The sequence below is a fragment of the Petromyzon marinus genome, chromosome 26 (assembly GCF_048934315.1).
Source record: "Petromyzon marinus isolate PM22_M1 ecotype Great Lakes invasive population chromosome 26, UKy_Petmar_22M1.pri1.0, whole genome shotgun sequence".
Classification (NCBI taxonomy): Eukaryota; Metazoa; Chordata; class Hyperoartia; order Petromyzontiformes; family Petromyzontidae; genus Petromyzon; species Petromyzon marinus.
This window is the reverse complement of record NC_133692.1, coordinates 4,909,820-5,053,117: the sequence shown is the minus strand read 5'-3', so window position 1 is coordinate 5,053,117 and position 143,298 is coordinate 4,909,820. Positions and strand designations below refer to the sequence as shown.

The following is a 143,298-nucleotide window of genomic DNA, read 5'->3' as shown; positions in this document are numbered from 1 at the left end:
CCCGAAACGTCGCTTTTTATATTTTTTGTCAGTGTTATCGATGAATGTGATGAAGTTTTTTGCTTTATTTGTAAGAGTGACCTGGGTTACTAAAATGTCAATCAAAGCAAGCAAAATAAAGGGCAGCATTGAAGCAAGTCGAAATCGGTACAAACACAACTGCACGAACATCAATCAATGTTGAATCGTAGCCTCCCCTTGGCGTAAGTCGCCTCGGGCAGAATGTTGAGCGCGGAGAGACCGGGTGCCGAGGTGACGCCAGTAAAGTCGGGCGTGAGGTTTGATTTTGGCGGACGGTCAGACCGACAGAGCTGGGAGTTGAAGGATGGTGGGAGGGTTCAGGTAGCGAATAATCAGAAGAGGTGAATCTTTCGGAATGTAAGATGGAGAATCAATGGCGTAGTAACTATATTATCAGCTCGGGGGTTGGGGGGGGGTGCGGCAATTGGTCAGGTTGGGCCCCAATATTTAATGAGTCTCGCACGCTCGCACCTTGGATATTGTATATCACGTCGTCGCAACATTACGCTCACGGTCTCGAACATTAAACAATTCTCATAGTGCTTGTCAAGTGGGCCCCAACTCGTAGTTTTTTTTTTTGGGGGGGGGGGAAGACACCCCCAGTCCACACGACTAGAGAATGTAACCTGCGGTCAGGCATGGCAGAAATCCCACCAGCGCCTCAAGGAGGGCGAGCACGCTTCTCGTGGCCCCCTGGCCCGGTGGGGGAGGCGGCTTCAGAGAGTGGCGCTCACGAGGAGGGGTAGAGGGTGGGGGGACATTTGTTGACGTCAGTGGCAGTGGCACAGCTGGAATACAATTGTGGGTGAGGGGGGGGCACAAAAATAATTTCACTCCCCCCCGCGCCCGTACCTTCCCCTACACCAGGGGTTGCCAAGCTAAATAACAAGATACTTTTTTTTCGGATTCCTTTTCTGGCGGGGAGGGGGGGTGCGAGACATTGCCAGGGTTTTAATCAGCAGGTAAATCATCAAAAGACAAATTACTTTGTTTCATCAAACCCCTATGTATTAATAATTTAGTTTTTTTTTGCGATTGTGAACCAAAGGGGTGCAAGCCTGCAGTAAAAGTGAAGAGTCGCAGTGCGTGTGAATACGAGACGGCTCTTGGTAAGTAACGTCACGAAGAAGCCATGAGAGAGCCGCATGTGGCTCCCGCAGGCGCATGTTTGCTGATCCCTGCGCTCCACTGATCCCTGCGCTCCACTGATCCCTGCGCTCCACTGATCCCTGCGCTCCACTGATCCCTGCGCCCCACTGATCCCTGCGCTCCACTGATCCCTGCGCCCCACTGATCCCTGCGCTCCACTGATCCCTGCGCTCCACTGATCCCTGCGCTCCACTGATCCCTGTCCTCCACTGATCCCTGCCCTCCACTGATCCCTGTCCTCCACTGATCTCTGCCCTCCACTGATCCCTGTCCTCCACTGATCCCTGCGCTCCATTGATCCCTGCGCTCCACTGATCCCTGCGCCCCACTGATCCCTGCGCTCCACTGATCCCTGCGCTCCACTGATCCCTGCGCTCCACTGATCCCTGCCCTCCACTGATCCCTGCGCTCCACTGATCCCTGCCCTCCACTGATCCCTGTCCTCCACTGATCCCTGCCCTCCACTGATCCCTGCCCTCCACTGATCCCTACGCTCCATTGATCCCTGCGCTCCACTGATCCCTGTGCTCCACTGATCCCTGCCCACCACTGATCCCTGTCCTCCACTGATCCCTGTCCTCCACTGATCCCTGCGCTCCACTGATCCCTGCGCTCCACTGATCCCTGCCCTCCACTGATCCCTGCGCTCCACTGATCCCTGCCCTCCACTGATCACTGTGCTCCACTGATCCCGCTCAGAGGTTGCAGACCGCCAGAGTGATTACACGCAGTGTGTCTTTTTTTCCTATGGACGTTACAAAGGAGTGACCGAGGTCGAACAGAGGATTGGGGACTGCAGCGTTTAAAATAGATTTGCACGCAGCAGTGCTCCGATATACAACGGCGGTCTTCCCCATCCACCTGCTGCCTGTGTGTGTGTGTGGTGGTTATCTGTGGGGATCGGTGGCGCAGTGGTTAGCACGCCGCGCTACGAACACGGTCATCCGATGCTCGCTCAAGGCCAACACCAGTAATGATTATTATCTGACCCGGTCCTGGGCCTCCCCATGGTCGACGCAGCATCAAATGAGTACCTGGTGCGGTGTGTAAATATCGCTACTAGGGAGACAAAGGCGGCCGGGCGTGGTGCTGGCCGCCCATCCCCCTCATGTGCCGTGCCGGCTCGCTCACAGCACTCGCCCCAACAGTCTGTTAAGGCTTTACGGGGGATCTTTGTCTATGGTGGTGGGTATGCACGCGACTGCCAACGCAGCGTGACCCAATAGTGAATTTCTTTGTACGGTATTGTGGAGGATTTCCCTAACAGAACATCAATATTTAAACATTTATAGATCTTTAATAAGTGATTGAGAATATGCTTAACCTGTGATAACGTTTGCTTTAGGGAGAACGGTAGCGCAGCGGTTTGCTGACTGCGCTACGAACCTGGGTCACGACCTATGAACTCGCTCCACCGCTCTGGTCTCTCGATGTGACGTGATGAAGGGCGAACACCAGATTCCTATTGACGAATGCGTTGCGCAGTTTTTTGCTAGTTGTGCTTGTGCACCACTGCCGACGTAGTTTCACCAAATAACAACTTTGGTAGTATTCTCTCGGTAATTTTTTTTTAATGGTAGTTGAAAAATGTTCTAAGGTACTTTTTTTAAAATTATTCAAGTTATTCTGGTCGTGGAAAATATATACACGCCATGATGACAACAACCGCCATTCGCCACTGAGTGTCTATGGCGTAACCACCACGGCACTTGTGCCAGGCTATGTGCACGTTAAGGCCACGTGCAGTAAGGGACCCCTCCATGCTGATGAGCGAGTCGACAGTCCGACTCGCTCATCAGCATGGATGAAAACACGGAGGCCCTTCTATTTTATATTGTCCATGTCGTGTTGGTGATCTGTGCCTCACGCCTGACACTGTTCGCTGTGTAACGCTGGGTAGGGCGACGTGGATCCGAGTGACGTCACAAATCAGTAGACTGTCTTGCACCCACGCCGCTAACACCATCTGGGAATGGCCACCTCATAAATTGTTTTTGAAAAAAAGGAACCATTGTAATCGCCCATTCGAAATCTCAACCCCCTCAAAAAAATGATTTTTGCAATGGCACACAGCGTGGTAATTCGTGAAATGCACCGTGATTCGTGTTGTGGCTGAAATAATTTCAGAATCCAATCGTGGAGATCGTCTTCATTCCCAGAATTGGATCTGGCACCGTCTGATGTGAATTTACCATTTATTTTGAAGCAAAGACAGTTTCCAATCATTACTGCATTTTGCTATCGCTGTAAATAAGTCGCAAGGACAAACGTTTTGAGCGTGTTGGCCTTTATCTCAACGAACCTGTTTTTTTTCTTCCATGGACAACCTTATTTTGTTGCTTTGTCAAGATGTAAAAATCCAATCAACATCAAAGTGCCGATTCAACAAACTTCATCTCAAGGAAAACGTTTGTGAGATGATCTTCAATTTATAGCCAATGAGATGTATCGAGGATTTTTTTTAATTCAATAAATTAAATACAATCTTTAAATTTGTGTCTTTTTCATTACATTAAATGTCTGTGAATCCGTCAAATTACACACAATTACACCGGTAATCTAATAGCGCTGTACTGTTTAGTTTTATGTATTGCTTTGTCGTTCGTGCAAATTACGTCTCGCATTCGCTCAGGAACCACCGACAGACCGGAAGCCAGCAGCCACGCGGTGAGCCGGCGCTTCCAACGATTTCTCGAGCTCCGCAGTCCTCTACATATCAAGATGTTTTCAGACAATTAATGAGTGTTTATACATGTTGGGAGCAAGCCGGAGCAACCAGAGCAAACCCACGCTGTCGAGGGGGCAACACTGTATCCCACACAGAAGGGACACATCATATTCGTCCAACTTTTTGGCTGTACCGTATCCTCCTGCCAAGCAAGGGCATGGCCACATCCTCGACGCCTACAGAGAGTTTCCTAAAATGTTTGTTATCCACCAACCCTGGCCGCCCCCCATAGGACTGGATTATAAGGCGTGCATAGCCTGACTTCTACGGAATTCGGGACCCAAAATACGTTCTGCTTAACGTCCTTGGAACAATGGAGGCTCACAATAAGTATCGTTTCATACGATCTCCCTTTTGCCCCCTTGACCTCTACGCCCCTCCACTTTAGTCTGAAGTTCCACGAATGATGTTCGATATGAGTCACTGAACTCTGAACGTGTTTTTACTCCACTGGGGACTCGTAGGAACACGACTATTGCCACTTCTCTTTACCAGTTCCTACCGCCACCCCCCGCTCCCCGCTCACTCTCCCCCAGCACCCAGGAATTGCAACACCCACGACCGAGTCCAGGATAATGCGACGCCGTGGAGCATTCGTTGTTCTGGCCTGTTGTATTATTGAAGTTGATAATCGTACTATTATGTGAGATTGAAATTAGTATATTTTAGAGATAAAGCGTGGCATTTTGGTGATAATCTATATTTAACTTAATTTATTTATTTTTTTAAAGAGAATTGTAACATTGAGATTGCCTTGCTAGCTATTTTTCTCTCATCTGTTATTGATTAATCATGTTTTTCTTTACTGTAACTTGTTGCGTTTGTTGGAGAAGCGGCGGTGTTGTTTTTGTTGACGATATACGATTAATGAGCTTCTTGGCTCAGACTGCATTTCAAAATAAACTGAACTGATTAAAAATAATCGATGCCTCGAGCATCCTGGCTGGCTGCTGGCTAGGCTCCTGTGCACTCCCAACGGCAACTCTGTTGTTCGTGGTCGCTGCGGGCCATTGCTGCCGAAACCAGCTGGGTAACCTGGCTAAACGGGATATCCCATGTGACAAATACACATTGAACTGCAATGGCGGAAGAAGAAGTTCGGAAAACATAAGATCGGCGGACGTTGACGCAGAGCATCAACTACAATATTACAATGAGGTGATCAATCCAGACAACCGCGTCAGGAGCAGCCGAGCGTATCGCCCCTGATGTCTCCTTCGTATCTGTGAATCGGGCGTTGCGTCGTTACACGTTGTACGGTCTCGGTTCTGGGTGACCACAGTGTGCGACTGGAGAGTTTTTAATCTTCCATTCGTGCATCAGGTATCCGCGTCTGCCATAGTTTATGCAGATGCGGTTGAGGGTGGACCGTAAGCTTCGTGGAAGATCAAACCCAGGGATCGTCTACGTTGGGTCTGTCACAAGGTGTTTGTTTGTTTGTAAGTTCTTTTGAGCTCCATTCAGCTTCCGAGGCTTCATCGGGGTTTAATTCTCATTGTTCAAGATTAAGTGCATGGGTCCAAAAGGGTTTGGCGTTACTTTAAGCGACAAGGGACGTTACTGAGGTCCTTAATAAATCGGAAGGCGACTGTTTTCCTCGATTTTCAAGCAAAATAAAACCGTCATAACATTCCTGTTTCGCGGGAATTCGACTCGCCACTCTTTCTACAGCCTCCTTATAGTGGTCCCAGTCAGCTCTGGCCAGGTTAATTCTTAGTAATCACAGGAATTACGATGCCGATGTGAGTGATGATGGGCCTATGTTGACTTTTGGGAAGCTTGGGAGTATATCGCGTGATGCGTGAAGTGTGCTCCCCACTTTGATCTGTGTAAATTATGGTGAGATCCGGGTTGTAGTTGCGTTGCCAGCGAGCAGAGTGGAAAGTTGGTTTGCTGCTTGGGATTGTAAACCAGGTGCAGATCTTCGGCGGACATCCAGTCAGTCAGGTCTTTGCCGTGTGCTTGATCTACTGAATAGCCTCAGATATTATTATGGTGGCTGTTAACGTCACCAACGTAGATAGGACTGTGATTGGTGCACTTGGGATCCGCTGACTTTGGCCATTTGGAATTCGGAGCTTTGTACAAACGTTGGCGATGTGCGGTTCCCCTATCTTGATGTTGGTGGTGGAGGTGGCTTCTTTTTCAGTTGGTGGGAAGGCGTAGAACTACGTGGTGGTGTTCTTCACGTATATGGCCAAGACATAGTTCACGTGGTAGTGGCTCGTCGTGAGGTTGTATCCATGGATGTGGTAGCGGCTGGCATGTATGGCATCCAAGACGTAGGTTTCTTGGGGCGTGAGGACATCAATGTTACGTATTTTTATTGTGTTCGCGAGATACTTGCACTTCGCCCGGTAGAGTCCCTCAAGGTTCAGTTGGAGGATCCTTGTCCCAGGGCCTATCTGGCGCGTTGTCGCTTGGTTCTGAAGAGGGCCGTAAGCGTGGCTTGTGTTGTTGTTACTCTGGAGACTGGGAGATCGGAGATCTATGATTGCTGCTCGGTCGCCGTGTTGATATCATTTGTCCCGGTTTCTCACTTAGCGGAGTGGGCCGCGTGAAGGCTGCCATCTTTCACTCCATCGCGACACCGAAGAGGTGGGAGCAACGAACACAGAAGGCTGACGCGGTTCATTTTACATCGTTATAACTTTTATAAAGTTGGTGCTCCAATTAATTGTACTTAGTTACACCAGGATATTCTTCACATCGTAGAGAATATGAAGCGGCACACTTTACAACAAATATTATTTGGCCATTTCATTGACATTAAAAAGCAGCTTACTTTTCGTCCTCCGAGCACAAAAGTATGGCGACAAGAGAACGACAATAAGACCTCTCGTTATTTTCGGTTGCAGAGAAACAACGGGTTCTTCCCCGGTTCCTCCTTTGAGGACATAGAGGTCAACGTATGTGGGTGTGTGCCTTGTGAGCGCGTGTGCGTGAGTGTCGCAAGAGAGTGGGAAACGAGTTACGCTTCAAGGGAAACATGGAGGTGGGGGGGCAGCAGTAGAGACCCTCACTTCCCTGCGCTCGCTCCCAAGAAGCTGCCGTCTCCCCTCCCGCCATGGCGAGGGGCAGCTGCCCTCGCCTCTCATAGGTGCTCGCTATCAGCACTTGCTCGCACAGTCCATCGCGGTTTCACGGGGGGGGGGTCTCTGTGCGCGTGAGCGCGTGTTTTGCGTGTGTGAGCGCGTGCGTGTATCGACTCGGCTTCAAATGAGTAGCTGGTAACCATCGCCACTCGGGAGACAAAGGCGGCCGGTTGTGGTGTTGGCCACCCACAACCTCGTGTGCAATTACGCCCTTCATAGGTGCTCGCTATCCACACTTGCTCCCACAGTCTATCGAGGCTTCACGGGGGAGTCTCTGTGCGTGAGCGCGTGTGTTGGTGTCGCAAGAGAGGCCGGGGGGGGGGGGGGGGGTGCGAGTTTCGCTTAATTTCGTAGGGAGACCCCTCGCTTCCCTGCGCTCGCTCCCGCTCCCAGACAGCCGCCCTCTCCCGTCGCACCATGGCGAGGCTCGCGTCGTGGCGGAGTCTCCCGGCCGCGCTGCTCCTCGCATCTCTGGGTCTCGTGGCTCCCCCCGCGACGCTCGGCTTCTTCCTTCGGAAGTGCATTCAGGACGCCAGGTTCGAGACGTCCGTGGCGTGCGTGGACGCGCGCATCACGGACGCGCGCGACGCGATCGCTGACCTCCACGGGAGCCCACGGAGCCTAAACCTGTCCCGCAACGAGATCGCTCAGCTCACGTCGGGCGGGTTCAAGAATCTGAGTCGGCTCGTGAACCTGCGGCTCGACAGGAACCGCATCCGCAGCATCCAGCCGGGTGCCTTCGAAGGGCTCAAGAGTCTGCTCAGCCTCAACCTCACGGGGAACGACATCGCGTACCTGGAAGCGGACGCCTTCAAAGGTGCAGAAGGTCTCCTCGAGCTCCTGCTCGCTGGGAACACGCTGAAGGTCGCGCCCGAGCCGTTTCAACTGCTGCGACACCTTGTGAACGTGAGCCTGATGGAGAACTCCCTCTGCGACTTCTCTCGCGTCGTGGAAGCCGTGTCCGGGCTGCCGAGCCTGCGCTCTCTCGACCTCGACAGGAACAACTTCACCGTGCTCAGCGTGAGTCGGGCGAGCATCAGGCTCCCCCGGCGCGTCAGGAGCCTTCACATCGCCGGGTGCGGCGTCCGCAAAATCGAGCTGCCCGGTGACTTCTTCGCGAACGTCGCTTACCTCGACATGTCCGGCAACAACCTGACGGACGCATCGGGCCTGGCGGCACTCAATCTGAGCAGGGTCGAGGAGGTGTCCTTGGGGGCGAACAATCTCAGCAGCGGCGCCTTGAAGCAGCTGCGCACTCTGTCTCCCACGACGCTACACATGACCAGCGCGGGGCTGAGCGGCACAAGGAGTTTGCGCTCGCTTTGCAACTCGACCTTGGGGCGGCGAGTGAGCACCCTCACGCTGCTCTCAAACGACATACGTGCGTTCACGGACGCCTTCACCTGGTGCCGTGAGCTCGCGAGTCTTGACCTCTCGAGCAACAACCTCAAGTCCATGGGGAAATACGAACTGGTCAACGGTTCCAGCAGCCTGCGCGATCTGACCGTGCAACACAACCACCTCACTTCGCTCGAGTCTTGCTGGAACAGCAACGCAAATACTCTGCGGTGTGCCAATCTTTCTCAGCTCGAGACTCTGTCCCTCGCCTACAACAGGATCACGCATCTGGACGGACACGCGCTAATCCACGCCCCGAATCTGCTCTCTCTTGCCCTTAACTTCAACACGATCGCGAACATCAATTTCACGGCCTTCGCAGGCCTCATCAGGCTTGTGTATCTCCGTCTGGACAACAACCTCATCACAGACATCAGAAAACAAGTATTCCACGGTTTGGAAAACTTGAAAACCCTCAACATGAGGAACAATAAGGTAACCACGATCTTCCCGCACACCTTCACGTTTCTGAGACATCTTCAGATTTTGGATCTGGGTGGAAACCACATCTCTTCGTTAATGCACAATGCAATGTCCAGACTGTATTCTCTGAGGAATCTCTACCTTGATAGGAACTTCCTCAGGATCATTAATTCCCATATGTTCAATGGGCTGCACTCGCTCCATAACCTCGACTTGGTCCGCAACAGCATTTCATACAAATATCGCAGCCAGAGCAACGCTCCATTCGTGAACCTCACTAACCTCACCACGCTCAAGCTGAGCGCCCAGCAGCCGTACGGACTGCAGAGCATCCCCGTAGATCTCTTCAAGGGTTTGCGATCGCTCAAGTATCTTTATCTGACAGGGAACAAGATCTCCTTCTACAACACGCTGCCATTCGACCAACTGGTGAACCTAAAATACCTGGGCATGCAAGACATGTGCAGCGGCCTGCAGAATATAAATGCGAACATGTTCCAAAAACTCACGCAGCTCGGGACTCTGGACCTGGGCAACATTGGCATCAACTTCCTGAACAAAAAACAGTTCCAGAATCAGAGCAACATGCGCGTCCTCTACCTGAGCGCCAACGGAATGAGGGCCATGATCGAGGACGTGATCGCACCCATGAAGGAGCTGCGTTACCTGGACGTGACCTCCAACCCCCTGCAGTGCACGTGCGATAACGCGTGGTTCAAGATATGGTCGCGGAGCAGCGACGTGCAGGTGGTCGGCCTCTACGGCGTCTCGTGCTCCGGGGACAACGGCGCGGCGGGCAACTCGTCCCGTCTCTTCGTCGACTTCGACGCCTCCGTCTGCTACGAGAAGTGGGGCAGGGTCATGTTCGTGCTCACGCTGCCCTTCTTCTCGCTGCTCACGGCGTGCCCGCTCGTGTTCGTGAAGGCGCGCTGGCACATCCGCTACGGCCACTACATGTTCCGCGCCTGGTTCCGCGAGTACCGGCGTCGTGACGAGGACGCGCGCGCCTACGACTACGACGCCTTCATCTCCTACAACTCCCGCGACGAGGACTGGGTCATGGGCGAGCTGGTGCCGCGGCTGGAGCAGGAGGGGCCCCCGTTCTGCAAGCTGTGCCTGCACCACCGCGACTTCGCACTGGGCAAGTACATCGTGGACAACATCGTGGACGCCATCTACAGGAGCCGCAAGACCGTCTGCGTGATCAGCCGCAGCTACCTGGAGAGCGAGTGGTGTTCGTGGGAGATCCAGATGGCCGCCTACCGCCTCTTCGACGAGCACAAGGACGTGGTCATCATGGTGTTCCTGGAGGACATCCCCGACTACAAGCTCTCCGCCTACCACCGCATGCGCAAGATCATCGGCGACAAGACGTACATCAGCTGGCCCGAGGATGCCGCCGGGAAGGACCTCTTCTGGGCGAAGCTGCGAGCGGCGATCAGGGGACCTCTGGCCACGGAGAACCGCCTCGGGTGACGAGACCCCAGGAGAAACCGGGGTGGACCCTGCAGCAGGGATCGTGGAAAGAATTGGTGGCGGTGGCGGCGGTAATTTGTCATATCCAAATTCACTTTCACATGCAACGTAAAATATATACAAATTTGATCATTGGTCACATGGTTTCACCCCGTTTACATTTCATAATTTTGAATGCCTCACCTGACTCAAACGGTTATCCAACACCCTGGGTCTCCCATCACCACATCCCTGGCCTCACTTTACTGGCGTGCGGAATACGAGAGTTTCTGACGCTCTCTAATCCATCTCAGGCCTTGCCTGACCCAAATAAAAGTAGCTTTTATCTTGTAGATGCACACCTACTCCGTTATATTTTATCCCGCCCCCTTTCGAAATTAGATTGAAGCGTCGCCAATGACGAAACGTACTTTTAAACCACAATCGGCGTCGTCCTCACAGCACTTGAGTGATATTACCCTTGACAGAACAACACACTCGGCACCCATTCACGGGGCAGACACTAGAGGACTTTGCCCGAGGGTCCTTGACCGCAATCCTTTATTTTTTAAATATTGTTTTTTTAAATAATCGCTAAGCTTCAAACTCGCAGCCTGGCACACAGCCTAGATGTGTAGCTCCAAAAGGAGTGCTCTCTTTCTCATAAGCCTTCCTTTGAGTGTCAATCTCTCGCACGACAATAACCACTGGACACGTAACGTAGCGTGTGCCAATGGATTAAATACAGATTACGATGCTCAAAATGCACTCGTAAACGTATTCTTGCAAGAATCAATCAAGGTACATACTATTTATACAAATTATTTACTAATGGTGGGAAATGTATGCATTGAGCGAACACATGTGTACGTGATAGGAAGTAACGACAATGTCACTGTAATACAGAATCATGGCAATTAATTGAATCGCTGTAAAGGTGAATTGTCAAGTGATGGCTTAGTAGTGGTTTAATAATAAGCACAAATTACAGTGAGCATATACTATCATGAATCAGACGAATTCTTTGATCGAGAACTTGGGAGTCGCGGAGTCAGAGCACAACGTCCCTTGTAAGCTATCCTGAACAGGTCAGAGCCTGGATAGGTGAGAGTCTGGAAAGGTGTGAGCCTGAACAGGTGTGAGCCTGAGCAGGTGTAAGCCTTAAGATGTGAGCCTGAACAGGCGAGCCTGAGAAAATATGCACCTGAACAGATGAGCCTGATTAGGTGTGAGCCTGAACAGGTGAGCTTGAACAGGTATGAGCCTGAACAGGTGAACCTTAATCCGATGTGAACCTCAGCAGATTAGCATGAGCAGGTGTGAGCTTGAAGAGGTGAGCCTGGGCAGGTGAGCCGTGAGCTGCTACCTGAAGTGGATTGTTTTTTGTTTTAATATTGTATTTCTACATACGTGACTTTACCGAAAAAAACAATGAGTAATTCAAATAACTCGCCCATGATACGTCCAGGCGTTTAATGATTAACTCTACGTCCTGTACATCACAGCAGTTACACCAGCAGGTGGCAGTCATGCCATTTCTCATGTTACACAAGAGTTCGGATATCCGATCGTTTAAATAATCTACCGATTATAGGTTATATGACTTGACCAATCGGATGAAGACGAAATTATTTGCAGTGGACGAAGAAGAAGTCACGTAATCTGCTTCCACGTGTGCCGCTGGACGGGAGGTGACCGCGTAAAGCGGACGCGGCACGTTGGGCGTGGCTTGTCGGAGGTTTCCCTCCTTCGGGGAGGCGGGATGTTGGGGTGGCCACTGTTTTTCAGATAATTGACCACGAAACAGAGTCGCATTTTTATCTGCAATCGGTGAATAGTCTCAATTGACGCCAATAGTCCCTGTTCTAATCCCGTGTAGAGCTTAATCTCTCTTGCGACGGAGTCTGCTGATGGTGTTGATGTTACAGCCGGTGCAAGTTGTGTGGGAAATACAAGTGTTGCAATAAATCACACAGCATCGCAGCGGTTCACTCTTCAACCTGTTTATAATTTTGTCGCCTACATATTCTCGCCGCCTGGACGTTCAATATTCAAGTAAAAGCGTGATTAAAAAAACGGCGGTGAAGACACTTCCAGGATCCAACAACGGTATCAAGAAGCATCGATGCATGTGTAACAATCGATTTTTTTGTATATATTTTGCCGGGAGTTAATTAAATGCGATGGCTATTCTAATCACACAGGCTAAACAAGCAGAGGAGCCACGCATGCATTTAAATTGCACTGAGACACACAGCAGGAAGGAACGAATGAATGAATAATCGAACAAAAAATATATCGGAGACATCACATTGACAATAAAAACAAGTCAATGGGCTTGGGCAGGGCACAATCGTCGAGATTGGATGATGGGGTTGGTTACGGAATGGCAGCCAAGCAGAAATAAGGCGGTCACCGCAACACGCTTCTTTCAGACGCGATTCTGCGGCCGTCTGGAACGCTCTTCCCTCCGATATTAGGAAACCAATGGAGCCACGGCACTTTTCAATCCAGATTGAAAACTAATTTCTTTAGAACTGCTTTTTTGGTTCAGTTTGTTGCCCTTCCCCACACCTCCGATTAGCACGGTTGGCTACGTACGGTGCGAAAGAAGTCAAACATACATATATCTGCCCCCTCTCCCCAACTCCAATTTCAGAATATTCCCCGAGCACCTCTCTACATGAAGCATGGCGGTAAAGGGTGGGGCAATGCCTTTGTTGACTTCGTGTGTTCGTGACACGTCACCCGCAAATATAAAGACAAAGATCCCCCGTATAGCCTGAACAAATTAGCGAGCACCTATAAAGACCGGCATGGCACGATAAGGGGGGGGGGGGGAGGGGTGGTTGACCAGCGCCACGCCCGACCGCCCTTCTCTCCCTACTCCCTAGCGGCAATGTTTTTCACATCGCACCAGGTACTCATTTGAGGCTGAGTTGACCTCGGGGATGCCCAGGACCGGTTCAGATAATCGTCACTTGGTGTTGGCCGTGAGTGGGAATCGAACTTGGGTGGCGGGGTTCAAAGCGCGGCGCGTTAAACTGCTTAACCACCACCGCATGATCCACACCCCAGCGCACACTCCCCCCCACTGTTAGTTTGATGGGGGGGTTCTCGTCACACGAGGCGGTTCTCCATGGCCACAGGTCCCCTGATCGCCGCTCGCAGCTTCGCCCAGAAGAGGTCCTTCCCGGCGGCATCCTCGGGCCAGCTGATGTACGTCTTGTCGCCGATGATCTTGCGCATGCGGTGGTAGGCGGAGAGCTTGTAGTCGGGGATGTCCTCCAGGAACACCATGATGACCACGTCCTTGTGCTCGTCGAAGAGGCGGTAGGCGGCCATCTGGATCTCCCACGAACACCACTCGCTCTCCAGGTAGCTGCGGCTGATCACGCAGACGGTCTTGCGGCTCCTGTAGATGGCGTCCACGATGTTGTCCACGATGTACTTGCCCAGTGCGAAGTCGCGGTGGTGCAGGCACAGCTTGCAGAACGGGGGCCCCTCCTGCTCCAGCCGCGGCACCAGCTCGCCCATGACCCAGTCCTCGTCGCGGGAGTTGTAGGAGATGAAGGCGTCGTAGTCGTAGGCGCGCGCGTCCTCGTCACGACGCCGGTACTCGCGGAACCAGGCGCGGAACATGTAGTAGCCGTAGCGGATGTGCCAGCGCGCCTTCACGAACACGAGCGGGCACGCCGTGAGCAGCGAGAAGAAGGGCAGCGTGAGCACGAACATGACCCTGCCCCACTTCTCGTAGCACACGGAGGCGTCGAAGTCGACGAAGAGACGGGACGAGTTGCCCGCCGCGCCGTTGTCCCCGGAGCACGAGACGCCGTAGAGGCCGACCACCTGCACGTCGCTGCTCCGCGACCAGTTTTTGAACCACGCGTTATCGCACGTGCACTGCAGGGGGTTGGAGGTCACGTCCAGGTAGCGCAGCTCCTTCATGGGTGCGATCACGTCCTCGATCATGGCCCTGATTCCGTTGGCGCTCAGGTAGAGGACGCGCATGTTGCTCTGATTCTGGAACTGCTTTTTGTGGAGGAAGTTAATGCCAATGTTGCCGAGATCCAGAGTCCCGAGCTGCGTGAGTTTCTGGAACATGTTCGCGTTCATATTCTGCAGGCCGCTGCACACGTCTTGCATGCCCAGGTATTTTAGGCTCACCAGTTCGTCGAATGGCAGCGTGTTGTGGAAGGAGATCTTGTTCCCTGCCAGGTAGAGGTACTTGAGCGATCGCAAACCCTTGAAGAGATCAACGGGGATGCTCTGCAGCCCGTACGGCTGCTGGGCGCTCAGCTTGAGCGTGGTGAGGTTAGTGAGGTTCACGAATGGAGCGTTGCTCTGGCTGCGATATTTGTATGAAATGCTGTTGCGGACCAAGTCGAGGTTATGGAGCGAGTGCAGCCCATTGAACATATGGGAATTAATGATCCTGAGGAAGTTCCCATCAATGTAGAGATTTCTTAGACGAAGCAGTCCGGACATTGCGTTTTGTTTCAACGAAGAGATGCGGTTTCCACCCAGATCCAAAATCTGCAGATGTCTCAGAAACGTGAAGGTGTGCGGGAAGATCGTGGTTACCTTATTGTTCCTCATGTTGAGGGTTTCCAAGTTTTCCAGACCGTGGAATAATTGTTTTCTGATGTCTGTGATGAGGTTGTTGTCCAGACGGAGATACACAAGCCTGATGAGGCCTGCGAAGGCCGTGAGGTTGATGTTCGCGATCGTGTTGAAGTTAAGGGCAACAGAGAGCAGATTCGGGGCGTGGATTAGCGCGTGTCCGTCCAGATGCGTGATCCTGTTGTAGGCGAGGGACAGAGTCTCGAGCTGAGAAAGATTTGCACACCGCAGAGTATTTGCGTTGCTGTTCCAGCAGGAATCGAGCGAAGTGAGGTGGTTGTGTTGCACGGTCAGATCGCGCAGGCTGCTGGAACCGTTGACCAGTTCGTATTTCCCCATGGACTTGAGGTTGTTGCTCGAGAGGTCAAGACTCGCGAGCTCGCGGCACCAGGTGAAGGCGTCCGTGAACGCACGTATGTCGTTTGAGAGCAGCGTGAGGGTGCTCAATCGCCGCCCCAAGGTCGAGTTGCAAAGCGAGCGCAAACTCCTTGTGCCGCTCAGCCCCGCGCTGGTCATGTGTAGCGTCGTGGGAGACAGAGAGCGCAGCTGCTTCAGGGCGCCGCTGCTGAGATTGTTCGCCCCCAAGGACACCTCCTCGACCCTGCTCAGATTGAGTGCCGCCAGGCCCGATGCGTCCGTCAGGTTGTTGCCGGACATGTCGAGGAAAGCGACGTTCGCGAAGAAGTCACCGGGCAGCTCGATTTTGCGGACGCCGCACCCGGCGATGTGAAGGCTCCTGACGCGCCGGGGGAGCCTGATGCTCGCCCGACTCACGCTGAGCACGGTGAAGTTGTTCCCGTCGAGGTCGAGAGAGCGCAGGCTCGGCAGCCCGGACACGGCTTCCACGACGCGAGAGAAGTCGCAGAGGGAGTTCTCCATCAGGCTCACGTTCACAAGGTGTCGCAGCAGTTGAAACGGCTCGGGCGCGACCTTCAGCGTGTTCCCAGCGAGCAGGAGCTCGAGGAGACCTTCTGCACCTTTGAAGGCGTCCGCTTCCAGGTATACGATGTCGTTCCCCGTGAGGTTGAGGCTGAGCAGACTCTTGAGCCCTTCGAAGGCACCCGGCTGGATGCTGCGGATGCGGTTCCTGTCGAGCCGCAGGTTCACGAGCCGACTCAGATTCTTGAACCCGCCCGACGTGAGCTGAGCGATCTCGTTGCGGGACAGGTTTAGGCTCCGTGGGCTCCCGTGGAGGTCAGCGATCGCGTCGCGCGCGTCCGTGATGCGCGCGTCCACGCACGCCACGGACGTCTCGAACCTGGCGTCCTGAATGCACTTCCGAAGGAAGAAGCCGAGCGTCGCGGGGGGAGCCACGAGACCCAGAGATGCGAGGAGCAGCGCGGCCGGGAGACTCCGCCACGACGCGAGCCTCGCCATGGTGCGACGGGAGAGGGCGGCTGTCTGGGAGCGGGAGCGAGCGCAGGGAAGCGAGGGGTCTCCCTCGAAATTAAGCGCAACTCACACCCCCCCCCCCCGGCCTCTCTTGCGACACCAACACACGCGCTCACGCACAGAGACTCCCCCGTGAAGCCTCGATAGACTGTGGGAGCAAGTGTGGATAGCGAGCACCTATGAAGGGCGTAATTGCACACGAGGTTGTGGGTGGCCAACACCACAACCGGCCGCCTTTGTCTCCCGAGTGGCGATGGTTACCAGCTACTCATTTGAAGCCAAGTCGATACACGCACGCGCTCACACACGCGAAAACACGCGCTCTCACTTTCATTCCGCAGATTTGCACACGCGCGCTCACACACGTACCCGACAGCATCTCGCCCACACGCTCTCTCGCGCACGCATGTGCGCACACACGCGCACACACGCGCACACACACGCGCACACACACGCCAACCCGCCACGTCACGCGCGCACGCCGATGCGTACACGTGCAGGTGCACCACGCCGGAACGCACTCCGCACGCACGAATCCGCCCTGCAGACGCGTCGACATTCGCCAGTACAGATCGCACCCTCAATGGAGGCGCGCAAACGAAGAGGCACACCGTCTGGGCCACAAGCGCACACTGCCACTGATCGCGCTCGCAGAGAACCACACGCTCACCGAAAAAAGATCCCCCGTATAGCTTTAACAGATTGTTGGGGCATGTGCTGTTAGCGAGCACCTATGAAGGCCGGTATGGCACACGAGGGGGGCGGGTGGCAAGCACCACGCCCTGCCGCCTTTGTTTCCAATTGTGTCGATGTTTACGCACCGCGCCAGGTACTCATTCGAGGCTGTCGTCCTAGGGGAGGCCCAGGACCGATTCAGACAATCGTCACCGGTGTTGGCCGTGAGCGGGGATCGAACTGGTGTCGCCGGGTTTGTAGCGCAGCCCGCTAACTGCTACGCTACCGCTGCTCACTACACACGCGCACACACGCGCGTGCCACTCGCAGGCGCATTTCTCCGTGCGCTCAACATAAACGACCGGGTTTTCCCGTTTCGTTGTTTGTAAAGTTAAAGGAGAAGCTGCGGGCATGCAGAGTTTGGGAGGGGACTTTTACTGGTAGGAACGAAGTTGTAAACTGAGTGTACCAGCCTGCAATAGATTAATGCGTCCGTCCGTCCCCTTTCAATACTTTAACGAAGTGAAATCTCGTGCTGTTGGGTGTAAAATCAGCAATAGACAGCGCAGAGACTTGTCCTACCAGCCCACCCTGCAGGGACCTGTTTATTTTTTATAAGTATATTTTGAGTTATTTGAAAAATGCAGAAGACAACACTGCCGAATTAATAATCATATTTCCGCACATCTTTCACCATTCCTCGTCGTCCAGCAATGCCACAAGCGAGATGGGACCTCCCTTTGAAGCGTTGTTCCTTTCCTCGACTGCCAATTCAGCACCTGACTCGTCAGTCTGGTCGTGCGCGATGCGTCCTGACCAAATCCGCTTCATCCCCCCTTTTATAAAGAGTCGATACGATAACTTCTGCGACTCGCGTTTGGTAACCTCTTCCAAGTGTTCCTCTTTCTCTAAGCACGCGTCTCGACACGTTTTTTTTCCTCGAATCTCCCAACTTTTGTACAGTGCTCGATAGGTGCCCGCAAAGAGTCTGTGTTCGATGCTGTTTGCATTCACTGCGTGTGTGGAGCGGTGACGTGAAATGTTTTAATGCGCTGCAACGCGACCCTTATATACCCGAGTGATTTCAGGGCGCTTGGCCAGGTGTAATCGTGAAGTTGTGAGTAGGTGGGTACCGGGGGATGAACGTGTGTGTGAACCATGTCACAGTCCCGGATTGTCAATCCATTGCTCCCCAAGCCGTGTGTGTCGTGGGGGGGGTTATTTGACCATACTTCACCACGCTCAAATTAATCCATAAAAAAACACCGAAACAAATCTTGATTTGAAGCTTTCGTGACTGCAGGAATCCATACTCTTTGGTTCTTTCCGTAAAGTCACGTAAGATTGAAAATTAATAGATCACGACGTTTCGATCGCAAGACAAGCAACCGTCATCAGGTGAAACAAGCACAGCAGGAGAACTGCTTTTCTATCTACGTGACTACACCGAAAGAACCAAAGAGTAAAATATTTTAAATATTAATTTCTCACACAACCCATCAGCCAGCCGCATGACCTTCTGGGATTGCATCGTTTCGGCAACGTTGATTCGCACGCTCATTGGTGAAAGCCGGTGGAAGCAACATAGAAAAGTAAAACTACAACAGTGGAAATCGCTACACTATCCCGCCTTGCAGGCCCTCACCTGATGACACCCTGTTTGTGTGCTTCATGGTTGCCCATCCAAGCACTATCTGGGCTCAAACAGGAGCAGGATTTCACCACGAATCTGGCTGTCGCCTGATGAAGCTGGCGAAACGTCGTACTCAGATTGTAAATGTTGTGGCTTGGCTCTCCAACACACCGGTGTGCTGTACTAGTAACGAATTGGCACGTTCTGTTTACATGACAAACCTGACTAAATTGTCTGTGTCGGGTGGTGGCGGATTTAACGACACATATATTTGCGCGATCTAACCCAAAAAAACCCTGTATTATGGAAAATATATACACATATATACATACCTTAACACATTCGTCAACTGTTGCCTGAAAAGGAAAACAACTATAACAGGAGACGTTTCGTGCCAATGGCTCTTCGTCACAGCACAACATCCAGGGGGTTCAGCTCGACGACATCGGGCAGCGTTCCGGTTGATTAGGGGGCGGCCGGGGTGGGGGGGGAGGGCCTTGAAATGGTTGCAACTTGAAACTTCATCACTTCTGCGAAAGGTTACGCCGGAGTTTTGAGGCTCTTAACGACACGGCCGCAATGCATCCGCATCGCCCTGACACACGTGCTGCTGCTGCTGTTCGTTCGTTTTTTGACTCTTCCTGTTCTTTGCGATGGAACGCATCGAAGCGTTGTCGCCAAATATCGGGATATTGGCATCGCTGTCAACCCATCACGGTTTACCCCCGTATTCTTGTACAGGGAAATTGAGTTTTCAGGTCCATACGGCGTACAGCCGGTTCAATACGGGCAAAATGTGTTTTTTGTCTATTTGTTTGTATATCTCCCTTGTGATGGGACTTTGTAGGATGAACTTTGAGATTCATAAGCGCACGGGGTGACCAATAATGTCTGAATTGGTCTGTAATAAAGTAGGGCACTGATAAGGGGTTGACAGGGATGCGTTCGCCAAGATATGGAATGTGCCTCCCCACCTATTAGCAATCAAAACCGCTCTCAATCGACTTCGAGCGACCAACCGTGAAGACTTTTACTTGTCGCCACCATGTGCTTATCACGCAGGGAAAACCTTGCAAGAGTCTAAACCACTTTTTATACAGGAGGGTCCTGCCACAGTAGGGTGGGGTGGGGGCGTGGTCGATGTTGTTCCTGCCGTATGTAGTCTCAATTGAGGCAATTTGCAGGTTGTTATTTTGTTTCAGGATTGAGATGCTTTGGTCAATACCAGCTACATTGTACGTTGCAACCGGCATTGGGATGCTATTGGAGGAAACTGGTGGAAACCTATGCAGAACATGGGGGGGGGGGGGGGGGTGGGGGAGAGAACATACACAGTCCACACACAGTAAGGCGCTCGAGTCAGAAGTCGAACCCAGTTCCCTCTTGCTGTGAGACGCACGTGTTGCCGACCATTATAGGCGCTCGCTAACAGAACTTGCCCCTACAGTATGTTAAGGCTATACGGGGGATCTTTGTCTTTGTGGTTCCCCAATAAACAACAATCACGGAGTAGTTCTTAAAGAGCCACATGCGGTTCCAGAGCCGCTCCAGAGCCGCATGTTGCCGACCCCCCCTGGGTCTACACGGAAACCACGGGGGGAGGGAGGGGGAGTTGCTAGTCGCAAGAAGAAGGTGACTCAATTCACGTATTCATTGTCCCGTGGTTTTGGCTTCCACCAAAAAAAAGGGCTGCGAGCTCTCTCATCGTGGCGAGGAATTGATTTAAACCCAGAAGTCACGACATCAAAAACCACTGAGCCCGTGTACGCGCTGATTTTAGTGGAACACAGATAGACACAAGTTTCTCGTTCTCATGTTATATTCGCACTGTCTTTTTGATCCGCTTCTGTTTCGTTTGCGGGCCGTTGAATACCTCGCTTGTTAGTTGTTGAGATATTTCCTGCAGTATTGATGATGTTTTCGTCTTTGTGGTCGTTGTTGCTGCTGTGTTTACGCACCACAACAACCTGGAAACTGGCTACACGGGGTCATGATCCGTGTAACAAATAAAATAAACTTAGTATCAACAAGTCCACCGGTGGGGATGAAGACGTCCACGCGCTGCGTTTGACTTCAGAGGGCTGCTCACTGCACTGATCAGTGGTGATGGTGAATCCAAAGACAGATCGTGATACAATTCACCACCACACGCCACCAACCATTGGACATTCAAAGATAAGCCACAGCGGTGCAATTGTGACCGTGGAACCCAACCTATGGACCATATAGTGAACCACTTCAGTCTGAGCTTCTTCAACGGAGGAGGTGGAGGAGTAGCAAGACGACACGATCTCTCTCCTGAAGCCCCTCTCGTCGGTGGCCAGCAGCATTTCTCACGTTGCCGCCACCGCACGCAAAAGGAGTAGCACCAGAAGCCACCTCACCTTGGAATCGCTGGTACGTTGCAATTTTTGTCCGTATTTAAACGCAGCGGGTGGAAGTCCGAATGGGGAAGCGCGGCGTGGGGTGTATTTTTAAAAATGCCGAAACTAGCGGCGTTGCACATCTGTGCACGGGAGTAGAGAGAGATAAGAGGGGGCGTGGGGTCGCCTGTGCATTAACGTGAAGTCTGAAAGCGGCAATCCAATATCCCCAGGTCCGCCTGTTATTTAACGGCGGTTTAAGGGAGCAATCACGACAACGCTAGTACAGATCCATAATAGAGCGGTGTTTTTGGGTTATAGCGCGTAAATATTAACGTGTCGTTAAATACGCCACCACCCTACACGGCCAATTAGTAGGGGTTATCACATAAACAAAACGTGCCAATTCATGTCGGGTTCAGCGCACCGGTGTGTTGGTGAGTAAACCCAAAACACATTTATATTTACGCGATCTAACTCAGAAGACCTCTGTCATGGATAATATTGGTCGCGAAAGCCTACGTGCTGAAGCTGTTAGAGATAATCCAATAGGGGCGAAACTTTACCCTGCAGTCAATTGCCGTTGTCGATTAATTAATTGCCATTGTCCGACATAAAACGAGCCAAATTGATCAAATAATTGCTGCCTAAAAATCAAATCTGCGTTCCGCGGACCCTGCCCGAGTTTCCTTGTTTCATCCCGGCCACTCTCGCTAGGTTCGTGTTCGGCTTTATGACCCCCACCACCACATCCCACGTGTTGGAGTGAAAAGTAAGAGGAGTGGGCGGGAGTGCAATTGCTTGCCCACGTCCTAATTCGCTGATCTCGTCTAGGAACAATAAACCACCACCACGCGAACTTCAGTCATCATCGCAGCGGAGGATTTTGGCGAAGCCATCGAACAAAGATTGGCACTGCCCATCGCGCGCTTTCAGATGAGCCTCTGCGGCCGTCTGGAACGCTCTTCCTTCCAAAATTAGGAAGCAACTTGAGCTATGAACATTTAAATCTAGATTGAAAACGTACTTCTATACAATTGCCTTTCGCGTTTAGTTTGTTGTCTTTCTCCCGCAAACCCCGATTGGTGCGGTTGGCTACGTACGGTGGGAAATGAATTCAACGTACAGTCCATATTCACTGCTGGCGGAAAGACATCCACTTGAGGGATCTATATTTTGCAAGTGCATCAACAACATAGCACAGAGGTCGCCGGTTGGGTTCGATTTCCCGGTGCGATGGACACATTTCTTAAAATCATCTTAAATACCGTCCCCTCTGCCCACCCAGCAATATAAATGGGCACACCACACGTGACGTACGCCCCACCTCTTCCAAAACGCCTGGTCACCGTGGAAGAGGAGACCAATTTAGCCTCTAGACTTGACTTTTAGCGGAGGCCCTTCTGACAGCAGTGGCGTGAGCGAGCACTCGCCCAGTAAGCGTGCAACGTCGAGCCAACGTTAGCGTGTGGTCGGAACGGTTTGGATCGGCGTTGGCCCAACGTTTCGTGTTGACCTGTGTGCGGCATGGCACTTGTGCGAGCGCGAACGACGATAGCGCCACCTGCCGTGCAAGGCTGTACGCGGCTGGAGAGTTGACGCGATTTTTACACCGGCGGCTTGATTCGCCACGCATTGAGAGTGGTGCGATTTGTCAGGTTGACGGCATTGAGAACATCGATTTGGCTGCACTGCCGCACAAAGAAGACCCTCGGTCTCTGGTAACCTGTGTGCATCAGGATTATATCATCCAAGCGCTATCCGGGCGGAAAAAAAACACTTAACACATTCGTCATTAACACTGCGACCGCTGTCAGAACATGCAAAGGGGCCGTCCATAAAAGACGTCACGCGATTTTGGCCGATTTTTGACCCCGCATGGTCACACGGCGTCACAAAAAAATCAGACACCCCTCAAATATGACGTCACAAAGATCTGCCCCCCCCCCAAAAAAAAACTATATTTCCATTTTGAAAATAAAACATGCTTCAAATCGCTTTAAACTATTGTCATTGTAGTGCGTATTTAATGTGGCGCTGCACTCTGATGTAGGAGAAAACATTTATTTAAGAGGAGGCGCTGGAAAGCTGAAATATAGCATAAAATTGTATCTCTATCGGTCTCTTATAATTTCAAATATTAAAAGGAATTATAACTATAAAAAAAATACTTGCAACTTTGACGAAGCAAAATGGAGAGTACAATTATAACAACCACATATTCATTCCACAGAATGAAAAGCCCTGGTAGAATCATTAAAATCAAAATGTTTAATAAAAATCATTCAAAAAATGTACAAAATTAATGCTTCTCCATTCTCCCATGGAGAAGCAAAATGCTCTTTCAATTTGCTAAGGTGACCTTAGCAAATTTAAATAATCAAATAGTTAATAGCAAAAATTATTTAAAATCAGTGTTGTTATAGCAATTTTATTATATTCCTGGTTCTTTCGGTAAAGTCACGTGACTTTACCGAAATAACCAAAAATATGAATCCCTGCAGTCACGAAAGCTTTAAAGCAATTATATCGTTTACATTTCTTTAAAGTTGCGCATTTTGATGTGACGTCACATTTCTCAATTCCCCATTCCCCCCTCGTCACCCATCGTCACGAATGTCTGACCCCCCTCTAGGTGTGTGACGTCATTTATGGACGGCCCCTAAGGGTCTCGCTACAAAAGTTGTCTTTACTTTCAGCCTCAGAAAAAAAAGTGGGAATCTAAACTTCACAGTGATTCATATTCTTGGTTCTTTCGGTAAAGTCACGTAGTCGTCAGGCTCGTGAGCGAACCGACGACGTCTTGTATACCAGGCGAGGCAGTTAACATCCCGTCATCGTGGTAGCCCAAATGCAGCTGCATCCCAATAATCGTGGACCTACTGGCACCTGCCACGTAGAATTCTCACCACAACACACATTGAGATGGGGGAAGGGGCTCTTCCCACGCTCATCATAACGCGTGGCCACGCCTGTGAAGCGAATTAAAGCAATCATGATTACGCGGGGTCATGGTGATGTTGGGGCAAAGACAAAGATCCCCTGTATAGCCTGGACACACTGTTGGGGAAAGTGTTGTTAGCGAGCGCCTATGAAGGCCGGACCGGTACACGAGGGGGTGGGTGGCTAACACCACGCTTGACCGCCTTTGTCTCCCCAGTGGCGATGTTTATACACCGCCACCATTTGAGGCTAAGTCGACCTAGGGGAGGCCCATGGCCGGTTCAGATAATCTTTACCGGTGTTGGTGGCCGCGGGTCTCGCCGGGTCGCCGTAGCGCAGCGCGCTAACCGCTACACCACCGCTCCCCAAAACAAACATTGGTGGCAAACACAAACACACAAACGCCACGTATAGCCCCATTGCCCCACTAACTCACGACCCCACTCTCGCCCCTGTTGCCCCGCCCACTCCCCCCGCCCCTAAACTAACCCCGCCCCCACACTTTGCATATCGGGGGGTGTTGGGGAGAGTTGGGGGTGGTGCTTCGCGCCCCCCTCTCTCCCTCACGCGATTGGCCGCGAGTCACGCGTCACGCGGCGAAGCAACCTATCGGCCAATCGGGTGAGCGAGTACGGAGGCCCACCAATCCCGGCTGGGCTTTTAACAGTTGAGCGGCGAGGGTCCCCAGGAGGAAGAGTTTGGTTGTTTTGGGGCGGCATCGCCACCACAACAACTACCACCACCACCCCCTCCAAACGCGGATTGCCGCCCAGCCGAGGCCTCTACCCTCGGCGACGAGAGTAAAGGAACAGAAGCATCCTCGAGCTGGACGTCAACGCAGGCGAGGTGATCGAGGAGCTGTGGGGGGGCGGGGGCGGTGGTGGCGGCGGCTTCCAGGCGAGGTTTTAAATTACCCTTAGGCCCAGATTCTCGGTGTGGGGTTTCCTGGATGTTCTCATGTTTTTGTTGGTGTTAAATTGGTCGTGTCTGTGTTTAATTAGCGTTGCATCGCGACTGAATAGGTTCGCGTGTAGATGCTACGTGGATTTGCCCTTCACCCAGCGGTGATTTGATCAGGAACCGAGTGGATGACTGCCCGGGGCTTGTGTGGCTGTGGCTGTAACGATTCCCGCTCACGGCCACCACCGGTGGCGAGAAATCTTCACCTGCCCTGGGCCTTCCCCCTAGGTCGACTCGGCCTCAAAAACATCGCCACTGGGGAGGCAAAGGCGGCCGGGCGTGTTGCTGGCCACCCACCACTTGGTGTGCTGTGCGGCCTTTATAGGTGCTCGCTGACAGCACTTGCCCCTACAGTCTTGTTGAAGGTTATCAGGGGGATCTTTATTTTTGCTGTTTGTGAGCGCCGGTGTAGGGGAAATGGTCTGCTGTTGGTAAAGGGTTGATAAGCCATCAATGAGAGACGTCGCCTACCTCCATCCAGCAGCGCATGATGGAGTTGTTCACCTATTGCCGTAGTGAGTTCAAATCGTTATGGTCACAATTAATCTAATCGTTTCCGCTAGTGTCACTAAAGTATAATTAACCACTTCTACAGTATTAACGTTATCGTGACCATCACTGATCGTCATCGCCATTATCTCCACCACTTATCATCACTACATTATCACCCTCAACTCCACTGTTATCATTTCACTTCATTATCAATGCTCACCACTGGTCATTACTGTTAACCACTATTCAACATCACTGTCATTGTAATCATTGCCACTTGCCAACGGCACCATCATTATCGAACTATTATATTCACTACCCTTTCATAATCTCGGAGTATTTATAATAAAAAACTGCATTCGCGTATCTGTAATCACAGGCATTTGCATTTCTGTCATCAACATTGTCACCAGTATTCAGCATCGTCATAATTATAATTCCCTACAGGCAAATACACCGAGTACCGAATGATCAGGTTGCACTCCTCGCTGTTCCATCACCAATGTATTTACGTGACTTTGCCACCGGAACTTGACTGGGTAGCTGCCAGCAGTATACGGTGAGAGTCACCCACTGCTGATACTGGTACTGTTTCGCCTTTTGGCGTTCTCTCGTCTGGCACTGGTGAGACACGGCCACACAGAAGGCTCTCTCTGGTGTTGGCCAATCTGTTTCAAATAATATAAGAATAGGTTTTTCCCCTTTTTTCTGGCAACAAAACAGGTGTTAAGATGTGAAAACACCAAACTGAAACCTTTTACAAGGAATCATGTCTGCATTAACCACAATGCTTGTGGTCAGAATGCAAACAAAAACATACTCTGATAATATATGCATTCAATTTCGATTTAAAGCTTTCGTGACTGCAAGGATTCATCTTCTTGGTTCTTTCGGTAAAGTCACGTAGAATGAGAATAAAACAATAAAACTAAATAAGACAAAATTCTGACGACGTTTCGGCCACAACACAAGTAGCCTTCTTCAGGTGAAGGAACAGAACTGTCGTGACTTTACCGAAAGAACCAAGAAGAGAAATATATGCATTGTCCTTGAAACCGATTGGTCCACACCAGAGACAGCTTTCTTTTGAGCCTCGTCTCAAACGGTGTTAGACCAGAGGACGCCAAAAGGCGTACAGCCCAAAGACAATGCACTATCAGAGTAATGAGCTCGGGTGAGCGTCTACATCATGGGACCTCCTTTGCCAGTACCAAAATATGATAATAGGTTTTTCCCCTTTTTTCTGGCAACAAAACAAGGACAATGCATATATGATCATTGTATTTTTTTGCATTCTGACCACAAGCATTGTTGTTAATGCAGACATGATTCCTTTTAAAAGGTTTAAGTTTGGTGTTTTAACATCTTAACACCTGTTTTGTTGCCAGAAAAAGGGGAAAAACCTATTATAATTTTTTGGTACTGGCAAAGGAGGTCCCATGATGAAATATAAGACTAGGTTTTACCCTTTGGGAATAAAACAGGTGTTCAGATGTTAAAACACCAAACATCTTAACACCTGTCTTATTGCCAGAAACGGTAAACCCTATTCTTATAGTATGATACTGCAAGGGAGGTCCCATGATGCATCTCAGAAAAATGCATATATTTATCCACTTAGGCAGCTGAACTCAAGTGAACTGGTGGGCTTAAGGCTTCTGTATTTATACTACTATTTATATTAGTGGAAAGTTCTAGAATGTTCTAGAAGTTACTCCAAGTTAACTCAGCACTGAATCTATTTGGAATGTTCTGGAAAATAGGTAAATTTCAAAATATCACTGTTCTGGTCATAAAAGAAAAGTTTTGTAGGGAATAATAGACATGTTCTACACTTTTTAGGCATAAGCAATTACAAAATAACACTACCCAGGAACAAAAATTGTGTTACATAGTGTTACAGTGAGGGGAAAAAAGTATTTGATCCCCTGCTGAGTTTGTAAGTTTGCCCACTGACAAAGAAATGATGAGTCTATAATTTTAATGGTAGGTTTATTTGAACAGTGAGAGACAGAATAACAAGAAAATCCAGAAAAACGCTTGTCAAAAATGTTATAAATTGATTTGCATTTTAATGAGAGAAATAAGTATTTGACCCCTCTGCAAAACATGACTTAGTACTTGGTGGCAAAACCCTTGTTGGCAATCACAGGGATCAGACGTTTCTTGTAGTTGGCCACTAGGTTTGCACACATCTCAGGAGGGATTTTGTCCCACTCCTCTTTGCAGATCTTCTCCAAGTCATTAAGGTTTCGAGGCTGACGTTTGGCAACTCGAACCTTCAGCTCCCTCCCTGTGGGCAAACGTACAAAATCAGCAGGGGATCAAATACTTTTTTCCCTCACTGTATCAGAGCATGTTTGTTTATATTTTTGCCACAAGTACGTGTGGTTAAAGTAGTCTTGAGTCCTTGAAAAAGGAATCTATTTCGTTTAGACATCTTAACAGCAGTTTTATTGTTATAAAGGGTAAAAGCTATATTTATTTTTCATACTTTGGGGTTTTATTGTTAATATGACATGTCATTTGAGTGGTGGTTGCAGAGTAATTTCATATTTTGAGAAGAGGTAGTTGAAGTGGTTGTAAATCCAACCTCCAATAAGCATGGTTGGCTATGTACAGTGCGAAAGATTTTCTACATATATAAATGGAGTGGATGTGGTTGTGATTGACGTGACAATGGTTGTATTTTGAAGCTCATCTGTTTTGTAACCAAGAGGCATTCGTACTGTTGTTTCAGATTCTAAGAAGTTTGGTGGCTCGTAGGAACCGAGTACACTTAACTTGGATCGAGTCAAGTTCCAAAATTAATGGACAACAATTATTTTGTTATTTCATACCACAATCACTTACATTACATGAACGATCGGCATTTTACAGGCTTGTAAATGAGGCACCGCGCAATGCAATTATCGCAGACAACGCAAGCCCTGCGGAACTCCATTGCCATTTTTTGAAGCCGAGCAACTCGATGGACGAAGAGGTGGGCGCCTATGCGCCCAGCCTGCCGTGGCATGGGACTGCCAGGCTTGGTGATGGCAGTCGGACACCGGGGGAGAACGATGGGCGGCTGTCTCTCGGAGAGATGGCTTGCCACTGCTGTTATGAGCTGCTTCTTGACCCAACCACGCTGACATGCGGACACAGCTTCTGCCGCCACTGCTTGGCGCTCTGGTGGAACTCCTCGCGCCGTGCGGAATGCCCCGAGTGCAGGCAGATGTGGCAGGGATTTCCCCGGACAAACATCGTGCTGCGGTATGTTATTACCCAGCGCTGTCAATGTACAGTTACATAACGGCACGCGAACAGCAAAACAGATGGCAACAAAACAGATAGCAAAGAAGTGGCTGGATGGCTCGGTGTCAAACCTTTGTTAAAGCATTGAGCCAGCATCGTTGAGAATTATGGTTTCCAATCCGAGGTTCAGCTTGGCATGTTTGGCTACGTACGATGTGAAACAAGTTCAACATACGTCTGTGATCAAGCCGGGTCCTTAAGTGTTGTGAGTAAATGGTATTAGCTTGGTCACCAATAACTGCACAAAAAGTAATTGAATTTGGTTTTCAGGTTATTCAAAAGTTTTGTCAGCTTTGAGGTTTTTGAAATATTTGGTTTAATTGCTATATTGATTACATCTTTTGTAGTGGGGCAATTTAAAATGGGCAGCACTTGAGGATATGAACCTATTTAAGAGATCTCACAAGTATATAATCTTCAAAATGATAGCCAATGGCTGGTTTAATATTACATTGCTTTCAGTTAGAGTCCTGAATGAACATTTCTGCATTTAATGACATTGCAATATAGAATATTTACAACTTTTTAGTTATTTCACACTTTGGCTATGTGTTGTGGCCCTATCCGATGACCTTTTTAAACTTTGTTAATAAGATTGTTTTGTATTAGTCAGCAGTGCTCTAATGATTTACAATGTAAAGTCTTCACTGTTACATCATTAAGTTCCCTTGAAAGACTATTTGCATTTATAAGAAAATATATATTTTATTTTTGTGCTGATCCAGTCCTTTAAGTTTGCAATAAGAACATTACACTTAAATGCCATTCATTCATTCAGTGGAAAATATGCTGCTTAATATTTTATTTCATTTCCTCGTCAACTGTCATAGGCATTTATTTAAAAAAATGTCGATGACCAAATCACCCCGATCCCATCACATCTCAAAAGCGAAGGAGTTGATCCTTTGATAGTGCTTGGAATTTTCGACCACCATGCATAAACATGTTGTCATCGTCTGTGGGACTACGTAGTGGGCAGCAGAGGGCAGTGCTGCAAAAAGCATTGTTCGACCGATCTTTGTTTCTACATCTGTGCTTCCACCTTCAACCCACACTCCACACTGAATAGCACGGTGAAACCTGGTCAAATCACCTCCGCACATTGTGAGCGACCCTAATCCAGCAGTGGTTTGATAAAAGTGCCGTTTACATACAAAAATAATACATTTCGTCCCTTTGTCAATCCACCAATGAATGATAGATTTCCCATGGCATGTCGGTCATGGTAGTTGTTGACCAATGTGGGTTTGTAAAATCCATGACTGGTTCGTATCACAATTTCTCTTGGGACGTCCGGGTTTTCCCTCCACATTTACAAACACTCGTTTATAGTATTTGGCTGCTATACATTTCCAAATGATAAGCCACTTCGTTGAGCTATCGTTTGTTTATAGTATTTGGCTGCTATACATTTCCAAATGATAAGCCACTTCGTTGAGCTATCGTTTGTGGCCGAGTCGCTTCTGAAAAAGAGCTCAAGTGGGCCTTACCTGGTTAAATAAAAAATAGATGTAGGTTTTTTAAAGAATTTCTCACGTTAGCTGTGGCTGAGAATCAAACTTGTGTATCCTGATTCGTAGTGCATTGCACTAATCACTGCACCCTCACACTTTATATTGATAAGCTTTGAAGGTAATGAGTGATAATGTTATACATCAACTCTGGATCTGTCATGAACGTTTTTTTCTCATCAGTAAATTTGCTTCCACTCAAAGTATAATAGTAGTAGACACTCAGCTAAGTGTGCTGAAACTATTCATCGCTGCTGACTTGAAAACAATAATTTAATGGAGTAACAGGAACCTGCTTAATTTCAACTTGAAATAAAGTCCATTACATGTTTTTGTCGGGCAGTGGTGACTTCCATGGTCAAGGGCTAATTTTGCCACATTGAGTCTCTTACCCTCATTCCCAAATTTGTTGATTTGCCATTTTTCAGCATCCAAAATATATTTTTCTTTAACTTTATTATTGCTTGACTCTCGGAATTCCCTTCCATCATCTCTTTTTGCAGGGTCCCATAACCCTTTGTCAGTTATTCGAACGTGTTGGTATCTGCTCTGCTGTCATGAGTGCCCTTGGTTGCTGGCTTCTTTGCATGATCATCCTTTGGGGATCAGCGTTTTCATAAAGGTTTGTTATTAACTCCACTCGTCAAAGAGCACTAGTTTTTTATGGTCATGGGAAAATACCACACTGTGTTTTGCAAAGGGTTAATGTTTGTCAATCCATGGCTGGATGATGGCCCCCTCACAATGTAGATCATAGGAGTTGTATGACCATACTTCACCAATGTGGCTGATGAAGGCAGTGAGCATTGACATGTGATTACAGAAATGCAGTACAATATTTTTTCTGCACTGCCGTCTCCAGGCCACATCGTCAACCCGTAGCCTGTAGAGCATCCCTTATTCAAGACGGTCGCCCATTCAAGCAGTTCCAAGGCATAGCCCTGCTTAGCTTCCGATGTCTGATGAGATCTGGTGCAATCTGGGTGATTTGTTCAAAGGCATGCAAAAAGCGTACCTGGAGTGAAACATTGTTTTAAATATATATACCAATGCTTATTTTTATAGTTGTATAAAATTAACACGAGATTTTCCCACGGTGCTTCCCAGTGACACTCATGCTTTTCCGCATGTCTCTGCATTTTTTTTTTTAGGGGCGCGATAGAGAAGTTGTTTCCCGAGCAGCTCTGGCACAGACAGCAGGAGGTGCTGAGCAACGGCAAGACGGCACAGACCCTGGCGGCGTTTGAGCAGCAGGGCCAGGAGCAGATCAGCGCCGCCAACGGGCGTCCGGCGGTTCTTCGCCAGGGCACCGCGCGCAGTTTCTTCTCGGGCGTTCTCACGGCGCTCACCTGCGTCGCGGTGCGTTTGCCCTGGTGGCGTGAGATGCCTTGGCGTTTGTCATGGCGGTGCTGTGCCATGGCGGTGTGAATGTCATAGCCCACGTTTCAAAAACCCTGTGTACGTGCCATGTACTGATTTAAAATTGGTTCTGCGAGCAGTGATGATTTAAGTGGTGACATTTGAAGTGGTAGGTTAAAGTCCTGGGTTTAATGTTGCATTTCTTGTGGATGATCTCACCCAAAGCCAGTTGAGCAAGTTTTTCTAGAATACCTATTAGTTGTATGCAGTGGTGAATGAATGTAACATGTTACAGTGCATTAGTGAAATGTTTAACATTACGGAATTTACCTTGACATTTCTGAAAACAGCACTGCTAATGCTTCTGGATAATGATGGTGTTGCAGTATGTAACAGTGCTACGGTGACGAGATGGTAACTACCTCAACTGGTATGCAGGAGGTCGTGACCCTAACGCCCGTATATTTGGAGTTTACATGTCTTTCTCCCCACGGTCGCGTGGATTTTTTTCCAGGTCCTTTGGTTTTTCACTCCACGTTTAGAAACTTGCGTTTAAGAGTATTTGGCTGCTGTAAATTTACACGTGATAAGCCACTTCCTTGAGCTATCATTTGTGGTCACGTCGCTTCTGAAAAAGAGCAAATAGCTCGGTGGGCCTTGCCTGGTAAATAAATAAAGTTAACTTTTTTTTATCTCAGGGTTCTGCATTAATATACGAAATATACACATCTCAGAAAAGGATGGTCTCTTGTGAAAACATCAGGTGAGGCAGAAAGAGGCAAGAAGGAAACAGGCCAGATAGGGGGATGAGATTACAATATGGTCAAGATAAGTAAGAAAACACTTTATTGAGTGACGGTGAATCATAGGCTGGGGTGAATAGGAAAGTGTTGAGCTTTAAATTGAATGGGAAGGATCTCGGCAGACTCCTAGTTCAGGGATTCCTATACAAAGTGCGCTTTCATAGAAGAGCACTGAGCTGAGGTTGTCTGGGAGTTTTGACAGGAGGTCTTGGCTAAAGCGGAGGGCACGTGGAGAGTAGTATATGGAGAATATGCATCTTATTGGGAATTGCAAACGAACATCGATGGTTAATAAAGCTTGGGGGGGGTATATGCGCTTGCGGCCCACCAGGTGATGCTGCTGGTGTACCACTGGAGCAGCGGAGACACGGGCGAGGAGATGCTTGTTCACAAGTCTCTGAGCAAGTGGACGAGCAGTGACGTGGGGCTGTGGCTGGAGCAGTTGGGCAGCTGGACTGTACCATACCGGGAAACCTTCCAACAAGAGGGTGTGAATGGCAGGTCAGTCTGCCACTACATGCAGGGTTAAGGATCGGGTGGCAAGTGTCTGTGTTTATATTTTTATTAAAATCCTGTTAGGATTTGGGAGTAACATTTGTATTTGAGACTACTTGTTTTTAACATTGTGGTGAATGTAGTAATTTGTAGCTGTAAGGGTCACATATAAAAAGACTGGTTCTCGCACGCACAATTCATTGCATTTATTGTGAACATGGCATATCAAAGTGTCGTTCCATACTTAGTTGATACTTTTACAGAAATTAATATTTGTAAGTTGTTAAATTTATTCACGATTTGGGGTTGTGAATTTGCCTTGTTTCTTCTGTCTCATTTGCATAGTTTTATTATTTCGCATTTATTCTAAACACAACGGCGTATCATTTGTATTTATTTTTCCATAAAATACCTATTTTCACATGCAGGATTCGAGTGTAAGAATCGATTTTAACCAATTTATCTGCGTCATTATGTACCCTATTCCTTGCTTGGAACCCCCATGTAGGGGGGGGACGCGTACACTCACGCTGGGCTGATGATTTATTGCAGGCTTCTATTGAGCCTCACGGAAGAGGAGCTCAACCTGCCACCGTACGGTATCGAGAAGCCGGCTCATCGCAGAGCTCTCATCACAGCCCTGGATAGCATGATATCTTTGGGAGTCAAGCCCCCACACAATCTTTGGGAGTACAAGGTAGAGAAGAAACCTCGTACTTTATTTAATAGCAAGTCGTTTTTCGTTTTGTCTTTACCCCAAGTTTGTAACCTAATTGTGCTATCGGTGTCTTGTCAAGAGATAAAAAAAAACACATCAAGATCCCTTGTAGAACATTGCAACCCCTTATGTTAGAGAATGGCCCGGTAGACAAGGATATCACAGAGCTACCACTGATATCCCTTCAAGTGACCTCTGGTCCACGTTGTAGGGGTCGGCACATTTCCACCCACCATGCCCCAGAGAGTAATGTTTTGTCGCGTGACCTTCAAACTGAAAATGTTTAATTATTATTAGGGCTGGAATTTAACCACATTAAGTGTCAAACCAAATTTTATGCGATGCTCTGTTTTTATCAGTCCTAAGTACCAAATCTTCATGTATAAATGTCACCGGTGTGTGTTATAGAAGGCAGCATTGTAAAAAGCGAATAAATATTTTCTTAAGTGCATTTTTAAGAGTTTTGTGGTGTCCCTTTGCAGGCAATGCATGCAGGAAAGTCTCTCTTCCTCCTCTTTTTGTTGAAAAGTTCACCTCGCCTTGCCATCTTCTACCTTTACCTGTTTGACTACACCGAGCTCTTCTTGCCGCTCATCCACACGTGCTGCCCCGGCCGCGTGCATGAGGAGGAGGCTGAACTCTTCCGCGGTGGCTGGGTAAGCGCACCGAGTGTGTCTTCACTCTTCATATTCACCTGAGTTTGTGCTTTTATGCATGTGGAATGTTGTGTGTGCTGCGCTGTGAAATGTTTAATCCTCTCTCGATCAAGTCATCTCAGTCGGTTAACCCATAACGCCTGGGTCTGTCCCATGGCGTCCTGCCCAGAGAACCTTCGTCGCTTGTGGCCTCAAAAGTGCACCTAGCCTAGCATAAGAGCTGTGGTGTCTTCACTGTGATTTAGTGGTGAACAGTGGCCAATTTGATGTGTGTGGCGGGCAGCCTGACAGTCCGAGCTGGGAGCAGTGGGCTGAGTTCCTACCCAAGGCGATGGTGATGCCCTACGTGCTGGTGGGGCGGTTCGCCTGGGAGTGGCTGGAGGTGCACTACTGGACAGCTCGCTTCGTTGTTATCAATGCAGCTCTGCTCACGCTGCTGGAAATCTTCGCGATCAAGCGCTTCTGTCTGCAAGGGGAGATCCGGTGCGGTGCCTTTCCTTTTTTGCAAACTTGATCTTGGCACAACGTGTTGCGTTGCAGGTTGTGTCCGCTGCTTGTAGGTGTGCCAGTAGTGTGGAAGGCCCTCTTCCAGCAGTGGATTGACAACAAAGGGCTGTTTATAATAATAGTAATGATGTATGTATATATATGATCATTTATTTAAATTGTATCTCAAAACGCTGTCGAAACATGGACAGATTTCAAGGCATGGGAAACCAGTAAAGTAGGAATGCAGCCATAACTCGTGCCAACAGTTGCCCAAACTTTTTTCTATATTTGTATGTTTGGCTAACTTAATGAATACACGTACATGATTTTTAACAAGCATATCCAAATGGATATTATCTTTGTTGTAGGAAGCCCGTAAAGCTATGTATTATGTTAAAACGTGCACCATTGTCTTTTAATTTTCAGACGGTTGCCCCGGACCCTTTGGAACGACTTCTGCCGCCTATTCTCACAGGGCGCCATGGTCACCATTTTCTGGCCGGTGCTGCCACAGTTTGTGTGTGACTGTCTCTTCTACTGGGCGTTGTACTTCAACCCAATCATAAACCTGGATCAGGTCACCAAGGAAGTCCGCCGTATGTTCACACAGGAAGCGTGAATGCTGGTCGGCAGATACGAGTGATAAAACGTAGGGAGTCTTTGCCAGGGATGCAGTCTGGGGGATTGTTTAATTGTGGGCAAATGAGCAAGAACAACATTATTTTGGAAATGCGTGGTTGGCTGTAGCTGGATAGCACCATGGTAAAATGGGTAAGGATGGGGCTGCCTCCCCAAACATTTGTGGATTTGCACTGCTTCAGACCATGCTTGAGATGGGGAACCCCCCCAATGGTGGGTGCAAAGCATGCAGCCATGGTGAGATCTTTTTTTAAAAAAAATATTCAAATACAGATGATTAAAAAAAAAATGTGAAGCGCATTGATTGTGTTCTATTTTGTGCAAAAAATAAAACAAATATATTGTTTTTTCTTTGAGCTGACATTTTCCAAAGATGTAATGGACAATAAGGTATATCAAAATTATGATCAACATAAACATAGGAAGATGTGATCTTTTTATACATGGCTTCCCTTAGCAAACATTTACTTCGTCAGCAAATGAGAATTTTTACTTTGCTTTCATGTACTATACAATTTTAACATCGATTACAATTTACAACGGCGGTCACAATGGTGTTAGGGTACTTTGCGTAAAGTGATGGTATCCACCTCTGATGCTCATCATCGTCATCAGCCACGATCAATCCACTGCTAGATTGATCCTCAGTGCTCTTCTCGATGTTTCTTAAGTACCTGGGCTGTAGACAGTGAGCACGGGCGAACATTTTGTGTACATTTTAGTGCCTCTGGTTTTTTTTTTAAGCTGAGAACCATCTAAGATTCCAGAGGGCAGCCTTCTCAAATGAGCGTACACCACCGTTAACGTGTGAGTTGTGATTGTCCATATTCAGCCAAAATTGACTGAATTTTATGGCATAGTGCAAATAATTGTTTATATTCTCATGTTGAAATTTATGACAATCGATCTTTTTTTTCAGAATCTTGAGACTTGAAACGTAAACGATAATTTCTTAAACTGTGAAAACAAATGTTCCTTCATGTTTGTTGTTGGAACACAATGTTAAAGATTGTGTTCAATGTTCATGCTTATATCATTGGTAAGATTAATTACAAATCTTCGTACTTTTCAATCCTTCCAATTCTATATTTGCCTTAATTACATTACAGTTACATAGAAATATTTTTCCAATTCCAAAGCAGTGGAGCAAATGGAACGAGGCAAAAACAGGGTATACTTTCTATAACAGTATTCAGTGCTACATAAATTAAAAGGAAAGATAAAATATTGATCTTTTCACGTAAAAAATATATAGACAATTTTCTTAAATTGTGGTAGTTTCATGTTGTGCAAGTTATCTGCACATCGAATGGGGTTTCTTAAATAGGAAAACTAAATTCCTACGTGTGTCATAGAAAGTTTATAAAAAAAATGTTTATCGTTTTTACTTTTTTAAGTATGCGAACACACCTGCTAGCTCAAATAATTCAGTATGAAAAAATATGTTTAGGGAATACAAAGCATCTCTGCCAAAATAATTATACATGTCTATATCGTATGTCAAAAAGGCAAAGGTAGTCATAACATGTGCACGATTCCAAAGTGATGTACACATGATTGAAAAGGTTTCCCTCTGGACTTTGGTGGAATGCACGGCACTGCATGATGGCCTTCCTACTCTGTCAGTCATAATGGTTATTTGAATGGAGGTGTCTAAGACAATTCGTTAATGTTAGCCATAAACTGAATCGAACTCAGGTTTCTGGGTTCGTAGCGCAATGCGCTGACCACTGTGTCACCGCTACACCCTGTAAAAAAGATGGACAACTAAAAATAGCAGAAAGTGTCCCTCCCTTGCCCCCCCCCCCCCCATGCTCCCTGGCTAGAAGCAACGGTTGAGCTGAGCCCAGGTTACCTTGCTTGCTTTCACATGATTGCTAACTGCAGTGGCCATGGAAGACAACCGCTTGCTTGTGGCAGCAAATCGATCACATCGTACGGATCGTTAATGCTGTTGGTGTGGTGACGCATTTGTTGCGTGGAGGCACCGGTGGCAACGGCGTGTTGCTATTCACGGGCTCCGAAACATGCAAGCCAAATGCTTAGAATGTGCCCATACGTATGTTAATGTTATTTGAATTTTACTGAAAAAAATCTTAAGTTATCTATTTCCGCAGCTTATCGAACAATGTATGTTAATCCATGTAAATGATGTAAGCTAATTTCAACTTGTAAACTATTTCACACTTGACACAGTTGGATCTGTGTCGGAGACAAGTGTGGGTTTGTAATGAAGCTGCTGCTGAGTGGGAGTGGGTTTCCGGGAAATTCTAACGACTCTAGCTGCATATGAGGGCACGCAATGTGCAGGTTGGCACAAACAGCGCCTGCACACACTATAGTCATGTCACTGAACGATTATATTATGGTGCAGCTGCACCGGGTTATAATTTGAACACCATCTCGCCAGTGTGCGTTCTCGCGTTACGTGGCCTGTGCACTGAATCTGGGCATTTACTCGTGGGAGGAATGTTCTCGATGGATAATTTTGAATAAAATATGTAATTTAAAAAAAATGTGTTCATGCGTGTTCAACTGAGGTAATGTATGGTCTAAAACGCCTCTCTTTAGAACTGATATCTGTGTTGAGTTGTCCTTCTCCCGCACCCCCTATTAGCGCGGTTGGCTACGTACGGTGCGAAAGACGGTAGCGCACTGCTGCTAACCTGGCGACCCGAGTTCGATTCGAGTTTTCAAGTAATATTTGTGACACCTGAACCGGTCCTGGGCCTCCCCCTCATCGGCTCATCCTTAAATGAGTACCTGTCGTGGTGTGGAGTAACCATTGGCACTGGACAAAGACGACGAGACAAGGTGTGATCCTGGCCACATCTCCCCCTCGTCTGCCATGCCGGCTGTTCATAGGCGCTTGCTCTCAGCACTTGTCTCCCGAAAGCCTGGCAAGGATCCACGTTGGGTCTTTGTTCAAATTTATAACTAGTTTCCCAGGTTGTTGCACATCGCACGTGTCCCTAAAATATAAAATTCCCCGCCGTTTGAAGTTTGTTGGGTATTTGGTGACACAGTGGCGAGAGGTGTCGCCTAAAACTCGTGTGAAACGGTTGAAGTCTGGATGTTTTTTTGTGTGTGTGGCAGAGTTCGCTGTCCCTTTACTGAGAATGGTAGCGGCATAATTCTTGTTTACAAACTGCCACCCCACTTACATGGCATTCGCGCGAGGCAAGGCCGTAGCCATAGTCAACATTGGGGGGGACCAAATCTTCCAGGGGCTCTGGGGGTCCCCCTCCCCCCCCCAGAAAAAAAATCTGCCACCCTTCCTCTTGCTCATGATGACACTCACTGTGAATGAAAGCTGACTGTAATAAAACTGCTTGCACTTTAATCAAAGCAACACTAATAATGCTATTTATCATAAGAAAGTACAGCTACACACTACTATACGAATATGCATTAAATGAAAGCTACTGCAAATATTACAAATGCAGCGCAACATAAATGATTGACACTTTACTCAGACTTCACGTGGGCTTTGACAAATATAACGTAATAAAAACATTCACGTTAGTTCAATACGCCCGTGAGCACCATTGTTGGTCGCTGGGTGAATGTGTGGCTAATTCACTTTCAAAGTAACTTTCCAAATGGTTGATTCATTAGCAATCGCAGATCAGACCGTTTTCACCAAAAAACATTTGTTTCCGCTCGACAGTGATATAGCCGACGTAACACTCATTACATTCTAATATTCCACTTTAAAAAAATTTGAATGAAATGGAGAGACAGGTCCGTGTTTGACATTGATTGTACCTCCCCACAGCTGTCGAGAAACGGCTTCTGCTGGGGTACGGCAACACTACTTGGACAAACCACACTCAGAACTGCTGTACACCGTAATACTAGAACCGGTAGTAGTAATAATGGATAATTTGTTAAGTTTAGTTATGATTAGGATTACATTTACATTATGAGACCTCCTTTGCCAGTGACGATATAGGAATAGGTTTTACCCTTTTAACTGGCACAAAAACTGACACCTTTATTCAAGGCATCATGTTTGCAATAACCACAACACAAGCAGTCAAAATGCAAACAAAAAAGACAACTGATAATAATATGCACTGTCCTTGAATTTGATTGGTCCACACCCGAGACGGCTTTTCTTAGGCTACACACCCGAGACGTCCACACCTGAGACGGCTTTTCTTAGAGCCTAAGAAAAGCCGTCTCGGGTGTGGACCAATCAAATTCAAGGACAGTGCATATTATTATCAGAGTTGTCTCTTTTGTTTGCATTTTGACTGCTTGTGTTGTGGTTATTGCAAACATGATGCCTTGAATAAAGGTGTCAGTTTTTGTGCCAGTTAAAAGGGTAAAACCTATTCCTATAGGATTACATTTGCTAATGATTATTTTGGACGGCGGTGCGTGGTTGCCTGTCGTAGCATAGCAATTATATATTTTAATATTTTTAACATCTATATTGGGGACATTTTGAGCTTATTTGAATATGGGGGGGGGGAGATATAATATATATTGGGGGGGGATTGACGCCTTCCCCGCCCCCTAATTTATCGCTGTGCACCGGCAGATGCTGCCGATGGTCCAGATGTTATAAGGGTCGGCTACAAAAGTTGTCTTTACTTTCAGCCTCAGAAAAAAAGTGGGAATCTAAACTTCACAGTGATTCCTATTCTTGGTTCTTTCGGTAAAGTCACGTAGATAGAAAATACATTTAAAATAAAACTAAAAGGAAAAGATAACCACGACAAAGAATTAAAGCTTTCGTGACTGCATAAATTACTCATTGGTTTTTTTTCAGGAAAAGTCACATTTAGGAATACCATAAAATTTGTTTTAATATAATTTTATGGTATTCCTACATACGTGACTTTACCGAAAAAAAACAATGAGTGATGACCACGGCGTTTCGATCGCAACACAAGCGGTCTTCATCAGGCGGAGAGCAAAGAGGGGGCAAGCCTCCAAATGCAACTGCTTCCAAGGGCTTTCTGAGTGAGCGCAGCTGTGCGGGGTTAACAGCATGGGCGGGGCAGCCAGCGCCAATGTAGGAGCAGAGGGACCGTCCATAAATGACGTCACGCACCTAGGGGTGGGGGGGGGTCAGACATGTGTGACGATGTGTGACGAGGGGGGGGGGTGAGAAATGTGACGTCACATCAAAATGCGCAACTTTAAATAAATATAGACACGTTCTACTTAATTAAATAGTATTTTTCATGTTTTATCCTACAACATCAGTGCAGCGCCACATTAAATACGCAATACAATGACAATAGTTTAAAGCGATTTGAAGCATGTTTTTTTTGGGAGGGGGAGTAGAGCTTTGTGACGTCATATTTGAGGGGGGGTCTGACTTTTTGTGACGCCGTGTGACGATGGAGGGGGGGGTCAAAAATCGTCTAAAATCACGTGACGTCATTTATGGACGGCCCCAAAGCACCACAAGTACAGGTAGTACGTGACTTTACCGAAAGAACCAAGAATATGAATTCCTGCAGTCACGAAAGTGTAAAGTCATAATTTCACAGTGATTATTTAAATCACTAGGGGGGTAGTGTAGCTGCTGTGCAAACTCATTCAGTAATACACAACCCACACACCCCGTCGCATATTTTTTTCTAAAAGCAGCGAGCACTGGCCTGGGTGACCGTTACATGTTTGTGTGCCTCAAATTATCGGCTTTCCCTATCGGATTCAATATCGTGAGTTTTCTTGCACCAGTTTCTTGGGTTTGTCCCAAGGATTTTCCATTCAGTTCGGGGCCTTTTACTGATTTCTTTGAACCCTTTAGGACTGACGCGTACGCTCACCCACTCAAGGCTGTCTCACGCAAATCAACTTGGCTGTAGCCCAAAGCTCTCTCGAGTCTTTAAGTCGAGGCCTGTGTGCGGAGGGAGGGGCGGAGCCGAAAGAGAAAAGGGGTGTGGCCTAAAACGAGGGGGGTGGGGTATCAAGCAAAAGAGGCGGGGCCTTAAAATAAAGAGGCGGGACCTGAAGATTAGGGCCGGGGCCTGATGAGGGGCGGGGCTTGCATAAGAGGGTGGGGCTTGAAGAAGAGGGGGCGGGGGCTGAAGAGGAGGGGCCCTGAATATGAGGGGCGGGGCCTGATAGAGAGGTGGGCCGTGCCTGGAAAGGAGGGGCGGGCCTAACGATGAATCAATATTTAAGTTACTTCCAATTTAATTAAAACAGAGCCCAAACAAAACTGTAAACCACATTTCTCAAAAGTTCACAGCGACTTAAAAATAAAAAACCGTTGTAATTGTGCGTATAGAAAAGTGAATTAAATGAAAGCATCGAATCAAATAAGCGTAGCGGGAAGCTAAAATGTAATGCCCGCAGATGCCGCCACAGGCCGACTAGTAAATAGTGTCTTACGATTGTCATCCTACAAGCCATAACTCAAATCGTCTCAAATACTACGGTCTTACCACATCTCGGATGTGAAGCAGGTTTGAGCCTGAATAGTGAGAGAATGGGCGATCACAACTCAACAGGTTTGTCCTAGACGCCTGTAGGGGGGGTGGTCACGCTGTGGGCAGCTAAAGCAACATCCATTGTTGTGTTATTTTATTTTATCTTTTTATTATTTTATTCTCATTCTACGTGACTTTACCGAAAGAACCAAAGAAGAACATCCATTGTCCCACTGTAATATGGTTCCAACGTATATGCTCTCATCACCTTCACCAACCCACAACGAGCCGCGGTGCCTGGGGAGGCCCTCATCCAGCAGTGGATTGTCAGGGAGGGCGACCTTACTTGAGCCCCCATCCATCAGTTCGTTGTCCGGCCCCCGCGCCTCTGATTTGCGCCGACGGGCTACGTACAGTTGCGAAGGAAGTTCAACGCCATACATCGCTGTCGGTCACTCACTTTTCAGAGGTAGGAGGGCCCACGTCATCCGTGTGCGAGGGCCGCCACATTTGACACCATTGAGGGGTTGATCGCAGCACGATTACGATGGGGGGGTGTTGCTCACTGTTTGTGTATCGTCGCACGGAAGGTCACCAGACTGAAGGTCAGCAGGGGCCGCACTGAAGGTCAGCAGGGGCCGCACTGAAGGTCAGCAGACCGAAGGTCACCAGGGGCCGCACTCAAGGCAAGCAGGGGCCGCACTAAAGGTCACCAGGGGCCGCCAATGTCCCGCGGCCTTCAGCCGGAGGCGATTGACGGGTGACCAATCAGGAACGATCGGAGTCTTCGAGCATGAGCCTACAAAGCAGCATCATCATAATCGCCAAGTGTGTAGGCCATCGGTTAGGGTAGGCCCGCGTAATCACACAAGCCTTCTCGCCTAACCAGACGTCTGGACGGACCTCACACGGCGGAGAGAAGGCCCACGCATCATTTTGTTTTAAGTGACATCTCTCTCGGTCTCTTTTTGCCCCCCCCCCCCTGGCGATCAGTCAAGAGGAGGAGGGCCTTGCGGCGGTCTGGCCATGGACCCACTTTGTCATCGCGACCACGCGGCCCATGAACCCAACTGGACATTGGCGGCGGTCCAGAGGCCCGGTCAGCAGCAGCAGCTGCAGATGTGCGTGGCATGCGTCCTAGAGACTCTGGGCGACCAGGACATCTCGGTGGGTGGTGTAATCGTAACAACAACTGATAATTCCACGTATACAATAGCGGCTTTTACGCCAGCGATCTCACAAAATGCAACATGAAGCAGCAGCAGCAGACCACTCCGACGTTACAATAATTATAATATGAATACATTTTAAGAATCCATTTACTAAATTGATGGCCGAAGCGGCTTCGCAACGACTAATTAGAATATATTCTCTCCTTGGTGTACGTAAGCTTGCGTGTGCAATAATCGAGTACTGTATTGTGTATAACTCGTACCCAATGGTTGCGCATGTCACACATGTGTGGCCTATTTGGAAGGTTAAAAATGTAGAATACAAATCGTGCGGAGACTCTTTAACAGGAGTGTGGTCCAAGATGTCTTGCAAACCCCCCGCAGAAACGAACAGGCAACAAAAATGTTACGAATTGTTAGGGGTCACTTAAATGTGGGTCACAAGACATCTAGACCACGCAGTACACAGCGAGTACAATGTCGACTGTGTGGGCGAGTGGGATGAATGTACTGTACGTTGAACTTCTTTCGCACCGTACGTAGCCAACCGCGCTAATCGGAGGTGCGGCGAGATGGGGTGGGGGTGGGTAACAACACTGAACACAGAAAGCAGTCCTAAAGAAACGAGTTTCCAATCTACACTTAAAAGTGCATAGCTCCAGTGGCTTCGTAATATGGGAAGGAAGAGCGTTACAGACGGCCGCAAGAAGCGCGTCTGAGACGAGGCATCCGTTGCGGAGCGGCAGGTCTAGCCTAGGGGACCCTCAGTGGCAAACATCCTTACGTGGCCCACACTTGTTGATGCCCGAGCTGCCTTCCAATGTAGGGTGTCATCTACAAGTAAGGGGAGAGAGAGAGCGGGGGGCGGGCGGGAGGGGATTTAATGTGTTTAATTACCAATTATAGTTCGTAATCTGCGAGTAATTAAAACAAATTCGATGATGTCGGCACGCACGAGACCGTTAATGTGCGCTGTGAAACAGACAGCGCGTATCGTGCAGTATTCATGGTAAATATACCCGCACTATTAACCAGGGCTGCCTTGGGTTCGAGCCAAGAACCTCTCCTTCAAAATTGGGCAAACGGAATGGTTTGAATGATTGGTGGTGCGCGTGTTGGTCGGATTCTCATTAACGACCAATAACAGTGGAGAATATTTGAACCGTTCCTGGGCCTCCCCTAGGTCGGCTCAGCCTTCAATTATTTCTTGATGTGATGCGTAAGCCTGAGCACTGGAGAGACAGCCGGGCATGGAACTGGCCACCAACCCGCTCGTGTGCCTTGTTGGCTTTCATAGACGCTCGATAACAGCACTTGCCCCAACAGTGTGAATGGCTCCACAGGGTCTCTTTGTGTTGTCTCATCATCACTCTTAAGGTCTGCCGCAAGACCCTTGCTCTGTCCCGGCTTCTGGAGCGCTTGCTTCAGGATGGTGGTGGGCCCCTTGTGAGCCTCCTTGCTGCAGGGAACTTGGCAGCCGCCTGGAGCTTGGTGCACAACCTGACAGGTGAAGGTCACGGGCTCGTGAGCTCGACTAAACTTTATTTTTTATTTTACCAGGCCCCACTGAGCTATGTAGCTCTCTTTCAAAAGCGACCTGGCCACAAATGATAGCTCAACGAAGTGGCCCGTTGCGTGGGAAATGTATTGCAGCCAAATGCTCTTAGACGCGTGATGTTGATTATAAATGTGGAGGGAAAAACCGGAGGACCCGGAGAAAAATCCACGTGACCACAGGGGAGAACACGCAAACTGCAAATATACAGCAGCAGGCGTCAGGGTCGGGATCGAACCCACGACCTCTTGCATAGCATGCGAGGTCGTTAACATCTTGCCACTGCGGTGAAGGTCGTGGGCTCGTGAACTACCAGCTGAGGGTGAAGGTTGGGTGGGTGGTAATATTTTGCTTTTAAAATTGGTTTCTGAGCACAAGGTCAAAGGTCCAAAGCTTCAAGCAGCCAAAAACAAAGAGCATTCTTGAAGGTGAAATAGAAAAGAGTTTATGCGTTTCTTGAATTGCGCAAGGTTGCAAAAAATAAAAACTTGTGAAGAGGAGACGATGCGAAGGATTTTCAAAGGTGGGCAGTGCGGGGAATGAAGCATTGATGTAATATTTCCTTCGTTTGTTACACAACTCTAACGCTTACTCAAGTCAATTACTGAAAGATCACCCATGAGAATAATAGGGGGGTTGTGGGGAGGGTAGGTGAATGAGTGGGTAGGACTGAGCTGAATGTACATACATTATTAGCAATATCAACAAAAACTGGTACACCCCAGTGTCCACTTGACTATATGATAATCGTCGGCATTGATCTATCCACTCGTGGATGAAAGTTTTGCCAAACTGTCGTCCTCTCTCAAGGTCTTGTGTGACACGCAGGAGGGTTCTGGAGCAGGACTTTTGGGTAATTACATCTTAAGGAGTGAATTGCATGTGCAAAGGAAGCCAGAGTATAGCCTTGAGAAAATGCAAACGTATGAGAAGGTAACACTCAATTGTCTACACAGATGAGTTTGTGAACCCACTTGCTCTACTGGTATATCCTGACCAGAGCACATCAGGTTTAGGATTTTTGCCAAAGTCTGTGTGATCCACCAACTCTTGCCTTTAAAAGCTAAGGAATGCAGTATTTTGCACAGAATTGGAAGACATCAAAACTTGTGATGACAGGTCGAGGTGGTTTGAATGGGGTGCTTCAGGTCATATCAGTTACCAAAAAGTTTTAGTGGCTGATACCTTTATTACATAAGTGTTATAAAATTATTTTATCAGGGAATTATTTTCTGGATTGTATGAATGTGTGACCCCCCCCCCCCCCGTCTCCCTGCAGCGAATCCATAATTGGCGTGATTCAACGTTCATGATTTGATTCGGAAATCGATAGTTTTTATTTTATCATCTTGTATTATATGTTGTCTCGTTGGTACCGTAACCTTAGATTGCCATTATATACAGACATAGAGCCAATTATAATTGCATCAGGACTGTTACCTGAAATTGCAACTCTATTGCTCTCCAATGTCTTTGCGGGTTGCACCACACGGTATTCGGCACGACGTCCGACATTTCGGCATGTGGAGAGAAAACGTCAGACATCATGCCAAACGACGGCCTAAAAACACATCACAGAGCTGTACAGCACAGCCTCAGATACCGACACAGTTGTATAATTACATTGCGATTGCAATTAATTTCCAATGACACAAATACAATTGTAATTGACCCTAAGTCTGCTCACATACATACACACAGACACACGATTCAATGAATGCATCATGAGTGTAAGATTCTATTTTAAATGATGAATGTATGTATCATTTTATGCTTGCTGGAAATCATAACTATAAGTTTCAGCTGTAGCATAACTAGCCAGGCGGCGGTGACTATTCACGTGGCCTGGAGTCCAACACTGGAGGCAGCAAGGGTTGGTGGCTCATCGCACAAAGGTTTTGAAACTCCCTTCTCGTGGGCTTCGAGAAAGTGCCATACCCTGGCTTGCCAGAAGAAGGCAGTACAGGAAGTGGACTAATCACCATCTCCTTACATCTGTACAGTTATATAGTGTTTCCCCCTTGCTTGTGCAGATTTTCTCCATGTGCTCCGGTTTCCTTGCACACTTTTTAAACATCTTATAAATAAAACACAATGCAGGATCCTCCTGCAATAGAGTCATATTACTCGGTGGGGCTTTCCTAAATACGTAAACTTCCCCGCAGAAAATTCCAAGCTGTGAAACAAATGGTCCCAGCTTCTGCTAGTGCTTACGAGGACCGCGATGGTGCTGTTGATATGTCGTGTCTCCGCTTGTGCCTCCGTGTGCTCAGGGATGTTGACCGTTCTTCAGGATGTCCCAGCGCTCAACTTGGCGGTGGAAGGTGAGGAATGGTAGTAGTAGCTCCGAGCCATGAGGGGCCCAGGTCTCTTTTGTGAGGCCTAGGCACTATTACAATCGGCGGACTCCCATCCGTTGTTGTCTCACCAAATCCTTCTAGCTGCTCGCGCGGGTGATGGAGCTGTTGTCAAATTAGCTCAAACCTTATGGAACCATCGTTCCGCTGTTGCTTTGTTCATGACCTTCTTTGGTTTTAAATCGGGCGGTGGTGTGGCTCAGCGGTAGTGCATTCCCAGCTTGTTGAAGAGGTTCACGTGTTCGAATCTAGCGGATTCCCTGATTATTTCTCCGAGTGTAATAACGATGATGATGATGATAATACCACGCTCCGTCTGCTTCAGAGGGGATATCAAAGATTCCCCGATGTCAACCCATTGTGTGTGCCTGCATCTGGGTCCAAATTTTTGCCAAATTCGATAATTACACCACAAATTACTTTATACATAGCAATCATCACCTCCTACTGGCAGGCTAATGCTCCAGGTCACTCTTGAAAATGAGACATCCTGGTTTCTGGAGTTTTCACCTGGTTACACGAAATAAATTAAGCGCACCTCTCCCACAGTCCCACTTCTCCCGGTAGTACTTGTGGTCTGACAGCTGAAGAAACTGAACTGTGGCTCATTTGAAAACCAATGTAGACAAATTATTATCGAGCCTTCACCTCCCCCCGTTTCCTATGTGTACATATATTGTCAGTAGACCTCCCATACGCAAGCGTACGCATTTGGGTTTACCCCCCTCTCCATGCGTATGTACTAAATGGATGGCCCCAAACACCATTCCGATTTACGAAATTTCACTTTACGCCCGTTTTTCTGAAGAATGTATCCCTTTTGTAAATCGAGGGATACCTGTACAGTAAAGCACTCAATATTTTACAATACCTGTCAACCTCTTATCAGTGCCTACCTTATTACAGACCAATTCAGACCTTATTGGTTACCGCGTGCCCTTAAAAATCTCAATGTTCATCCTACAAAGTCTCATCACAAGCGAGAAACACAAACAAATAAATAAACATTTTTTTGCCCATATTGAAACGGCTGTACGCCGTGTGGACCTGAAAACTCAATTTCCCTGTACAAGAATACGGGTAAACCGTATGGGTTGACATGGTATGTTTTACACATCTGGTGCCTCAAAAGTCTGTGCCTTCAATGCTGCTGCATGATTGAGCAGTTTGACATTTTGTGCATTATTGCTACAAATAAATGTTTTAACATTTTGTTCACGATACATTAATAAATCACCTTCCTGTACACATTGGCCACCCTGTGCTGCTGCTGTTGTCCTGTCAATGGAACTGTGCGTGTTGGAACATTAGCACCTTAAATGTCCAATCCGCGTGTTGCCGAATACTAATTCTGTCCAATATTTGCGGGGGGGGGGGGGGGGGGGCGAATGCCGATGTCGCTGTCAGGACCGGTGGGACAAATCTGCATGATGAAGGTTTTCGGAAATGTCACCGTTGACACCGATGCTCGAATGACACGCGCATTTGTTAATAACACTGTGGTCGTAAAAGGAGAATTAGTATACAGCAGGCGACGTTTTGGGGGCAGTGGCCCTTTTTTACGGCGTACATGGAGATGCCAGAGAAGTAGAGGGACGTGGCGATTGGCGTTTCTTCTGAGACCCAGCCTCTGAGGTGTTCTCTGGGCCTTGGCGGGGAGGGTTCAGTTTGTTGTGTCATCTGCTAAAGCCGTGAATTTGTTTAAAAGTGTGTTTGATCAACAGATCATTGGATAATAATGCACCAAATATGGGTAGTCACGTCACCTCCGCCTATGATCTGATTGGAGATTATCATCCTAGGTGCCCACCAGCGGGAGCAGCAATCACACTTAGGGATAATGATTTGCATATGTCGCAGTGTTTGCGTAAAAGCTTCAGAAACTCAAACCGCTTTTCGTCACATCTCGTCTCGGCCATTCTAATACCCTGCTGTAGTCTAGCTAAGCGTACCCCTCCCCCTTCAATGTCACCTGTCTCTGTGCGGCACAAGGTGTATGCAGCACCTGCATGCGAAAGCGCATTCGTCTGCAAAATTTGTCCAGGTTTGGGTAACCATATTTTTTTCATTTTACAAAATGCGAAACTGTTCGGCACCCATCGCCGGTGAGGGTTGCCAACAACAATTGCCCGATAATTATTAACCCTCGTGAAACGCGACCGTTGTCAGTGCTCACTCAGCTCACGTGTCGGCTGAAGTCGGAGGATGTGGCGAGGGCGCTGCTGGCGATGGTGGAGAAGCAGGTCTGTGCCTCACAATGCACCCACACGCATAGATCCCCTGTATAGCCTGTTGCGGCAAGAGCTGTTAGCGAGTAACACCTATTAAGGCCGGCACACAAGGGTCTGGGTGGCCAGCACCATGCCCGGCCACCTTTGTCTCCCAAGTGGCGATGATTCCACATTGCACTAGGTACTAATTTTAGGCTGAGTTAACCTAGGGGAGGCCCAGGACTGGTTCAGATAATTGTCACTGGTGTTGGCCATGAGCGGGAATCAAACTTGGGTCGCTGGGTGTGGGGAGCGGCTGACGGTGGAGAGCGCACTCTGGTGTTAATGTACAGCTCTCTATTTCTGTCCTTGAAGAATTTATATTTGATTGTAAAACTAAAAGAACGCACATGCGGGGCATATGTAATGCCGTCGAATACGCGCTGTCCTCGAAAGTATTTAATTAGCTGTACAGAGAAACTGGTAGGGAGCTGTCGCAGCAAACGTGTTTGCACGTTGGAAAATAGTCCTCTTTGCTCGGATTTTTGCCAACCCTTTGATCTATTTGATCAATTGATATTAAAGTTTAATTCATTTTGGATCATTCTCTCTTGAGTTATCATGCCGTTACGCCATAGAATGACGGGCAGACGGGAGCTAGTGCATTAACGCTTTCAACCACAGCTGGATAGCATTCAAAACACACACACGGTAAATTCCGCCGTTTTATTCTTTACAATGTTTCCCCCCGACCCCAACTCCCTCATTCAAGATTAAAACGATGCTGATAAGGCAACAGGGGCACAATCTACATAAAATTAGCCCGTCTTAACCATCACTCGAAATTACAAGCCTGCCTCTTTGCCCGGTTCTCTAGCGATAATTGAACAAGTGTATTAAAAACCGGTAATTGCGTTCATTAGGGCCGACGTGCGCCACCGTTCGCGAATTCAGTGCCGGTTCTCCATTGTTTCTTGGCAGGTCACAGGGCCGGCGGGCCCCAAGCAGAGCCTCCCTTTCATTGCCCTGCTGGGGAAGCTGATTGATGCTCTGCCACCGTTAGCGGAGCGCCTGGCGCACCATCAAGGTGTGTGCTCTGTGTTTTTTTGTATGCCATTAAAAAACCGAGGAGGGGGGGAAGAAAAAATACCCTCCATTATGGAAATTTCCAGTCGTTAGGCGAGCCGATCGTAATTATTGTGGCGTGGAGGGGGGTGGCGGGTGGTGGAGAGGGTGCGCTCGTGGGTTTGTGTTGCGAATTCTTTCTGAAAATGCCCCAGGCAAAGGCCGGATTCTCACTTTCGCTGCTGGGCTGGTTGATTATTCAGATGCTAATTCGGCCGAGTCATGAGATGGCAACCAATGTCAACGATTCCACGATGCGCTCTGTGCGTGAACATAGCTCTAATATCCCACTGCTGGACAGAGGCCTGTATAACTATTTTCAGAAGTTACCTGGCCACAAATGGTAGCTCAACGAAGTGCCTTATCACGTGGAAATTTATGATACCTAAATACTCACATGTTGCTTCTAAATGTGGAGGGAAAAACCGGAGGACCCGGAGAAAAATCCACGCGACCACAGGGAGAACAAATATCCAGGCGTCAGGGTCTGGAACAAACCCACGACCTTTTCTGTAGTCTGTCTCTGCTTCTCTCTCATGGGGTGCCACGGTGGTGAGATGTTAACTACCTCACTGGGCATACAGGAGGTTGTGGGTTTGATCCCGAACCTGACGCCAGTATATTTGGAGTTTGCATGTCTCTCTCCCCGTGGTCGTGTGGATTTTTCTCCGGGTCCTCCGTTTTTTCCCTTCACATTTAGAAACGTGCGTTTGGAGTATGTGTCTGCTATAAAGTTCCATTTGATAAGCCACATCATTGAGCTTCTGAAAAAGAGCTACACAGCTCAGTGAGGCCTTTACCTGCTAAAATAAAAATAGTATAGTTTTAGTATCTCTCGGCTTCTGCTCTAACAGAGTTAGTTTCATCAGCCATTCCCGTGACGCGTGCTGCCCAATTCGGCTTGATTTTGCTTTAATGTCAACGTTGCTGTTACCCCTGTTCTTTTCTTTATCTCTTCAAATCCTTAGTCGATCTCTTTCAACTTAATCCTCAAACGCCTCTTCCTGTCGAGTTGTGTTAGACCGTGAAGCGGAGCCTCGCGAGAAAACGTTTTTTTTTTTTACGGAGCCATCTTATATAACGTACAAGAAAATAAGTCGAAGACTTTTGTTTTTAAAGAATGTGCGAGCTGCCCGTGAGGGTGCTTGACTCATACATGTTTAAAGCACGAGTGCACCACTCGGCCGAGTTGTACTTATTCCGGTCATTCATTGCTTGAGAGATGGCTACAGCTTGGGGAGCCCTTCATCCAGCAGTGGATTGATCATGGCTGAGGGTGATGACAATCATCTTTCACTGTGGTTATCGTGATTCTTTATGAGCATCGTCGCCACTACCATTGTCACAGTGGGAATTTTCATCACCACATTTATCATCATGACCACCACTGGTCATCAACTCACTTCCATCGTCACCACTGCTGTCATTGTCGTCGTCGTCGTCACTGTTGTCTTCATCCTCATCGCCATTGTCAACAGATTCACCATGTAACTGCTATCATCTTAATTGCTCTTTGATCATTCGCTATCTTGCATCATGGTTACAATTACAAACTTCATTACCGTCATCGTCGTTACCGTCGATTTCATCATTGCGATTTTTTGCTGTCATATTCACCATCGTCACCACAGTAAATCACGATGACATGCGATAACAGTGGCACACTACGTGTTTACCCGTCTTATTACGAAAAAAGAGAAGGCGGCACGGCAAAAAAAGCGTACTCCACCTGTTCCACCTGTACTGGATAAAGTGTTGCATCCTTACATTCATGGGGTTTTCTCTGGGTGCTCAAGTTCCCTCCCACATGTGAACGCTCGTTAATTGGCCGATAACGCCTTCATATGCAGAGGACCGCGGAGGACTTTGGTGCCGGCTCACCGCATGGCCGCGCCTCTGTGTTGTTCTCTCTCTTCAAGAGCGAGCGAATGACGTGTGGCGGTAGTGGCGGCGGCAGCGACGAGTTACAAGTTGGGATTTTTCACGATGAGCAGCAGTCCTTGTCTCTCTTCTCTTCACGCTTTGTTGTCGCTCCTGGGAGAGACGCGGTAAAACGACTCATAATTATCTCCCTGTTACAGTTCTCTCCGTTTATTTTTTTTGACAATAAAGTTACCAAAAAAATTATAATCACATATTCTAAAAATAATTTGCTTATTTATGCAGGAGAGCCACGCTTGAGTCGTAGGAATCTTTTTCAGGAGGGTCCTTGCATTGGTGTTTTTATTTTATTTTAAGATGTTGTCGTTCAATTAATAATGAGTGTGTTCATACAAGTAGGAGGAAACCGGAGCACCCAGAGAAAACCCACACGCGCGAGGGAGGCAACACTCCATCCCCGTACGGATGGAAACAGACGGTGATGAGTCCACTTGTTGTACTGCCTTCTCTTGGCGAGCCCGGGTACTCCGCCTCCTCGACGGCCCCACGGGAAGGGAGTTTCACATCTGTGCGGCGATCCACCAATCCTCGCCACCTCCACAGTGCCGGATCACAGGCAGCCACGTGCAGTGTAGCCACCGCCGCCCAAACAGCCTCTGGCTGGGTTGCGCTGTGGGTTAGAGTGTTCCACTCGTGATCGCGAGGTGGAAACTAAGATTTGGGGTTTTTCCGCAGCCTTGATTGAACTAATATTTCAATTCATATTTCTGCTGCCCTTTGTTGTTTGCCCTCGTGGTCTATGGGGATCTGGCGGACGGAGGATGAATAAGTTGGCAAGTTGAAATCCTAGCTGGGCGTCAATTCATTCAAATGCTACAAATTATGTGCCTCTGATGCACTGGCAGCGGCGCACAAGCTCAATTAAAAACATCTCAACACAATAATCAATAATATCGTTTGGCCTTAAAAGGAAAACATATAATAGGCAATTCTTGCAGGCAATGAACATTCTTCACAGCACATTTATGTACTCTCAGGATTAATGATTATATATTTTAATTTAAGGCCGTGTTATTGACGAATTTTTGGAGTTGTATTTCTTATTCTTATGCTGGTCAGGGGAGGGGGGGGGGTATACTCAGCCCTCTGTCTCTCAGGGAGTCGATGAGCTGTGTGAGTTGAACTGGGGTGAAACGCCGGACATCCTGCCGAACAACAAAAACGTGATGCAACACGAAAACGCATTCAAGATCGAGATGTCACCGTGGCCAAAGCCGTTGACGCCAGCATCACACCCCGCTATTCCAACGCGTTCTACCCTCCGCCAGAAATCCCGCAGCTGCTGCGCAGTCGTAGACACGTGGCGACCTCCACGACTTCCCACCACCTTCTCCCACCACCTGCTCTTAGGTCTTCCTCTTGGTCACCATATTGGTCTCTTGCCTCATTCACGGGTGCCACGGTGGCGAGATGTTAACTACCTCACCTGGAATAGAATAGGTCGTGGGTTTGATCCCGACCCTGACGCCTGTATATTTGGAGTCTGCGTGTTCTCCCCGTGGTCGCGTGGATTTTTCTCCAGGTCCTCCGGTTTTTCCCTCCACACTTAGAATCAACATGCGTTTAGAGTATTTAGGTGTTATACACTTCCATGTGATAAGCCACTTCGTTAAGCTATCATTTGTGGCCAGGTCACTTCTGAAAATACAGTAGTTATACAGCTCAGTGGGCCTTACCTGATAAAAATACAAATATTTTAAAGCTAGAGTAGGAGTATCATCCGCCGCGTTATAGATCTTTTCAGCAGGAATAATTTGTTATGTTCTAGTTCATGGGCATCTTGCAACGATAAATAAGTTATCGTTCTCTTCTGGGCTTGGCATTGGTTGTCCTGGCTTGCTGAGAATTTTTCCTAGAGTCTGTCTCTAACACTTGTAGTCAGGCGCCAGCAACTTATTTTTTTGTTAGCGTCCACCTCTGCATTTCATACAGTAATACAGAGAATCAGAATCTTTATTTAGACTAGGTAGAATCCGATGAGCTATGAAGCTCTTTTTCAGAGATGTCCAGTAGGGGCGGGTCAGAAAGTTACAACAACAAAGAATACAAAAACCGATGGGAATGCAAAGTATGGGAAAGCTAAGAAAATATAATCCAGCAGTGGAACTGTTGAACTAGCGAGAGAGCAGCTACAACAAGGCTTGTTGTACCCTGAGGACGACCGCTTGTGTTGCGATCGAAACGTCATGATTTATATTATTTTATACCTACTGTACGTGACTTTACCGAAAGAACCAAAGAGCATGGATTCCTGCAGTCACGAAAGCTCCAAATCAAGAAAGCTTAGAAAGTCACGAAACATAAGTAAAGATAATTCAAGTATGTAAGCATCAAATTGCATGAAAGCGCACAGTCTGAAATACCCTCTGCTGTGCACTCGAACTCATCTCTCCGCTTTTCCAACGACGTCGACTGCTGTCGTACCGAGGGCCTTTGCCAGTTGCTCGTGTTGCCTTTCGCCTTTGGGTGCAGCGCCTCTGCTGGAGCAGCTGGTGGCTCTCTTGCGCTACCCGGACGAGGCGGTGCAGGTGGCGGCGTTCTACGCGTGCCGCGGCGCGTGCGGTGGCGGCACAGGCGGTGTGACGCTGGAGGAGCGGTTTCCCGCGCGCCTCCTCCGCACGATGTGCGCCGCCACGCTCGCCACGCTGGGCGGTGCGCCGGGAACGGAGCTGCAGTTCAACGCCCTCGGTGGGTGGCGATGACGGTGGTAGTTGTGATGATGTGAGTGATGGTGACGGCGATGATGTAGTGGAGGAGTTAATAATGATCACGATGGTGATGACGACGATGTGATGGGGGAGTGGATGATGATGTGGTGGGGCGGGGGGGGGGATGATGATAATGATAATTGATGATGTCGTTGGTGATGATGACGATCATCGTTGCACTGGAAGGTCATGGTGATCATGAGGCTTGTACCCATTCACCCCTTCCTCCAGCAGTGATTTGATTCATTGTCTTGCTTCAGGGTCACAAGTGCTAAAAATTAAAATAAATATTTACTTTAACCACTTATTTCGTTTGCACGTCACCACAATTATGACTAGGAATGTGATGATTAAAATCTTCTCTCTAGGTCATGGCGCATGCGTTGAAGACTGGCTTGTGAGAGTTGGTTATTTTCTGCCCTTGCAGATCATATGCAAACGTATGTGAATTATGCATTCGCTATGAACCGGGCTATCCGAGTTCGTTTCTTGGACGTGGTCACCATCAGTCGCCAGTCATATCTGTGCCCCCACCCCCTGCCTTCACAAACACGCACTGACTAGCGTGGTGAAGTATGGTCAAACAACTCCCATGATGGATGCGGCATGGAAAGGCCACTGCATGCAGTTATTATCTAGAAAGGAAAAGGTACTAAACGGGTTGAGATGTCGCTTGTTCCGCTGGAATCGAACTCGGGTCGCTGGGTTCATAACGCAGTGCGCCAACCACTGCGCCACCACTCCAACGAGAGTATCGTACACATAGTAAGTTTGTTTCGGTGCTGCAAAGTGAATTTTTGTTTTTTAAAGTCAGTGCGCGAGTGTTTTTGTTTTGCACACGTGATGAGAATTGCCACTGTGAATAACAGATTGATGACCCGAGGGCAGACAGGAGGATGGTGACCTCCACGTGGGGAGTGGGCGTCTGTGCCAGCCCGTGCACGCAGACTCGCTTGGGTGTGTGCCTGCGAGAGCGTGTCCGTGCGTATGAGAGTGTATCCGTGTGTGTAAGAGTGTGTGCGTGTGTGCGAGCGAGAGTGTGTCCGTGTACGTAACAGTGTGTTCGTGCGTGCAAGGGTGTCCGTGTGTGTGAGAGCGTGTGCGTGTGTGTAAGAGTGTGTCCGTGTTTGTGTGCGAGAGTGTATCCGTGTGTGTGAGAGTGTGTGCGTGCGAATGTGTGTCTGTATGGCTATTATCAGGGAATCAGAAGTTGTTTTGTGTATATTTGCGTGTGCCTTTGGATATGGGGGATCGGTGGCGCAGTTGTTATTACACTGCACTACGAACTCCGGCCACGGCTAACATCGGTGGCGAGTGTGCACGTGTATGTGTGTGCGCGCAACACGCGAAAGTGTGTGTGTTCATGTGCACGCGTGAAGCGTGCGCGTGCTCGTGTGCGCACGTGAGAATGTGCCTGCGCACGCGTGTGAGAGCGTGCACTCCTTTGACCCCCCCTACCCTGCCCGTGCCGTGCAGGTCTGCTCAGGCAACTCCTGCGCGTCGCGCCACTGGTGTCCGAACTGATGCGACCGCTGCCAGACCTGGCCAGGGAGCCCTCGCTTGCGCACGCCGCTAACGGTGACCCGAACTGTTGTTAATGTTTTGTTGTTTGTGCAGTGATTTATCCACTGCTTGATGAAGGACTCCCCGAGCCATCTTTGTCCTGTCTGTCACCGTCCCGTGATGTCAGCGTCAGCGAAAACCCTCTCTGGCTCCTGGACGCAACGCTGATCTCGTCGCCCCGTCTCCGCGGGCGTGTTCCCTCCTTTTGGCTGCCACTCGCTCATTCGTCTTGACCACCGGCCATTGTCCCCGTCAGCGACGTGTCCTGCCAGAGCACGCCTACCGTTATCTGTATTCTCGTAACGCACGCGCTCTCTTGCACGCGCGCATTCTTCCGATCGCGCATCCCACGTGACGTGCGTGTGTCTCGTGCTTGCATTAACTTGCGCCCAACGTTTTTGCTGACGAGGTTTTGCTTGCCTTTGCATTCGCAGACGAAGCTTCTCTGCCGCTCATTCTCAAAAAAGTAAGTGGGAAGCGCTATTCACAACAAGTGAGGTTTTAGAGAAAATATATATCGGCGGATGAGTGAATGGTTATTCGGAACTCTTAGGGGAGAAGTTTATGAATTGTGCCTAAGCATGTCCAGGCGTATTTGTGTCACCGCACGAGTGCGTACGTCCGCACCTCTGTGCGCGTATGGGTGGAGAGTGGCGGCGCGGTAGTTAGCGCAGTGCGCGACGAACCCGGCGACGTGGGTTCGATTGTTGGTGGCGAATATCTGAACTGGGCCTCTGTCTTGCCTAGGTCGACTCGGCCTTAAAGTGAGTACCCAGTGCGGTGTGTTAACGCCAGCACTGGGGGAGATCAAGGCGGTAAAGCACGGTGCTGGTCACACCACCCTTGTATGCCTGCCTGAAGAGGTGCTCGCTAAAAACACTTGCCCCACGAGTGTATGAAGACTATATAGGGGATCTTTGCCTTTGTTGTGTATGTGTGTGTGTTTATTTGTGCGTGGCTGTTTGCGTAACATTGTGTATGTGTAAGGCGATGCGAGGATCTTTGTGCATACATGCGTGCATTAATAGTCTGGACATCTGTGAAAAAGAGCTTTATAGCTCATGGAATTTCCTCCAGTGCAAATAAATATTCTGATTATAATATGTAAATACGCGAAAATGTATGCATTGCTTGCATGCGTCGCACACACACAGACGCACCACGTAAACGCACGCACACCTGTGCATATGCGTGTACGCATCTTGTGAATTCACGAGTACACGTGCGTGCGTGCAGCTGCTGCACTCCGGGGATGACACCCTTCGCGTGGCGAGCGTGCAGTGCATGTGCTGCGTGCTCGCCCAGCGCCCCGAGTCGTGCGTCGCCGCGTTCCTGCACGCGGACCTGCCAGGTCAGGCCGGAGAGAGACTCCCACCACCCCATTCACAGGCCGTGCCACGGTTTCGACACACGCCTCGAGAAATCTCACCCAGGCCGTGCCGGTTTTCGTTCCACCGGTCGATCCTTGGCGCGGCTTTTTTCGTGACTCCCCGAATGCGCAGCCAGCTCCGTTCCCAACCCTTCCCTTTCACAGCGAGTTGGGAAACAAAAGAATAGCAATTAAAATTAATTGCAGCTTGCGGCACGGCCACCGCCGCCGCAAAAGCATTCGCTTGCTCTCGAAGAAAGGGAACGATGCGGAAATGCGAGGAACCCCACACGACCTGTCGCCAACAATTGCCCAAGCTGAGTGTTGGCATAAGGGAGGAAACTGGAGCACCCGGCGAAATTTCATGCGTGCGAGGGGGCAACACTCTATGCCATACAGACAAAATGGGTGGAGTCCACGTGTTTGCTGTACCGCATACTCCTGGAAAGCCGGGTCACGGCACTAGTTCTGTGCCTACGGGAAGGGAGTTTCACAATGTGTGTGTGCGATGGATCACCAACCCTCACTGCCTCCACTGTGGTGGATTACAGACTACGTGCAGCTTAGCCCACCATAGCTCGGCCCTTGGATCGTAATTCGAACAATGACACCCACCCTCACACCTCCCCGCCCTGTTTGGCTCCCTCTTGTCACAGAGTTCCTGTTCGAGGCGCTGTCGTCCACAAACGAGCTGCTCGTGTGGTCCATCTACTGCTGCCTCACTCACTTCATCCAGCATGAGCTCTTCTATTCCAAGTGCCAGAGCGCCTACGGTAAAAACAACCACCCCTTGTCACAACCCCCCCATCCCCCCCCTACATCTTGGCAATTGGGTGGTCACGTGACCCACCACCAGCGCGTTCGCTGCTTGTTGCAGAGGTTCACGGTTCGAATCGAGCGGCCGCCCTCATTAATACTGCGGGTGTAATAACCGTAATGAACGTAGTAGTAATAATAATACTACACGGCGCGTATGCTTCAGAGTGGACGATAAAGATCCCCCGAAGTGATCTGCAGGAGCAGGCCATCGTGTTCCCTGGTTGGGGTCCACGTTTAGCCGAATTTATAAATTACACCGCACATTACTTAATTGGGATTCTACTTAGCAATCGTCGCCTCTTACTGGCAAGGTAATGGCACTGGTTATTTTTTTGTAAATCAGACTATCGTGGTCTCCTGAGTTCTCACTGGTTAAACAATATATGCACTTGAAGCTTGAGCCCCGTGTCCTGTGTAAGACCGATTTGGAACTCAGAGGCAGCTCATAGTGATGTCTGGGAAAGGCGTGCGTGTTCAAGTAAAAAAAAAGTCAGTTGGCGGAGATGTTGCTCAGATGGAGGTGTGTCATTCATTCTGCTCCTGTATGAGGGCCTTTCCACACCAAGCGGGTCGTGGGGGTTCTTTGTCCATATTCCATGTGCGGGTTGGTCAATGCCGGGGAGCACAGACGTGGGAGTATAGTACATTACAACAGTGGAATTTTCAGCACTGCTTTCTACTGCCGACCACGTAGGCCTGCAGCCTATGATGTCTGTTATACACGGCGGTCACCCATCCAAGCACTATCCAGGTGCCATCCGGCTAAGCTTTCGAGGTCAGATCTGATGCGGTGCATTGCGGGTCATTTGGTCTCACCCTTTTCGATTCAGGCCACGCATACTACTTTGTGGGGAAGTAAAGAGTGGTTGTCGTACGCAAAGACTCGGCCCTGCCATGGAAACGCGGAGTTTTCCACCACAAGCTCAGGAACTGGGAACAGGAGACGAGCACCTTCTTGATGCTCGTTTGACGCAGGAATTATGGGATAAATGACAAAAACTCATAAACATCCAGTGTGGGCGGGGGCGGGTTGAGGGGCATCATCGGTTACGATACAGTTTGGCAACTCTGGCACCCGTTTTTTTTTGCATTCCTTCCCTCCCGGACCATGGAGTGACGCCGTGCCGGCCGCGCTTGCGACGTGTGCCCCCTGCCACCCCCACCAACTCCCCCCTACCCGCGCGAGCAGGGATCGAACCCGTCCTGCGGAGCCTGCAATTCCTGCTCAAGCTCGTGAACGTGGAGGCCCAGAAGCAGGGCTTCTCCCTGCTCGCCGAGATGCTGCAGAGGCAACCGGCGAGCATCAAGCTCTTCCCGAGCTGGAGCACGTACTGCCTGTGTCTGTCGGTGGTGCGCGACGGCGTCACGGCCGCCGACAGGGACGTGTGCTCTGTGGCCGCCTGCGCCCTCGCCTCCTTCCTCAGGTCAGCGTCGTCATTGTTCGTCGGGGAGGCCTTTGTCCAGCGGTGGATCGATCAGCTGCTGGATAAAGGACTTCCGCCGCCCCGTCCCCCGAATCCTCCGCCGAATTCTCTCGCTATTACTGCGAACGTCGCAATCCCTGAGACGCCCGGCCCGGCAGCTCGGTCCCGAGTGAAACACGCGCGGGTCATGACAGTGTGAGCTGTCGCGCGTCGTCGTGATCAGCTGTGATGTATCCACTGCTGGATGAATGCCCGCACCGTGCCATCACCGTCAGTCATGGTCTCACGGCGTAGAGGGTCCACCCGCCACCTGACCAGATTTCAACGCTCCCGTCTTCACGGTCGATGTACTCTCGGGCACGTTTCCCCAACCCTTTACCCAAAGCAACCCCTTGCCCTTGACCGCACAACACCTGCGATTACAACAGCATTACACACACACACGGCATCATTACAACCACAACACAGCCACAGTAATCGACATGGAGGCAATCTTCTCACCACCTGCGTACAAGATGATTCACTGCTCCGTGTGTGTGCAGCGGTTGCCCTCTTGCGCGTGTCTCTTACCTTGGCTGCTTCTCTACCCTTCGCTTGTGTTCTCTTAAATACATTGAATTTGACTATTTTTTGTATTTTCCGAATCACAGTTTTTTTAAGTTTGTTGTTTCACCATGCGATAGCTCAAGAGACCAGGATAAGTCTAATTTGCAAAGCAAAGCAATTGAGACTTGACCTGGGGCATTAGTCTGCCAATTGTTGTAATTTGCGCATAGGCGTCACGTTGTCAGGAGCTACGTTTCCGGACTCGATGTTAGACACCACCCCCACGTTAGGGCAGGGCCCGTGGAAGGTGACATCACAAAGAGTACTTCTGAGGTCGCTTCAATCACCTGTATACCCCGCACGAGGTGGTGCGGCGCCTTCTCACGCGCTCGGATGTCCAGGTGTTCGTCGCCCGTCAATCAAAGCGAAAGTGTATTTGTTCCTCGGAGGCAGCGCAATTTAGTTTGTTTGGTTCAGTCTTTGGTGACTGCACCAAGACCATCAAGCTCGCTGCCCTTGAGAAGCCGGTTTAATCACGGTTGGTTGCCCAGATCTGAACTCAGGATCACAGTGGTGCCGGCTCAGTGCTCTGACGTGGCATCAGCCCCCTATGCCACATGGCCAGCTCACGCTAAAGCAGCTTTGACGCCGTTCCTCTCTCTTAGGCGAAACGCAATCATTGGTAGTAAAAAAACATGCGTATCTTGGTAGTTGAGTGGTCAGTTGAGCGGGATGACACCACTGAGACGTTGGGTTCAAATCCAGGCGTCCGTAAATAAATTATGTTCTCAAATTCTAGATTTGAAGCATTCGTGACTGCAAGGATTTATACTCTTTGGTTTTTTCGGTAAAGTCACGAAGGTAAAATAAAATAAATGAAAACAACCAAAGAGTATGTTCTCAAAGTTGATGGTCTCATCCTGATCACGAATGGATGCACAAAATGAGGCGTTTTATTTTCATTTAGCGTCGCAAAAATTCCAGCTCTGAGAATCGAAAACTTAAATCACAGCTTGACTGCCACACGATGAGCATTCGTCCCTCGGCTTAGTTTGCATTGGAAAATACCGCACCCCTGAGGCCGATAGCTAAAATTGATCACTAGAAGGGTACTCAGAATGAGCTATTTGATATCTTCTGTGAAGAGAGATATCTTCTATGAAGAAGATATGAAGATATCTTCTCTTCAATGAAGATATCTATCTGTGAAGATAAATCTCGAACAAAGATGGTGATGCTCTGCTCCAATTCCGGACGGACGCTGGGGCAAAAGCACATTATTCCGATTGCGCAATTGGAATAACATTCGGTGAATTCGGTTGAAAGTGAAAACAAATTAGCGTGCACTTGAAATTTAAAACCAGTAATCAAAAAAACAACCCAGTGCTCCCTTGTCGATATTGACGCTGACCCCTGGAGGTGCCCGTCGCCCCGGGACGCCGGATCGTAGAGGACGGTCACGTGGCTACCGCGATGGTTGTCCTTCTCTAATGGGATCCTCCGGCGGCAGTCTGCGCGAGCACGACCGCGATCGCTGGCGGGAACGGAACGCGGCGGCGGTTCGCCCGTTATTCCCTCTCGGAGGGCGCCGTGGTGCGGCACACGCCGATGCCGGAGGTCGCGAGATTTTTCGGGACCTCACCCCAAAGGTGGCGTGATTTTTGTTTAGCTTCGGCAGGGCGTTTCGGCGTCGGCACCGTGACATTTTAAACGGTTCGCGGGCCATTAGGCCTACTAAATTAAACTAACGTTAAGGGAAGAAAGCAAAGAAAAAAATAGAACGTCAGATTGTGGTGCCGTGCGGCGTTGGTTTGCCGAGGCTCACCCGGGGTCTGGGGGTCGAGGTGGGGGGTCGTTGCACCCTTCACAACTTCACTTGTAGATAGGCCTTGCATATCACAGACCATTTCTGAGATTTTTAATAAATATCCGACAGGGAGATGGAGCAACGAAATCACGCCGTGTGCTTGTGGATTCTTTCACATCGCAGCAACGTGAGAGAGAGCGGTGGCTTGGGGTGACCTTCATCCAGCAGTGGATCGGTCATGGCCGGTGATAATGATGCATAATATACGGTTATTTGTCAATGTACTGCTGGATAAATGGCCTCCGCCCGTGTCAGTCATGGTTTTTTTTTTATTATACTTCACCACGCTGGTCAGTGGGGGCTGGTGAAGGAGGAGGTTGCCCAACACCGTTTTAGATATTGCTCGGCACCGCCGTGAACCATCGCCGTAAATCGAACTTAGGTTTTCAGATTTAATATCGTGCAGCGCACTACCAATTCACCGTTGTCTAGGGGCGAATTAATATTTTCTCCGTGTGCGCCACTGTTCGGTTGTAAAGTTTGCCTGTGCCGCTCGTGTTCCATGCGTCGGGCTGTCTGCGGTCAGGACCTGCCACTTGGTGGCACCGGTGCCCTACACGGAGCTGAAGGAGCTGATGGATGCCCTCCTGCAGATGCTGCGGGAGATCTCTCCTCCTTCGAGCCACCGCATGTCCGCTGCACACAGCGTGGTACGCATCACACCGACGCCTTAATGAATTTAGCGTTACTTGTGAATTATTAGTGTGGTGCCGCGATCTTGGTTTTTTGGTGGGGGGGGCGCGGGTGAGGTGGCGCCCTCCTGCATCGAGATTTGTGAAAGACACAAAAAACGTGCATGCCAGCGTGCCGTTTTTAAAACTCCTGTTGACCGCAAACCCATTTCCAAAACCAATCATACAGAAAAACTGCGCAAATTTCCGCTTTGAATCTCTCTGTTTGCAGTTTTAGAGCGTCAGTCCCTGTGATATGCGTGACTGGATCATTTAGCCGGGTGCTCGGGTTTCCTCCCACACGACACCAAAACACTCGATGAGATGAAATTGGTTGAACAGCATCGCAACACAGCCAGGACCCTCTTGAAGAGGACTCTTGAGACTCGGCCAGGCTTTTCTGGAAAAACCAAAGCCGTCAATAAAAGGTGAAACTCAAGCGAGAGGGGGGGTCTTGTGTTGGTGTTTATATATATACAATTTTTTTGGGTTTTCCGCCACTATATTGATTCCCACGGCGCACGCGACAAGCCGCTAAATTACCCCGGCGTGGTCTGGGGCTGGAAGTAATGGTGAGCCGCAAGGCTCACGCGGCGTACTGAATGGGCCGCGGGTAACAACACGGGCACCCACGTCCCCACGGTCACACTCCCCGGCAACAGTTTTATTAAAAGCGGTAAAAGGCAAAGGTTCAGCCCCGCAATTGCCTGCTGGCTGGCGCCACTGCCTGCAAAAGAGCCTCTGCTTAGGAGGATATCTTGGCCTTCTCTTCCACATTGGCCACACGTATTGGGAGAGGCGGGAGTACCCGTAGCATGGGGGAACCACTAGGCAGAGGCAGCAGTGACCTTGTGATCAACAGCTAACGTCTGTCTTGCGAGAACTGCACCATTCTTGGGTGTCTCCTGCTTTGTGTGCAAACAAACAGTATACTGAATGTGCTGTCTGTCTGTCTGTTTTGTTTTCACCCCGTTCAGCGCTCCGAGGGCGAGACAAAGCTGTCCGTACCGGAGCTGTGCATTATCCAAGGGCTGCAGGCCTTCTGCAGCGCGTGCAGGTAATGAGCGCGACACGTGACCTTGTGATGCGCCCCTGCTTCTCTCGCATAACACGTCCCTCGTAAGAACGGAGTGGCAGTGAGGGTAGCCTCGCCGCCGGGTCCGGGCTTTGTCTGGACGGTCCGGTAGTTGGTGGGCGGAGCGGTGGCTCAGCGGTTGGCGCGCCGCTCAATGAACTCGGCGAGCCGAGTTCGATTCTCGTCCACGGTTTTAAGGTGAGCGGCGAGTGATATCAGAACCGGTCTTTCCCTCGCCTGCCATCACCATCGTGGCTGACGCGTGTGGTCAGGGTGTGCTCCAAAAACCCTCCGCGGCCGACGCGGCGTGGGGGAGGCCTTCATACATTGCTGGATTGAGAATGGCTGGAATGTTTCATTTTGAATCCACTCGGTGAGCTTTGCTGCTTCGGTAGCGATGCAGACAGCGCAGTGGCGGTGTCGCAATTGGGGCTGTGGCCAATTGCCTGTCCAGGTTATTGTCAGCCTCTTGGTCTTTGGGCTGTCAATCACGGCCACTCGCTCATCCCTCCCAACCGCACCCCCCTAATAGTTGCCCCATTGCTCCACCCCATCCCAACCCAACTAATTTATTTTAATTTGCAGTGTCCCGGGTCTGGCAGACCAAAGCGTGGCAATCATAAGGGAGGGGTTTTTATTTCTTGCTCTTCGTTTGCTTTTTATGCTTTGTTTTTAATTTCCCCCGGCCTCTCGAGAGCCGACCGAGTCTCCTGCCTCCCGCGACGCTTTTAGACAATCGGCCATGGAGTAGACGTCGGCATGCGCACACGCGCGTATGTGTGTGGAATTTGCACGTATGTACACATGCGCGCACACACCCGCACAAATGCATTAAAGCACCTGTGAACACTCGCGCACACCAAACTCACGCACACGCGCACTTTCACACCCACACACACACGCTCATACACCCGCACGCACACACGCACTCTCCCACGTTAAAAGACAAAGATCCCCCGTATAGCCTTAACACACATTTGGGGCAGGTGCTGTAAGTGTGAACCTGTGACGGCTGGCACCACGCATGAGGGGGTGGGTGGCCAGCACGATGCCCAGCCGCCTTTGTTTCCCCAGTCGCGATGTTTACACATTTCACCAGGTACTCATTTGAGGCTGAGTCGACCTAGGGTAGGCCCAGGACCGGATCGTCACTGGTGTTGGCTGTGAGCGGGAATCGAACGCGGGTCGCCGGATTCGTAGCGCAGCGCACCTAACCGCTGCCCTACCACTCCTGCACAACACATACGTGCACATTCGCACGCGCCGGCGAGAGAGAGAGAGCAGTTGGCGAAGCCGTGTGGCGGCCGAATCCATCAGCGCCATGCCGGTGGGCCCTTGGCGCGGTCCCCCGGGGGGGATGGGACTTCTCTCCGCGGCCAATTGGGACGGCCTCCAAGTCGACCCCCCGGCGCTCCCCTTGGCCTGGCGCCGGCGCCGCCAACGCCCTCTGTTGCCGCCAGCGCCTCCGCTGCCGTGATTTAATTCTTGTCAACGCCGCCGCGACTGCTACGATCCACGCTCGCGCCTCCCTCTGCTCATCACAGCACCGTTGGATAACAACTCTCTACAAAGATAACCGTCTGTCCCTCAACAGTTATAAACTAGTAAAGTTGCGGCTCTGCTATTGCAAGCCCACGACATTGCCGGCGGAAGGGGCCTCCACTCGAGCGGACACGAGAGGGTTACTTGGCCTACTCTTCCACGTCGACCAGCCTCGTTGGAAGAGATGGGCGTATCCACACTTTGCTCCACCGCACGTGGCCTGCCGATTGACTGGCTGGTGTAGCCATTCATGCTGGGTGGACAAATTATCGTGCTGAAGATCGAATTGAACTGTCAACCTTTGTATTGCAAGTTAACTTTGCCCACTATAACACCGTGGCGGCATTCTTATATACCGTACAGTGAGGGAAAAAGTATTTGATCCCCTGCTGATTTTGTACGTTTGCCCACTGACGAAGAAATGATCAGTCTATAATTTTAATGTTAGGTTTGTTTGAACAGTAAGAGACAGAATAACAACAACAAAAATCCAGAAAAACGCATGTCAAAAATGTTATAAATTGATTTGCATTTTAATCAGGGAAACAAGTATTTGACACCCTCTCTATCAGAAAGATTTCTGGCTCCCAGGTGTCTTTTATACAGGTAACGAGCTGAGATTAGGAGCACACTCTTAAAGGGAGTGCTCCTAATCACCTGTCCACAGAAACAATCAATCAGATTCCAAACTCTCCACCATGGCCAAGACCAAAGAGATCTCCAAGGATGTCAGGGACAAGATTGTAGACCTACACAAGGCTGGAATGGGCTACAAGACCATTGCCAAGCAGCTTGCTGAGAAGGTGACAACAGTTGGTGCGATTATTCGCAAATGGAAGAAACACAAAAGAACTGTCAATCTCCCTCGGCCTGGGGCTCCATGCAAGATCTCACCTCGTGGAGTTGCAATGATCATGAAAACGGTGAGGAATCAGCCCAGAACTACACGGGAGGATCTTGTCGATGATCTCAAGGCAGCTGGGACCATAGTCACCAAGAAAACAATTGGTAACACACTACGCCGTGAAGGACTGAAATCCTGCAGCGCCCGCAAGGTCCCCCTGCTCAAGAAAGCACATATACATGCCCGTCTGAAGTTTACCAATGAACATCTGAATGATTCAGAGGACAACTGGGTAAAAGTGATGTGGTCAGATGAGACCAAAATGGAGCTCTTTGGCATCAACTCAACTCGCTGTGTTTGGAGGAGGAGGAATGCTGCCTATGACCCCAAGAACACCATCCCCACCGTCAAACATGGAGGTGGAAACATTATGCTTTGGGGCTGTTTTTCTGCTAAGGGGACAGAACAACTTCACCGCATCAAAGGGACGATGGACGGGGCCATGTACCATCAAATCTTGGGTGAGAACCTCCTTCCCTCAGCCAGGACATTGAAAATGGGTCATGGATGGGTATTCCAGCATGACAATGACCCAAAACACACGGCCAAGGCAACAAAGGAGTGGCTCAAGAAGAAGCACATTAAGGTCCTGGAGTGGCCTCGCCAGTCTCCAGACCTTAATCCCATATAAAATCTGTGGAGGGAGCTGAAGGTTCGAGTTGCCAAACGTCCGGATCGAAACCTTAATGACTTGGAGAAGATCTGCAAAGAGGAGTGGGACAAAATCCCTCCTGAAATGTGTGCAAACCTGGTCGCCAACTACAAGAAACGTCTGACCTCTGTGATTTCCAACAAGGGTTTTGCTACCAAGTACTAAGTCATGTTTTGCAGAGGGGTCAAATACTTTTTTCTCTCATTAAAATGCAAATAAATTTATAACATTTTTTACATGCGTTTTTCTGGATTGTTTTGTTGTTATTCTGTCTCTCACTGTTCAAATAAACCTACCATTAAAATTATGGACTGATCATTTCTTTGTCAGTGGGCAAACGTACAAAATCAGCAGGGGATCAAATACTTTTTTCCTTCACTGTATGTGCAGTGGCAGTGCTCATTCATTTGAGGGGCCATAAGCAGAAACATTTTTTGGGAGCCCCTTCCCCCACTCTTTCAATTCATAAAATCTTAGTGAGATGACAGAAGGGTTATATAGGTAAGAGAGAGAGATGAAGTGACATCAGGTATTGAGACAAAAGATAGAGATCTAGAGAGATGAGAGAAGGGAGATGCAGACGCGGTGCGGGTGAGATAGATTAATTGGCATCCATGTTAATTAGCTTGTAACATTTATTAGGATTTCAATTTGGGTTCATAATTGATGCCCTCCTATTTTATGTTTGAATCCGGGGGGGCCCCTTCAGCTACTTTGGTTCCCGAAGCTTTTGCATGGTTAGTTTATGTCTCATGCGGCCACTGTATGTACGTATATATTGGAATTTTATTTGCTTATCTGCTTTAGCGCACTTTCCTCTAAACCCCCATCGTTGTTTGTTGGCTTTGCTCCGCGGTTAGATTTTGGCGTGCTCCTACCCAGATGGCCGGATAGCCGCTCCTCTTCCTGCGCCACTTGGGCCTGTCCACGGCATCGGCATAAGTCAGGGCCCCCGCGCTCTCTGGCCTAAAAAAAACCCCTCCCTCCGAATTAGGAGCGCGACCAAAAAATTCAGATGTGCGGCATAGCAAGCAAAAAAAAAATCCCCATTTAATGTTTCATAATTGCAGGGCTTTTATTTTTTAAGTGCTGCTTTTGTCCTGATGCCTGATCTCAGTCATTTGTTCAATTAGCTGCGTCGGCCGCATCCAGCGGGAATAAAACAAGGGGTTGCTTAATTATGTGAATTAAAACGGAATTGAAATCTCAGCTCGGTGCCGGCGTGCGCATTACGCGGCGTACACACCGCCACCGCCGCCCCCGCTGCTGCTGCTGCCGCTAACCTCTGACAGTCATTTTCAGTCCGCTGCTGGATGACGGATGACTCCGGACGCTCCCCCTGGAGTCGTGTTGTTGGGCACATTCCATCCGATTTTGTGGCACCGTCTTCTTCTCTCGCTTCCGGGAGGCCGCCGGGTCGATAGATCACGAGCAGTGCTCCCGCCGTCTGTTAAGACGAGCTGACGGTGCTGCGTCCGTTGTCAGCCTTCGTCTTTATGATTCCTCAGCGGTGATTTTTGGAAAAGGACAGGAAAGATATGTGGGCAGGGGTAGAAGGATTGAACATGGTTGAAGGAAAGGAAGAGGAGAGGGAAGGGAAAGGGGTTCACTTAATGGGGCGGGGAGGGAATGGTGAATCCGAACGTGAGTGAGTCGACAAGGGGGACCATGGCTTCGCGATCCCTGCGGCGATCGGTGCCGCTCGAGTCTGCGAGTGTTTCTCAGCGGCGAGAGGCGACAGACGTCTCGGGGCTGCGGTGCCGCCGCGCGTGTCTGTGACTCATCTCTCCGAGTTTTCCCACGCATGCCGCACCGACCCATGCTCCTCTGCACGAGTCATTTTTTTTTACACCCTCGTTCATCTGTGGCTTGTGTCGCGACACTTTAAAAAGCAATACCACCCCACCTTAGACATCCGTTCCCCCCACCCCACCAACACCACCATCGTTGTGGCATTGCCACTATAAATAAAGTCTGCACGTCACAAGCCGCCACTTCATGATGTATGTATGTTGAACTTCTTTCGTGCCGTACGTAGCCAACCATGCTCCGTGCATGAGCCAGTGTCCAACTGTATTAAAACCCCTTAAGTATATTAACGTGGAAAAAACATTCTGATTAATAATCATAATAATATAAATGTACTGGTGCTTATTTGGGAAATTGTTGTTCGCCAAAATCTGCCCCCAATTCCCCGTAGCACTCAAGCCCGAATTTCGGGGGATTCTTGCCATGCCCAAGGAGAAGGCTGTGCGTGATGGCGGGCCGCGGCTGGCTAGAGAGCACCAACCACTGCTCCATTGGCAGATTCCACTTGGCTCGGATGCATCTCTCGTCCATCCGTGGGGCTGCCCTTGTACGTAGTGGCTCGGTGTTTCTGTGACCCCTCGTGACCCCCCAATCCCCGCAGGCTGGTGGTGAAGTGTTCCTCGGAGCCTCTGCTTCGGGAGAACCGGTTTGCGCCACCGGGCGGGCGTGGAGACCTCGGCTCCGCGAAGGAGCTGGAGTGGGCGCTCGTCGGCGGCTGCGACTCCACGTGCATCCCCGTCGCCATGGTATAGGGACGGTCCTTTGCTAGTCTATGGGGTGCTGTGTGAGTATATGGGTCTTCTCCAAGTCTATGGTCCACAGTGACATAGTGCGGTTGGCACGGGCCCTGGTGAGAGGAATAAAATGTGGCCCTCCCCTGTACAGTTTTAAACCCCACCCCATTCCTCATAGCCCGGGTGCCTGGAACCCTCCAGCCTGTGGGCCCCCTCGGTGGAGTCACACCACCTGCACACTCGATAGCTACGCCACTGGTAGGGGGCCCCCACCTTCTGTTGAGTGGCAGTTGGACGGTGGTGGGGGGGGAGAGAGTTTATTTTGCGGGTCAAGAGCCAGCACTTGAGAATATCATTATGAAGACCCTGGGATATGAGGACACGCTCTGTACAATACAACGTGGGTATAAGGAAGTGTCTCGATGTCACCGCATCTCACGATGCTTGACAGGTGTGTTTGAGGTGCGCATTGATACGTTTTCTTATGGGAGACGTTTGGAGGGTAGGCATTGGAGTAGGGATGCAATGCGGGGAGGCAAGGGGGAAAGAGGACATAACGGTGAAGGTGACGATGAAGATGGTTCATAGGACTAGGAAGCTGGCAGAAAGGTATCCGGCTAGCTCAGACGAGCTCGCACCGCCGACTTCCTGAGACCCTCGGCTCGAATTCTGGTGTCAGCCGCCTGTGGTTAAACCGGGTGCCGTTTGTCCCGGTGACCAGCGACTGCACAGAAAAAAAAACTCAAAAGTTCGTCAATACCACCGTGGCCTTAAAATATAGAAAATAATATTTAAGAGGTGACGTTTTGGGCAATGGCCCATTCTCATAGCATGTAATAATTTGTTTAGTTGCTTAAAAAATATTTTCTCTGCTATAAAGCAGGGCCATTGACTTAGGGCACTGCTTGTGCACCACAACCAATGCAACAGCTTTAAATAATTTGTAACCATTATATTTTATTTACAGGGTGCTTAAAAACAATGTTAACACTCATGAGAATTTTCAACAATACCACAAGACATGTGCCTCCGGGCTCTGGAGACCACCTGGAGGAGATTCCAGGCACCTGTTGACAATGGTGGCGAACAAGTGGAGACTCTTTGACTTTTTGAAGCGATTAACATACATTTGTTTTCATGTTACAGTGTATTATCCGTTATTTTTCCATTGAAAACGATAGTCCCATGTAAGTGTTAAAAAATATCTTGAAGCACCCTGTAGTTCTGCACGTAATTATGCAATTCAAAGTCTCGCTTTTAACTGTTTTGCTACGAACATTACTCTCCTGAGCAGGGGCAGGTGTTAAAAGTGGTGCCCCCTACTGCGTGTGGACCAGAGGTCACTTGAAGGCATCTCTGGGTTAGCTCTGTGGCATCCGTTTCTGTGGACCATTCTCTTAGCACGGAGGCTTGCACCGCTCTGCGAGAGTTCCTCATCAAATCTTCGTCTCGCGACGTGACGCCGATAGCGCGGTTGGCATAAAATAGCGGGGGGAAAAAGTTCCAAGGAATTATCTTCGTATTCCCCGGCGGGCGGTACATTTTCCGTCCGCTGGAATAAAATCCACCCCACCTCGTTTTTTTCCTTCCGTGGAACGACGGGACGATTGCGATGATGAATCCCTCGGGGCGGCGAGCGGGCATCATCGTTGCGACGAGCTCGAGCGGCCCACGGAATGGATGTCGCGGGCCGCAGCCCGTGATGGACGAGAGGCCGATCCACGTGAAGCAATAATAACGACGTACGGCGCTCGGCCAATTTGCGCAGGAATTATTCACTCGGGCTTTAAAAGCCGCCCATTATGATCGCCGGGCCATTTTGTCTTTTTATGCGCGATGCATGCGGTCCGTCTCGCGTGCCCGCGTGAAGCCGCGCGTGCGCGCGCGTGCGTGTGCACGCTGCATCCAATGTAATGCACACGTGTACACGAACGTGCACAGACGTTTTGTCAGTGCGCTGCTGGATAAGGGCCTCCCCATGCTGTGCAGGACATGGCGGCTCCGAATGTAATTCCGAGCCTGCCCAAACCCCGCCTCCTTGGGAAACCAAGACTGCTTGGCTCGCACCTTTTGCCAACAATGGAGCATTAAGAGCGATCACGACTCGGTGCTCGTGTCTTGGTGGGATTGTCAGATTGCATCATGCGCGTGTCTCGGTGCGCACGTGTGCACGCCGGTGCTCGATTAAGGGGCACGAGGCTTCGGTGCGCGTTCACGTTACGGCCCTGCTGCCCATCCGCTGCTGGATTAGCGTCCCTCCCCACGCCGTGCGGGCTCGACCGGTGAATAATTAACCGTACTGCACCACGCTGGTCAGTGGGCGGGTTGGTGAAGATCGGGAGCCTAGACGTGGTAGCCGAGTATGGCACAGTAAACGGTGGAATTTTTCATCACTGCCCTTCGGCTGCCCACAGCAGCCCATAAGAACCCAGAAATGCGTGTGATCACCCATCTAGGCGCTATCCAGGCTCAACCCTTCTCGACTTCCCAGCTCTCACAGGCGCATTCCTGGTGATTTGGTGAAAGGCGTATCCAGCGGAACGCTCTGTTATGACGCTACGTCGCCATGCTGGCATGGTGGTTGTTTAGTCCTCATCGGCCGTGGTCTATCTCCTGCTATCTGCAGGCATACCCAAGCCGTCGCCATTTCTCGCGATGTTTGGGAATCGAAAGTACATCTGGAGCATTCACACGAGCTGACGTCAGGGGTTATTAATACCGGCGATATATTTTCCCAGTTTAATATGAAGTTTAAGCGCGCAATGAATTAAAAACATTGTCATCTTTATAACGGCCCGGTAATAGTTATATATGCGTTGAAACGCCGCTGATAATACAGATAACGATTTAAAAAAAAATTCTTAATGAAAAATAATGACGGCCAGATTGTAACAGACGTGATAAAATAAATTATCACGTCATCAGGCTCAAGAGGGTCATGTGACTTGGGAATAATATCTGGGGACATTTAAAAACCCGATATTTTTGATTTAAATATCACCCAAACTAAATATCGACTTGGCGGGATATGTCAATAAGTCAAAATATCCCGACGTGGCATACATCAGCTTTGTAATCGCTTCATTTATCACCCGGCACGTGGCCGCTCCCGTAGTAAAATGGACCAATGGGTACTTGCCGAACTCTCGTCATCCAGCGGTGTTTGTTTCTTAAACGGGGAAAGATCCAGAAGGGTGTGGCCTGTTAAACTTGGGCTCCTGGGGTTTACGTGGCATTATGGGTGAGAGCACGCCCGCCCACCGCGCTGGCTGGGTTAATGGGGTAGCGAGACCGCTGGCCATGTAATTAGAAGCAGTGGTGCTATAGTAAGCATCCCCGGTGCATGGGCTAGCATGCTGTTGGGTCGGTGAGCATGTAGGTGGACTAGTGAGCACCGTTTGTAGTCTGAATAGCGCAGCACCGGGATAGTGGACACCCGTGTGGGTTAGTGAGCGTGTCGATGGGTTTCGTGGGCTCTCCCTTTGGCTGGTTAGCATGCCAGTGGGTTAGTGTGCAACCCAGTGATCCAGTGTAAACATGGTGGGGGGGGGGGGGGATCTGGTGAGCACGCTCGTGGGTTACTGGGCACACGCCGGTGGGCCAGCGGACACGCCGATGGGAAAATGGTCAACCCTGCGGTCCAATGAGGACTCGGTGGGGGATCTTGTGAGCATGCCGGCGGGTGAGTGGACACACCTGGTGGACTAGGGGGCACGCCAGCAGGCAGACGCACGTTGACGCAGCACTTTGCTCATGCCGCAGTGTCTTCCGGTTCCATCCCGCTTGTCTCCGTGGCTCGTGCCAGGCCGGCGTTGTTGCCAAGCGTTGTGCGACCTGGCACGGCGTCGCAGAGGGGGCGGGTGCGTGGCCGAGTGGGGGGCAGTGATGGTGGTTTATGTTACTTTATTTAATAATTTTCATTTTATGTATGTCTAAAAATGTTTTTTCTCTGTGCCCTTGGCTCGCGCACAGAGGATGTATGACGCGTGTCCGTCGAAGCCACTGGCGCTCGCCCTGTTCACGTGCCTCGATGAGCAACACCAGCTGTGTCCTTCTGCCATGCGCTACTTCTCTGCCAAGCTGGGTACGTATGCCACCCTCACCCCTTTGTCGCATCATCACAATTACACGTGCCATCCCCTCCATCGCCCCAATCGCCCGTGCCATCCCCTCCATCGCTCCAATCACCCGTGCCATCCCCTCCATATTCCCAATCACCCGTGCCATCCCTCCATCGCCCCAATCACCCGTGCCATCCCATCCATCGCCCCAATTACTCGTACCATCCTCTCCATAGCCCCAATCACCCGTGCCATCCCCTCCATAGCCCCAATCACCCGTGCCATCCCCTCTATAGCCCCAATCACCCGTGCCATCCCCTCCATCGCCCCAATCACCCGCGCTATCTCAGGACCGGTGCCGATTGCGGCACCCGGATTTTACACAGTCTCGTGTAAAAAGGTGGAAGGTAAAGGCGCAGCCCTGCAAGTGCTAGCTCGCACCGATGCTCCAGGAAGGGCCTCCAATAGATGGAGCTCTGGAGAGTTCCTCCAGAGCAGTGGTTCCTTATGTCTATGGACCCGTGGACTGTCAACAGCAGATCACCATGCAACCATGACATATTTTTCCAACATTAAAATACCTCCTAACCAAAGCATCTGCAACAGTTCTGCAGACAGCTTCCCATGGACTTGCAGATCAGCAGTGGTATGCAGACCACAGGATGGGAACCACTGCTCTAGAGGGTATTTTGCCCGCTCTTTCACGCTGGCCACACATCTTCGAAGAGGTGGGGATTCCCACACTTTACCCACACGTGACCTACCGGTCACAGACTGACTCTGGTGTAGTCGCTTGTAATGCTGGACGGATAGAGGCAGCGGGGGGGCGGGCGGACGGCGGAGTGGGATGGGTTATTTAATAAACTTGCATCATCGTTGTTAACCGCCGCGCCCGTAGATGGATTCAAATCGGCGACCCGTTGATTGCGAGTCGAACGAGCTGCTGACCATTACAGCACGGCAATCTTACGTAACCCCCCTCTCCCACCCAACTGCGTAACTTAACGTAACGTGCGCAGGGTGTGAGACGATTCGCAGCAACTAAAGAGCGCCCAGTGGCTGTGACCAGGTGAGTTTGTTTGCTACGTCCGGACTCAACTGAAGGCGTAAGATAGCGACGCAAAATGGCAGAAAAATTATTCTCAAGGGTTTCCAAATTTGAGTTTTAAAGCAAAAGAAGATGCCCCCAGCATTCCGTCTTCAACTTAAGCACACAACAAATCCACACCTATGGGAAAATAAGATTTGTTTTTCTAACTCAAGTGCACCCCACACTCCCTTTACACGGTGCGTGCCGTACAGATTGCTTTCGCTTCTCTCCTCCAAAGACCCTTTTTTTCCCACTGGCATATCTGACCTGTGCCTGGTTTTCCACGAACCATTTTGCGTTTAGGCCACCACACGCACTACTGCAGGTCACAACCCTCCTCCATCCCTCGCTCTGCGCCACTCTGCAATTCCCTCCCCGCCGTCTTCTTTTCCACCTCCCCGCCCCCCCAAGCTCTTGACAACCTTCGCTAAAAACCACGAGCAATGTATTCACTCTCACGTATTACAACCTTCAAAGAGTAACACCGTTTCTTGCTGGCCGCTTGGCATTTTTGGCCTTTTGGGCCTAGTAGGATCACAGACTCTCGGCGCCTGTGATTTTACAGAATGGATGACTCGGGGATCGATGCGTGGAGTGGCCCCTGCACCCTCCCTGCGTAGCGACCCCCCCCCCGCCCGCCCCGCCTCGTCCCGTGGGTAGCTTCTCGACTCGTCCGGCTGTCATGACTCCTGGTCGCGCAGCGGCTTAGCAGGGTGGTTTTATCATCGCGATGTATCTCGATAAGAAAGTGAACGCTCGGCGGTTTCACGCACATGACGTCGGGGCTGGCTTACGTGCCACTGCCTCTGCGTTTGTCGTGCAAGCCCCCCGCCCCGTACACCGCACCTCTCCCCCTCCGCCCAATTGCCCCCCACCACAGGGCGAGTGGTGAGTGGGTGGTGAGCCTCCACACATCACTGCTGAGAGCGGCACCGCGCCTGGTTCACATTCATATCAGATCTTCATATCAAAATATGAATATCCCCATGATCCTATGGGAAGGGGGAATTTCACCCACTGGTGCAGGGCTGCCTATGGAGCTGAGTGCCACCCATCCCCCGGCACTCACGATCTTTCGGCTTTTTACTCTTATGTACATACTTATATAAGATTTATAATGAATTACATAATTGTTCTCACGTAAAGAATGAATACATAATCATGACCTCCTCCCACCCATCCCCCCCCCCCTCCTTCATTATGTAACATATGCGACAAAAATTCCTTTGGCTCACGACTGCCAAAGAGATAACAGAGATGAGTGTTATTGCAGAGCTTTTTTGACTCTGAATACAAATCGCACAGACGAAATACAACAATACAATGTGGATTTATGTGTCGTTTAAATGCGACCGCATATCGAAACATTGTACTGGAACGGTGGGCGTATTTGTTTTATAGAGAGGCAGCGAGCAATAGGCAGAGGAGCAGATAAAGGCGTTGAACAGGGGGCAGGGAGTCTACAGCACGTGTGGCTGGGGAAGGGGCAGGGAGTCTACAGCACGTGTGGCTGGGGAAGGGGCAGGGAGTCTACAGCACGTGTGGCTGGGGAAGGGGCAGGGAGTCTACAGCACGTGTGGCTGGGGAAGGGGCAGGGAGTCTACAGCACGTGTGGCTGGGGAAGGGGCAGGGAGTCTACAGCACGTGTGGCTGGGGAAGGGAGTTTCGGACTGTGGCGGGCAGCAAATGGGAACCAGCGACCTCCCACACATGAGAGGAGAGGTAGGAGCGTGTGTGGAGGGGAGTGGAGTGAGATGATAGGGGAGAGGTAGGAGAGTGTGTGGAGGGGAGTGGAGTGAGATGATAGGGGAGAGGTAGGAGAGTGTGTGGAGGGGAGCAGAGTGAGATGATAGGGGAGAGGTAGAAGGGTGCATGGTGGTGAGGAGAGTGAGATGAGAGGGGAGAGGTAGGAGAGTGCGTGGAGGGGAGTGGAGTGAGATGATAGGGGAGAGGTAGGAGAGTGTGTGGAGGGGAGTGGAGTGAGATGATAGGGGAGAGGTAGGAGAGTGCGTGGAGGGGAGCAGAGTGAGATGATAGGGGAGAGGTAGGAGAGTGCGTGGAGGGGAGTGGAGTGAGATGATAGGGGGGAGAGGTAGGAGAGTGCGTGGAGGGGAGCAGAGTGAGATGATAGGGGAGAGGTTGGAGGGTGCATGGTGGGGAGGAGAGTGAGATGAGAGGGGAGAGGTAGGAGAGTGCGTGGAGGGGAGTGGATTGAGATGATAGGGGAGAGGTAGGAGAGTGTGTGGAGGGGAGCAGAGTGAGATGAGAGGGGAGAGGTAGGAGAGTGCGTGGAGGGGAGCAGAGTGAGATGAGAGGGGAGAGGTAGGAGAGCGTGCAGGGGGGAGTGGAGTGAGATGAGAAAGGAGAGGCTGACAAGGAGCGAGTCCGTGGAGGATCTTGAAGACTGAGTGCAATCTCGAAATTGATGAGGGGGATTGGATTTGGAGCGATGGGAATGTTGGGCAACGTGCTCTGGCCTGCTTACAGTGAGCGCGAGGAGTCTGGCGGCGGTGTTTTGAATCTTGCATGTAGCCGACACGAGTGGCTTTGGGCCCCGGCGGGGATTACCACAGAGATAGCGGGCGCCTCAATGAGTGTCCACGCTGCTGATCGCCGCCTCCTGTGCTGTCGTACTCCGCAGCGAGCAGCGGGTTCATCAGGGCCACGCTGGAGGTGAAGGCTGCCTTCTGCCGAGGTCCAAGGTAAACATCAGCTGTCCCTGTCAGCAGGCAGGGTCGGTGCCGGGGGTCAGGGGTCGCGTCTTGAGGAGCAGACGTGACTTGTTTCTTTAAAGTTAAATGTAACGCAAAAAAATCACACGGTGCTTATCTTGTCCATGTAACCCCGTAAGCTGTTGTGTCCGAATTTGGCTGTGCTGTGGAATCATCGTACACACCAGTGGGGTGTTCGAGCAGCAGGATACCACTGTGCTGCTTAGGGTGAGCCCTGCATACATTTAGTTTTTAGCTTGAGTTGGATTGTGGGAGTTTCCCATTGAGCTGAGTGGCCCAAACATCACTTGCTCTTTTCCGTGTGTATTTTCGCTGATGTCGTCATCAGCCGCACGTAGTCTTCTCTTGGGCCCCTCGTGTCGAAACATTTAATTGGTGCCGTAATAAACATTTTTATTACCCAATCAAAAATTGCAATTATATCCACATCTCCAGTAAAGCCTCGCACAATCTCGAGGCCCATTCAGGACTGCTCAGCATTCAGATGTTCGTGGCTGATTTTCATTGAGCCCGCGTCGACTCCTGAGCAAACCGTGCGGAGATGAGTGCGCGATTGGCACTACCGCGGGCGGATGAGCGGCAGCGGTGCCGGCGCGCGCCTCATCCTGTCTCAGCCGCACAGGCGATCCAGCGACAACCGCCTGGCCCGCCGTGTGTGCGTGTGTGTGTGTGGCGTCGCGCAGGGACGACACCTTGAACCAGGCCTGCTCCAGGTTCCTGCTACGGACGTGCCTGAGCCTCGGCCTGCTGGCCAACGAAGCCTCTCCACCGCCACTGCCGCAAGCACCGCTGGCCGGTAAGCGCCGCCCTGCGCCGTCGGGGGTTTTGCGTCGCAAGACCCAGCGTCTGTTGGGATCTCCTGCGGAGCAGCGCACTTGAGAGAGCGGCCCGCTGAAGCCGATGTCACAGAGCTACATCTGAGAACCCTCCCGAGTGACCTTTCCACGCAGTAGAGGGCGACCCTGTAGGGGGCGGACCTGTTCCTCAACCTCCGCACTGCCACATGAGAGAGTAACGTTCTCCCCATAATGACCATCGAGTCTGCATTTTATTTAAATTTAGCCGTACGCACGCCCTCCGCCGGTCGATTGTAACGTCTTCAGCTAAAACGCGCGACGGCGCTCGCCAGTGACAAGTCAGGCACCGGGGCCGGTTGAACGGCAAATCACTGACGCTCCGACGTGCTTAAGGAGTGCGCGTGCGACTGTCAAAAACCGTACTCGTAGGAAGCGGCCATTAAGACAAGCAGCGCCTGTTCGACGACGGACGGGGCTTGTTAAAATTCCACGGGAATTCCCCCGGCGCGCATTTTTTTTTTTTACGATGACGACGAGGCTCAGCGCGAGTAACACCAATCATCCCGTAATTTGAGCGGGCAGCAGACGCGTGCCACGGGGCTGATCCTCTGGGAGAGGAGGAGGATAGAGGGAGGGGCGGGTTTTTCTCAGCAGCGTCTGCGCGCGTGCGAACGTGCGCTTGCGCATTGCCCGCATCGCACGGGGAGAAATCCCGTCCCGAGCGGAGGCGTCCCGGCCTCTTTGCCGCCAGCGATCGAGTCACTCCGTGACGAGCTTTTGCGGATATCGTGTTGATTTGCAAACAATATTATTTCTGGTTTTACTTTACTACGAATCAAGTGGCCGGTTTCAGTTCCCCACCCCCCGGAGCAGCGTTATTGTTAACGTTGCCCAATCGACGGTAAAAATAATATGACGAGCTACCTACGGCCGAACCACGCGGTCTTGTCCCTTCCCGGAAGCTAAGCAGAGTTGAGCCTGGATATCGCTTGGACGTGGACGATCACCACGCACAGGCAGGTTGCCAGAATCAGAATCTGAATATTTATTTATACTGGAGGAATCCGATAAGCTATAAAGCTCTATTCCCATGTCGTCCAGTAGGGGCAGCTCTGAACGGTACAACAACAAACAATACAAAACGCTATATTGAGTGCAAAGTATATCTTACCAGGTGAAGCGCACGGAGCAATTAGCTCCTTTTTCAGAAGCGAACTGGCCACAAATGATAGCTCAACGAAGCGGCGTATCACTTTGTGGTCTTAATGATGATGTGCTTAGCGCGTGGAAATATATAGCAGCAAAATAATCTAAATTATCTAGATGCATATTCTTGGTTCTTTTGATAAAGTCACGTAGGAGGGAAACAATTAAATAATAAAAATATAAAACAATAAAATTCTCACGACGTTTCGACTGCAACACAAGCAATCATCATCAGGTGTGAAAACCACAACAAGAAAATTTGAAAAAAGTGGCGTTTTCTTTTTAACGTTAGCATCACGGATAGCGATTTGACAGTTTGTTCAGATGGTCGAGTCCACCTATGTTCGGAAAAGAGGAGGGGGGAGACGAAAAATAATGGATATATACGGGCGTCAGGCGTCAGGATCGAACCCGCAACCTCCATTCCAGTCGGCTGTGGGGTTACATCGTGGGCAGAAGAGGGCAGTGTAACAAACTCCACTGTTGCACTGTAACTTGTATCCTCTGAATGTCTGTGCTTCCCCCCCCACCTCCACCAACCCTCGCTGACAAGAGTAGAGAACACTGTGGTCAAAGAACGCCCACCCCCCCGCACCCACGACCCGCACGTCGTGGGTGCGGGGGGGTGGGCATCTTTTTTTCTGTAGATTTTTCCTCCCAGTTGCGCTGTTGCGCTCATGCCCAATGGCTTCAACACCTTGAGATTAATGCATTTCCCATTTGGAACGATTACCGGCAGCAGTGTATCGCGAAACAAGATGTTGAAGTCGTTTCAGGAGGCCGACTGATTGACACGAGGCGCATACCTTTTGTGTGCTCTGCAGAGTGTGTTCGTCGTACGGCAGCGAGACCAAACTTACCCGGGTGCTCCTACAGCTCGAATATTGCCCATTTCAGTGGGCAATAACACATTCAGTGCGCTGCGTGTTTCATGCAATCATTGGGTGAGCTGGCTCAGCCCGTCAACTCGCTGAGCTCGAGAAGCCGGTGGAAACGACGGGCGGCTAAAACCCGAAATTGAACCCAGGAGCTCGGTGGCGCGGGCTCAACACCTCTGACCCCACCCCCCCTCTGCTGAGCCACCCCGCTTCCTCAGATGTTGCATTTTTAATAGCCTTTGAATAGTTTATTCACAATGAAAGTGGGTTTGAGAACGCACTTTCAAATGCAGCGCTGCTAATTAACACAATTTGTAAAAGGAAATGTGTATAAATTGGATAATTGAATTCTGAATGTTTTTTTAATCGGATAAAGCCGATGAGATATACGGCTCGGCGGCAAGGACGCTGGAGAACTTGACTCACAATGAGAAGGTAAAAAGGTCAAGTTCGGTGTGACGGTGACTCAACTACCAGTCGAGGTGGACTAAGCCCAATTTCCCTTCAATTAGCACGTTTAGCTACTTACGATGCAACAGAAGTTCAGCATACACATGTAGACCCTTCTTCCATTCCCTTGGCGTTTTAGACCGTTGAGGACATGTCTGTTTCCTTCTCCGACATCTATTGGCAATGGCCTCTCCTTATTCTGTCTTCCGTTGCTGCGTCTTTCAACTGAGGCGGCTTCTATGCCATCCAGCGGTTGATGTTTGATGTCCGGTCGGATCGTGATCTTCCTCTTCCCCAAGCTCCTTTGAGTGCTCCCTCCCATCATCCTTGTGGGGTGATTTGAATTGCCTACCACTTTGTAGGGAGTCAACAACTGCCCAACCCACGGAAACCGCCCTCGCCTGCGTTTGTTCGCATGTGTGTGTGTGTCTGTTAGGGGGAGCGGTGGTGTAGCGGTTAGCGCGCTGCGCTGCAAACCTGGCGACCCGAGTTCGATTCCCGCTCACGGCCAACATCAGTGACGATTATCTGAACCGGTCCTGGGCCTCCCCTAGGTCGAATCAGCCTCAAATGAGTACCTGGTGCGGTGTGTAAACATCGCCACTGGGGAGACAAAGGCGGCCTTCATAGGCTCCCGCTAACAGCACTTGCCCCAACAGTTTGCTAAGGCTATACGGGGGATCTTTGTCATTTGTTTGTTTGGGGAACGGCAGTTGCTGCGGTTAGTGCACTGCTCTACGAGCCTGACACCCCGAGTTCGATTCCCGGTCGCGGCTAACATCAGTGGAAAAATATCTAAACCGGTGCTGGGCCTCTGCTAGGTCGACTCGCCCTCAATGTGACTATACGGGGGATCGTTGTCTTAGCAGACGGAGGGGAGGTGGTGGACGCGTTGGCCCACGGACTCCTGGACGTGGCGCCCACCCCCCGCGACTGCCTGCTGCTCCTGCGGGAGCCGCGCGCCGACCTGACACTACGCCCGGCCCAGCTTGCCGCGATGGCCGTCCTCCTCACCGCGCTGGCATACGCCGATCGGTATTGCCCCCCCCCCACCCCCACCCACTCCATCTCCCCCCACCGTGGTCCACCATGTGGGGCAGGGGTGGGGGGAGATAGGAGCAATCGTCCTCTCTTGAGACCCACGAAAGTTGGTATTTTATAGACATTTACAAGAAATAATATTTGGAATTGTTCATTATTGATGTAGCCCGCCCACTTTGGGAAGTTTCTAGATCCACGTCGGGCCGTGTGTGACACTAGCACGTAGCAGCAGGGTTCATCCACGGTCGCAGTTTGAGGGAGGGTTTCAAGGTCCTCCACGGACTCACTTCTGCCCACCACCACCCTCTCATCTCGCTCTGCTCCCCTCCATGCACTCTCCCACCTCTTTCGTAACCCTAACCCCACCTATATAGGAGTATAATGACCTTGGCTTGGGGGTGTAGTGGACAGTCATATTGCCGAAATAGAATTTCTATCTCGAGGATCAAATCATATGACATTCTGTAGGGACGGAATACTATCTCACGCTGGCCACAATCACTCGCTCAATCACTCGCTCGCTTATTCGCTCGCTCACCTGAAGTTTCAAACTTTTAACGTTTTCCCCTGACACCACCGTTGGGAACGAGACGTTCCATCATTTCGTTTTGTAAAAAATATATATTTTGTAAACAAATAATAATTGCCGTGCGTGTGTTTCCGCCGTTCTCAGGCTGGCGCGTGAGCAGGAGGTGAGCGAGGCCCTGCTGAATTTCCTCCACCACCTGGGCGAGGGGCCTCCGGTGATGCCCGCGTCGCTGCACCTTGCGCTGGTGCGCTTGGCGCTGTGCCTCCTCGCCCTGTGCCAGCGCGGAGAGCCGTGCCTGCCTGCGGTAACAAGCCCCCCCCCCCCACCACCACTCCTACTTCTCCCACCACCCTCCCACAGCCTCCCCCACCCCTTACACCCCCCCTCCACCCTCCCGGCTCTCGTCCGCACGCCGGTTTCGCTGGCCCTGCCTGTGAGGCCCCATGTCGACGTTTGGCTGGTTCTTCGTTTCTGCGGTCAGTATTACGGTTATTAATCAATTCCCGCTACCGCGTGGTAATTTGTGTGCCGAATTACCGGAGCGTGCCATCTGCTTGTGAAGTGGACCTTGAAGACCCTCCGACGTCATTCTCCAGAGTGTGGGTGGATGGGTGGGGGGGCGGTTACTGCCTTGCGCTGGTGCCATTGAACGCCACCACCAAATTTAAATTGACAATTAAAACTCGATTAAATGTTTTAGATAGTACGCGGCACTCGAAGGGACGATTGGCCCGTGGTCAAAAATAATAACAACGGAGTGGTGGCCAAGGAGTAGAACGCGTCCAAGTGTACGTCCGCCGATTTTGAGACGTGGCGGTAGCTTTGGGAGGCCTTCATCCGGCAGTGGATTGACCATTGTCTGATGACGACGACGAGGTAGCCTTAACACATGCTTTCATCTTTGACTGCCAGCCCGCATTGAACACCGCATTGAAGTACACACAACAAGCTCCCCTACGACCAGCACGACACGGCGACGCCGTCATCCAGCAGTGGATTGACGCGGGGGGCGGCCTCTGCGAATGAATGTGGCGTTAGGTTTCCTTTGCGAGAGAGCTAAATGTGGTCCGACGTGCGCCCGTCACCTGCCCGATAAAGTGAGAGGCGTTAAACGGTGAGAGGCGTTCGGCAGCGACGGCAGCGCGTGCCTTCACTGCGCCGCTCCGTGTCAAGTCGCGACACATCCCCGGGGCTCCACGGCGTCGCCTCGCGGGCGGTGATCCCGCTTGTGTCGTCGCTCGGTGAGAATCCCGACCCCCCCCCCACCCGCCCCCCGCTCTGCCCCTTCCTCCACCCGCACGCTGGCCGTCCCCTTCACCCCCTACCCCCCCCTAGATCCCAGCCAAAGCGTCCTTCCGTGCGGCGAACTCGCGCTTCAGAATGAGACTCTTTATGAAGATTGTGGGAGGAATCCGATGAGCTATGAAGCTATTTTTCACAGACGTCCTGTGGGGGCACGGGGGGGGGTCAAGCGAGTTGCATCAATGAACGATACTCGAGAAAAAACAACAATATAAGGGCAAGGAAGCGAAAAAATAAAGAGTTTGCTTAAAATAAAATTAATATAAATAAAGTGGTAAAGCACAAATAGCACAGGTAAATAAATTCCTGCCAATTTGTCAGCACCAAAATGCACGCTTGGGCAAGACGGAGCAATGAGCCATCCTTTTCCACGAAAGCCTACGTTGTTAAACTGATGCTACCTCGGTCTTCGCAGCTGTGCTATTGCACAGCTCTCGGATGCGCGTTGATAGTTTTTTGCACCGCTTTGCGTTGTTGTTGTTCGGCACGACGTCCGACGTTTTGTACCATGTGCCGGCGGCTTTTTCAGGGAACTAAATGGAGCGGCTCACATTCTCTCCCCCGACTTTCAGGGAGCTGCTGCGTGCCAGTTTCCGGAAGATGACTCTGTCTTTTTAAGTAGGGTCCTGCATCAAGAGGTTTGGCCAATTCCTTTTTGTAATGTAAATATTGAAGCATTGTTATCATTGTTTATTACACTTGCTCACCCACGAGTCTCGAGACTGTTTCAGGAGGGTCTTGCCAAGTTTTCGCAGTCGGGGTGGGGCAATGTTGTTACACGTAATCCTAACGGGAAAAAAAAACACATGGTACAACCCAAATCCCCCCCCATCCCCCCTCCCCCCCCTGAAAGATAATGAGACATCCCATCCAAGGTGGAGCGACACAGAGGGGGGGAGCAGGGAGGGGTGCACCTCCTTTACAACTCCCAAGAGCCGCTGTTGCTGCGGTGTTGCCAGGCAAATGGTAGCGGTGCAGCGATGGGTTGAGTGTGTGTGGAGCTCTGGGTCATATTTCACCATTTGCGTGGCTGTTTGCCGGGTTCTTAAGTTTCCTCCCACGTGAATTAGAAGTCTCAGTAAAATAAAATTGGCTCAAAACCTCAATGCAAGACCCACCTGCAAAAGCGCCTTGAGAATTGCTGAGGCTTTCCTGGGTAAATACGACACATGGCTGAAAGAAAGAAAAACTATGTAACTGGTATTCGCCAAACATTCCAATGTTGAAGACTCAAGCTGCTCATTACGCAATTGGGATTTCATTTTATAACATCGCCCGCCTCCCACTGCGAACATCTGGCAGGACCCTCCTTAAAAAGAGTCTTGAAACTCAGGAAGGCTCTCCAGGATTAATAAATCACATCATACATTTTAAATGAATTGGCTGAATATTGCACTTTTTTATCCCTCTATACAAGTAGCCTTGAGGCCCGGCAAACCTGTCCCAGATTAATAAAAATGACATTAGCTATGCAATTGACCAGCAAGGGCGATCCCTTGCTGACGGTGACATCATCATGGCAGGGCTTGGAACTCGGGGTGGGGGGAGGGGGGGGTCTGTAGGCACGGGTCTGATGTGACCCCCGAGGAATCCTGTGGTGGATATGCCATATTCCCCATATGGATTGGAGCTCCGATCCGGTCACGGTTTGCCGGACCCATACGCCGTAAAGCGGCAGCGAGAGCTGATGTAAATTTCATAGGGAGAGATGAATAATTTAATAAACTGCATTGTCCGCTCTTGACGTACGTATGGGTATGTGCTCTGGGCACCCTGGGTCTGCCTATAAAAAAATAAAAATCTACATGAATACATTAATAAAAAAATACATTAATAAAAAAATAAAAATCTACATGAATACATTAATAAAAGAGAGGGGAAACGTGTTTTAAAAAATGGAGCTTTCGCCGTACGGAGGAACAAGTTAATATTTTATCCGGCAGGTCTTCGCGATCAATATTTCCCAGTGGACGTATCGACAGCTTGGCAGATGAGGACTGGCTTCCTCTGCGTTGGCAGTCCTCGGCAGGCCGTAATAATAGTTTACGATGTTAATAATTCCGTGGATTTGGTGTTCGCGCCACCGGTACAGGCCACTGGCAGGGGACGAGGTTGGCGCGTGGATATTCCCCGTTAAAGCAATTTGCGAGCAGCTTTTTAATACTTGCCCACATTTTGACCGTGACGACGGCGCACGTCTTTCGAATGAGGTCAGGGGATCTTTGGCGTCAAGTCGAATGGTTTGCACGGTACGCGGTAATAACCAGGGTGGTCCCTGGGCTCGAACCGCGATATCCTCTGCAACTGACCCCGTGCACCGACTGGACATCTGTAAAAAGAGCTTCAGAGCTCATCGGATTCCTCCAGTCTAAATAAAGATTCTGATTCTGAACAAGCGGCGTACTCGCCACCGCTGGGCCCTGTCACCGCAAGCCAAGTGCGCGGTTGCCAGCGCTAATCCAGATGGTAAAGGCGAGCGCCAGCGCTGCGGGGCAGAGAGAGGGGGGCGGGCAGGGGGGCGGTAGTTCTTTCGGCGCAAGGTACAAAACGGTAGCGCTCGGTGCAGCGTATGATTGCAGCGTCTGAAGACCGAGACGCAGCGCTCGCGAAAACAAAGCCAAACGAAATTTGATACGAACGTGACGTGACGCACACTATGAGTAATGCCACTTGTTATGTGCGCTGACAAAATATGTTAGGGCAGAGAGGGAAACAATTGCTCCCCCTATTTTGGCCTTTAATATATCGTGTGCAGCTAAATAATAAATGACATTAGTCACAAGTTATTATGGACACTGCGTGGGCCAGGCGAGGCAGGGCCCGCGCCCGGGCCCCACTCGTCGCAATTGTCGGCCACGCTCTCTCTACCCCCCGCCTCCTCTGCCCGTGTGGAGTTGGCGGTGGAGCCGGCCTCTGCGATGATTGACGTGAGCGAGTACGCAACCGAATATCGGCTCGATCGCTTGACGAATCGGACGGCAGGAAAAGTGTTTTGAAACAAACAAAAAAAGAAAAGTCCGCTCTCACCTTTGTTTCCGACGTGTTGCCGCCGTGCTTTTTATTCGACAAAGCGACCCGATTGGCTCATCTTCCCGGCTCTGCTTGGCACGGAGCGATCCGTGTCGCCGGCGATGCGAGGAACCGTTGAGGTCGCGCCACTCGGGAAACGTTCCCTCTGCTTGCCGCTCAACCGTTAGTCTCGGCCGTCGTCCCTCCAAGCGACGTGGTGCTACTGCACCAGCAAAACTTAACTCCTCGTGAGGGTCAATACGATGCCTCTCTCGCTCTCTAATCCACGCATTCCTCTTCCTGTTGCTCCGCGTAATTCCGCCGCTTGACGCATTTCATATTGTTCGCCAAGGTCCGTCTTTCTGACCTGCACGTGACAGCAGGTGATGTGCGTTGAACGTAAGCGTTCTTAATTTAGGTCCATTGCTCTTCTTTGTTGAGTTAAGTTTTTCAAATCGCTCCGAACCTGCTCTCAGCCGCCGTCCGCCTTCATTCGCTCCCCAATGTGCGCACGGATCAACCGCTGTGTTTACAGTTGTGTCCTTCCAACAAATATAATGGGCATAATTACTATTATTTCAACCTGGAACACGCTGCACAATATTCGCTTCCTCTGCAAGACGGGGGAACGACTCGGAGTTCAGCTGTTTTCACAAACTTGTACGCCAGTTTTGTTTTGCTGATATATGTCCGTGCAGGTGTGCGTTGGACTTCTTTTGCATCGTACGTGGACAACCGCGCCAATCGGGAGGGTCCAGAAATGATGATGGCCGTGATTGTGATGATGGCCGTGATTGTGATGATGGCCGTGATTGTGAGGGGTCACCTGAGGATGCCCCGCGACTCGTGGATGCTGCTCCGGCTGCCCGTCGGGCTCATCGTCGTCAATGTCGTTGTTGTTGTCGTTGTTGTCGTCGTCGTTGTTCTTGTCGTCGTCGTCGTTGTTGTCGTTGTTGTTGTTCTTGTCGTCGTTGTTGTCGTTGTTGCTGTTGTTGTTGTCGTTGTTGTTGTTCTTGTCGTCGTTGTTGTCATTGTTGCTGTTGTTGCTGTCGTTGTTGTCGTTGTTGTTGTTCTTGTCGTCGTTGTTGTCGTTGTTGCTGTTGTTGTTGTCGTTGTTGTTCTTGTCGTTGTTGTCGTTGTTGTTCTTGTCGTCGTTGTTGTCGTTGTTGTGTCGTTGTTGTTGTCGTTGTTGTTCTTGTCGTCGTTGTTGTCGTTGTTGTGTCGTTGTTGTTGTCGTTGTTGTTGTCGTTGTTGTTCTTGTCGTCGTCATTGTCGTTGTTCTTGTCGTCGTCGTTGTCGTCGTTGTAGTTGTTGTTGTCGTTGTCGTTCTTGTCGTCGTCGTTGTCATCGTTGTTGTCGTCGTTGTAGTTGTTGTTGTCGTTGTCGTTCTTGTCGTCGTCGTTGTCATCGTTGTTGTCGTCGTTGTCGTCTTTCTTGTCATCATTGTCATCGTTGTTGTCGTCATCGTTGTTGTCATCGTCGTTTTTGTTGTTGTTGTTCCGCCCCAGTTGCTTCGTGCCGGGCAGTGCCGCAGTGTGTGCTCTCCCTCTGCTCCCTCCACGCCCGCTCCCTACCCGAGTGTTGTCGTACCTTGATGTAAAGCTCCTTGAGATGCGGTCGCGTTACGATGCCGCCGCTGTATATACACAGGTATCGTTACTGTTGCCATCTATGTTGGCTTATTTGGCACCTTGTTCATCACCCTGTGTGCTATATTATTTGCGCGAGTACACACGTGTGTGAGATTGTGTACGTGTGTGAGATTACAGTATATACTTGTGAAAGATTACGTACATGTGTGAGATTTTGATTTAAAGCTTTTGTGACTGCAGGGATTCATATTCTTGGTTCTTTTGGTAAAGTCACGTAGAAGGGAAACAATAAAATAATAAAAATATAAAACAACATAATTCTCACGACGTTTCGACCGCAACACAAGCAATCATCATCAGGTGTGAAAACCACAACAAGAAATTTTGAAATAACCGCCATTTTTTTCAAATTTTCTTGTTGCGGTTTTCACACCTGATGATGATTGCTTGTGTTGCAGTCGAAACGTCGTGAGAATTGTATTGTTTTATATTTTAATTATTTTATTGTTTCCCTTCTACGTGACTTTACCGAAAGAACCAAGAATATGTGTGAGATTATATATGCGTGAGATTATGTGCGTGTGTGAGATTATGTGCGTGCATGATATTATGTACGTGCGTGAGATTATGTGCGTGCGTGAGATTATGTGCGTGCAGAAGTATTCAGTCAAATACGTCGAGAACGATGGTGCTTGCCTACATGCAGCCCTGAGCCAGAAGTGGAAATTCCACAATCTTATGGCAGGGCTGAACTCTTCCATCGGGCAACCACTGTCACCTTTTTATAGACCCCGCAGGGACGATAGGCTGGGTCGACCCCTCAATCGGGATTCGATCTCGCAACCTTACGATTGCGGGCCACTCACTGTGCCATGTGCTCGGATTAGGTAATGTGCACCACGCGTGTGAGGGGAGCGGTAGTGTCGCCGTTAGCGCGCTTGGCTACGAACCTGGCCATCGGAGTTCGATTCTCGCTCACGGTCAACACCGGTGACGATTATCTAAACCGGTCCTGGGCCTTCCCTCGATCGACTCAGCCTCAAATGAGTACCGGGTACAGTTTGTAAACATCGCCACCGGGAAGATAAAGGCGGCCGTGCGTGGTGCTGGCCACCCACCCCCCTCGTGTGGCGTGCCGGCCTTCATAGGTCCTCGCTAATGGCACTTGCCCCAACGGTCTTTTAAGGCTACACGGGGGATCTTTGTCTTTTGTTTGTTTGGGGAGCTGCAGTGCAATGGCTCGTGCACTGCCCTACGAGGCTGACATCCCGAGTTCAAGCTTTGCCTTTTTGTGCGCACGTCACTCTGCGTGAGTGGCATTGGGATCATCGCGTGGCGTGCGTGCCGGTTGCGCGTGACTGCAGGGACACCTCGCCGCGGTTGATTTTGCGACGGACCCGACCGGCCGCGGCGCAGGTGTAGCTCGTCGCTACTGCCGTCGTCATCACCGCCGCCGAGCCACGCGCCCCGGCCTCGTCCGCGTGCGACGACGTTTTAATAACGCTCCGCGAATCGCCCCCCCCCCCCACGCCCACCCACCGCCCCTCGCCCAGCCCCCGCCCCCCCCGCCGGCACTCGCTTTGGAGAGAAATGCCCCGACTCAGCGAGATCTCCTCCAGGCATTAACCGCGCGTCCCTCTCGACACGGTGGCCCTAATGGAGCCGCGTTACGTAACGTGCGCCCGCTTGCATAATGCACGTGCCTTTTGCGCGGTTACGCAACGCGTCGTGCGGCTTCACGCTCGCGCGCGGTTATACACAACGGTGCTTGCCCGGCCGATCGTTGTGGTAACGCGGGCATCCTTTCTGGGCCGCTTCGCGCGTTGTGTAAAAGGTTATGGGGCTGTGCGCGCACGGTGCAATCTTGCGCGCACGTCGTCGACATGTGTATGTAACATCTACGGGTTGGAGTTTATGGTTGTTATTATTGTTGTTGCGTGGCTGCGTGATGTATTGTAGATTGTCGCACAGCGGTGGCGCTGGTGTAAAGACGTTCATAATCCAACTCCGCTGACTCAGTAAAGTTGAATTTATTATTGGATATTTTCTCTGGGGTAATGAGCTTCCACGTGTCAGATGTTGCCCTGCGCCAGTTTTGCCCCAGTTTTTGCCCACGGCTCTAATGCATCCCTTTACGGGCAAAGAGGGTCGGTGGATCACAAAACAGATTAAAAAATAACAACTCCCAAACTCCCCTGATGGTTTCGCGAGAAGGCCCAAGAGATGGCAGTACAGCAAGTGGATTTGTCATCCTCCTACCTGTGCAGGTGTCTGCATCTTTCGGTGACGGGGCCCAGCGGTAGTGCGTTTGTCTCTCGTAGTGGGAGTTTGCGGTTCGAATCCGCCGGCCGCCCTAGTTATTTCAGCGGGCGTTAAAGATCCCTTGGCGTCTTTCGAAAGAGTAGGCCATTGTGTGCCGGCGTCAGCGTTCAAACGTCCCTCAACTATTAAACTGCGGTAATGTACGTTCGAAAACTCACTTCTTTCGAACTGATTTTTGTGTCTAGTTTGTCGTCCTTCCCCCGGACCTCCGGTTTGCACAGTTGGCGATGTACGGTGTGAAAGAAGTCCTTCAACATGCATACATAGGTATCAAATTAGGAATTTACACCGCACATTACTCAATTTGGATTATACGTGGCAATCAGAATAATTATATTTATACCAGAGGAATCTGATGACCCTCAAAGCTCTTTTTCACAGATGTCCAGTAGACTAAACAATCATCACCTACTGTCAGACAAATGCCCCAGGTCACTCTTGTAAATGAGGCTCATCATGGACTCTCCTAGTTTAGCAGAATATACCCGAAACTTGAATGGTTTTGGCCTTTGTCAATCCACTCTTGTATGAAGGCCTTCTGAGGTCATTGGAGTTGTCTGACCATACTTCACCATGCTGGTCAGCGTGGGTTGGCGGAAGAGGGGGCCCAGGACTGGTTCAGATGTCACTCGTCGCTTATGGCCGGAATCGACTCAACCTTTTAGGTTCATAGCGCAGTGCGATAACCACTGCACCACACCTCCACTTTCGGGTAAGTCAAGGGCATCGTTCCTAATGTAAGCGCTCAGATTAAAAGAGCTCCTGACGGTGAGAGAGATCCACCACTCGCACGTGACACCAGCATGGCGTGGTCAACCCTGGCTCCTGTTGTCACATTGTAAGCATCGTCGTTATCATCAGCCGTGATCAATCGATTGCTGGATGAAGGCCTCCCAAAGCTGTCGGCGATAACCGCCCCCTGCGACTTGACAATCCGCTTGGCACCTGCGCACGAGCGCCGATTCCATCGCTCCCATCCCTTCTGCGGACGCGACGAAATTGGAAGCAGCGTCAGAGGATGTTTAATGTCCGCGCTAATTAACGGATGGAGCAATTACTTCACCTTGCTCCCCCACCACCCCCCGCCGTCCCTCGTTATTGATGAGCCACTTCTCGGATTCACCGCGACAAAAATAACAACGGGAATAATTATAACGTGGAGGAGGCAAGAAAAAAAAAGAACCAGACCAGAGTAATTAAAATTAATGCCACCCGACCTTCAACTTAATGGCACAAAATCCGCACATTACGTTCGGTTGGGGACGATTTGCACAGGGAGCGGAGGTGCTTTAAGAGTGAATTACGTTGGTTGGTGGAGCGTGGGACAAACTTCTGTCTCCCTGGCATTGTTTACCGATGGAGATAAACGCGTGACCTTTATGTCCAGGCAACGGCCCCCTGAGATGGCAGGAATCGCCTGTTTTTGTAGGCGAGACCCAGCTTTACATTAGAGCGGTAGCACGTCGCATATCCAACCCTTCGCATATCCACCCGGCCAATTAACTGCCCATACCCAGTGGAGTGGCCTCCTCCTCCTCTCACACAGAGACACATTGACTCACAGAGACACGTAGACTCACACAGAGACGCATACACTCACACAGAGACCCATAGGCTCACACAGAGTCACATAGACTCACACAGAGACACGTAGACTCACACAGAGACCCGTAGACTCACACAGAGACCCATAGGCTCACACAGAGACACATAGACTCACACAGAGACCCATAGACTCACACAGAGACATAGACTCACACAGAGACACGTAGACTCACAGAGACCCATAGGCTCACACAGAGACACGTAGACTCACACAGAGACACATAGACTCACACAGAGACACGTAGACTCACACAGAGACCCATAGGCTCACACAGAGACCCATAGACTCACACAGAGACACGTAGACTCACACAGAGACCCATAGACTCATACAGAGACCCATAGACTCACACAGAGACCCATAGACTCACGCAGAGACCCATAGGCTCACGCAGAGACCCAAAGACTCACGCACAGGCCCTGTCGCAGCTCCACTCCCTCCTCTCTCACCACCGCCGCATGTCGGCGTTGGTGCCGTCTCCTTCTGTCAGAATCTCAAGGCATTACTCTCCCGCACCTCTGAACGTCATTTAAAGTTAAATTTGTGCACGTTACAAATTTGATAACGAATGGATTAGTGCTTCTGCATGCTGCGTCTGCCATTTTCTACCGTGATGTTTGGTTAATCTCGCGTGCATTCGCTCGCGCTTGTAAAGTACAGAGGAGCGTAGTCCTATGCTGCAAGCAGTGCGTGGTTTTCTTTTCTTCCCATTCAGCAATGGATTTACGCCACCCTCGTTGGCAGGACGGGTGGGGTAAGCGCTGCTGCTCCCCCTACTGTGTCGGCCAAAGGTCACACGAAGGGATCTCAGAGTTGGCTCCGTGATGTCCTCTTCTGCGGGCCCCTTCTCTGACGCGAAGGGGGCCGCAGCTGTTGCGCGAGAATTCCGAATGCATTCCTCGGCTCGTGACGGTCGCACTGCTCGGATGAAGTTGTGGAAAATGACGAATTGACAAAAGGGGATTGTTATTCATTATCAAAGGGTGATTTATTGTCGCATCATCATCATCATCACCGCTTAACGATTATACTGCGCCTCCCATGCAGTACATCCCGATGTTCTCGCGCAGCAGGGGACCCCCAGTGGCAGCTATCCCTGTGTGTCACAAGGTGAGCGCAGTATCGGCCAGCCAAGTTGGCCTTATTCTGCGAGTTAGGGGTGGGCGATGTTACCGCGTGTCTTTGCAGTTAAGTTGTCTACGAGCCATTGATCAAATATGGCAAATGTGGGCCGTGACTCCTGGCCCACTTGGCCCATTCCTATGCAAATGACGTCGCGCTATCTTGAAACATCCACGTCGAAGCGAGCATAGGTGTGCTATATGGTGACGAGATGTTAACTCCCTTGCCTGGTATGCAGGAGGTCGTGGGTTATATCCCAGCCCTGACGCCTGTATATTTGGAGTCTGCATGTTCTCCCCGTGGTCGCGCGTGGATGTTTCTCCGAGTCCTCCGATTATTCCCTCCACATTAAGAATCAACGTGTGTTCAAGAGTATTTGGCTGCTGTACATTTCCACATGTTAAGCCACTTCGTTGAGCTATCACTTGTGGCCACGTCGCTTCCGAAAAAGAGCTGTAGAGCTCAGTGGGCCTTACCTGGTAAAATAAAATTGGTTTTAGTTTTATACGTTACGGTTAACACCGATGGGGCCTCGAGCCGACGGGTCGCCCGCAACGAACGGCAAAACGTGCGACCACTCCGCCCGCTTCACCGCCCCGCCTCGACCTGCCCGCCAGTTGACGCCGTTGCCTGCCCCACAGGATCGGCTGGCGCCCGTGGTGCGGGCGGTGCGTGCCGCCGACTCCCCGGCGGAGCTGTACTCGCACCGGCCATCGTTCGTGCGCTTCGTCTTCGCCCACGACGAGCTGGCCGCCCTGCTGGCGCCGCAGGCGCTGCGGGCGTGGCTGGGCCGCCTGCGTCCCACCCTCGCCGCTCGCCCGGCCGCAACCGCCTCCACCGAATTGACCGATTCCACCGCCTCCGTCGCTTCTGCCACCTCGAGGGCATCCGTCGCATCCTCGTCCTCCTCCGCCGCCGTTGCCGCCGTCCCGGTGATCCTCGACTCCGGCTCGTCCGTCCAGGAGAGCGGTCCCGGCACTGACAGAGGGATCGAGTTCCTGTCCGGGGCGGAGGCCATGGACGAGCGGAGTCACATGGCGGCGATGCTGGCGGTGTTGCAAAAGAGTTTGCACGCCGGCAGGGCCTTGTTGGTGCGTGACGCGACATAACCTGGTCGATACTCGTCAACCGTCTTGTTATTGTTCGATCCCCTCGGTCTGCTCGAGCAGTTGCTCGTGCTGCTGCTACATCAGTGCGTTGCTCCTGCCTCCAAAACTTCTATCACCTTCTGCTCATTTCCTGTTCTGTTTCCACCTCTCCTTGATCCGTTCCTTGATGCTGCTGCTGCTGCAACTCTGTTGATGAGCATTTCTGCCATATTTTTGCCTCCCAAGTTTTGCGGTGTTTACTGACCGTACCAGTAACTCATTTTAGGTTGAGCTGATCTAGGGTAGGCCCAGAACCTGTTCAGATATTTTCCACTGATCTTAGCTGGAGCCTGAAATTGAACTCGGGTGCCGGGTTTGAAGCAAAGAGTGCTAACCAATACCGTGCTGTATCATTCCCGACAGACACACACAAAGATAAAGATAACAGACTTTTGGGGCAAGTGCTGTTAGCGAGCACCTATGAAAGCCGGAACGGTACACGAGGGGGTGGGTGGCCAGCACAAAGCCCGACCGCCTTTGTCTCCCCAGTGGCGATGTTTACACACCGCACCAGGTACTCATTTGAGGCTGAGTCGACCTAGGGGAAGCCCGGGGACCGGTTCAGATAATCGTCACTGGTGTTGGCCGTGAGCGGGAATCGAACCCGAGTCGCCAGGTTCGTAGCGCAGCGCGCTAACCGCTACACTACCGCTCCCCACACACACACACAGTTGCACACAAACGCAGAGACACACGGGCAGGACAGGTGCCATGAATCACACGTCGTCGAGCGTTCCTGATCGATTCACTTGTTGCACGCGGGTGACCCCGCGGCCCTCGCCCGCGCCTTGATTTGTCGATCGCTCGCTGGTTGTCGTTAGCTGCAAGCGCTGCTTGCCAGTGGTGCTCACGTTGCAGCCACGGGAGCCAGCGATGGGCGGGGATCAGACGGCGCCATGTTCGTGTGTCTCTACGTATGTATGTTGAACTTTTTTCGCACCGTACATAGCCGGACGTGCTTATCGGAGGTATGTGGGTAGGACAACAAACTTAACACAAAAAGCAGTTTTAAAAGAAATGAGTTTTCAATCGCGATTATGTAAAAGTGCATAGCTCCAGTGGCCTTTTGTTACGGGAAGGAAGAGCGTTCCAGACGGCCGCAGAATCGCATCCGAAAGCGCGCGATGCAGTGGCCATCTCTGTTCGATGGCTAGCCAAAAGTCGCTGCGAGGATGATGGTTTACGTGTGTTATCAATCCCTGACCGTGAGCGACATTGACGGCAATGGGTGTCCTGAAGCCCGGCTGGTCAGAAGCCATGGCCGTCTCGGCCGTCTCGGCCTTGGCTTCAGCTAATGGAGAGACAAAGGTGGTTGGATTTTGCGTGCCCTTGGTCTTCCACAATGTGCTACAGCAGCAACCGTGTGTGAACCTAAATATACACGTGCGCGTTGATTGTTTAACCAGGTAAGAACTCAAGGGGGACGTGGGGGCGTTAGTCTTGATTGGTGATTGGTCAATATGATTCAATTAGGCTGATTTGGACGCCGATGCATGTTGGGATGCTCTTTCGAATGACGTCAGGGAATGTTTAATGTCCACTGTGAAGCAGACGGCGCTTATTATTATTTATGGAGGTTATTACACCCGTAGTAATAATAAAAGTGGCCATTTGAATCGAATCTTGAACCTCTGCAACAAGCGCCCGAAAAAGCTCCGGCTTTGCCTCGGTTAGGGCCGCTGCGCTACGAACCCGGCGACCTGAGTTAGATTCCTGCTCGTGGCCAACAGCAGTGACGATTATCTGAACTGATCCTGGGCCTCCCCTTGTTCGACTCGGCCTTAAATGGGTACCTGGTGCGGTGTGTCAACATCGCCACTGGGGAGACGGTGGCGGCCAGGCGTGGTGCTGGCCACCCACCCCCTCGTGTGCCGTGCCGGCCTTTAGAGGTGCTCGCTAACAGCACTTGCCCCAACAGTCTGTTCAGGCTGTACGGGGGATATTTGGTGTAGTGGTTTTCACGCCGCACCATGAACCCGACCCCCTGGGTTTGATTCCTGACCATGGTTAACATGAGTTTCGATGATCTATTATCTGTGCCTGGGGCTTCCTGCAAGAGACTGCGCGGGGACTGTTCGTTTCTAACGTGCGTGCATGCGTGCGTGCATGCGTGCGTGCGTCTGTGCGCGCGTGTGTGCGGTCGCAGAAGCTGGTGTGCAACGGTGAGCGCGGCGAGGCGGAGAGCGCCCTGAGCCTCACGCGGCGGTGGGCGTGCGCCGCCGCGTGCCGCTCACCCACGCTGCTGCTGCTGTGCTCCTCGCTCCCCGACGTCCTGCAGCGAGCCGCACACGGAGGTGGTCGCTCGCACGCACGCACGCACGCACGCTCGCTCGCTCGCTCACTCACCACCCGCAGCTCACCTCCCAGAGCTCGCCGCTCCCACCGCCGCTCGCGAAACAACGAACGCAGAGCCGCGAGCGTCGACGCTCACCGTCCGCCGTCTCCGAGAGTTTTCTTCGCCTCCCCCCCCCCCTCCCCTCCGCGGACAGATGGACGGATAGAGTTGTTGTTTTTCCACCTCGGTTACAAACTGCGAATCGTTTCAAACAAAAAAAAACGTATTCCGGATGTGTACAAACGGCTGAGTTGCTCACCGCTCACACCGTTTGAACCCCTACCGCGTGCCACCCACCGTTCACTGCTCACCACCACCCACGGCTCACCGCTCTCAACGCTCACCCATCATTGCTCGTGAAGCAGTGGACACGGAATCATGGGCAGCACCCACACGGGGGAGGGTTGAGCAGAGGGCTGCAGTTTTCTCATCGCTGCACGGCGGCACTGGGCCTCACTCATCGAGAGAACGAAGTTGGAAATAACTTTTACAAAGTCTGCCTTTGCTTGCGTGAACGAAAATGAGCATAAACGGTCTGCGGCAGCCATCAGATGGCTTTTAAAAAAATGTTGGGGGCAAGGGAGTTTTGGGTGGGGGGGGAGTGGGGGGGGGGAATAGCCTCCTCTACCCCCACTCCACCCCCCTCTACCCCCACTCCACCCCCCTCTACCCCCACTCCACCCCCCCTCTACCCCCACTCCACCCCCCCTCTACCCCCACTCCACCTCCCCCACTCCCCGGGTAAGCGGTGGGCGCCCTCTGAAATAGCTGCCCACGGGGCTACCCAGCCCTGATGCGGCAGGGAGGGGACGTCTGAATGCCTATTGCAATTGATTGGCACTAATTGTCAAATTTGACGAATTAAGGGGCGTGATGTGACACAGATGGTCTTTTAGCGACAATAATAATTTAATTTAATTTATGTGACTGTTGCTTAACGACGTGAAGGCCCATTGGTATTCATTGCCTCCTTTTTTTTTCCCGGGGCGAGCTCTAGGTAGCGCAATTACTTACGGTCAATTGTTATTATTTTGTCATTTAGTCGCAGATCATAATGAATGAGGGAGATTAATTCATTTGCGAACCATAATAATACTACAATGATAATTATTTTGTCAATGCTTGCAGTCAGTCATTTACAATCATAACGTGGGCACTCGTTAATTTTAATATTCAAAACATACTATTAACATTGCTAATGAGTGGCGTTCAGCCATCACAAATAGTGTTTTATGGAACTCTTACATCACAATCACGTGCTTGAGCAGAGGACTAGTTACTGATTACGGCCGTGCATGGGGACGCGGCATGCTCGCTGGCGCCAGTGGTTTTTAAGGAAGACTCACCTACCTCCTGTTGCCTCGCCCTTCTAATCTCACTCTACTCCTCGCACTCTTGTACCTCTCCCCTCTCATCTCACTCTACTCCCCTCCACGCACTCTCCTACCTCTCCCCTCTCATCTCACTCTACTCTCCTCCACGTACTCTCCTACCTCTCCCCTCTCATCTCACTCTACTCTCCTCCACGTACTCTCCTACCTCTCCCCTCTCATCTCACTCTACTCCCCTCCACTCACTCTCCTACCTCTCCCCTCTCATCTCACTCTACTCCCCTCCACGCACTCTCCTACCTCTCCCTCTCATCTCACTTTACTCCCCTCCACTCACTCTCCTACCTCTCATCTCACTCTACTCTCCTCCACGCAATCTCCTACCTCTCCCCTCCCATCTCACTCTACTCCCATAATATAGGTTTTTACGCGATCTAACCCAAAAAAACCTATATTATGGATGATATTCGTTGCAAAAGCCTACGTGTTAAGCCACTCTCCTCCCCTCCACACACTCTCCTACCTCTCCTCTCTAATCTCACCCTACTCCCCTCTTATCTCACGCTACTCCCCGCCGCATACTCCCTGCTCCAACGACCCTTGACGCTGTCGACAACTCAACATTGCTGCATTGTAAATTGCATCGTTGACCCTCCAGGCATCTTCCTTCGGTGCACAACTTGCGCCGCAGCGCCGTCTCAATCTCCTCTCTGGCCTGTACAATTCTACCCATAATTCTGTTCTCTAACGTAAAAAAAAAGCCCTCTTCAAACTCTCCGAATTGGCAGTTTTCTGCCGTATCGCGAGGCGAGCGTCCTGAGACGCGCGTGCATTTGGGGCGCTCCATAAATCAGTCTGGCATCTCTGAGCCACGGGGAATCGGACGTAAACTGGTTAACGAGACCCGATAACATTTGCCTGCCCCCTCTTCCTTCAGGGCAACCTGGGGGGCAGAGGAATAGTGCAAGGGTCACCGACCTGTGCCACCGGCTGCTTCTCTCCCGCTGATTCAATCCATCGCTTTCTCTTTGCGGCCCTCCCTCCACCCCCCCCACACCCCAAATTATCTTCTTCGTTGTGGGATCCACCTACCTCTCTGGCCGTCTCTGTGTGCTGCGAACAAGGGCCTTTGCCATGAAACATCGCCTCTTATTTGCGTCTTCTTTTTGAGGTCACAGTGGTATGTTTATTCTTTAAAGCATTCACATAGGTAAATTAGTGGAATGTTAATCATCATCATCATAATTGCATCCTTTATTTTTCCCCGGAAAGCCATGCCGAGTCTCGAGATTCGTTATCAGGAGGGTCCTGCCACATCGGAATGTTTGGCCAATGGCATCAGTGAGTGTTTTGCCTTCGCGTGGGAGTAAACTGGGGAACACAGAGGAAATACACACACACACTATCCTCACAGACCAAGTCTACGACACGGTGGTATTCCCAGGCAGTCTCCCACCATCCAACTGCTAACCTACCTCAACCCTGGCCAGCTTCCAAGATCCCACGAGATTAGGAGCGGTAAGGGTGATTTGGGCTTGGGAAACCTCTTCAAAACTTTAACTCGGACCAGTCACAAATTAACGCCAACGCGTGTCGATTGTTTCAATGTCAAAAACTTTGCCCCAGCTTCCGTGCGTGCGATGGAGCCGCCCGCCCCCCCCCCCCCCCCCGGAGTTCAACACTTTTTTTGCCCGTTCGGAGACAGGGTCCAGTGGTGTTACCGCCTTGCGTCAAAACAAATGTCACAGGGCCACTGCAGAAGACCCCAGCAACGTAGTCCCTGCAGCCGCCTATGAAACATGTTATGCACGGCGGTCACCCATCCAAGCACAGCTGTCCACGCTCAACCCTGCTTGGCTCATGATATCTGATGAGATTGGGTGGATTCTGGGTGATTCGGTCACAGGCTTTACTTATTTACCCGAGTTAAAAAAAGCCTCCCCCTTGATTTAACGAATCTGTCCTTGCGTCTCATGGCAGCAAAACCGTATGGTTACGCTCGTTGGTAAGTGGCTAAAAAGCGCGTCCGTGTGCTCGAGGAACTGTGCCCTTTCACGCCGCGCTAACGGAACGTCTGGCCCCTGCGTGTGTCGAACCCCCCCGCCCCCGTCACAGACGTGTGCAACCTGCCCCTCATGCTCGGAGCTCTCTGCCACCTGCAGCTGCAGGGCGCCCTGGATCACAGCTCGGAGGAAGTCTCCTTCCGGCTGCTCTACCAAGGTGTGCCTCCACGTGCAGCCCTCTGCGGTTAGGGCGGATCCGCTGGCGGGCACCCTCAGTTACTCCGCTCTATCTCTCTCCATGGTGGCCAATGCTGGTGGCCGGCATTGGTGGCCAATGTTGGTGGCCGGCGTTGGTGGCAAATGTTGGTGGCCTGCGTTGGTGGCCAATGTTGGTGGCCTGCATTGGTGGCCTGCGTTGGTGGCCTGTGTTGGTGGCCAATGTTGGTGGCTTGCGTTGGTGGCCGACGTTGGTGGCCTGTGTTGGTGGCCAATGTTGGTGGCCGGGGTTGGTGGCCAATTTTGGTGGCCTGCGTTGGTGGCCAATGTTGGTGGCCTACGTTGGTGGCTTGCGTTGGTGGCCTGCGTTGGTGGCCGGCGTTGGTGGCCTGTGTTGGTGGCCAATGTTGGTGGCCGGCGTTGGTGGCTGGTGGCCATTGTTGGTGGCCAGCGTTGGTGGCCAATGTTGGTGGCCAGCGTTGGTGGCTGGTGGCCAATGTTGGTGGCCAGCGTTGGTGGCCAATGTTGATGGCCGGCGTTGGTGGCCGACGTTGGTGGACTGCATTGGTGGCCGGCGTTGGTGGCCAATGTTAGTGGCTGGTGATGGTGGCCGGCATTGTTGGCTGGCATTGGTGGTCTGCGTTAGTTGCCGGCATTGGTGGCCAATGTTGCTGGCCGGCATTGGTGGCCGGCGTTGGTGGCCAGCATTGGTGGCCAATGTTGGTGGCCGGCATTGGTGGCCGGCGTTAGTGGTAAATGTTGTTGGCCGGCATTTTTGGCCTGCATTGGTGGCCGGCGTTGGTAGCCGGAGCTGTGGTGGCCAGAGTTGGTGGTTGGTGTTGGTGGCCGGAATTGTTGCTCTTTACTGGTGCTGGATGTTGGTGGTCAGGATTGTTGCAAGGATTCAACCCTAACCCTCAGCAGTTTGATGAATGGGTTCCACTTAACTATCTATGGTTATTTCACACTTCCATTACTGTGCTCCCTGAGCCCCAAAACCAATTTTGATTGGCTGCAGTAGTAGTTCTCAGAGCTGTAATATATTTTTCACTGGAGTGCCCCCGATGTGATGCGGTGTGCGGTTGATGTGAGCAGTACGGCGTGCGGTGCGGTGGGGGGTGCGGTGATGTGTGCTGCGCGGGGTGGCGATCCGTGCGGTGTGTTGCGAGCAGTGTGGTGTGGCAAGCAGTACGATGTTGAGTGCAGTACGGTGTGGTGAGCAGTGCGGTATGCATTGCGTGGCGTGCAGTGCGGTGAGCCGTGCGGTGTGGTGAGCAGTGTGGTGTGCGTTGCGTGGCGAGCAGTGTTCCGGGTGGTGGAGCGAGTGAAGAGCGCGAGGGCGCCGGTGCTGCTTCCGGCGTTCTCCTTCGTGTACGCGAGCCTGGGCCAGGGAGCGGGGGACAGCTGGGGCCGCAACTCCGGGGACAGCCGCGGTGAGACTCGCGCACGCGCTCACCACCCTCGCCGCCCTCGCTCTATCTCCACAGCACCGAGGGCGTGGACCGACGCCTGGGAACCACGCCATCCTCACCGCCCTCACCACCTTAATTCAAATCACAGCCCTTACCGTACCTCACCACCATTGCCAACCTTTTCCAGCCTCGCCAATCTCATCGCCCATTCCATTGTCACGATACATCTCGACCACACTTCAGCCTCACCACCGTCACTGCCATCACATCCATGGCCGTGCCCCTCACTCCCTCACCCTCCTTATTCCATCTCTCCCCACCCACTGCCCTCACCCACCTTACCACCATCACCGTCGTCGCCTCCGTTAATACCCTTGCCTCCCTTTCCCCCCCCCCCCCTTAACTTCCTCTCTCCTCCCCGCCCCACCACTCCCTCCTCATCCACCTCACCGCCCGCTGAGCTAAGAGGCACCGTTGACGATCTCCGCCTTAATTAGCGGCGTTTCCAGCCGGGGCGCTCGCTCAACCCGCTCGCCGTGGAGCAGCTGTAATTATTGGAGCGATCGTAATGGTTTAAATTATTTGAATATTTTGTTAATTCACCGGGAAACTCCTCCCAAGTTCCCATTACACTTTTAACGGTGGCTTAAACCGTTAACTAAATGTGTTTTTGTATGCGTCGGAAATTAACGTCGTTCTCTTGGCTCTTGCTTTTTTTATTATTGGGAGGTAATACAAACAGGGTGTTGAATTTAACTTTATGAGCGCGCGCTTGCGTGCGTCGAGAGAAGAGGGAAAGAATTCTGCTTTCCGCGATGGTGGCTATTCGCTTCAACGCGGCACGGATGCTGGTCACGTAACTCCGGGGTGGGGGGGCAGGGGGCGGGGGGTGGCGGTGGGGGAGGGGGGATGGGGTGGCAAAACCCCGACGGGTTTAGAGAGACGTCGCCCCGTGATTACAACGCGAGACCTCTTTTTGCTATTTGTGATTACGCGCACAGCGGCAATCATCACCTCCTACTGGCAGACTAACGCCCACTCGCAGGCAAGGTGACGAGTCACCTTGTGCCGCACAGGGACAGCTACCCCTGGGGGTTCCCTTGGCTGGACCTCATAGCAATCCTACACTCCGAAATGGAATCAATTGAAAATTAAAGACAAGCAACAGCACGGTTGTGGCCATGTAACCCAAGCTATGGACCTCATAGTAAACCGCTTTAGTCTTCTCTTCTTCAGCAGGGGAGTAGAAAAACCACAGCAACTTTCCACTGAAGCCCTCTCGTGGCCAGCGGCAGACGTCGGGCATTGGCTCCTGAACTTATTGCTGCGACACGCAAGAATAGAATGAAATCTCACCCACCTGGCAGACTTATCGCCAGCCTGCAGGCCATGTGCTGAATCGCCCTGTGCCGCATGGGGATAGCTGCCACTTGGGGTGCCTTTTCAAATGTGTTTAGATGACACGTGATGCATCTTGCGTATCGCATGTGAAGCCCTCTGAGACGCCCTGGAGTAAAGGGCACTCGATCAAATACAAATTATTATTATTATTACATTGCGGACGGACGTGAGCAGAGGGATGGTCAGTCGCGAGGCAGCTTACGGAGCAGGTAGGATCACATCAGGCTGGAGACAGAGGAACCACGTGGATGAGAGAGCATCCGCGGGTTAAGGCACAATGCACTCTTCTAAGAAACGTGTGGGCTAGGGCAGGACTCGTCACTGGAAGGGATGGCGATGGCCGGCGGTCGAGAGTGGTGACAAAGCGGCAACCAAAAAAATGGAATGCACACCAGAAGGAGGAGATGGAGCGATGAAATCGACTTGCGTGTGCAGGTTGCTTGGCGGATTATTACATCGCCGGATCGCGAGAGCAGGTGGCTTGGAGAGGCCTGCACCCAGCGGTGGATCTACCCTGGCCCATGGTGATGATGATGATCGATGGGGATCACCATCTATTACTGTGGAGGCACAAAGGGCTCGGCAGATGTTTAATCTCGGGACCCAGCTCCGAAGAAGGTCCACTGCCTGAAATATCTAAAACAAGCACCATCTGTATTGTGGCCCGGTAAACGCACTTTTGGGCCGCACTGTATTTTCTCTGTCATTCGGCGGCGTTGATGACGAATGTGCCGAGCGCTATCGCTCTCTCCCTCGTTCATTTTAAACAAACGACCCGACTGGAAGGTCAGCGAGTGCGCTAACGGGCCCTGCGTCAACTCTCAGACTTAACCCAGCCTCATTATTTTCCACGGCCGCGACGATCTGAAAAGAAATTACGGCATAGCATCGGGTCTTTGAACACGGGATCAGCAGTCATCTTCATGCGTAAAGTTTTTGTGCCTTCCAAGTTACCGAGCTGTGTTTACCGTCAAGTGACTTTTAAAACATACGTGCACATATCGATACACATATCCATACACGTATGTATGATCCACGTTAACCGCAGCTTCGTGCGCCGATTCCGCTGGGGCGCCCCAGCGAAACAAACCGTTTCCATCTCGCGTGTTCCACTCTCGGCTCGAGTATCTCTTATAAATAACTGAGAGGACCATGGCCTCGTAAATGCGAAGCGACGTGGGCCCCCCCGCGCTTCTCCCCGCTCTCGCGCCCCCTTGCGCGCTTCCTCGCCGCCATTGCTTTCTTCCCCGCTTGGCTTTTTCCGTCGGCTCGAGATGGGTACGCCGAATTAATTATTTTGGCAGTAACAGCTAATCGCCGTAATTTGCCGGCTGTAATTAGGAGTCATTTCATTACGCTCGCTGCAGGGCCGATAAACTGCGCAAGATTTTTTTTTTTCTATTTTTTTTTTGCCTCTCAAAGGTGGGTGGAAATTACAGGCGGACAGCCGGTGGATTAAGGAAAGTAATTTAGTCCAATTTCCATAATGGACGTGTGTGCGTTTACCAGCCCACAACACGCTTTTGAGAACCCTCGCGTGATTGATCGAGACGCGCTGTAATATATTTTTTATGCAGGTGCGCATTTACCGCAAATGAATTATTTAAACCCCTGTCCACATGGGCCCTCCTCATGTGTGGCAATTTGAGTGCGAGGGCGATGACCCGGCGTAATAATTTTAACCCAACTTTCACAGATTTCCATTTTTTTGCGAGAGCCGCGTTGCGCATTTGTGCGTGAGTGCGGTGGGGAGCGGTGATGTGGCGGTCAGCGCTACGCTGCGCTACGAACCCGGCGAGCCGAGTTCGGTTTACGCTCACGGCTTAAACCAGTGATGATTATCTGAACCGGTCCTGGGCCTCCCCTGGGTCAACTCGGCCTCAAATGAGTACCTGGTGCGGTGCGTAAACATTGCCACTAGGGAGACAAAGGCGTTCGGGCGTGGTGTTGGTTACCCACCCCCTCATGTGCTGTGCTGACCTTCATAGGTGCTCGCTAACAGCAATTAGTAAGATTTGTCACGTAAACAGAACAGCCTGACACAGCCAATTAGTAAGATTTGTCATGTAAACAGAACATGCCAATTTGTTACTAGTACAACATTTACAAGTGTGGCTTTGCTCTCCAACACACCGGTGTGCTGTACTAGGAACGAATTGGCATATTCTGTTTACGTGACAAACCTTACCAACTTGGCTGTGCCGGGTGGTGGCGGGTTTAACGACACATTTATATATTTACGCGAGCTTGTTTTTTCTTGTCTTCTCGGTTGGTTTTGTTTCGTACCGAACCAAGTGCTGGTCAGGAGAAGCAAACCGTGAATCATCTCCCGTGAAGCCCTGCAGCACCCACAATGCACTACTCAAGATTTGGCAATGCCATCATCAGAAGCGGTGTGCCTGTGCAGAATATTGGGAAAAGACCCGTGTAGGTTGGACAGGAGACGTGATGAAGAAGAAGATTCGTACCGCTAGCCCAACTGCATCGCTCGAAATATAACCTGCGTGCAATTCGCGCAGATCGATGCGGTGCGTGTGCTGCGAGCACGAGAGGGAAATTTGAAACGACAAGTCGATGGGTTGCGATGTGCCTCGTGGTCGGTTTCCGCCAGGCGTGGCGATGTGTTGACAGCCAATCACAATTAGTTTTGGGAGTAAGGGGTATGACCAGTCATGCACGGGGGTCAGCTGTTTGGAATTTCTGGATATAAGCACACCATATATAATCGCATATATGTAAGCATCACATATTTACGTGACACTGGTGGGTCAACGAAGAAGGGAAACTTCTAATACAAGTACATGACTTCAAAATAAGCTCAGCTGGCCTTGCTTCTTCCCAAGGAATGTGCTTATGTCTGGCTTAATAGCTTGTTGGTCACATGGTTCCTCTGTCACAAGCCCCTCGAATGCCCGTCCATGGGCCAGAGCAGAAATTGGCAAACCCAAACTGTTAGCACAGAACCCACCCTTATTGGCCTCTTAAAGACATTGCAATCCACTAAATTGATGCCACCTAAGGCAGAACCGACAAGTGCAATATCTGGTATGTCCCACTGTGGGGTGCCACGGTGGTGAGATGTTAACTACCTCGCCTGGTATACAGGAGACCGTGGGTTCGATACCGGCCCTGACGCCTGTATATTTGGAGTTTTCATGTCTCTGTTCGCATGGTCGCGTGGATTTTTCTCCGGGTCATCTAGGTTTTTTCCCTCCACATTTAGAAATTACGTTTCGAGTTTTTGGCTGCTATACATTTCCACATGATGATAAGCCACTTCGTTGAACTATCATTTGTGGCCAGGTCGCTTCTGAAAAAGCGCTATATAGCTCAGTGGTTCTTATCTGGTAAAATAAAAAAAAATTGTTTAGTTTAGATCTGGCACGTGGTGCAGTGAACCTTGCAACCTGAGCCAATGCATCTCTCCGCACGCCTCGTGCCGGCTTCACCGCTCCGGCAACGGGGAAGGGTGTGCGGGATGCACGGTGCCCAGCCTGGCAGCAGCGCCGGGCTTCTGGCTTCACCTGTCGTCGCCGTCACCCACGGCGCATTTGCCTGCTGCGTGTGTGCCTGCTGCGTGTGTGCCTGCTGCGTGTGTGCCTGCTGCGTGTGTGCCTGCTGCGCGTGTGCCTGCTGCGTGTGTGCCTGCTGCGCGTGTGCCTGCTGCGCGTGTGCCTGCTGCGTGTGTGCCTGCTGCGCGCGTGCGTCAGCCGTGGCGTTGGCGCTGTCCAGCGAGCGGCTGCTGGCGCTGCTGCAGGAGGCGGTGCAGCCGCCGGTTGACGACGAGTCACCGTGGCCGCCACCGGCGTCGCCGTGCGAGTCGGAGCTGCTGGGCAGCGCTTGGCTGCTGCTCTCGGCGCTGCTCGGGTGCCAGGCGGCGCACGGCATCGAGGTGAGGGGTCGTGAGGTTCCTCCCCGTCCCCTCCCTGCAAACCCCCCTCTTCCCCCCCTCCGCCCTCCGCACACTCTTCGCCATGCGGCCAAAGCCCTGTGTGCATGCACGCTGGCCCTTGGAACAAATTGCCTGCGGTCAAATTCACACCTCTACCAAAACCACAAAGGCAAAGATCCCCCCGTATAGTGTTAACAGACTGTTGGGGCAAGTACTGTTAGCGAGCACCTATGAAGGCCGGCACAGCACCTTTGTCTCCCAAGTGGCGATGTTCACACACCGCACCAGGTACTCATTTGAGGCTGAGTCGACCTGGGGGATGCCCAGGATCGGTTCACTACTCCCCTATATCTACCCACACCAGCCACACCTTTGCCATGGGGCTATCGTGGACATCTCCGCATATAGCCGCTTAACATACCCCCGCTGCACATACAGCCCCTCGTCCCAGGTTACCGCACACACCTCAACAAACACCCCCACCCCATGCGCCGCTTGCCAAACACTGTCACCCTTTGTGTGACTCACCTCAAGTTCACACTCCTCCACGACCAAGTCAATTATGCCAGTTGAGTTGGGTTATCAGCAGAGCCAGACGAATGTTAAAAAGCAGCGTAGATTTAACCACTTTGTTTACGACGTTTCGCATCCCAGTTTTTGCCGATAACAATATCAGTTTCTATATTTGCCCATAACGCGACGACTTGATTTGATATTCTCTGTTGGGTGGTGGAGGGCTACAGTAAAAATAACTTTGTATCCCACACGACGACCCAACCCAGAAGAGACCGCCCGTGAATCGCGACGCACGCCTCACCAACGTGGGCGCTCGGCGTTCTGTAAATCACTCACCCCAAGCGTCGCCTTCCCCTCCATGGGAGATGCTTGGTCACGTAGTGCCACGCGTACCCCACCCGGTACCACCAACCTTGCCCCCCGCGCACCACGGCCCGCCCGCTCACCTTCACGATGTCACGCCACCTGTTCGCATCGCTCGCCGGGGCTACGCGCCACGACTTGCTGGAAGCTTCATCTTTTCACCTGAAGACGATTGCTTGTGTTGCGATGGAAACGTCGTGATTCTTTATTATTATTTTTTATTCATGTGACTTTACTGAAAGACGAAAAGAGTATGGAAGCTTCATTTGTGGAAACAAGTCAAGGTCATGCTGACTTCTAACCGCCCCCCGTCCCCCCGGTGACATCGCTATGACATCACTGCTTTCCGTTTTTAATATGTCGGTGCACGGTGCCACCACTTTAGTGCTATGGTGGGGACACCTGATCGTCATTTTAGAGTTTTGTCTTTGTTATCAACGTAACTTCAAATCCATCCCGGGCAGTGCAGGACGCGTGACCTGGTTGTGCATTCAGAGCACGAACGCCGTTGGATTTTTTGTTGTTGCGTTTGTCATTCGATCGGCGCGGCGGTCATGCCCACACACCATGGTCCTCGTCATCATCGTCATACATAATTGGCCTTGATCAATCCACTGCTGAATGAAGGCCTCGCTAAACCGTCGCCGTCTCTCAGGGCCCCGTGATGTAACCCAGGCACCCAGGCAGTAATCGACCGACAACTCAAAAAAAGACACGAGACTGCGATGGCCCACGATCGGTGCTGCCGACAAATCACATCCGTCCGCCCGTCCAACAGTCGATCCGTCTGTCCATACCTTCCGTTTGTCCGTCAGTCCATTTGTCCGTCAGTTCATCAATCCATCCGGCAGTTGATCAGTCCCCCATCCTTCCGTCTGTTCTTCAGTCAATCCCGTCTGTCTGCGAGTCCATTCGTCGATCCGTGTTTTTGTCAGTGCACCCCGTCTGTTCGTCACTCAGTCCATTCATCCGTTAGTCGTCCGTCCGTCCGTCCGTCCGTCTTTCCGTCTGTCCGTCCGTTTTCTCTGTCCGCTCGCCTGCCAACGACGAGAGAAAAAAATAAAAACATCCTGCAGCTCCGCGCAGCGCGTGGCCGGCAGCTTGGAGCAATTTCAGAGGTGAGATTTACAGCGGCGATGAGCGGGAGCAGCCGAGATCGAGCTACGATGACTGCCGCGCCGGAGCCCCCCGTCAGCAGCAGCAGCAGCGGCAGTGCAGATAACTTAATCTAGAGGCGCGCGCGCGCAATGGCACAAAGGGAGCGTGTTGCATTGTTGACAGAGCTGATAAAACACCCAATTTAAGGCAAGCTGTTAAGTCGCTTGGGAGATTTCAGAAGCTGTGACGTTTATAGATTAATTTGCTGCTCGAAAACAAAAAACAAGCGTGCAATTCTTGCGGGAGCTCGAGATGAAAGCGTCTAATTAATCAGTCAATTACAAGTTACCCCAATTGAGGAAATTCCCTAAGCAGAAACGAGTGTTTTTTTTCTGTGTTCGTGGTTGTTTTATTTGTTGTTGTTGTTGTTATTTTTTGTTCTTTTCACCGGGGGTCGTGGGGGAGCTGCAGGTGCGTGGATGCATCAGTGTGGATCCTCTTGTCCTGCTGGCGCCGCTCACCGGGAAGCGAGGAGCGTCTGGGCTGCTGCAAGGTGACGGCGGGGTTGAAGGGTGTCTGGTTGGCGGGCTGTCGTGCGCGTCCACGCTGCTGGGCGGCGTGTGTACCTGGTGAGCTAGGGGGGGTCTGCTGAGCAAGTTGTCTGGTGGGCAGGAGAGAATGTCTTGTTGGCACGATGTCCTGATGTCCAGAGTGCTGGGACCCCAGTGGATCAGCCAACTGCGTGGCAATGGGGGCAAGGTGTCCGATGGGCGAGGGAGTCTTCTAGCGGGCAGTGTGGTGGGCCGGGTGTCTTCTTGACAGATGCGCAGGACGCCAAGCAAGCCAGTAGGCTGGGTGTCGGTGAGGTGCACTAATGAGCAGGGCGTCCTGAGGGGGGGGGGGGGGGCGCAGGGTGTCTAGCAGACATTGTTTTGATGGGCAGTAAGTTTGAGGTTGAAGGTGTCATCTGTACAGAGTACTACTTGGGCCTTATTCTAATAGTTGCAGGGTACCACGCAGGTAGGTATCATCCGGTGGGCTGGGTGTCAGCAAGGCACACTGATGAGCAGGGTGTCTGGCAGGCAGGGGCAGGGCAGGGGCAGGCCGACGTGGGCTGTCCGTGCCGCGGCCTGCACTCGTCGCTGTCTCACCCCGTCCGCCCGCGTGCGCCCCTCTCCGCCCGCGCGGTAATTGCGACGTGCACCTGTTGGCGTGGGCCTGGCACTTGCCTTTAATTTTCATCCTGCATCATGAATCACAATTAAGTCCTGTAAACGCCTGTCTGTGGTCCTCGGAGGTGGGCTGTGTGGCGGGAGGGGGGGGCTGCGTGGTGGGTATTTGCCACGGGATGCTCGCCGTTCCCACTCAACAGCCGCTTGACGTCCGCTTAATAAATGGGCGTCAAGCTCTGGCGAGATGCAGCCGCTGCAATCGCACGCGGATGCAGTCTCTTGACGGACGCTTTGGTGTAACGTTTCGGTTGCGGGGGGGGGGCGGTGGGAGGAAGGAGGGGGTGGGAGGGTCGGAACAGCCTGCATGGACGGTGCTCGCCCGCCTGCCCACCCTCACCGGGTGCCGCCGTGGCCCTGATTGATACTAAATTGGCGTTGGAACTCATTTTAGAAATTGGAGTCGCGCCACGGTGTTGTGCCCTGGGCCTCGGCCGGTGTTAATAATCATTTTTCACGCGATGACATCCGGAACACGGGACCGCGGCCAGCGCGGCTTGATTACACGTGACCTGGCGTGCGCGCGCGTGCCCCGTAATGTTTGTCGCCGAAACGCACCGGGCTGTCCCCCACCCCCCACCTGCACACGCAGGCGCGCACACGTGCACGCGCGCTCGTATTTGCGTTCGTCCCTGTGTGTGTGTTTTTGTACGTGTGCGCTGCGCTACGAACCCGGCGACCCGAGTTCAATTGCCGCGTGCACAACCAACACCGGTGACGACTACTTGAACTGGTCCTGGGCCTTCCCTAGGTCGACGAGGCCTCAAATCAGTACCTGATGCAATGTCTAATCATCGCTACTGAGGAGAGAGAGGCGGCCAGGCTTGGTGCCGGCCACACACCCCCTCGTGTGCCGTGCCGGCCTTCAAAGACACTCGCTAACGGCAACTGCCTTGAAAGTTTGTTCAGGCTATACGGACGGGGGCGGCAGTGTAGCGGTTTAGCGCGATGCGCTACGAACCCGGCGACGTGACCTCAGTTTCAACCTCACGGCCGACATCAGCGAGGGATATCCGAATGGTCCCGCGCCTCTCCAGTGTGAGCGTGCACGTGCGTGCGTGCGTGCTCGCTCACTCGCTCGCGCACGTATATAAACATTCCCGCTCGCGGGAGCAGATTGCATTGCGGGCACGTTAAAGGGGCGGCCGTTATTTACGACGCGTCGGGGGTTTCGCCACTTTTTTCTCTTTGCGTCATTATCAGCCTGCGATGGAGGAGGGTGGGGTGGGGGGGGGCGTGAGGGGGGTTGGGGGGGGGGTGGAGACGCCGTTGGGATGTCAATCTTCAACGCTCGCGGGTTCAACCCGGGGCGGGGGGGGGGGTCCGCGGGCGGTCAGAGGGAGCCGTCGATCGCGACGCACGCGACGTGGCCTGCGCGTGCTGCGTTAAACATTTAATAAAGTCGTAAATAAGGGAGGGTTGGAATAAATGACTCCTGGCTCACCCGACGGATATACGGGCAGCCAACTGGATGCCTTCATCAAAATTGCATTTACTTCTTTTTGGGTGGGGGGGGGGGGGTGCGGTGGTGGTGGTTGGGGGCTGTAATTTTCAAAAATAAGGTAACAAGCTGTTTGCGACGATGGCAGTGTTTTTTTTTTTGGGAGCTGCTGCCTCTGGCGCCGAGTCGTGAGTGGAGCGGCGCTGAGCGGGCCAGGGCAGCCGTGCCTTCCTCCAGGCCTCTCTCGTCACACAGGTGGTGCGGCCCGGATCAGTGCAGTTCAACGCACTTCAGGGCGCCTCGCCGCTTGTGCGCGTTGCGCGTGCCTTCGTCTCGTCCGGGACGACCTAGCGGGGGGGGGGGGGGGGGTGGCGGCGGGGTGGGGGGCGGCGAGTTCGTCCCAGAACCGGTTCAGATATCGCGCACCGCCGCTTACGTGAGCCGCGGCTGGGAATCAAACGGAGGCCGCCAGGTTGGTATCGCGGTGCACTCAACGTGGCCGCTGGGGAGACAAAGGCTGGGCACACCACCCCGTCGTGCGCACCGCGTCGGCCGGCACATGTGCTGGTTGGCAACACTTGCCCCAACAGCCCTGAAGGCTATAGATGGGTGGGGGGGGGGGGTGAAATCTTTGTGTTTGCGCGTGTGCAGTGTGCGCCCTGCAGCTGCTCAAGACGCTGCTGGGCTTGGGCTTCGCGTCGCCGCTGCTCCGCATCCGCACGGCTCCGGCCCCGAGCGACGCTCCCGCCAGCGACGTGGACGCCTCTCTGCGGCCGCTCTCATTGGACCACGTCACACACCTCGCCGTCGCGCTGGACAGACACCTGGTGCAGGTAGCCTCCTTCCTCCCCCCACCCACCCAGTGCCAGTGGCGCACGTTCGCCAAAAGTCCCGACGGAGAGAGCCGATGCCTGCGTCGGGGGAACCCACGTCTCCCTTGCATAGTAACGCACAAGTACATGTCCAGGACTGACAGACAAACGGACAGCCTCGGGGGAAGCTGAATGCGAGTCTGCAGCTCGTCATTAGGTGACCTTGAAACTTACCTACTCATTATAAACTGCATACACTCCCTTCCTTCCCCCCCTCCCCCCACCTCCCAACCAATCCTGCTCCGGGCTTCCATGCCCCGTAACTATATTTGCCGCCAATGGATACTCCAATGCCTCCGCTGAATGATTTATTAACCAAGGCTATGCCATGCCTCACAGTGCGGTCCCCCACGGTCTGTGTAGTATTTTCATGGTCGCGTGTCCGTGGGGCTTTCGCTGGGTTTTCCGCTTGAATGTACATACGCATGTTGAACGTCTTTCGCACTGTACGTAGCCAACCGTGCTATTCGTAGGTGCGGGGGATGGACAAACTAAGCACTAAAAGCATTTCCAAAGAAATGAGTTTTAATCTACACTTAAAAGTGCATAGCTCCAGTGGCTTCCTAATATCGGAAGAAAGAGCGTTCCAGACGGCCGCAGAAACGCATCTGAAAACGCATGAATGCAGTGACCGAATAGGTGGTGGCTGCATTTGGCACCACCTATTTGGCCGCCTGTGCCACCATTTTTTTGAGGCCGAGTTCATCCAGGGGTTCGCTGGATGTTTCGGGGATCAGACGTTCATTGCTTTTTTCGGAAAAAGATTTCCATGAATAGGGACACGTGCTGGAAATGTTCCAGCATCTCCCATTCAGTCGTTACGATGCCCAGCTGTAGTTTTGTTTTTGCTTAGCAGACTCCTGATGACAGCTGTCCCTGTGCGATGCATGGTGACGTAGGGCTGGCCTGCAAATGAGCATTCGTCTGCCAATTAGCGGTCAACGTTGCTCTTGGTTATTCCAATTCAATGCTTTTGCTAATAATTTTTCAAATTTTAAGCGTGACGCCAGCACACATGGCTTATCCTTTTTCGAATAACATCACACGTAATTTGTATGGTTCATAAAAACCGCAGTATTGGCCGGGTTGGCCAGGTACATGAACCGCAAAACAACGACCCCCCCTCCCCCTTTCCTGAACAGTTTTCATGCCTACACGGGCGATCTTTGTCCCCGTAACGTGCATATGGATGTGACGTCACGAGAGTGGTCTGCTTCTCCGTGTGCCCAATGATGTGGAGTAGCAACTATTATTTTACGATGAGGTGGTGGATGAGCCAGATGATTGCATCGGGAGTAGCGGAGTGAGTGGTGAATCGCTGTGATGACGCGTCCTCCTCCTCTTTCGTGTTTATGAACCGGGGCATCAAGTCACATCGCTCCACGTCTCTGAGTGGCGACCACAGCCTCCGCAACACTTAACCAAGAGAGTTTTATTTTTCCTTTTGCAAATCAACATCAAGTATCCGTGTCTGCTGCTGCTGCTGCCGTGGCATACCTGTCAGCCCATACGCTGTACCCGTCGTCTTGTTCAGGGAAATTGAGTAAAAAAAAAGTGTCATTTTTTTGTGTTTCTCCCTTGTGATGGGACTTTGTAGGATTATCGTTGAGCCTTATAAGGGCACGGGGTGATCAATAAGATCAGAATTGGTATGTAATAAGGTAGGCACTGATAAGGGGTTGACAGGTGTGCCATGGTTTGGGCCGGCACCACTGTGAGCCTCGGTTAAAATTCAGCTTTCAACCAGCCGCCTGCGGTGAATGTGAATTCTCAAGCGTAGCGGGTTTGGCGGTCGAAGCCTGGTTACCATCAGTGGTTGTCACGCTAAATTCGTTTTCTTGATCGATACCAATAAGACGAAGAAAGATTTGTCTTTATCGGCTTTACCCTCCCCAGCAAGAATACAGGCGTTAAGATGTTCAAACACCAAATACACACAAGGCATCAAGTCTGTATTAACCACACATGATTGTGGTAAAACATGCAAACAAATTGGCAGAAGGGGTCCCAATGATACCAATAAATTCGCCGAATGTGGCTTTAAAGTTCTTGACTTAAAGCTTTCGTGACTGCAGGAATTCATATTCTTTGGGTCTTTCGGTAAAGTCACGTAGATAGGTTCAAAGAAAATGAAAACAAATTACGACGTTTCGATCGCAACACAAGCGGTCGTCATCAGGAAAAGGGGGTTAGCCTCTAAAGGCAAACTGTTTATAAAGGTTTTAAATGGGCGTAGCCCAAGTGTCGTCAGCGTGGGCGGGGCAGCCGATGTGAATGTAGGTGATGGTACCCGTAGAGGGCAACGACGACGGCGCTGGTGGTGGGTTTCCACCAATTAAAGGGCTGCCAGGTAATCATTGCACTTCGCTTTACACACCCACACTGTTGACGGTGGAGGTTGCTGCTAGAGGTGATGGTACTTGCAGAGGGCCATGACGGCACTGGTAGTGGGCTTCCACCAATCAAGGGCTACTTCTAGTGGTGATGGTAGCAGTGGGCAGTGGTGGTCCCGGTGGTGGGCTTCCACCAATTAATGGGCTGCCAGGTCTAAAATGGAAACATTATAGCCAGTTATGACTTTGACTGGTTGATAACGTCCTTCCTGTGATTGCTGAGTTTGTACCCATCTTCTCAGTTGAATTGTGTCTGTATATATGGATGGCTTCATGAACGAATGTTTGTTGATAGCCAGTGGGTTTGCAAAGTACCTTCGTCTTATAGAAATAATATTTGCGTGAGCCCACCGCATTAAAACAATGATCAGCCACGGCCGAGGTATTGGTCCTTCCGTGTTTCAGATCAATGTAACTATTGTCGCAGACACAGCTTAGTTGGTAGACGCCGGGGTATTGCATGTCAGAGATCACATCCTTCACAGATGGGATCAGATCACGAATTTTATGTACTGTGTTAAATCGAACTTGGATCATGATTTTGGAAATCTTTTTGGTGACCCCTGCTATGTATGGCAAGGTTATGGTTTTGATTGGGTCCTCAGATGGTTCTTTCCCAACGGTTGGGGTGATAGCTTTACGGATTGTGTAGTTTAAATACCCATTCGTCTTGAGAGCTTGCTGTACGTGTTCCAGTTCACTGGCTAGGTGAAATACATCGAGCGCAATGGTGTAGAGTTTTGATGAGGGAATTCTTCTGGGATGGATGGTGGTGGGAGTCAGGTTTTAGGTAGGCATCCATATGGGTTGCTTTCCTGTAGACAGAATGGCCCATTGAGCCATCTGGTCTCTTTTCGATTAAACATCCAAGAATTGTAGCTTGCCATCCTTTTACACCTCCATGGTGAATTTGATGGCTGGGTGTATGGAATTGATGTATGGTTGAAGAATTGGTTGAGAGCTGGTCGGCCATGTGGCCAGATGACGAACGTGTCATCTACGTACCTCTTCCACAAGGACGGACGTAGAGTGGATGCCTGGATGGCATCTGTCTCAAATATTTCCGTGAAAACATTGGCTATAACCGGAGATAAGGGAGAACCCATCGGAGTACCTTCAACTTTTTTGTCGAATGTTCCATTACAGGTGAAGTAAGTGTTGGTGAGGCAGTGTCTCACCAGGGCCGGTACATCAGCATTCAGTCCTTGTTGGACCAACTCTTCAATGGTTGCAATGGTGTCAGGCATAGGAACTTTGGTAAACAAAGAGACTACATCGAAACTAACGAGCAAATCACCTGGAGATAGTGAGATGTCCTTAATTAACGACACCAACGTGAACATAAGGCAGATCAGAAACACTTTAGGACCAATACCTCGGCCGTGGCTGACCATTGTTTTAATGCGGTGGGCTCACGCGAAATTAATTTCTCTAAGACAAATGTACTTTGCAAATCCACTGGCTATCAACAAAGATTCCTTCATGAAGCCATCCACATATACAGATATAGACACAATTTCAACCGAGAAGATGGGTACAAACTCAGCAATCACAGGAAGGACGTTATCAACCAGTTTAAGTCATAACTGGCTGTAATGTTTCCATTTTAGACCTGGCAGCCCATTAATTGGTGGAAACCCACCACCAGGACCACCACTGCCCACTACTACCATCACTACTAGCAGCAGCCCTTGATTGGTGGAAGCCCACTACCAGTGCCGTCATGGCCCTGTACGAGTACCATCACTTACATTAACATCAGCTGCCCCGCCCATGCTGATTAAAACTTTAATAATTTAAAATAACAAACACTATCCTGTAATTTAAAGCGTGCTTACAAAATCACAATGTTATGACAGGTTCCCAAACAGGCAAAAAGATAATTTGGCAATTAGTCGCAGAAGGCTGCTGAGGGGTGAGTGAAAATCTACGAGGAGATGTCTGTGTTTCCCCTTTTTTTAAAACGTAACAATTCATATTTATCTGCCTGAAAGTTTTGTTATTTAATCGCAATTTTAAGTCGTGCCAGGGTGCATTTTTAATGAGGTGATTTCTGATTTGTTTTGTTTACACATTGTAATTTCCGTTGTTTTGCTGAGATTATTTAAACGTGCATGTCCCTTGGATCAGAGATGCTGCAGGTCTCACTGGGCTCTCAGCTGCTTGCTACTCAGGTCATCTGTCTGCCCTTAATGAAACGCTCATTTTGTGGCTCGCTCACAGGGATCGCTGACTGTCTGTTGGAAGTTAACAATAATAACTTAGTCTATCTGGGAAAGGCACACCTAGTCCGGAGACTCAGTTATTATCAGGAAGATCGTGCTGCATCGGGATGTTTGACCGACACTAGTTACGTGGTTTATTAGCTGTGGAAATACATCCGAGAAGCCGAAGGAAGCCCATGCAGAACAGGGGGAGAGCATGCAAACGCCACGGAGAAAAGTGCCCTAGTGAGTAAATCGAACCCGGTTGCGTTCTTGCCGTGAGACTCAAGCCTTGCCCTGTCGCCACCCTGCCACCCTCCTGCCCCACCCCACCGCGGCCTGCCCCTGCCCCGCCTCCCCAGGTGCGGTCCCCTTGTGCTGTTGACCCATTGCCCTTTGCGTTCACTCCTCCGCCCATCACTTTCGCTTCCTTCCTCTCCCCCTTCTCTTTTTCTCCTCCCTCCTCTACTTCTCTTTTCTGCCACAGACCACGACCTCTTTGGACCCCTTCGACTCTACCGGACGCGGCGACCCTGTGCATCCTCGTTCGTTTATCACGTTGGCTTTGCTGAAAATATAACTTTTAAAAACACACGCACGCACAGGACGCCTATTTGGAACTACGTAAGCGGGGCGTTGGGTAACCCACGCCCCCCCCTCGCCCCCCCCCCCGTGTCACGGAGCGGTGCCGCAAGATGACATCACTCAACTACTGCTTCTGCAGTCTCTCCAGATTGCCTCCCAACCCCCCCCCCCTTCCCCCGTGGCTCGCTCCTTGCGAGGATTATTCACGGCCCGGCACTCATACCGAGAGATGCGCGGTCCTACGGGCTGGGTCTTAGTCACACAGGAGGTGCAACTCCCAAGTGCAGCAGGACGATTTATATTCCGCAGTCCTTGCAAGGCAGGTGCAGGCATCACGGGGCATCTGGACGGTAAATGCAAAAGTTAAGAGAGGTGCAGCAGCCCTGAGATTGCTCGCTCACGCCACCGTTGGCAGGAAGTGCCTTGACTAGAGGGAGCTCTACAGAGCCCTCCCCCGCTAGGTGTTGTGTTGGCCTTCTCTTCCCACGCCTGGCTGGTACATCTTGGGAAAGGTGGTGGGGCGGCAGCGGGGGGTGGGGGGGGGGGGTGATTGAAGAAACTTGCCACCATCGTTTCAACTGTCTCGCCGGGTCATCGAATCTATCCGGCGATCTCTGGGTTTGCGAGTCTGGCGGTGCGGCCTGTGCCACCACGCAAATGCTTCCCTGTGCGGTAAATGGAGCGAGCGCCGTTAATCCGGCTCCGGGGTTTGGGGGCGGCGGGGAGGCTGGGGCACGGGGGTGGGTGGTGGTGGAGGGGGGGGGGGGCGCGCGCTCGCGTGCAAGCGCCGTGGCACCTGTGGTGGGGTTCAGTGGAATGGAATGCTCGTTTGTATTACTCTCGCCTTGTACCACCGCCAGCCCCCCAGCTAAATTGACTCCTCCGAGACCGCCAACCCTAATGTTTTCCCTCTCCCTGCATCATGGATCACATCTGTTGCCGACACTTGCTTGCCGGTTTTAATTGAATTGCAAGTCGCTAAGCTATTTACAATTAAAAATCCTAATCAGTTTGTTGCGAGCGGTAAACATTATTTTATTTTTAGCTGCCGTTGATTTAAAGTTGATGAAAGATGTCTTGTTTTTTTTTTGTATTATGCGCGTCCAAAGAAATTGTGATGAATTGCTCGTTTATAATGAACGCATTCTGTCTCGAATAAGGGATGGCTTCAAGTGCCAAGAGCGGTGAAATTAACGAGAGATTTTTAAAAATATTTAATTTCTTACTCTCTTCAATCGTGTCATTATCGTTGGGTAAACTCGCACAAAACGAAAGCACATACTCATAATTTACATTCAACGCGAATGCCTTTGCATCCTTAGTGCTAAATTCGCTTGCGAGAACTGTTCTCCAACTCCCCCATGGCGAGCTGGAACAATTATAATTGGCGCGTTACACGCTTGTAAACGTCCATAAATTTAATTTGTTTGTTCGGCTACATCTGCGAGATGTTAAGACGTTCGCCGCAGCCGGGGGATCGAACTCGGGCTGCCGGGTTCGGAGTGCGGTGCGCTACCTACCCACTGAGCTATCACCCTTGCATCCCCTCCGCCACCGCCACCGCCCCCCCCCCACCCCCCCACATGCGAGCTTCCCTGGTCCGATGTACCATTTCGGAATTGTGTGTTAGGAATTGAAAATTTGTCTTGCAATTCCCAGTTCACATAAAACAGCGATCACTGCAGAAATTCTCTCCTCTGATAATGGATGTGGGATATCACTCGCCGGCACCCAAACCTGTGAGAAGGCTTTGAATGTAATCGTCTCCCTATTTATAATAGAGAATGTCCTTTTGTAAAAGAGATTCCGCACTCTCTTGTAGTTCCCTCCCACATATTCACAAAGACATACATAGTCACACAACGCGCGCACACCCCTGCGTATGTGTGTTGTGTGTGTTTGTCTTTGTGTGGTGTGTGTTTTGACGTGTGTGTGTATTTGTGCGTGTGTGTGGGCATGTGTGTTAGGGTATGTGTTTGGGTGTGTTTACGTGAATGTGTTTCTGTGTGTGTGAGTTGGTCTTTACACGTGTGTGTAGCTGTGTTTAAGCATGTGGGACTGTGTTTTATTTATTTTTGCACATTTGTGCGTGTATGTGTGCATATGTTTGCATGTGTGTGCATGCCTTTGTGTTCGTTTCGGTGCGTGTGTGTTTGCATGGGTATCTGTCTGTGTCTGCGTATGTGTGTGTGTATCTGTGCATGTAAGCACGTGTGTGTTTCTGTGTGCTTGGTGTGTCTGTGTTTGTCTGTGCATACAAGTATGTGCATATAAGCATATGTATATGTGTGCGTCTGTACGTATAACCATGTGTGTGTCCGAGTGTGTGTGTGCGCGTCTGTGCGTATAAGCATGTGTGTGTGTGTGTGCGTCTGTGCGTGGGGAGCAGTGGTGCCGTGGTTTGCGCACCGCTTAATTTCCATTCCATGAATAACATTAGCGGCGAGCGGTGCCGTAGCCAACCCCCGCGCCTTCCGAAGATCAACTCAGCCTCGCACCAGCACCTGGCGCAGTGCGCAAACACCGCCACCGGCCGACACGAAAGCGGTCGGGGCGTGGTCCTCGCCACGCACCCCCGCCTCGTGCCCCGTGCCGGCCTCAAGAGGTGCGACCGCATAGGCCCACCACTGGCGTAGGCTTTTGCACGGTTGTGCCGTACCTACAGCTGTCCCAACGCGCGTTCCGGCCGTTGACCGCGTGTATTGCGCCCGATGTTTCGCTCCACGTTCTGGGGGGGGCGGGGGGCTCCTTCAAGAGATGAAACTCTTCTAGCTGCGTGGAGCAAAACGTCGGATGTCGTGCCGAAAGGCACGCGGCGCAGCCCGAGGGCACGGGGGGAAACGGGAGCCTGCGCTTGAAATCAGCCACCGGGTCGGACTGCTCGGGGAATTATGTTGGCATGCAACATCCTCCTCCCATTTTGCCCTAAGCCTGTTTGTAGTATTCATATGAAATTATGGTACACGAATATATACTTGTTATGGATAGGCGTGCCGTGTATTCTAGTGGTGGTGCCTTGCGATTCACTAATTTCTTGGTCCAAGCCTGCCTGGCAATCGTCTTCCGGGAAAAAATATCGAGTGAGAAATGAAACCCCAAACCCCAGCATTATTATCGTCATCGTCAATATCGTGCCTGTCACCATCATCATCATAATCGTTCATACATTAACCCCCAGCCATAGCCTTATTTTGCTGCTATAAATAAGCCACTTCATTGAGCTTTCATTTGTGGTCAGGTCGCTTCTGAAAAATAAGCTAATAGTCAGTGGGCTTTACCTGGTATGAAACAAAATGCTTTAATTTTATTTGTATATATTTTTGTAAGTGATGTGTTTCCCTTTCATTTACATTGCACTCCTGTCGTGCTTTTGTTTCGATTGTTTTTGTACTGTTCTGACGTGCCCCTACTGAACATCTGTGAAAAAGAGCTTCATAGCTCATCGGATTCCTCCAGTATAAATATTATGATTCTGATTTTGGGTGCTGGCGAAACAGCACTTGCCTCCCCAGTTGGGTGGCTGCGTTAAAGGCTACGTGGGGGATCTTTGCCTTTGTGTGCTCAGCCCCAGGATGCGCTGGCGCTGGCTGCTGTGAGCTGCCTCTGTGCCCTGCTGGAGTTCACAAGCGAGCGGAGCGGCCCCGTGGGTGAGTGGAGTGCCTCTCCCACCACACCCCCCTCTCTCTCCCACCACTTGCCATCGTCACCGCACACGGTGGCGGTGAGCAAAAACTTGCCCCCCACCCCCCAAGAACCTCAAGCCCCCCCCCCCCACCCCACCCCCCCCCCCCCCCGGATTCACTATGAACTATAAATAAGAAAAATATATTACTTATCAGCTCCTATTCTAATCTGAATGAACATCGAACGCTCGTTGGTGGAGTTGGCCAAGCATCGTAGATATAGGACCACAGAGCTTGGAGAAATTGTTGGCGCCGCTCGCGGCTGCCGTGCCACTTGTCTGCCTTCCTGCGCTCCCGTGCGAATATTGGGCACGTCAATTATTTTACAGCGAGTCGAGGTACCTTTTGCGCGAATGACGCTATTTTAGTATAAACAGCTAAGCATTAATAATAACAAGATGATACACGTAAAAAAGCCGAATATTCTCTCTCATATCTATCTTGCCTGCATCTGTCTCCTTTCATGTCACTCGATTTTCATCGATATTTCTCTTACCTCGGTACATCTTTGTATCACGAAATATATAACATCCCATGAGGATGTTATACATTTCCTAGCATCCTTTACATGTTCTTTGGACATGTCCTTCCCCCCTCTTCCCCTCCCTGCCTCCCACCAACAGCCAGCCAGCCAGCCAAACTTTTTTTGTATGATGGAATGGTTTTGCATCGCAAACAAACCGTGATGGCAGAGGGTTGGGGGAATGCGTGGTGTTGCCGCGACACACGAACCCGGCTCCACACTCTGTGATGCGGGTGACGTTGCCACGGAGATGTGCTCGGTGACATCGCCACGGCGCACTCGCAACTTGCCCACGTGCCAGCCAGCGCAGCCAGGAAGGCAGCCAGCCAGCAAAGATTTTCTTATAATATACAGGGACTCCTCTACTTATGAACATTCGACTTACGAACTTTCAGAGATACGAACAAACCTGTCCGTATTTCTAGTTGCCCGTTCGGACCGAGAGTCGTAAGTTCAACCACCGCACAATAGATGGCGGTGGTGGCATCTACATCTACAGAACGCGAAGAAGCAGTGGCATCTACATCTACAGAACGTGAAGAAACAGTGGCATCTACATCTGCAGAACGTGAAGAACCAGTGGCATCTACATCTACAGAACGTGAACCAGTAGCATCTACATATGTAGAACGTGAAGAAGCAGTGGCATCTACATCTGCAGAACGTTAAGAACCAGTGGCATCTACATCTGCATAACGTGAAGAACCAGTGGCATCTACATCTGCAGAACGTGAAGAACCAGTGGCATCTACATCTGCACAACGTGAACCAGTGGCATCTACATATGTAGAACGTGAAGAAGCAGTGGCATCTACATCTGCAGAACGTGAACCGGTGGTATCTACATCTGTAGAACGTGAAGAACCAGTGGCATCTACATCTGCAGAACGTGAAGAATCAGTGGTATCTACATCTGTAGAACGTGAAGAAGCAGTGGCATCTACATCTGCAGAACGTGAAGAACCAGCGGCATCTACATCTGGAGGAGATTATACAACTTTTAAAGCTATTCCCCATGTTTAGTGTACACGCCGTTCACCGTGTTTGGAATCGACAGGAGTAAAGTTGGACTTACAAGCAAATCGACCTACGAATAGGCCTCTGGAACCTAACTCGTTCGTAAGTCGAGGAGTCCCTGTAGTATGAAAGAGCGCACCTGCTTGGTGTCCCTAGTAGACCCGAACCACCACTAATCAATCAATATTTATTTATATCGCACACTTAACATCAATAAAGGCGTCTCCGAGCGCTCTACATGAACTTAAAATTTCAATCAATCGGTGTTTTTTTTCTCTACGAAGCGCAATTCATAGGATGATTCCAGGTGATCGTATACGTATAATAACATCAAACTTTCAATCTAATGAACATAACAGCACGTATTATATATAGAAAATACAAACAGGATAAAGCACGATGAATGAAGAGTGAGTGCAGATCTTAAACTCTCGACGGACAGAGCCCTCCCTCTCTAATCTGACGGGGTGGAGAGTTTCACACAGGGTGGGGACCACAAAACGCAAATGCTCGAGCACCCGGGGCCACCAGACGGACCCTGGGCATACCCCGAGCGATCCCACTTCAGCGGAGTGGAGTGAGCGGAGGGGGCAGGAGTGGCAGTGAAGCCCTTGCGGATAATCCGAATGATCCCGCAAGAACGACCACACGAACACACACACACGCACGCCCACCCCCCCCCCGGCTAGTGGATATTCGGCCGTAACGAGGCGCGTTGCTCATGGCTAAGAGCGGCTCCATGCGGGACGCCGCGCGTGGGCGGTCTCTGCCGTCGATGTGAAATTGAAACATCGGCGGTGGAGGTGGGGGGGGGGGGTAGTAGGCGGCGGGGGGGCAGGGGCGAGGATGGGGGGTGGGGGGGAATTTTCAAACGACGTGAACTATGAGACATCCGACGTTCAGCGGCGGAGTTAATCGTTTCCGCTCTCTCTCTTGCCAAATTAGTCGTAAGAAAGGCGGGTGTTTGGGAGAAACAAAAGCTGCCGTTCGTTACAGTGCATGTTGAATAAATACAAATTCGGAATAATAACTAGTTCATCAACCACTCTCAGATGGCGCGCAGACGACGGCGTTCATCGCTGCGAGTCGGAGAGAGCCCGAGAGGTCACACGGACAGGGCGGGGACCCTCCTCTTCCTTCGCGCTTTCAATTTTCGAAAGAGGCTTCTTCTCTCAATGGGCCCTCTCACTTCGTGTTTAATAAAGGAAATCTATTTGCCCCTTCAATTCCACCCTTGGCTCAATTTTCATCATTCCACAGGCAAGTGTGGGGAGTGCTCGGACTCGTAGGTGGTGTGCGGCAGAGGCGGTCCTGCAGCGCCAAGGGGGTCGCTTCCTGGCAAAGCCCCCCCCCCCTCCCCCCCCCCCGGCCACCAAAGGGTCTTCCTTCCCACTCACTCCTGAACGTGGACTATTCGCAGCCGGTGCAGCGATGGTCCATCGTTGTATGTTGGGTCGGTCCCCCTCGATTCCCGAGTTCGCTACCTGTTTCGGGCAAAGCGTCGTCTGAAAATCCCAGGGTGGGTGTCCCGTTCACCGCTGAATCCCGGAACGCGCAAGCGGTCAGCGTTTATTTTATTTCGAGAGGCAGAGCGCCATTTGTTTTTAAAGACATAGCACCCATCGCAGAGAACGATAGCTGGCGCCAAAGTGTGCCACACGCCCTCGTGCATGGCCTGGCAGGAGCCTCGGTACCGGTTAGCACCACCGTGGCTTTAGCGCCAAAAACAAGCAAGGACCATTCCTTGCCTGTCTTCGCTCGCTCGCCACGGCAGAAACTGCCGATCCGCTGCAGCCAATTTCACCGGTGAGGTTCTGTGCCGGCCTAGGGGATCTGTGCTGACCAATGGGATCTGTTTAAGTCTCTGGGATGTATGCAAGTCTACGTGGTCTTATGTAAGTGTATGGGTCCGGTGTTGTTAGTCTTTCAATCTGTGGGTCAAATGTAAAGATATCGGTCCTGTGTTTTTCTATGAGACCGATGTAAGTTGTTGGGTCCTATGTTCCTTCATGAGGTCCTCCTATGTTACTCTCTGGGCCCTATGTTTGTCGTTGGGGTCCTATGTTACTCTCCGAACCCTATATTAGTCTATGGGCCACCTTCACTCACGAGGGAGTACATTTGGTGGTAGGATTACCAAAATTCCGAGTTGGCACTCCCCTGTCAATACAGGCAGCCAAACCTCATCTTGCTCTGCCAGATAATTCTCCGGTTAGCAACGGCGTAATCCCAGCGGTGTCGAAACCTCATACAACACAATCAAATCAGATCCATAATGAGGACCTCAGCGTCCACCTCGTCTACGTCATGGCATAGGAGAGACGGCGGCACGGCCACACGCTCGATTTCGCAGATCTCGGCCTGGGTATTCATTCACCGTCCCCGCTTGTGGTTAGTCCGGCTAACTCCGGTTTTGTGGTTGGGTGTGGCACCCGCAGCGCACCACCTGGTGTCTCGCGCCTGGTTCCAGAAGCTCCCGAGTAACCTCGCCACCACCGTGCTGATGAGCGGTGGCAACCCGTCCTCCGCGCTGCTGCTGCTGTCCGTGGTACCCGCACGCCTACACGCCACTGCCACGCTACCTCGACACGCACCCCTGTCACACCGGTCCTGTGAAATCCAATTTGCCGTACCGCCTGGCCACACTTCCCCAACCCCCCCCCCCTACCCCACCCCCACGCCTTACAAACAAACGCGTTCCCTCCCTTGGCTGCAACTCAGTTGTTAGTCTCGACCTCTGCCCATCACTCCTTGCGACGTCTTCCGGAGGTCGAACAGCTATGCATAGGTTACGGGAAGAAACGTACCGAAAGCCTTTCGGTGTAAATCGTACGTACATTTTGTGAGCAATCGATTTGGCGCACGTATCATGAGCTTACAGGTACATTTTTTTTTTATCGGTGATTTCACGAAAGCCTTCTCAAGTGAGGGGCTGTGAATCACGAGGGCTCAGTGCTCGGTGGGTTGCCGTCAGCGAAAGGGGTTTTTGGCGAGGATTCTCTGGGCCGATGGTGCCGCTGCATTCAGCCGGGCGGCAGGGCCACCGCGCGTGGCCCCGTGACCCAGCGCAGTGGAGGCAGCAGCGAGAGTTGGTGGATCATCGCACGAACGTTGTGCAACTGTCTTCCCTTGGGGCGTCGAGTATGAGCCCTTAACCTTGGCCTTCCAGCGAAAGGCAATGCACGTTTTAGAGCGTTGTTCCCCCTCACACGTGTGGGTTTTCACCGGGTGCTCCAGTTTCCTTCCACAAGTAAACTCATTAATTGGCTAATAACACCGCAGAGCTTCCCGCTCGTCTGTGTATGTACGTATATTGGACTTCTTTCGCACCGTACGTAGCCAACCGTGCCAACCAGAGGTCCGTGGTTCCTCCCCGTGCCTCCGAGTCCTCGCTCGCTCTCTCGACGAGAGAGATCGAGCGAACACCGCGTGGCGGCGGCGTTGCCGTCGCAGTGTTACAACTTATTATTATTATTATTCATTAACCCGACGAGCCGGGTCTCCGCCCGTTGAGCAGCGGGTTTCTCTCTCTCCACCACTGGCAGCTCCTGCAGCACGAGGGGATCGGCTGGAGCGGCCCGCTGGAGACGCAGAGCTTCATCGAGCCGCTCCTCCGCCTCGTCCTGCAACGGTCGACCTCCGGACTTGACCCCGTGACCTGGGCCGCCACTGTCGCCCTGCTCACACAGGTTCGGCCTTCTCGTGACAACGACTGCCCATGTCTTCAAACCGCCCATTAGTGACACCTTTGCAATGTGTTTACCTGTGCGTGCGTGTGCGTGTTGCATGCGTGTTGTGCGGAGCAGGTATGTGTGGTGTGGGGAGAAGGTAGTGCAGTGGTTAGTGCACTCCGCTACGAATCCGGTGACCCGAGCTCGGTTCCGCTCGCGACCAACATCATTGAATATCTGAACGAGTTCTGAGCCTCCACTAGGTCGGCTCAGCTTTAAATCAGTACCTTAGATGTGGTGCTGGTCACCCACCCCAATATGTATTGTGCCGGCCTCAATAGGTTCTCGAGAACAGCACTTGCCCCTGCAGTCTGCTAAAGGCTATACGGGCACTCTTTCTTCTTTTCCTGTGTGTGGCCTGTCTGGGTAGCCACCTGGGGCCCACGTTGTACGTGTGTCTAATGCCCATACCAGGTTGTACCAGTGGTACCCACGTGCGTGATACCTCTGTACGTGCCACGCATGCTGTACCCATATGCGTGTCTGCGTTGGTGCCCATGTGCATGCGGTGCCATGTGCGTGCCCGACTGGCGCTCCGTAGCTGGTGCAAAGTGGACGGGACACTTCTTGGCTCCAGCCCCGCGAGGAATGGCTTCGGATTTTGCGGGACCCACATCCTCACCAGGGTGCCCTCACCGACCTTGTGTATCCTTCACCGCGATGTCGCCCCCCCCACCCCCCCCCCCACCGTTCACCCGCACCAACCCACGCCAGCCTGCGCATTCCGCCGTACGCTCGCTCGCTCCCTCGCTCGGTCCACGGGACGATTATGATTTACATCCGATGGTTAGCCTCCATTAACCTCGTGACCGCCAGCCTTCCCTGTGCATCTGCTAGACGAGATGAAGCAGATTTGACGAAAACAAACGCACGAGGCAAAGGTGAATTGAGATGAATGGGGCCGAGAGGTTTCGTGACATTTTCGCATGGCTTTGTTAAAGTTGAAAGACTGGGGAGAAAACTCCTGCGGTAATCGTTAAATAGTAATGGTTCGCAGCGGACTTGAGAATGTACGCAGGTTAGAGACATCGCACCGAACGCTCAGAATGCGAACTCAAAATAAGCATTCGCATCGCTGTGAAGAATGTGATTAAATTTTGATTTAAAGCTTTCGTGACTGCAGTAATTCATATTCTTAGTTTTTTTCGGTAAAGTCACGTTGAAGAGAAAGAACAAAAAAAACTAAGAATATGAATGTGATTAAAGTTAACGATCGGACAATACCGCATCGAACCGGGATCCCCATGCCTTAAAATCGACAGTTCAGCCTTGATTCAAGAGAGCCTGACTGCTGCTGATGAAACAATGCTGCTATAATGATGCGCTCGCAGAAGGCTGTGCGGCCGATGAGCTGCGAACGAACTGGTCGTGCATTTGCGTAGAACGGTGAGATGCGTGAAGGAGACGTATTGTATACTTATCGACTTTGCTCGGAGACGTAAGTGAGCTTGGGCAGGGCCATCGCTCAGAGGGACGGTTGACTGGTGATGGAGACTAACGACGGAATGGTGGCCAAAAGAGAGAGCACGCCTGAGAGGATCTCCACTATGGAGGGATGATGGAAAAGAGAAGTAATGGAACTGAGGAGAGGGAAAACAAGAGGGAGCGATTTTGTGGCGGCAGAGGAGTCCTTATGGAATGGAGTGGAGGCAAGTTGGTGGGGATGACGCAGGGATCACGAGGAGTGTCGGGTTTTGCGTACGGAGTGGCGCCGAGTAATGAATGCGTGGAGCGGAGCGAAGGTTGACGGCAAAAAAGAGCGGAGCGCCAGGCCGCCCTTCCACCTCTTGCGCTGAGCGAGCGTTTTTCCTGAGCGCCGCCCGCCTGCCTGCCCGCCCGCCCGCCCGCCGGGCTGCAGCTCCATCGGCTCCGTCACCGTCTCCCTCCGCCACCTCGCCGAGTGCACCAGCTGCTGCGACGCGGAGCGCCGTGCCGCCCTGCTGCTACCCCTGCTAAGCTAGCGCCCGACCGCCGTGGATCGCGTTGGGGGTGGGCGGGGGGATTGACCCGATCCGGCCGATGGGGCCGATCAAAACGATGGATCCGATATCGGCGGGCCGAGCGCCGATGAGTGTCCCCGCATTTTTGCGGCAGGTTCTAACTGAAGGCTGAGTTTACCCAGGGCCAGCTCAGGACTGGTTCGGATATCACTCACCGCTGATATTGTCCCCCCCCCGCCCCCCGTCTCTCAATCCTCCCCCAAGCGCATTCGCCCACGTCAGCAGAACAGGCCGAGCGTTTCTGTTGAACGTTTGTGGTAGGGGTCGGGAGCGTTTGGGTGTGCGTTTGTGGGCAGCGGCGGTGCAGCGGATAGCGCCCTGCGCTACGAACCCGGCGACCCGAGTTCAATTCCCGCTCGCGGATAAAATCGAATATCCGAACCAAGCCTGGGCCTCCCCTGGTTCAACTCAGCCTTGAATGAGTACCTGGTGCGGTGTGTAAACATCAGCATTGGGGGAGACAAAGGCGGCCAGGCGTGGTGTTGCCCACCGACGACTCCTTCGTGTGCCGTGCTGGCCTTCAAAGGTGCTCACTAACAGCACTTGCTCCAATGTTCCCGCACCTCCGATTAACACGGTTGTCTACATATGGTGCGAAAGAAGTTCAACATCCATACACGCATGAAATGGCGATATGGGGGATCTTTGTGTGTATGTAATAAGTACCTGCAAACAGCAGTCTATAAGGCTGTGTGGTGTATGAGTACCTGGTGCAGTATGTAAATGCCTACGCTGGGAGGACAAAGGTGGCCGGGCTCGATACTGCCCACACCACTGGCACACTAGCATTTAAAAGGCGCTCACAAACATTACTTTCCCCAGCAGTCTGCGAGGCTACGTGGGGAAGCTTTGTTTTTTATCATCACGAGCGGCAGTGGCGGCGCTGTAGGTAGCGCATTGCACGATAATCCCAGCGATCCGAGTTGGATTCACGCCTTCAGGTCATATCAATGGCAAGTGTTATAAAAAAAAAATGCCCTGACCTTCCCCTAGGTGGACTCAGCCTAAAACGGGTGGCCGGTGGACGTGATTAAAACATCGACACTGGGAAGACAAAGTGGGTCGGGCGTGTTTTCTGGCCACAGTTGCGGCCTTAATCGGTGCCTCCTAACGGCACTTGTCGCAGCAGCAGCAGCTCTTTGTGTTCTTCTTACTCTTTGACACTTCACATTTCCACCAAGTACTTTCGTGAATACATTTCGTGCAGTTAATAGTGGACCTAGCCTTGCACAAGGAGTCCTGGTGATGCTTTGGCACATGTTGTTGAAAATGGCTCCTGTGTTTTCGTTCTCGTTTAAAAGTGCACCCAGCCTGGCGCAACTTGACCTCATGATGAGTATGTCACTGGGAAAATGGCTGCTGCTGCTGCTGTCTTTTTTTTTACCATGACGTGTCGTGCCGATTCTCGCAGTGTTTCGGTGAATGGCCGCGGTTTCATTCAAATAAAGTTTCATCTTTACTTAGTTGTTAACCAGCCGAGAACTCGAGACCCCACGATAAGAGTTCTCATTTGCAGGAGCGGCCCGGGGAATTGCCAGTAGTGGGCGACGATGTGCACGTATCATCCCATTGGAATAATTTTGCCGATTATTGTTGAATTTTGACACATTTTGGAACGTGACGCCGGCACTTGACGGGTTACTCATCGCGAAAGACGTCACGGGATCCTTCAACGTCCGCTGTGAAGTAGACGATGCGTATTATTATGGTTATTACATCCGCAGTATTAATCAGGGCGGCCACTGGATTTGAACCGTGAACCTCGGCAACATGCGGCGAACGCGCTACCACTGTTGCTGCGGCACCGCCACAACAACTTTTCGTGTGGAGGTGGCTGGGTGGGTCAGAGGTCAGAGACAATGAGCCAGCACCGCTGAGAATCCTGGATTTTTATTGTGGCTTCAGCCACTGCCTGTAACTAAACCGGGTCCTCAAGTGCAGTGAGTTGATGGTCTCAGCCCAGTCACTTAATGACTGCACACACCAACGAAAAATCCCATGTTAAATTTGGTTCTGCACTTAATTTGACTGAATTCCAGCAGTGAAATTGAAAAACATCAGTTGGACCGTTTTGCGACGAACATTTGTCTAAGTGGCAGGACAGGTGAGAAAGTGCCGCCCTCGCTTAGAAGGGCTCTATGCTATCCGTTTCTGGGGATAGCATTGTTCACGACACTCACCCCCCCCCCGCCCCCCCCCCCTATACAACAATCTCGATAACATTGGAAATAAAACTTGTATTTGTCAGGCTTCGGTGTGTTTCATCTTTGAAGGGAGCACACGAGACATGCTGGCTCAGACAAGGAGCCAGCAGCGACGCCGATGCCACACATTTAATTTTGAAGCTTATAAACGGATTTACAAAGTGTTACCCAACAATTGTGAGCCACCGTTGAATCCACGTGGAACGAGGCACTTCGAGAAAGGTTGATATGGCGGTCGCTTGTGAGTGGTGCGATAACCGCGTTAGAGTGGGGGGCGGCGCGGCGGGGGGGGGGGGGGATGCACAAAGCTCAGTGCAGAAATGTGTTTGTTCAATGCACAGCATTTCAGACTTGCTCAAATCGCCGTCAGTCACGGTGAATCCCCACCGCTGGACGGCTGACGATGGTTTGAATGATAACATCCGTAAATGCATCCGCTGCGGGAGGGAGTCCTCCCCAGTCCCGCAGGGTCTCGCGATGCGACAATCCCATCTGCCCGCACGCGAGCTGATTTAATCGCTCCATCTCCCCATTGGACGCACTGTCGGGCATGTTCCGACCTTTTTTTGGTCTGCCGAAATATTTCCTTCGGGTGAAAATGTTCACTGATATTAAGTTGTTGCCGTGTTTGAGTGGTCATGAATGCTCAACAAATCACCATGCTTTGTAATTATTTTTTTTATTTTTGGGTGAGATCGTGTTGGTATAAAGAAAAACGTTTTACTATAACCCTCCACCACCCAACAGAACCAACATAAATGATTTATGTATCATATTGGTTGTGAAAGCCTACTTATAAAGTTCGTAAATATATCAAACGTTGTTTTCTTGCTCTGTGATTGTTTCGGCTCTCAAGCCCTCTTCAGCCAAATGTTTGGTCCATTTGGGTGACGCAGGAGTCTGACACTTTTATCAGAATCACTGCACTTACACCACTGGCGAACCTGAGTTGTAGTCCAGGCTCAAAACTTCGACAATGAACCCTGGTTTGTCAAGTGCAGCGAGTTGATTGATGGTCTCAGCCCAGCCACCAATGAAACCAAGCAAAAAATAAATCCCCATCTCGTTAAGTTACATCATTCGCCTAATTAAACTTGTTCCAGTGGTCGAGGATTAGAAAATTACTGTCATGTGAAGGGGACGTCTATAGCAGAGCTTGTGAGAAGGGGGCACCACACCACCTAATGTGTGGATAAGAGGCAGTAGCAGAGTCCTCAGAAATAGCTTCTTTAAATGTCACCTTCCAGAGGCCGTCTGCAATAGCTCCGATTGGAAATGTGTTCATGTCTAAACATGGCGGGAAAAACAAATAATGCAATCAAGGGGCAAATAAAATACTTTTTTTTAATATATACAATCGCCTTTGATCAACAGTGAAAGTACCGAATGTCCTGATGATTGCATGAGCTATTGTTAAATACAGCGGGCATTCATTCACACACTCGTCTCTTTTAGTCACTGTTGTGTTCACGTATTCAACCACTCGCCCATGAAGTTACGAATTCACTCCATTTACTCATTCCATCGCTCATCATTAACTTTATTCATGCATTGCATCGCTTGTTCATCCGTTGACTCATTCACATATGTTCATTCGATTACACGTTGATTCATGCATTTATAATGTATTCACGCACCTGGCCATTCACATAAGTAATTCGCTCGTTCATCCATTCACGTGTTCCATTTTTTCACTCATTCCCTTACCCGCTCACTCGCTCCCCTCTTTCACTGTGGGGGGGGGGGTCCAGAAAACACCACACGCGGACCTCCGGGTCGGCTCAACAGTCGCACGCAGAGCGCGGCAAAATCCGGCACGGATCGATTGACGCCGTTCGGACCTGGAGTCTCGATCCGTGGGCCGCCAGCCCTGAAAAAGGGGTTTCCACAGAGAGGGGCCAGATGCTGCGCATTACGGGGCGAGCGAATGGGCTGGGTCCAAGCCCAGCGAGTCCGTTAAGTTTCCTGGCGAGGGCCTCGCACTGCAGGGGAACATGCCGCGCGATGCGCCCGCCCGACCCTCGTCGGTCGCGGGATCCGGTGGTGCTCTGACCGCGGAGTTTCGCGCGGCCACCGCGAAGCTGTTCCCGTGCGGCCGGACCGCTCACTGGCTCGGTCGCCGGCCTCGACGTGAAAGGATGTACAGGCTGCGGATCAACTGTTTGCCCGCGTTTCGGTTCAATGGGTGTCCTATGCGAATATATATATACACACACAATGAGTACCTGGTGCGGTGTGTAAACATCGCCGCTGGTGAGACAAAGGCGGGTCGGTCGTGCCACCTACCCCCTCGTGTACTGTGCCGGTCTTCATAGGTGCCCGCTAACAGCACTTTCCTCAACAGTCTGGTAAGTCCATACGGGGGATCTTTATATAAAAACAACACCAAACACGCTCGTCAATTACACTGTGGCCTTCAAAAGAAAACTTTATAATAATCGGCGACGTTTTGGGTAATGGGCCCTTTTCCGCAGCTCATAGGCCAAAGTGGTCGAGCGTCATTCATCTCTGCGTGATGTCTATGAGTCTCTTCGAGTGTGGGTCTCCATGCCAAATCTGCGAGTCACTGAGTCTTCCGCATGTGCGTGTAAAATATATGGTTCTCCATGGGCGTCTCCTTAAGTCTGTGCATCTCCACGTGAGTCCTTGGCTCTCCATGTGAGTGGATCTCAAACTATGGACCACAGTCACCAGCAGCGTTTCGGATGTTTCACCACGTGGCTACTCTGGAAGCTGTCCCCCGGCTCACCCACCAACCTCGACACGTGCTGACCAATTCGGATCTCTGTGCGAGTCTATAGCTCTCGTGTAAGTCCATGAATGTCCACCTGAGTATGGATCTCAAAACATGGACCACATGACAGAAGAGCGAGAATCATGGGGTGGGATGTGGGCCGGTTCGTTTGGCCCACGGGGCCGGAACAGAGATTGGTAAAAAAAAAAAATTTAACCTGAGGTAGGCAACGTTTTTAGTGGTCCCTAAATTGTTTATACGGCCAATGAAAGTGAATCACAACGGGAGTTTTAATTAGAGGTTGTAGGAATCGCTTCGCTTGTAACGATGGAAGAACGTTTTATCTTATTCACGGCGCCTCCAATGCATTCGTTAAAGAATGGCAATTTTACAATGCACAAGAAAGCCTTGGGGAGTCTCGGTGCTTATTGCTTCAGGAGGGTCCTGCATTTTGGCCAGTTCTTTATAAGCAGCGGTTTCTTGAGCGAGACGCGAGATGCGTTGTTTGTTGCGGGGTGGTCACTTGGCCCCAGCGGTAGCGCATTCGCCGTACGAACCGAGCGGCCGCCCTGGTTAATACCGCGGGGTGCATTGACGTTAAAACTTCCCTTGACGTCATTCGCAAGAGTGGACCATCGTGTACCAGTGCCGTGATCCAAATTCTTCCTAATTTTTGAAAGTACCCGCAAAATTACTCAATTGGAATCTACATGGCGATCACCCCCCACCCCCCCCCCCCCCCACTGCAAAGACTGGTCAAAGACCCTTCTAGAATGAAGTCTTGAGACTAATTGTGGGATTCATGGCTGCTAAAGGAGCAAAACGATCAGAATAAATGAAATAGGATGTGGCTTTTTTGTTAAACCTCTGTCATCTCCTGGTCACCACGCAGCCCTTGCCTGGTACATGTGTTCCCACTCCATCTCCCATACAAGCACTAATAACCAGGCTCACCCATGCTTAGCTTCCGAGATCTAATGACATTGGGATCGTGGAATTTCCACCATTTTCTTAGGGTCGCCTTGTGTCTCGTGTGGGCGCAGGGAGACCCATGTAAAAGAGGTCAAGGTTCATGAAGTCTTGCAATTTCTTGCTCATTCCACGGTTGGCAGAAGGGGCCTTCACTAGAGGGATATTGAGAGCCCCCTCCAGAGGGTATTTGGCCTACTCTTCCACGCTGGGCAAACGTCTTTATAAAGAGGTCGGAGTATCCACACTCTACCCCACCGCATACGATCTGCCCATCACAAAACCGTGGCGTAAACCCATTTATAATAAATAGTGCCGGGTGGGACGGAGGCGAGCGGAGGATTTTTTTTCTGAAAACCCAATTGTTTCAACTGCCACGCCGGCAGATCGAACCGGCAACCTCTACAGTGCAGGTACAGGAGACCCCCAGCGTAAGGGAGACTGCAACTCGATATCGATCAAAGCGCCGCGCTATGGGGCTCATTGAGCGCACCTCGCTAAAGAGAGCAATATCAATCGATCGATGAGGGCTGCAAACCATAACCTTTGTCTTTATCAAATTAGCCCCACGCTGGAAATTGAAAGTGTCAATCCGGCTCGAGTGCGTGATCTCTACGGGAGACACCGTCACCCGCCTTATCATCATGCGCCATGGTCACTATCCACGGCTGGATGAAGGCTTCCCTCCACCCAAGCCGTCGCCGCCGCCGGCGCCAAATCTGACGATCCCGCGGTGAAAAAATTCACCGACAGCAGCTGGCTGTACAGGAGCTGATTTCATAGCTCCCATCTCTTCCCCCCCAGGCCATCGTCTCGGACCCGTTCCATTCCTTAGCCGCTACTACTCCTCCCTTGTTACTCTTCTCAACCATCGGGCCATCGTCCCGCCTAGCCATGGCGTGTCCTGCTCGAAGCCCGCACTTTTTTCCCCATCGTAGTTTTTAACGACGTCTTTAAGCCACGAATATTCTCTAATCCGCGAGTTCCCTCTTGCTGGCTCCGAATGTAATTCCAAAGCGTGCCCAACCCCTGCCTGCGCGGGAAACCAAGACCGCTTAGCTGGCACCTTTTGCCAACAACGGGGCATGAACAGCGACCACGACTTGGTGGGATTGCCAGATTGCATCATGCGCGTGTCTCGTCGCGCGCGCGCTTGCTGGAGTCAGGGACACGAGGCTTCGGTGCGCGTTCACGTTACGGCCCTGCTGCCAACCCGCTACCTGGATTTGGCTGGTGGTGGGAGGGAGATGAAGGGTGCTATTGGATCATACTTCACCAGTGTGGGCTTTTGATGGGGGTGGGGGGACGTCGAGACGTATCGTCCCCACGTTTCGCCTCCGCGTGTCCCCCTCGTTCGCGTCCCGCTGTCTCCACTTGTCCCCGCGTGTCCCGTAGTCTCCGCGTGCCCCCCTTGTCCCGTAGTCTCCGCGTGCCCCCCTTGTCCTCGCTCGCGTCCCTCTGTCTCCTCGTGTCCCCGCGTGTCCCCCTCGTCATCGCTGAGCGTCCCTTCGTCTCCGCGTGTCCTCGTGTCTCGCGACGTGACGGCTGCATCGCTAAACAGGAGAGAGCGCGCGCATGAGCGATAAAAAAAAGCCGAGCGACTGACTCCTGGGGGCCGTTCGCGACTCGTTTGGCCATCTGTGCCGTGTAGGGGCTGAGGCTGCTGCTGCTGTTGTTGTTTAGTGTTTGTTTAAAGTCTGGCTGCGCCGCTCCGTGCAGGGAAAGCGGCGAGAGGGCATCTGCCCCCCCCCCACCCGTTTCATCTCGCCCATTAACCCATCTCTACCCCTTCCTCGTGGCCTACCCGGGCTTGATTTGCAGCGAGTGGATTGAGCCCCCCCCGAGGAAAAGGAGTGGGGGGGCTAGTCCGCGTGGCCGAGACACCTGGGACGCCTCCCCCCACCTCTTCATGTCCCCCCCCCCTACTCGCCCAGCCATCTGCCTCTGCGTTCGCTCCACTCCACAACCCCCCTCCTCTTCTACCCCCCCCAGATCGGAGTTTCGATCGCGTTTGTCTTCGCGGTCTCTCCACGGCCGGCGCTCGTGCGACTTTTTTGCGTAAACTTTCGGCACTGGGGAGACAAAGGCGTCCGGGTGCGGTGCTGGCCACTCCCACCCCCTCCGTAATAGGCGCTCGCTAACATCACTTGCTCCGGCGAGACCTGTGTCTTGTCGCGTGTGTGTGCGTGTGTGTGTGCGTGTGTGCGCGCGTTCGTGCGCGTGTGTCTGCGTGCAATTGCGCAATCGCGCGCGCGTCATTGTAAGTTAGAGATTGCTCCGTGAGCTCCAAACACACAGAGGCGTCAGGGTCGAGATCGAACTCACGAACCTCCTGTATACCAGGCGAGGCAGTTGACATCTCGCCGCCACGGGCCCCTTTGTGAATGGCCAAGGGAGGTGTTGCCTTTCGGGTGTGGTAGGCAAGTGGCACCGGACTCAGGCATGCTGATCATCGCGGTGTGGCACGACATACCCACGCGATGTCACGGAGTGAATATTAATTCAACGAATTCGTCAACAGCGCTGTTTCCTTAAAATTTATTAAAATAACATTTTTTTTTAGGCGACATTTCGGTACATGGACCCCAACTGCCAACGCGGTGTACACATTATTTGTTTACTTGCTCGCACTCAGCTGAATCTCCAGTCGCTTGGCAAGCAGCCAAACGCAGACGGCGCATTAGCATGTCCTTAGCATGTAATTAGCATGTAATTTACACGGATCGAAAAGTATCGATTGTAAATATGCATTCAGGGCATTCAGCGTTGCGAGCTTGGAGAACCTATTCATATGAGTCGCATTATTTGGTGGTTATGCTGCTGTTGCTGCTGCGGCAGTGACGCACAAACAATTAACAACTCACTCAACACATTCGTTAATAGCACTGTGCGGCCTTGAAAGTAAAATCTATAATGTACGACGATTCGGGCAATGACCCTTCTTCAGAACACATAATCGAGGGCTATGAAGAAGGGCTCTTGCGCGAAACGTCGCCTAATATATATTTTCCCATGGAGGCCACTATTATTAACAAATGCGTTGAGTGTTTAGTATGTATATTACACCACGAGTCAACCGTGCTAACCGGAGGTGCGCTATGATCATACAAGCGGCCGATTAATCGATACGCCTCGTGCAGGATACCGGCTCTGTATAACTCTACAATCGGATTGGCTCAAAAGACGTTTTTCAAAATTGTTAGTGGCGTCTCGCCCGATTAAACAGTGCCACGTGGACCCCACCGAGGGACAGCCCCCTCCTCCTTTCTCTTCCCATTTCATCTACTTCTTGAAGCGTAAGGGAAGGAGGAGGAGGGGAGGGAGGGATGGATTGGGGGGCATTGATTGCCTGATTAAATGAATCCGTGGCATGGATCTTTGTGCGTAATCGCTATTGATGCCTCAGATGGATTTGCAGTCTCAGGGCTTCCGAGCGCCAACAGTGAAAGGGATCCAGGCCGCTTCATCCACGTACAGGGGCGGGGGCGGGGGCTAGGGGGTGGAGGCTCTCTTTTTTTACAACAGGGTTACAACATTGGGGTCATAAGGCGAGTTAGGGCTGGGAGTTATCCGTTGACTTCAGGACCGTACGGACGTCTTCCCAAAAACGAAAAGTGACCTTTTTTGTTCGACCTTCCAGCTCTTTTTCAAATTGGCGACACGCTGCCACAAGACGAAGGGACTGCCCATTTTTTTTGGAACGCTGGCAGAATGCGGCGCACCACCACCCCGTGTCAGAGACAATCCCCTCTGCGAGATGAGGTCACAAACGACTCACTCGCTCGGGGTCCCTTTAATTGCCTCTTTACCCACCGCTAGGAGGCGCTGCACATGTTCACGCCCTGCCATCGAGAGTCGAGAGAGAGAGAGGCCGTTCGTTTGCAAGGGCAGTCAAACTGAAAGTTTTTTTTTAATCCCATGAGCTGCAATAGTAATTATTATGACAATAAAATAAAGACTGAACAAAGTAACGAAACAAATGTAATTGTAAACGTCGTACTCAGATTGTAAAATGTTGTGGATTTACTCTCCAACACACCGGTGTGCTGTACTAGTAATGAATTGGCACGTTCTGTTTACGTGACAATCCTTACTAACATTTTGCCCGTCCAACGACGGGTGTACTGCAGTAAATCTGAAACTTGCAAGCGAAAAGCAGACCGCCACGTGCTATTCATTGCATCAATTCGTGTGAAATTTGTACGAGGGCGGTGACGCAGACCTATTTCATTTAAAGGTTATAATCCCTTGTTCATCACGACGTCCTTTTTACTTTGATGTCTCAACAACAGCATCACAGAGATCACGTGACGTGAGGGTTCTGCCTTTGTAGTGAGGGTTGTGAGTTGACGCCGAGGAGGGGGGAGGAGGCGCCTCGGTCCCCCCATGTGGAGTGACGTCACGCGCTAATGATTATTAATAGGGGGGGTGTCCATTTGGAAGACGTCACCTCTTCATGATTATTAATGAGGGGGGCTGTTCGATGCGGAGTGACGTCACCTGATCATGATTATTAATGAGGGGGGATCCATGTGGAGGATGTCACCTGTTCATGATTATTCATTAGGGGGGCTGGCCGACGTGGAGTGATGTCATGCGCGGGACACACAGACATTATTGGCTCATTACAGTAGTAAATTGGCTGTCGGGTGGTGGCGGGTTTAACGACACATTTATATTAACGTGATCTAACCCCAAACACCTGTATTATGGGTTATTGTGATGTTTTGTATTTGTGCAGCTATTAGTCACCGGACTGAGACCATCAACTCACTGGCACGTGAGAACACGGCTCAGTTTACAACTCAGTCTACGTGAGAGTATGGATTTCTGTGCTTGTCTGTGGATCTTTATGTAAGGAAGCTATGTGTCCCTATGGCAGTCATCGGATGGCTGTGTTAATCTGCGGGTCTTCATATGAGGCTATGTGTTCCACATGTGACTGCTGTATATGCAAGGCTATGGGTCTCTGTGTACACATTTCATATGAGTCTCTTTGTAAGTAATGTTGACCGGGCTGAGACCATCAACTTAACACTTGAAACCCAGACCTAACCATCCATCGGTGGTTGGAACCCGGATTCGAACTCAGGTCATCAGTGGCACATTGCTCGTATGATGTTCGTGTCCTGACACGTCAATTCCACGACTAGTAGTCTCTGTAGGCACAAGAACGGCTCCGTTCTGGCCCAGAGGAACCGCATCAACTCCTATAATGAGTGTGGAGTCCCATCTATACTTTGCAGTGTGTGCATGGCTGGTTGATGAGCTAAAACAAAATCACGAAGCCATACATATATAATGATCAGAGCGTATGTACAGCCGGAGATGCCTGGGGCTGACCTCCAGAAAGTATTTCCCCACTAGCAGTTGTGTGGGAAGGGAGTTGTTTGTACGTGGACACGCCAAATGGAGTGTTGATTATTTATCATTTAAACCGGTTCCTCTGGTCTTTCCCTCCACATTTAGAAACACGCGTTTAGCTTATTTGGCCGCTATACATTTCAAACACGATAAGCCACTTCGCTGAACAAGCGTATGTGGTCAGATCTTTATATATAAAAAAAACGTTTGTTAGAATTTAGTTAAAAACGATAACCGACTGGCCACTCAGCAGCCAGTACGACAGCCCTCTCAATATCCTCTGACCAATTGGCCGAGCAACCAATCGCCTTCCAGGCTACGACGGACGACGGCAGCCTTCCCCGCGGCTCACCGCCCTGCTCACGTGAGAAGTTCGATGACTGATTGTCCGCGATAGCCTCGCGTGCGGAAGAGATCGGATTTTTGTTGTTAACGACCTCGCGCGGCGCGCACGAGTGGAGAAGTCGTCGTCAGCGCGGCCCTTGGGCCATGGCCCAAACCAGCTGAGCCATTGGACCAGAGCCGGATGATCCTCGTAGCAAAAGTAGCTACATATGTAGTAGCTGCTTTTGTAGCTACATATGGAGTAGCTAGTAGTAGCTACTATATATGTAGTAGCTAGTAGTAGCTACTATATATGTAGTAGCTACACATGTAGTAGCTACATATGTAGTAGCTACGGCCCCCGCACTTTCAAGGGCTAAATGCTTTCAAGCTATCAATTCCGGTTCAGTGTTTCTGCACTTGCTCTATCACTATAGTACTATACCGCCTTCAACTTTTATGAACGACTGGGTGTTTAAGGTTAGCGATTTTGTCGTATTATCTGGCTGTATAGCAAATAAAAAAAATACAATTACTTTACTGTGCAAGTTAAACATTCGTGTTTTTATATTTACGTTTTTTTTTAATTTAGGGCCCCTTTATAACATATGCTACCGGCCCCGCACTAGCTTAATCCGGCACTGCATTGGACCACCACTGAGGACGTTGCAGCCGGCCAACTCGGACCTCGAGTGGCTGCTCGATTCAAATCCAGACGAATTGAAGAAGAAGCCTCCCACTGACTATGACAACCTTAACTTCTCACCCGATCTTCGGCGTGTCTCATTCTTTGTTCTCTTTTAAGTGCGTGGAGGTTTTGGGTGTTGTGTCGGTTTTGATTGTGGTGGTTGTGGTGGAGGGTAGTGGTTGTTGCGGTTGTCGTGGATGTGTGGTTATGGTTGTGATGGTTGTAGTGGTGGTGGTGGGTGTGCTGGTTATTGTTATTATGGTGGTGGTGGTAGTGGTGGTGAGTTTGGTGGTTATCGTGATAGTAGAGATTGTGGTGTTGGTGGGTGGTTGTAGTGGTGAGTGTGAGTTGCTTATGGTTGTGGTGGTGTTCGTGGCTGCTCACGGCGCGCGTCAATGTCACCCCGCGCGCTCCCCGTGGGGTCGCGTCCTCTGTGCGCCCTGCTCGCACGGACTCGATCGAGACGGCGCCGTGATGTCGCGACCCCTGCAAGATTGCGGTCAGATCCGCTCGCCAAACCTCCTGGCCACACCCCCACTCCTCCCCCCGGCCTTGTCCTACACTTGTCCCCTTCCTTCCATACCTCTCCCACCTCGTTACGCCCCTCCTCCTCCTCCTCCTCCACCCACCCCTTTGCCCTCCTCTCTCACCTCTTTGCTCCCTCCAAACAGCACCATCCTTAGGCCACAAACGCAACGCATTGGTCCATAAGCACCGCCCCAATTGGACAACTCGTATATGTCAGGCGACGTTTAGGGCAACGGCCCTTCTTAATATAAAGACGTGTTTTGAATAATGGCCATTGGTGGAGCACGTGCGAGTTAGAAGGACCATTGCCCCGAAACGTCGCCGATTTGGTCTATTATTTTTATGGCAGGGTATAATAATAGGGGTTTTTTACCCTTTTTTCTGACAACAAAACTGAAACCTTTTTACAAGGAATCATGGTGTGCATTAACCACAATACTTGTGGTCAAAATGCAAACAAAAAACGCACTGATAATATGATTAATTGTCCTTGAAACTGATTTGTCCACACCAGGGACAGCTTTCTTTTGAGCCTCGACCCAATTGGTGCTAGACCAGAGGACGCCAAAAGGCGTACACAGCTCAAAGACAATGCACTATCAAAGTAATGAGGGCTCGGGGTAAGCATCTACATCATTATGGCAGGGGAGTTATAAGCGCACTGAGTGTTGTTTGTGCAGCACTGCCAACGCAGAACGAAACAAAAACAAATACAATAATCAGACATGACGCCCTCTTCCCATTATGCGTTCCTCCGCGTAAAACATGCACGCATACATGTACGTAAAAGTAGTGTTTTCTTTTCTGTTAAACATTACATAAGCCGCACGGGCCTACTGGAAGTGATTCACGTGAAACAATTGGCGTCTCTCGTCGGCAGCGGTCAGCCTCTGCTAAAAAACAATCCCCAACGCGGGCGAGACTACGCCACAGAAATGCCGTCTCACTCGGAGTGCTTGGGCGCGGCGTGTAAACGTCGGAAAACGGGGAGACAAAGGCGGCCGGGGGCGGGGGCTGCGTGTGACCGCAGCACGCCCTCGTAGACACACACCGTCGTCAACGCAGGCCGCGTCAGCCTTGATAGGCGTGCTCGTGAACAGTGGATTGTTCAATCTTGATTTGAAGCTTTCGTGACTGAAGGAATCCATACTCTTTGGTGCTTTCGGTAAAGTCACGTAGGTAGAAAAATAAAATAAAGTAGTAGATTGTTCCTCGTGCTCGTCTTGTCAAGCGAATCGAGGCATATTTGCTTTGTGTTGTGTACATCGTGTGTCTATATGCACTCTAGAGAGTGTGTATATATAAAACATGTGTGTGCCTATATATAATCACACTAGAGAGTGTGTGTGTATATAAAAAACACGTGTGTGTGTGTCTATATGTACACTAGAGAGTGTGTGTGTATATATAAAACACGTGTGTGTCTATATATAATCACACTAGAGAGTGTGTGTGCATATATAAAACACGTGTGTGTGTCTATATATAATCACACTAGAGAGTGTGTGTGTGTATATATAAAACACGTGTGTGTCTATATATACACTAGAGAGTGTGTATATGTAAAACACGTGTGTGTATGTGTCTATATGTACACTA

General features: G+C 51.0%; 4 protein-coding genes across 5 annotated transcripts; 3 read left to right on the top strand and 1 right to left on the bottom strand.

Moving 5' to 3' along the window:
• The first annotated feature begins 7,312 nt into the window (after positions 1–7,312).
• On the top strand, positions 7,313–11,769 carry LOC116946202 (uncharacterized). The gene has a single exon (XM_032961179.2). The coding sequence runs from the start codon at positions 7,411–7,413 to the stop codon at positions 10,288–10,290; it is 2,880 nt and encodes a 959-aa protein (XP_032817070.2). The 5' UTR covers positions 7,313–7,410; the 3' UTR covers positions 10,291–11,769.
• LOC116946203 (uncharacterized) lies at positions 11,728–16,937 on the bottom strand. The gene has a single exon (XM_032961180.2). The coding sequence runs from the start codon at positions 16,267–16,269 to the stop codon at positions 13,390–13,392; it is 2,880 nt and encodes a 959-aa protein (XP_032817071.2). The 5' UTR covers positions 16,270–16,937; the 3' UTR covers positions 11,728–13,389.
• Positions 16,938–24,541: 7,604 nt separating this feature from the next.
• BFAR (bifunctional apoptosis regulator) lies at positions 24,542–35,673 on the top strand. Its single transcript, XM_032961178.2, has 8 exons — positions 24,542–24,744; positions 28,091–28,605; positions 31,310–31,517; positions 32,652–32,821; positions 33,368–33,512; positions 34,016–34,189; positions 34,473–34,672; positions 35,105–35,673. The coding sequence occupies exons 2-8, from the start codon at positions 28,322–28,324 to the stop codon at positions 35,295–35,297; spliced, it is 1,374 nt and encodes a 457-aa protein (XP_032817069.1). The 5' UTR covers positions 24,542–24,744; positions 28,091–28,321; the 3' UTR covers positions 35,298–35,673.
• Positions 35,674–41,449: 5,776 nt separating this feature from the next.
• Positions 41,450–131,905, top strand: MEI1 (meiotic double-stranded break formation protein 1). 2 transcript variants are annotated; one of them, XM_076069890.1, is made up of 32 exons: positions 41,450–42,184; positions 42,709–42,882; positions 44,265–44,394; positions 46,716–46,766; positions 48,969–49,042; positions 49,991–50,096; positions 54,548–54,763; positions 56,260–56,361; positions 56,781–56,812; positions 57,583–57,697; positions 58,372–58,488; positions 59,724–59,958; positions 62,898–63,021; positions 64,020–64,099; positions 69,626–69,770; positions 73,731–73,842; positions 77,551–77,611; positions 78,325–78,437; positions 81,842–82,007; positions 82,687–82,846; positions 94,137–94,586; positions 96,790–96,937; positions 100,425–100,529; positions 101,833–101,961; positions 107,052–107,233; positions 109,682–109,763; positions 112,532–112,713; positions 121,500–121,581; positions 125,596–125,705; positions 126,703–126,846; positions 127,430–127,533; positions 128,747–131,905. In XM_076069890.1, the coding sequence occupies exons 2-32, from the start codon at positions 42,742–42,744 to the stop codon at positions 128,847–128,849; spliced, it is 4,101 nt and encodes a 1,366-aa protein (XP_075926005.1). In that variant the 5' UTR covers positions 41,450–42,184; positions 42,709–42,741; the 3' UTR covers positions 128,850–131,905. The 2 variants fall into 2 exon arrangements, with proteins under 2 accessions (XP_075926005.1, XP_075926004.1); XM_076069889.1 differs by having other exon boundaries at positions 41,451–42,184; positions 81,839–82,007.
• The last annotated feature ends 11,393 nt before the right edge of the window (positions 131,906–143,298 follow it).

Excerpts from the sequence above, each read along its gene's own strand:
- LOC116946202 (XM_032961179.2), top strand. The coding sequence starts at position 7,411 with ATGGCGAGGCTCGCGTCGTGGCGGAGTCTCCCGGCCGCGCTGCTCCTC.
- LOC116946203 (XM_032961180.2), bottom strand. The coding sequence starts at position 16,269 with ATGGCGAGGCTCGCGTCGTGGCGGAGTCTCCCGGCCGCGCTGCTCCTC.
- BFAR (XM_032961178.2), top strand. The coding sequence starts at position 28,322 with ATGGACGAAGAGGTGGGCGCCTATGCGCCCAGCCTGCCGTGGCATGGG. Across the intron at positions 32,822-33,367 it reads CAAGAGGGTGTGAATGGCAG|GCTTCTATTGAGCCTCACGG; the intron begins GTCAGTCTGCCA and ends GATTTATTGCAG. Across the intron at positions 34,673-35,104 it reads TGTCTGCAAGGGGAGATCCG|ACGGTTGCCCCGGACCCTTT; the intron begins GTGCGGTGCCTT and ends TTTAATTTTCAG.
- MEI1 (XM_076069889.1), top strand. The coding sequence starts at position 42,742 with ATGGACCCACTTTGTCATCGCGACCACGCGGCCCATGAACCCAACTGG. Across the intron at positions 63,022-64,019 it reads TGTCCGCTGCACACAGCGTG|CGCTCCGAGGGCGAGACAAA; the intron begins GTACGCATCACA and ends CACCCCGTTCAG. Across the intron at positions 82,008-82,686 it reads GCGCTGGCATACGCCGATCG|GCTGGCGCGTGAGCAGGAGG; the intron begins GTATTGCCCCCC and ends CGCCGTTCTCAG.